At 45.5% G+C, this 142,252-nt stretch overlaps 7 protein-coding genes, 2 long non-coding RNA genes, 2 other non-coding genes and 2 pseudogenes across 13 annotated transcripts in view; 4 read left to right on the top strand and 9 right to left on the bottom strand.

The window, feature by feature from the left end:
- The window catches only part of LOC100285412 (dynamin-related protein 1A), a 6,852-nt gene extending 1,668 nt beyond the window's left edge, over positions 1 to 5,184 (top strand). Inside the window, 12 exon segments of the mRNA NM_001158305.1 lie at positions 71 to 121; positions 220 to 281; positions 519 to 609; positions 1,253 to 1,317; positions 1,697 to 1,891; positions 1,971 to 2,090; positions 2,481 to 2,551; positions 3,094 to 3,319; positions 3,965 to 4,015; positions 4,113 to 4,341; positions 4,425 to 4,564; positions 4,852 to 5,184. Coding sequence (NP_001151777.1) covers positions 71 to 121; positions 220 to 281; positions 519 to 609; positions 1,253 to 1,317; positions 1,697 to 1,891; positions 1,971 to 2,090; positions 2,481 to 2,551; positions 3,094 to 3,319; positions 3,965 to 4,015; positions 4,113 to 4,341; positions 4,425 to 4,564; positions 4,852 to 4,980 — 1,430 coding nt within the window. The 3' untranslated portion in view covers positions 4,981 to 5,184.
- A 230-nt stretch (positions 5,185 to 5,414) lies between these two features.
- On the bottom strand, positions 5,415 to 12,600 carry LOC100277913 (uncharacterized). Its single transcript, NM_001366016.1, has 15 exons — positions 12,339 to 12,600; positions 12,137 to 12,214; positions 12,003 to 12,052; positions 11,784 to 11,837; positions 11,615 to 11,667; positions 11,319 to 11,391; positions 11,160 to 11,221; positions 10,969 to 11,037; positions 10,671 to 10,779; positions 9,525 to 9,592; positions 6,509 to 6,609; positions 6,197 to 6,292; positions 6,011 to 6,078; positions 5,737 to 5,782; positions 5,415 to 5,645 (listed from the first exon to the last, which is right to left on the bottom strand). Exons 1-15 carry the CDS (start codon positions 12,561 to 12,563, stop codon positions 5,565 to 5,567), a joined length of 1,233 nt encoding a protein of 410 aa, NP_001352945.1. The 5' UTR covers positions 12,564 to 12,600; the 3' UTR covers positions 5,415 to 5,564.
- Positions 12,601 to 28,484: 15,884 nt separating this feature from the next.
- LOC103630710 (uncharacterized) lies at positions 28,485 to 31,071 on the bottom strand. The gene is made up of 2 exons (XR_555204.4): positions 28,850 to 31,071; positions 28,485 to 28,772 (listed from the first exon to the last, which is right to left on the bottom strand). It is a non-coding gene; the product is annotated as an uncharacterized lncRNA (long non-coding RNA).
- On the bottom strand, positions 29,346 to 29,467 carry LOC111589607 (small nucleolar RNA snoR86). Its single transcript, XR_004850967.1, has one exon. It is a non-coding gene; the product is annotated as a small nucleolar RNA snoR86 (small nucleolar RNA).
- LOC111589605 (small nucleolar RNA Z221/R21b) lies at positions 29,742 to 29,839 on the bottom strand. The gene has a single exon (XR_004850965.1). It is a non-coding gene; the product is annotated as a small nucleolar RNA Z221/R21b (small nucleolar RNA).
- An 834-nt stretch (positions 31,072 to 31,905) lies between the features above and the next one.
- LOC103630709 (uncharacterized) lies at positions 31,906 to 44,664 on the top strand. Of its 3 annotated transcripts, none has more exons than XM_020539233.1 (10): positions 31,906 to 32,010; positions 34,153 to 34,205; positions 34,679 to 34,794; positions 43,185 to 43,260; positions 43,339 to 43,480; positions 43,565 to 43,841; positions 43,930 to 44,014; positions 44,093 to 44,217; positions 44,308 to 44,379; positions 44,478 to 44,664. In XM_020539233.1, the coding sequence occupies exons 4-10, from the start codon at positions 43,199 to 43,201 to the stop codon at positions 44,552 to 44,554; spliced, it is 840 nt and encodes a 279-aa protein (XP_020394822.1). In that variant the 5' UTR covers positions 31,906 to 32,010; positions 34,153 to 34,205; positions 34,679 to 34,794; positions 43,185 to 43,198; the 3' UTR covers positions 44,555 to 44,664. The 3 variants fall into 3 exon arrangements, with proteins under 3 accessions (XP_020394822.1, XP_020394821.1, XP_020394820.1); XM_020539232.1 differs by having other exon boundaries at positions 34,662 to 34,794; XM_020539231.1 differs by having other exon boundaries at positions 34,659 to 34,794.
- A 1,693-nt stretch (positions 44,665 to 46,357) lies between these two features.
- LOC118472323 (ATP-dependent DNA helicase PIF1-like) lies at positions 46,358 to 48,066 on the top strand. The gene has a single exon (XM_035960312.1). It carries the CDS (start codon positions 46,358 to 46,360, stop codon positions 47,960 to 47,962), a length of 1,605 nt encoding a protein of 534 aa, XP_035816205.1. The 3' UTR covers positions 47,963 to 48,066.
- A 12,912-nt stretch (positions 48,067 to 60,978) lies between these two features.
- LOC103631626 (polyamine oxidase 3-like) lies at positions 60,979 to 62,132 on the top strand (the record flags this gene model as incomplete). The annotated part of the gene is made up of 5 exons (XM_008652490.2): positions 60,979 to 61,305; positions 61,403 to 61,491; positions 61,585 to 61,698; positions 61,782 to 61,869; positions 61,962 to 62,132. Coding segments are annotated over exons 1-5 (579 nt in total), but the record flags the coding sequence as incomplete, so codon positions are not given.
- Positions 62,133 to 67,478: 5,346 nt separating this feature from the next.
- Positions 67,479 to 67,849, bottom strand: LOC109940589 (probable isoaspartyl peptidase/L-asparaginase 2; annotated as a pseudogene).
- Positions 67,850 to 68,225: 376 nt separating this feature from the next.
- Positions 68,226 to 82,924, bottom strand: LOC103631625 (uncharacterized; annotated as a pseudogene).
- A 12,490-nt stretch (positions 82,925 to 95,414) lies between these two features.
- LOC103630707 (uncharacterized) lies at positions 95,415 to 96,101 on the bottom strand. The gene is made up of 2 exons (XR_002262661.1): positions 95,729 to 96,101; positions 95,415 to 95,630 (listed from the first exon to the last, which is right to left on the bottom strand). It is a non-coding gene; the product is annotated as an uncharacterized lncRNA (long non-coding RNA).
- Positions 96,102 to 109,835: 13,734 nt separating this feature from the next.
- On the bottom strand, positions 109,836 to 112,735 carry LOC103631624 (salivary acidic proline-rich phosphoprotein 1/2). Its single transcript, XM_008652489.2, has 3 exons — positions 112,661 to 112,735; positions 110,119 to 110,208; positions 109,836 to 110,051 (listed from the first exon to the last, which is right to left on the bottom strand). Exons 1-3 carry the CDS (start codon positions 112,682 to 112,684, stop codon positions 109,836 to 109,838), a joined length of 330 nt encoding a protein of 109 aa, XP_008650711.1. The 5' UTR covers positions 112,685 to 112,735.
- A 1,360-nt stretch (positions 112,736 to 114,095) lies between these two features.
- On the bottom strand, positions 114,096 to 118,730 carry LOC103630706 (uncharacterized). The gene is made up of 3 exons (XM_020539229.1): positions 118,647 to 118,730; positions 114,616 to 114,732; positions 114,096 to 114,515 (listed from the first exon to the last, which is right to left on the bottom strand). Exons 2-3 carry the CDS (start codon positions 114,730 to 114,732, stop codon positions 114,300 to 114,302), a joined length of 333 nt encoding a protein of 110 aa, XP_020394818.1. The 5' UTR covers positions 118,647 to 118,730; the 3' UTR covers positions 114,096 to 114,299.
- Between the last annotated feature and the right edge of the window lie 23,522 nt (positions 118,731 to 142,252).

Here is a 142,252-nt window from a genome sequence, read left to right as displayed (position 1 = left end):
TGTGGTTTATCTGATATAGTTCCGTGTCCCTTTTTTTGTGTGTGTGTTTGACAATTTTACATTCTCGCAGTTGTGAATCTTACTCTTATTGATCTTCCTGGGCTTACTAAAGTAGCAGTTGGTAAGTGATTGTCAATTATTTTTTTCTTGTTCTTTATTTTGATGTTATTGTGATCTTGCCCTAATCTTCTAGATTGCTATTGTCTTTACTCTTGGCAGATGGCCAACCGGAGAGTATTGTACATGACATTGAAAACATGGTTCGCTCATATATTGAAAAGGTATGGTTTACTTCAACTGCCTTCATTTTATATTGTTGACATTTCATTGCTGATCATGCTTGAATTAACTGGATAAGATGTTCATCTGTGCTTATCCACACTGGCAATCTTTACTTCAACCCTTGTCTAGATTTGCATGCTTTTGTTCCTAGTCATATTGTAACATCTTTTAGCTATTGACTTATGTTCTATGTATTGCGAAAACTGGTATATAATTAGTTTTATTTCTTTTCTCAGCCAAATTGTATCATTCTGGCTGTGTCCCCAGCCAATCAGGACCTTGCTACTTCTGATGCAATCAAGATTTCACGGGAAGTTGATCCCAAAGGTATGCCTCTTTTGTCAGTTCAAAGAAAGCTGATATACAATGTGGTTAGTACATACTTTCTTGCTTATACTTGTCAATGCGCGCACACAACACACTTTGATTAATTTATCAAAATAGCAAGACCAGTTTAAAACTAGTCGGATACATAAAATGGAAGCAGCGCCGCAAGCCCGCAAGCACTGTCTAATTGTTCCTAATGCTTGTTGAGTTTAAGGTTCTGTTTTAGGATGAAAATCAAAACCACATTTCATTCATGGGATTTCATTTATAGTTGGCTTTGATCCCCCATATTTTCCTAACTCATGCTATGCGTATACAATATAAGACTATATATTTCTTTAATGATTATTGTCACATATGCTTTAACTTTTGGCATGCCAGGAAGCTTCATAATGATATATAATTTTGAGTTTGTTTGATATGATGAAAATTGGTATGGTCTGACAGTCTTGTGATTTTCATACACCAAATGTCGATTTGTCCATCTCTGTTGAAAGTTAATTTACATTACGCAGATAATTCCTGCCATTGTTCTCAAGTTAGTTTATGAAAGAAATACTTTTACTGCATTCGTGTAATTTTTGTACATTGTTTATCTTAAGTCATGTACATGTTTTATAGAAGTGCACGGTTGTTGATTCAGGTGAAAGGACCTTTGGTGTGCTCACAAAAATTGATCTGATGGATAAGGGTACCGATGCTGTTGATGTAAGTTTGTATGATTTTAAACTTTAATCATTTGTTAGATACTTAATAGCTTGCTGTAGCATTATCTTATTATAACAGTCTTTGCTTAGGTGTTCCTTGACTTTATTGGTAATATTTGGACCAACCTAGCAACCAAACGCTGTCGACGTCGGTTGACTTCTATAATCTATACTGTATTCTGTATTATTTTGATCCTTGCTGTATTTTTTTTGCCTTACACCTTGTAACCTGTCTTAGCGACACCAATTCTCTAGGTTGCGCTCATAGTCTTAACTGTAAACAGAACATAAGGATCAAATATATGGGTCATCAGTTGTATCAACAAAGGCTATCTGAATGATGGCTTGAATTTGATTTTGTATTGAATTATTTCCTGCAGATACTGGAAGGAAGATCTTACCGTCTCCAAACACCATGGGTTGGTGTTGTTAATCGATCCCAACAAGACATCAACAAGAATGTGGACATGATTGCTGCTAGGCGTAGAGAGCGAGAGTATTTTGCATCTACACCAGAATATAAGCACATGGCTTCTAGGATGGGATCTGAATATTTAGGAAAGATGCTTTCAAAGGTATGCCCTTTTCTCTTTAATGTAGATGCAAATAATGCTAGTTTGACTCTTTGACTTATAACCTTTGGTGTTTATGAAGCATTTGGAACAAGTGATCAAATCAAGGATTCCGGGGATCCAATCTCTTATAACAAAGACAATTGCAGAGCTGGAAACTGAACTTAATCGTCTTGGAAAACCCATTGCTAATGATGCTGGGGTAAGACAGCCCACATTTTCCCACTAGCAGTCTAATGTTGTGTGCATATTGTTTTTCATACGGCCCTCATTAGCTTTACTTGGCAGCGTTATCTGATAGCATAACTAATTGTACCCTTCAATTTTTGCGCATTTCTATTGATCAACCTGCTCAATGACTAGGTTCTCTTGCATGTTATCATCTTAAATATTCGCCTATGTGTTTGTTTTCTGCTGCAGGCACATTAATAATATTTGAATTGTGATGCTTTCCCTTTCTAGTCATGTGTGGTTGATACTTGTTCTTTTTGTACTAGCACACATAGTTATATTCTGTCATAGTATCAGGGTTTGCCACGTGCTAACTCCCTTTCCCTTCAGTTAGTTGATCACATTTTATTGGTAAACACAGGGGAAGCTGTACACGATCATGGAAATATGCCGTATGTTTGATGGTATTTACAAAGAGCATCTGGATGGAGTGTATGTTCCAAACAATATTTCCAGTCACTTTTTCAGAGTTTTATTTGACATGACTTGATAACATTTTTAGGTTCTGTAAAAAAATCCTCAAATCCTAGTAACATTTATCGTCTCCTGTTATGATGTTTGATGCAGAGTTATATATTGTAATGCATGTAGACAGTCTGCTTAAGATTTTGTTTAGTCAGTTTTGTCACAGTTTAACTAGTACCATGAAAGTTCGATGAAGCTAGGAATCTAGAGCAAGGGGAGAGACGACCCCTAAATTTAATCTTCTGGTGCAAAATTGAACGCCATTCAGGGGCTCGGACGTTTTTCTTGCTTGTTGTCGAATCATTCTTGTTGAACCTCTTTATTTATAGTCACATTGTAATATTGAAAATACCGATGTGTTACTCAGACAAAGCTTATAAAGGTGTTAAATGAATAACAAAACCATTTTTCTGCTATTCTGTGCAATTTCCAATGAGTTCAACTTGTAGCAGAGATATATACTTAAGGCTTGTTTTATGAATTGTAACCCATTGTTTTGTGCTGTTCAGGCGCCCTGGCGGAGAGAAAGTTTACCATGTCTTCGACAATCAATTTCCTGTAGCTATTAAACGATTGCAGTTTGATAAACAACTCTCTATGGAAAATGTGAGGAAGCTTATAACAGAGGCTGATGGATACCAGCCTCACTTGATAGCTCCAGAACAAGGATATAGACGCCTTATAGAATCTTGTCTTATTAGTATCAGAGGTCCTGCTGAGGCGGCTGTTGACGCGGTATGCCAATTATACCTATGAACATGCCCCCTCGAAATTCATCATGAGCTCCAAGGCCTTAATTTTCTCTCACTTGGAACTGTGGCAGAACTTCCGTTGTTGCTGTGCTGCTGAATCAGCTGGGCCTATACTTGATAGTTTGCCCATTGTTTCAAACAGTTCATTAAGCCGACACATTCTGTTTATCCTGTATGATTTTATTGGGTTGTGGGGTTGTTGTTGCGCACATTTATATTTATTTGAACTGAGGTGCCATTACATTTGAGAATAAATAAGGGTCGTTTTGTCTTTTATCATGTTGTGTTATTAGGCTGAATTTACCCACACGACATATCAAACAATTTGCTTAACTATGCATTGATTAATTAGGTGTTATTTCACTCAGATGAGGGCTGACTAGTCATATATGACATGTTACAACAAATGAGGATTTTGTGGAGATCATTCTTTGCACAAATATGCACTATGACCTCAGCTTCTCTTTTAACAAACAGTGGACCAAACTATTGGCATGAGACTCTTAATTTGTAGTCATAGTGCAAAGTGTATATTGCATAGTTCGTCATTATTATTTAGTTACTTGGCACTTGTCTTCACTATCCATGTAATAGTGGCTGAATATGTATTGACATGTCACATTGGCAGGTCCATGCAATTCTCAAGGACCTTGTCCGCAAGGCTATCAATGAAACACATGTAAGTTTTCCTCTTTTCTACTATTATACCATGCAAACCCCCGACAAAATAATGTCTATAGGATGCTTATTTAAACTGTTTGATTACCTTTCTGCAGGAACTGAAGCAGTTTCCCACCCTTCGTGTGGAAGTAGGCAATGCAGCTTTTGAGTCATTGGATAGAATGAGGGATGAAAGCAAGAAAAATACATTAAAGCTAGTTGACATGGAATGCAGCTACTTGACAGTAGATTTCTTCAGGAAGCTTCCTCAGGATGTTGAGAAGGGTGGAAATCCAAGCCACTCTATTTTTGATAGATATAATGACTCTTATCTTAGACGAATTGGTAAGGCCTATATGATCTCTGCATTTTTGCTTGATAGTTGATTATTTACTGCTTAACATCTCACTGTACTAAACGATCAACAGGACAAACTGTTCTGTCATATGTTAATATGGTGTGTTCGACCTTGAGGAACTCCATCCCAAAATCTATTGTTTATTGTCAAGTGCGAGAGGCCAAGCGCTCGCTGCTCGATCACTTCTTCACTGAACTGGGAGCAAGAGAGGTGAGATTTGTCATCATTTGAAAGGAATTATTGGTCATGGCTTTGTATTACTATACCTTTAATTTCATTATATTGTAGCGCTTGCCTTGTTTGTTCGATCATTCGATATACTGTAGCTTCCTTGTTGGTCGTTGTTTGTGGGCTGATGATAGCCTTTACCACATCTCCAATATGTAAATATTTCAATGCTGCAAGCACTGGAAGCCATCAACACCTTGTTGAAGGAATGCCTTATGAGAGGTCTAATGGAACTGTCATATCTTATAATTCTACTATTTGGTATGCAGATGAAGCAGCTTTCCAAACTTCTTGACGAAGACCCAGCAGTCATGGAACGCAGAACTAACCTTGCAAAGAGGCTCGAGCTGTACCGGAGTGCCCAATCCGAAATTGATGCCGTTGCATGGTCCAAATAGTCCTGATGGCCAAGATATCTGTTCTTACCCCTTGTCTGGCGATTCTCTCTCCTATTCTGGGGCATATATAGCTGATTTTTTGTGTTGTAGGTCAGGTCATTTTATATATCACCGGAGCTGTACGGTGTCATGTTCCTTGTGCTTGAGGATCTAGGGGGGCACTTGTATCTCGAACAAGTTCGTACATCGCGCTTTCGTTCCATCTATGTGCAGCTGCATGAAAACCATGTTTTTCTGTCACGCAAAAAGTTTGTCCTATTAAAACCCTAGTCCTGGGGGTTTCAACCAAAACACACTAATGCTGTGCAGTAATCATAAGAAATGCGGCGGGAACCTCTGATAACTCCAGAAAACGACTGTTCTGCAGGATGTATATTAGATTAGCATCTAAACATTAGCTTCTTAGTCGTAGTAGTATACGTAAATTCACCCAAAGCAATAGGCGTGATACATTACTGTGCGCTGTATTCGATTCGATGATCGACTATATTTTGTACAGAGTTATGATCAAAGCTAAAAATGAATACACAAGAACACACTTGATGGTACGAACGTATGGACGGTAGCTTTTCTTGAGGTATGCTCTACGTTGTTGTCTGGTAATACTTGTCTACCAGCCTTTCTGAGTACTCCCCGAAAGTCAGCGTTCCGTTTGGTGGAATCAACTGGTCAAGGTCAACACAAGCTTAATCATTTGGGGGGAGGAAATTACGAGTTCCGACCGCAAGAGTATAGAGATCAGCAGATCACACGAACCTCTTGGTGATAGGGGATTTCGCTTGGAAACTTCAGCTTCTCATTCCTGCCAAACGGTTGAACAGAGAAAAAAAATTGAATTTGAAAGCCCATGATCAGCAATATTTGCAGAACGACGGACCAGCTAGCCTCGCTAGTTCCCAGATGGAAATAGCATGCTCAATACTCAATACAATACGGCCAGCAAATTATTTGGTACACGAAAGGAAAGCAAAAGTGGGCTAAATGGCTAATATGACACATATAATATAAGAAGAACAAAGCTTGGACGTACCAATCTGGTTGCATGAACAAGGCAAAAGTAGAGCGGTCAACATTTGAAGCATTTTCGCTGCTGGGTGCCTAGAAACAATAGCATTAAAAAAACTGTAGGACATTAGTTATCACATCACAAAACCAGTAAAATGTATGCGAAAAACACATGCTTAGTTATCGAGATGAATTTTGGTTTCAACAATACCTGCACACAGTGTGGGGTTGCACATAGATAACCTCTTGACAGTATTTCAGTAGTTTCCCCGATTTGGTAAGCTAGCTGATCCTCGTCGAACACAACCTATGGCATCCAAACAAACAAAATCAGCACAAAACAGCGATTTTCAATGGCAACGAGTTATTATTGTGTCAAGGGCATCAATAGTTTCGGTGCAGCATGAATCATGTGCTACAATAGCCACGAGCCGACGATCTCCCACATGATTTATCATCTATAACTGATAGAAACTCTCATATAAAGAAATCGATGAGAAATTTACACTCTGCAGGAAGTTACCTTAACAACTTGGTTATCACGAGTCCGAATGTATAGTCCAGCTGCACTGTCTGGACATGGTACCTCCATAGAATTCTTCGTAAACAAGCCACATGTAAGCCCTGCATTAATCAGATTACCGCACATTAACTATAAAAATGTCGCTTGTTTGATGGTAACTGAACCATATTTTTACATATTATGCCACAAAACTAATTAAATATTTCATTCAACCATAATGGTAAAAGATTTTTCTGTGGTATCTTAGGGAGGTAACAACAAAAGGCAATTTAATTATGCGTAACTAGCATGGAAGCCAAACTTGATGCTTTTGTCATTTTGTCATGAAGAGGGGTAATTGTTTTTTACTATCGTTTTGTGTGATATTGTCATGGGCATCATAGGGAGTGAGAGGCAACAACCAGGCTGGGATAAGGTTAGAGAATAAGATTGAGATGAGCTGGGATAAGACTAGAGAATAATATTGAGATGAGAGAATTGTGGAGAGTTGGTTAGCATCAGATAAGTCCAAGAAAGTAGGAGTTAGTTGAGAGTTTGTAGGAGAAGTTGGTTAGCCATAGGGCTATTTATAAGCCGCATGGCAGCAGGGAATAAATCAAGCAAAGATCATTATCAAACCAATCTCTCTCTCTTGCAATGACCCTCTCAAGCGCCTAGGGCTGCTACCCTAGAACCAAGCCTGCGGCAGAGGGGTATAACCTCGCCGGAGGGCAGCAGGGAATAAATCAAGCAAAGATCATTATCAAACCAATCTCTCTCTCTTGCAATGACCCTCTCAAGCGCCTAGGGCTGCTACCCTAGAACCAAGCCTGCGGCAGAGGGGTATAACCTCGCCGGAGAAGACAGCTATCCCCATGGACCGAAGGTTATACCCCTCTGCCGCAGGCTTGGTTCTAGGGTAGTAGCCCTAGGCGCTTGAGAGGGTCATTGCAAGAGAGAGAGATTGGTTTGATAATGATCTTTGCTTGATTTATTCCCTGCTGCCATGCGGCTTATAAATAGCCCTATGGCTAACCAACTTCTCCTACAAACTCTCAACTAACTCCTACTTTCTTGGACTTATCTGATGCTAACCAACTCTCCACAATTCTCTCATCTCAATATTATTCTCTAGTCTTATCCCAGCTCATCTCAATCTTATTCTCTAACCTTATCCCAGCCTGGTTGTTGCCTCTCACTCCCTATGATGCCCATGACATCTCCTCCCTTGAGGACCAGCTCGTCCTCGAGCTTCTATAGACTTACCTGACACGACTTAAGGTGAAGCCTTTTACATCTCGGCTTACCTTTATTATTTAAGACGAAAATACAAAATAATTGTGGAACTAAAATATAAATTTGAACTGCAGTTATGTCCTCATGTCCTCCTGGATCCCAAGGAAAGAGCTGAACTGCGGACTTCACGTTGGATGAAAGGTGAAGGAGGAACCAGCCCGTTCTTATGTTGGGTCTGTCCAGCACCAAGGCAGTTGCCCGAATGAAGGAGACGACCCTCTTTGGCCGTGCAGGGGGGCTGCATACCCAGATCTCGACTTCTGCAGGGGGTTCAAAAAGTATAGACGAGACCTGGTGGTTGGGCGCGCAGGCTGCGAGTTGGTGCAGCGATGAGCTGACCAACAAGTGCAGCTTCCGCACCGCCCGCCTAACAAGGAAGCCGCGCACTGCGGCTTGCAGGCGCACCACGGCCTGCTCATGTGATGACGACCATGGGGTGGCCCTGGAGGCCACAGCAAGGTGCTTCTCCCCACGAAGGGACTGTACCCGGCGGCGTGCCAGGAACCCTCGCGCTGCCGCCTGAAGCCGCACCGCTGCTTGGAGTTCCTTCTCTGTCTTCTCCTTGTAGCGGTGGAACATCACAACGAATTGATCCCACTTCTCTTCGAGCCTAGTGAATGCATCTGGAGTTGGAGAGGGCGGGTGGGAGGGCGTTGTGGTGGCAGATGGCGCGGCGGCTGGTGGTGGTGAGGAATGGGCGGTTGGTGGTGGTGAGGATAACCTGGAGCTGATACCAGGTGTCATGGACCTTCGGTCCATGGGGATAGCTGTCTTCTCCGGCGAGGTTATACCCCTCTGCCGCAGGCTTGGTTCTAGGGTAGCAGCCCTAGGCGCTTGAGAGGGTCATTGCAAGAGAGAGAGATTGGTTTGATAATGATCTTTGCTTGATTTATTCCCTGCTGCCATGCGGCTTATAAATAGCCCTATGGCTAACCAACTACTCCTACAAACTCTCAACTAACTCCTACTTTCTTGGACTTATCTGATGCTAACCAACTCTCCACAATTCTCTCATCTCAATATTATTCTCTAGTCTTATCCCAGCTCATCTCAATCTTATTCTCTAACCTTATCCCAGCCTGGTTGTTGCCTCTCACTCCCTATGATGCCCATGACAGATATATATATGGACCTTTCTCAAGTTGCACATATGTTTGGAGTTGGAGGCTAGTTAAATGGAGTGGCAAAACAATTGAGATCACTAGTACTACTTGGGGCAGCAGTGACATGTTGGTCTATCAGGGTTGCGCACGAATGATATTATTTTTTAGAAGAAAAAGAATACTCTCCATTGCAGGTTATCTATGCAATTTCTCACAGGCTCCATTCGTGAGCTATAATCCTTCAACAGCCGGAGTTCTGGGATACGGTTGCAACGGCATTGCAACAATTGGAGCAGGTGGCGAAGGATATCATTATCCGGGCATATTGGCGGCGATCTATTATTACGATTGAATGTCACTAGAGCATGCTCAAAATACTTTTAAACTTAACCTATGTGTCTATCACTGGGCTAGTTTGGAAACTCAAATCCCCTTCGGAATTAAAGGGGATTGGAGGGGAAATTAGTTCATTTCCACCTCAATCCCCTCCAATCCCGAAGGGGATTTGAGGTTCCCAAAGTAGCCCTTAGGCAGAGGTTGTGAGGTTGTTTCAAGGCCGTGTATCAACTCGATGTACTGATCTTAGAAGGAAATGAAATCTTCCTTCCAAAAAACACCATAGTGGTAAAATGGGTCACCTGTTAGAGATCCATGATCAGTGTGCCATCCACACCATGATGAAACCGAGTCGAAGTCTGTCTGCTTGCTGCCATAAGAGACAAATACATCAATTCCCAAACTAACTGAAAACCCTGCATCTAAAATACATCATTAATATTATGATTCATTAAAAAAATGAAGTTGCAAGGGGGGACCTTTTCCCTCTTGTCTTTAATATAATGATACACGTCTCCCATGTTACCCTGATACGGCGATACGAATACAGATTCGTGATACGGCGATACCCTGATACGCTATTTCTCGAAAAACACCGATACGGCGATACACAAGTATATATTATAAAAAAACTAAATCCTGGAATAGTGGACCACACAAGTTCACAACCAGTGCATAGATAATAAAGTTCAGGCCATCAAGCTATCAGACCTAGGAACTTTATTCTTTAGGTTCTAAGTTCTAACAGACCATAATATGATAATACTCCATCAAGTCAGAGAAGCAAGGAGTTTGAGAACCAAGGAGGGAAGAACATGGACCTGCAGGTCGGTTTGTGGCAAGGGTAAACAGATGACTACGACACACACCAACATCGATTTGTAGATCGGTGGGTGTCACCACGACACGGGTCGCCAACGGCGGCCACACCCACACCCCACAGTCCGCGGCGGCGGCTACAAACTCACAAATTGTCGCATGGTGGCCCAAATCGGCGACCGACAGCTGGCGGCATAGTTCAGTTGGTGGCGGCGGGCGAGTGGAAGCACCGAGGCGTCTTTGGGCCTTTGACTGCTCGTTATAGGAGCATGAATGTGCCGAACGGTTGTATACGAAGGTAAGTATCCCATAGGTATCAGGAAGGTACCCTAGGAGTATCCTGGTTTTTTTATTTATTTAAAATCGCAAAAATATTCGATACGTATCAGATACGTATCCGGGAGTATCCACGAAGTATCGGTATCCGATACGGTATCTGACACAGGTACGTGAGTTTTGTGAAGTATCCACGCACGTCTCTTCTGCGTGTTCAACAAAAAAAAGAACTATGCTGAACATAATTTTGTACACTCTAACTACAACACACTTGAATGATGTATTATCACCTTAAAAAATGCATTCATGCATGCTTATTAATCCAGGCCTGCATATATGATTATAAAGTTCACCTAAACTGTCGTGGGAAATAGTACAACAGACGACCCTTGTGACACCTTGAACGAGCAATTGTCTGCTCAAGACTGTCACCATCATATGACCCTACTCCTTGCCTCATTACTGAAAAGCAGCAAAGGTTGATCCATTTAACTAATTGATAAACAGAATATCATGATGAAAGAAAAAAGAAAGACTATTCTGAATGGAGCATCAAGCATAGAGATCATGCTCTGCTTAAGCCTCATGAGTTAATTTTCCGGAAATCACACCGAGTTATAGTAATGGACCTTATGGTTCTGCAACACATACCATAGCGATCACAATGATGAGCCAACATCAAACCAACTTCCATCATCAGCTTCCCAAGATCTTTAAATGCTACAAAAAAGGGAAAAGAAATCTGTAAACATAGTCTAGTTTCCAGGTATGAATGTGAAAATGCAAAGGAAAAAAACAGATTGAAGTCACATTGATGGCTTATCGAATGCATTCAGTCATACCTATCTCAAGCTCAGGAAGATTATCGTTTGGCCATATATTTGGTCGGCAATATGATGGATACCTGCAGGTTAAACATCATCAGATGTTTAAAATGTTAGATCATGGTATTGGACCATGATGGAAATCGAGACGACAGTTCCATGCTAGAAACACTTTACCTACTTACAAGCACATCATCAGTAGTAGGGACATCCAAAACAGGGTTCGCATAAAAGGAACCTTTAAATGTGTCTGCATGCAGTAATCAGAGTTTATCTTAGGAAAGAAGTTCATGCACAATAGTCATGGGAGCCGAGCAGAGCTCAACAGATAGCCTCATGGTAGGAATGAGATCCTGTCCAAAAACTTGCTTTCTTGGCAGCACCGCAGCAGGTTTCAAGGATGAATAGTACTCCTACCCCACACATACAACAGGATACTACATGATAACTCACGGAATGGACCAGTGTCATACCAAGTTTCCCGGACTCGAGTTTCTCCTTCCCATGACTCCACCCAAAGTTATATCTGCAGATGACAAGTGCATATAATATAATCTAGCTGCTAGCAATCGATACCCTAGTCACAAGCAGGAGTTTTCAGGTGGGTGCGATCATAACGAAATCGTTGACAAACAGCACGACCTGCTATCTGGATCTTCAAGCTGTTTCTTCACCTCTTCAGGAAGGTTTGCAATCCTGACAAATAAGCAAGCAAGCAAGAACGAAGAACAGGAACCTTTCATCAATCATCATCAGTAAACAAACAACTCTTGACTCAGGAGCAGAATAAACCACCCAGTACAGGAGGAATGAGGGGGGCATATATAACATGTTAATATGTTATGAGCATAAACGACATGCCTGGGTGCCAAGCGCAGCAGCCTTTTTCTTAGCTCTGGAAACTCAGGTACCTGCGTGGACCAGGATCAAGACAGTTTAAGGAACCCATGGCTCGAAATCACGATGCAATCAGTTCCACCACGGTTGCTACTCACATCGGCAATGGTGACGATGCCGAGCCCATGGGGACCCAGACCTTCCTCGATCTTGTCGCCAAGGTCCCTGTCCGGCACCTGCGCACGCCCACCCGCCGCCGCCGCCGAACGGCACGTGATCAGAATCATGAGAAGTGACACACACACACACACACATTCCCTCCCTCCCGAGACGGCAACACTCAACACCGGGGAAGATTACCCTGAGGTCGGCGAAGGGGATGGTGACCGCGCGGACGGTCGGCGGCCGCTCCTGCTCCTCCTCGTGCTGTTGCATCGCGCGGCAACGGTGCCGGACCCGGCGGGACGACGCGGGAGCGAGGGCGAAGGAGACGACCTGGCCCCGTGATCTGCGCCGGGCGGCTGGACCTGCAGCCCAAGTGGAGGTGGTTCGTATTCCCACGGCGGTGCCCACCTCCAGCACCATGACGTCGCTCTCGTGTCCCGTTGGATTCAGTTGGGTTGGGTTGGGTTGGGTTGTGGCCTGTGGGTGCCGACCTCGTTTTGGCGGCACCTGGCGCAGATAGATGGAGATGAAGAGTTTGTGCCGTCACGTCACGCGAACGCTGCCCCGGTGACCTGCTGACGCAGTGATGGAGACTTGGCGCTCGACCGTCCGTGTGGCGCAGTGACGTGAAATGAGAGAGAGATAGAGCCCCAGGCCCCAGCTAGGCAGCCCGCACGGCGCTGGCCTGTTTCGCTCTAGTGACAAACAATGTGCATATGATGTAACCTACCTAATCTGTAGTGCTAACTCTTTTATTCTCATTCCGTTCAAAAATATAAATCATTCTAAGATTTTTGCGGAGTCAAAGTTTTTTTAAGTTTAACTAAATTTATATAATAAAGTAATAGCATTTACGATATCAAATGTATACCATTAGATTCTCTATTAAATATATTTTCATACTATATTTATCACATGTCATGAATCTTTTATGATTCTCTCTATACTTTTGATCAAACCTTAAAAACTTTGACTCTCAAAGAATCTTGGAAAGACTTATATTTTAGAACGCAAGGAGTACTTATTAAAACTTTTTATTTGTGCTGGTTGCAAACTAATTTTTAGGCTGCAACATAAGAACATTTACCATGGGTGTCTTTAGTTGTCTTCGAGTGTGTTTAAGGGGTAATATAAAAAATTTTCGAGTGTGTTTAAGTGGTAAATGTAAAAAGTCTCAAAACACGTATTTTAACGAAGAAAATGTGTCTTGGCTCTATGCTCGAGACAGAGAACTATCTGATTGGTCAATTTAATTTATTAAATAATTTGATTGATGCATGGATATAGTAAGTGTGGGGGATAGATATCCCCTGGGTCCACTAAAGATATAAAAGACCTCACGAAAGGCCCAAGGGCCCAATAATTCGTAAGGTCATTCTTTCGTGGGCCTGGGGAAAGACAACCAACAAAGAAGAGAAGACGTGAGACCGGATTGGTGCAAACCCGGACGGCCCACAACGGCGAACGAATAAATCGCAACAGAGACCCGACTTTCCTGCGCTGAAGCCCCCATGCAACGGAGCCATGCGAGGATAAGTCGGCGAGGGTTACGTAGGGATAAACTCAGGAGGTTCACCATCTTTTAGCTACTTGTTGTTATCATATCCACATGTACTGCCCCACGGTCGAATATATAAGGCCCAGGGGGCACCCCTTCAGAACGATCGACCCTATTTTACTTAGCCACCCACGTAAACTCTCTGCGCCCTCTATCCAGAGAGTCCTCTTGTAACCACGCTCATATACTCACCAGGACGTAGGGTGTTACGCACTTCTAAGCGACCCGAACCTGCAAATCTTGTCCATCGTCCCTCGTGCGATCGGCATGAACCATTTTGCTACAGTCGTTGACACCGTCCTACTCCTAAAAACACCTTGAGGGGCAACCCCGGGTGTGCGGTCGGACCCAAAACACCGACAGCTGGCGCGCCAGGTAGGGGGTGTGTCGACGATCCAAGCTAGCTCAATGGCCGTCACCTTCCGCAGCAAGATCACCGTGCGTCCCGGATCTGTATTCTGCTTCGGGACAATCTCATCTGTAGCGGACGAAGAGGGAATTCTACACCGCATCGCGGATCTGCCGGAAAAGAAGTTTCCTCCAACAAACTCCGAAAATGCTGGAAAGACGCTACCTCCGGCTCTTCGGAAAAAGATCGTCTCCGGGGAGGCTGGAGCTAGAAGCTTGCTGACCCGGAAGACTCTGTTGTCTACTTCCCCGACGAAAGAATGGACACGGATCGCGAGAAAGAAGGAGACCAGGGAGAGGCAAGTCGTTCTTCCCGTTCCTCCGGCCTCAAAGGAGAACGGAAAGAAAGTCGCCACGACAGCAGTACCGTTCTACCCCGACGTCCTCTTCATCGGGAGAGCAGAGTCGCCCGTCGTCTCTGACGATGAACCGACCGTGCCTGGAGAAGAACCACCTCAGCGAGAATCCCGCCGACGAAGGAACCGACGCAGGAACGTTCGACGACATCACGCAGCCGGAGAACGGGATCCGGAGCAGCCTGTCTCGCGAGACGAGGTCTCGGAGATAGGAGAAACTCCGGAAGAACGCGTCTTCAGGGAACGAAGGAACTCCCGACGACGTGATCGCCGGCGGACTCAGGAGCAAGCCGAGCAAGATGCAAGGCAACGACGCGAGAATCCGCTCTTCGGGCGCAACCTGAACCCCGACTTCGCCCGAGCTATGAACACGCCGAGCGAAGTCGGAGGCGTTCTAGCTCGGATAGCTGACGGACTCCTCGGACTCCCGACGCCGAGGGATACCGACGCCTGTTCACTCAGGCGGCCAACCATCTTCTACCGCTCGCTCACCCGCCGAACGATTTGCGACACGCCATCAACAGTCGCCGAGACGCGCGAAGCTCTATCAACGCTTCGCGCGAACGGCGGCATGAGAACGAAATTCGCCGTCGGGAGGAGTATGACCGAGATCATGGCTTCCCGACTCAAAGCCAGGCCACCCGAACTGAGTCGGCAACAACTTCAACTGGCGGTACCACCCGGGGACGGTCGAGGAACCACCACCGCCACTCCCCTCCCCGGGACAGACGTCATCCCCGACGACAGGAGGACACGTGCGGAGTATCCGCCCTTACTCCGCGCCTTAGGGCCATCCAATGGCCTCCCAACTTCAAGGTATCCAATGTCGACAAATATGAACCTAAGCAGGATCCAGGGGGTTGGTTAGCCGTCTACACCACCGCTGCTCGGGCTGCAGGAGCATCCGAAGACGTCATGACCGCGTATCTGCCCATCGTCCTTGGGCAAGATGCGCTGCAGTGGCTACGACATCTACCCCGACACTGCATCGACGACTGGGGAGACTTCAGTCGACGTTTCACCGCCAACTTCCAGTCTCTCTCCGACAAGCCAGCGCAACCATGGGACCTCAAATCCATCAAGCGCCGGGGGGATGAGACTCTCCGGTCATACCTCAAAAGGTTCCAGACCATGAGAAACCGCATCCCCAAGGTCACGGAGGCGGCCGTGATCGAGGACTTCTACAGAGGATCCAATGACTCGGCTTTCGTCCGAGCCATACTACAAAAGGCGCCGACTACCTCCGAGGAGCTGTTCTGGGAAGCCGACCTCTACATCACTGCCGACGAGCGGGCCCAGGATCTCATCGGAGGAGCAAAGCCCGCACCGGCAGCACCACGACGCGACGCGAACCAGCCACCCGACAAACGCTGGGAGAAGAGGCCTCGTGAAGAAGTACACGCCGCCGGACCACCCGCCTCTCGCGCCCGAGGAGGGCCTCGTGGAGGCGAGCGCACGCTGGACGACATCCTCGACGCCCAGTGCCCGTACCACAAGGACATGCGCCATACTCTCCGTAACTGCCGGGACTTCAAGCACTCCGTCGAGCACGGCCGACCCTTCCAACCCCTACCGCCTCCTCCGCCGAGGGGAGGACCAGATGAACCACGACAGCCCCATCAGCCGGAGGAGGGGGGAGGAGGAGCCTTCCCACGCGTTGACAGGGAGGTCAACGTCATCTTCGGCGGACATGGGTCGCAGGAGAACAAAAGACAACAAAAGCTCAACGACCGCCAGATACTGGTGGCGACCACCGGCCCTCCCGCCCCATACCGGTGGTCGGAGCACCCGATCACTTTCACTCGGGAGGATCAATGGCTCAACTTTGACCATCCAGGCAAATACCCGCTCCTCGTCGATCCGGTGATCCGAGAGAGCCGGGTAAAGAAGGTGCTAGTGGACGGGGGGGGGCAGCATCAACGTCACCTTCCCCCGTACGCTCCAAGGCTTGGGAGTTCACCTCAAAGAGCTCCACGAGTCAGACACTCCTTTCTTCGGCATCGTGTCGACGGAAGGGGAATATCCGCTGGGCCACATCTACATGCCGGTCACCTTCGGGACTCCGGAGAACTACAGAACCGAGTTCCTGAGGTTCGAGGTGGCGAACTTCGACTGCGGGTACAACGCCATCATCGGGAGGCCGGGGCTGGCCAAATTCATGGCCATCCCGCACTATACATACATGATACTGAAGATGCCAGGACCGCAAGGAATCATAACTGTGCGCGCCGACTTCCAAGGCGCCGCAGAATGTTTCCGAGTGGCCATCCAAGCAGCCCTCACCACCAAGCCGTCAACGGTTCCTTCTACACCGGCGAACTCTAAGCCTGAGGAAGACCTCGCCGTACCGGCAAACGAAGCTCAGGCCGTGACCTCTATGCGGCCGACTGAAGAAACCAAGCGGATCAACCTGGGGTTTGCTGATGAGCGCAAGACGACCATCATCAGCTCCAGTTTGAATGACAAATAGGAAAGCGCGCTCGTCCAGTTCCTGCAAGATAACCGAGACGTATTCGCATGGCAACCTGCGGATATGCCGGGAGTCCCAAGGGAATTGGCCGAGCACAAATTGAAGGTCTATCCTCAGGCGAGGCCGATCCGACAAAAGCTGCGTCGTTTCACGCCCGACAAGAGAGAGGTCATTCGTGCCGAGTTAGCTCGCTTGGTCGCGGCTGGATTTATTAGAGAAGTATTACACCCCGAGTGGTTAGCCAACCCTGTTCTTGTACTCAAAAAGAATAAAGTGGATTGGCGCATGTGCGTCGACTATACTGATCTCAACAAACACTGTCTGAAGGATCCCTTCGGGCTCTCGAGGATAGATCAGGTGGTGGATTCCACCGCTGGATGTTCTGTGCTGTCTTTCTTAGATTGTTATTCCGGGTATCATCAGATTAGTTTGGCAAAAGAAGACGAGGAAAAAACGGCGTTCATCACCCCGTTTGGTGCTTTCTGTTATACCTCCATGTCGTTCGGCCTCAAAAACGCTGGAGCGACTTATCAGAGAGCCATTCAAACATGCTTAGCCGATCACTGGGGCAAGCGTGTGGAGGCTTACGTAGATGACGTGGTGATCAAAACGGAGAATCCGGAAAACTTCATCGAAGACTTACAGCTGGTTTTCAACAGCCTGAGAAGATATAGATGGAAGTTCAATCCTGAAAAATGTGTTTTCGGGGTACCAGCAGGAAAGTTGCTCGGATTTATCGTCAGCCACCGGGGAATTGAGGCTAATCCAGATAAGATTGAAGCTATCATGAAGATGGAAGCTCCTCGGTCGCAAAAGAAGGTTCAGCGACTCACTGGATGTATGGCAGCCCTGAGCAGATTTATATCCAGGCTGGAAGAAAAAGGTCTGCCATTTTACAAACTACTCAAGAAGGTGGATAAGTTTCAATGGACTTCAGAAGCACAAGAAGCTCTAGACGCACTGAAGAAATTCCTGACAACACCACCAGTATTGAAACCGCCCCGGCGAGCTACGCCGACTCAACCGGCTGAAGATTTGCTGCTATATATCTCTTGCACGACTCATGTGGTAAGCACTGCGTTGGTAGTCGAGCGAGTGGAAGAAGGGCATGCCTATCCGGTACAACATCATGTTTACTTCATCAGTGAAGTTCTAGGTCCCTCGAAGAAAAAGTATCCTCAGGTTCAGAAGCTATTATATGCAGTACTTCTAACTGCCCGCAAGCTGCGTCACTACTTTGACGATCACAAAGTCATAGTAGTTACTGGTTTTCCAATAGGGGACATTCTTCACAACAAGGAAGCCATTGGCCGAATAGCCAAGTGGGCTTGCGAGTTGGGATCCCATGATATCGAGTTCCGACCTCGCACTGCCATCAAAACTCAAGCACTGGTCGATTTCGTATCAGAGTGGACAGAACAGCAAGTTCCAGACAATCCAGAAACGGCAGAAGTATGGCGAATGTATTTTGATGGCTCGCTGAAGCTACAGGGAGCAGGAGCAGGGATTCTCTTCACTGCACCTGGAGGTGAACACCTCAAGTATGCTCTCCAGTTGCTATTCCCGGCCTCTAACAACGCAGCCGAGTATGAAGCTTTGATACATGGATTAAACATCGCCATATCACTGGGCGTCAAGAGACTGATGGTATATGGAGATTCTCTGGTAGTCATCAGCCAGATAAACAAGGAGTGGGATTGTTCAAGTGATTCAATGGGAAAATACTGCGCCGCCGTCCGAAAGCTGGAAGATAAATTCGAGGGTCTGGAGTTTCATCATATAGAAAGAGATCGGAACACGACGGCCGATGTACTGTCCAAACTCGGATCCGGTCGGACTCAGGTCCCGCCCGGGGTCTTCGTGCAAGAAGTTCTCCAGCCGAGTATCTCGACGGATCAAATAGAAGAGTGCAACATCATAGATCAACCCGAGTCAGACTCTGACGATTGGAGACAGCCGATTATTAAGTATATAAAGAATGAAGAAGAACCAGATGACAAGAACTCGGCAGAGCGCATTGCCAGACAATCAGCTCACTATACACTCATTGGGGAGGTATTATACAGGAGGGGCGCGTCAGGCATCCTCATGAAGTGCGTTCTCCCGTCCACCGGGAAGCAACTTCTGGAGGAAGTCCATGCAGGGCAGTGTGGAGTACATGCAGCATCCAGAACACTAGTCGGGAAGGTTTTCAGGTCAGGATTCTATTGGCCGACGGCGAAGAACGATGCAGCCGAGTTAGTTCAGAGATGCGAAGCTTGCCAATACCTGTCAAAGCAACAACACATGCCAGCACAGCAGCTACAGACCATACCAGTAACTTGGCCTTTCGCATGCTGGGGACTGGATATGATTGCACCTTTCAAGAAAGCTCAAGGAGGATATACTCATGTATTGGTGGCAATTGACAAATTCACTAAATGGATAGAGTTTCAGCCCATTGCTTCTTTAACCTCTGCTAAAGCCGTGGAATTCATACAAAGCATAATATTCAGATTCGGGATACCAAACAGTATCATCACTGACTTGGGATCCAACTTCACCAGTTCAGAATTCTTTGACTTCTGCGAGCAAAAGAGCATTCAGATCAAGTACGCATCTGTAGCACATCCGAGAGCCAACGGGCAGGTTGAGCGAGCCAACGGAATGATATTGGAGGCACTCAGGAAAAGGGTCTTCGATAAGAACGAAAAATTCGCAGGAAAATGGATAAGAGAACTGCCTTATGTTGTTTGGAGCTTGAGAACCCAACCTAGCCGGGCCCTGCATGGAAACACTCCTTTCTTCATGGTCTATAGGTCGGAAGCAGTGCTACCTGTTGATCTCAAGTTTGGGGCGCCAAGATTGATCTTCGAAAGCATAGCAGAAGCCGAAGCCACCAGGCTGGAGGATATTGATGTACTTGAGGAAGAACGACTGAATGCGGTAATCCAATCAGCACGATACCAGCAGACTCTAAGGCGCTACCACGACAAAGTTGTGCGACAACGTTTCTTTTCGATAGGAGACCTCGTCCTCCGTCGAATTCTAACGGGGGAGGGACGGCACAAGTTATCACCCTTATGGGAAGGGCCATTCATAGTAGCAGAGGTCACTCGGCCCGGATCGTATCGCCTCACCCAGATGGATGGCACAGAAGTTGGGAACTCCTGGAACATAGAGCACCTCCGAAAGTTTTACCCCTAGCTGTATTTCAAAACAGCTGGGGCGACCATGTATTCTGTATAATGGAAATGCGTCATCAATAAAGAGAGATTTCAAAGATACTCGGCTCGCTTACGACTGACTTGCATTCTTACTTAACTCGGGGTGACCACTATGCCCTACTAACGGAGCAATCGACTTAAGTCGGCAACGACTTAAGGCGGTGCAACATGCTCACGCTTACTTAACTCGGGGTGACCACTATGCCCTACAAACGGAGCAATCGACTTAAGTCGGCAACGACTTAAGGCGGTGCAACATGCTCACGCTTACTTAACTCGGGGCGACCACTATGCCCTACTAACGGAGCAATCGACTTAAGTCGGCAACGACTTAAGGCGGTGCAACATGCTCACGCTTACTTAACCCAGGGTGACCACTATGCCCTACAAACGGAGCAATCGACTTAAGTCGGCAACGACTTAAGGCGGTGCAACATGCTCACGCTTACTTAAACCAGGGTGACCACTATGCCCTACAAACGGAGCAATCGACTTAAGTCGGCAACGACTTAAGGCGGTGCGACATGCTCGCGCTTACTCAACTCGGGGTGACCACTATGCCCTACAAACGGAGCAATCGACTTAAGTCGGCAACGACTTAAGGCGATGTAACATGCTCACGCTTGTTTAACCTAGGGTGGCCACTATACCCTACTAGCGGAACTATCGGCTAAAGTCAGTGGTGGCTCAAGCCGGAGCAGCTTACTCGCGATTGCGCAACCCAAGGGATGACTTCCATATCCCGAAAACAAACTTCATAATCATCATGCAGCGTTACCACAAATTTGCAAATTAATAAATTCGGATACAATAAGAGAGTGATAATGTCATTCGAATGATAAGCCAATAACCTCTAACGAGTACTTGATCATGCTAACCGCGCGCTCAGAGCACGCGAAATGTTTCTTTATTTTCCAATGTCTTTCTCAGGAACGACTGACGAAGAAGGGCGATTCGAAGAATCGGGGGCAGCATTCACATCGGCTCTTATGTCTTCAGGGACAACCACGCCGGGTCTTCTCATCAAGATTCGTCCCGCCCGAATAGCCTTGTCCAGGGCTTTATCGCGCTGAGCTTTGAAAGTGACAGCAGTTTCTTCGGCAACTCTAGTAGCCAGCTGAGCAGCTTCTAACTCCTGAGCAATGGATTTCTTAGAAGCTCGGAGTCCCTTGATGGTGGCATCCTTTGCTGATAGCAACTGTGTAAGGCGGGTCACTTCGTCCGAAGATTCTTGCAGCTTGCAACGCTGATTGTCCAGTTCTTCCATTGTAAAACGGTGGCTCCTCTCCAAGATGGTCAGCGAATTGCTAGAATCTCGATACAATCTATCCAGATTGTCGCGAGAAGCAGCGAGGATACGTTTCTCTTCCTGCAAACAAAAATCGACTCCTTCAGAATCCAAGCAAGTGAAAAGAGCATGATAAGGCAAAGCACGGTTTCGTAAGTTACCTTTTCAGAGTCAAGCTGAGCATGAAGAGAAGAACTCAGAGCGTTGGCGTCATCCAAAGCCGCGGAGACGTGACTCAATTCAATCTGGCTCTGAGAATACTTCTCCTCGAAGTCAACGCACCGTCGAGCCATTTCAGCTTGATCTTGGGAATGTTTTTCCTCAAGAACTGTAATCTGCCGAGTCATTCCTATCAAGAGGTATTCAAACGAAATGAGGTCAGAAGGTAAAACAATCCACGAACAAGAGCAAGGAAGAAGAAGAAAGGACACTAACCAGCATTAGTTGCCTCCAACTCGGATACACGACGATGAAGCAACACCGGATTCCAACGCTCAAGAGATGAAGCCACTTCTGGGATGGAAGCACCCTGCGATTTCAGCTGACTGGCCATTCCATCCACCAAAGCCTGATAAGAAGAGCGGATGAACATAATGACAACAATTCATGCAACGTAAAGATCAAACTAAAGCGCAGCACAGCACCTGGAGGTTGGAAAAGAGCGAAGGGATCCCCAAGTCAGGAGAAATCAGCTGGTAACCAGGTGCCAGACCACCACCCGAAGCAGCTTGCAGCAGACCAGCAGGAACGAGCTCAGTACATTCAACAGAGCCTAACGCCAGACCAGTGGGGACGCTGCCCTCTAAAGTGACCCCCTGATCCGGAGTTTGGGCCACCACCATACCGCCAGAGTGCGGAGGTGAACCCGCATGAACGTCCATGGAAGTGCAGGAAGGAGACCTCGCTCGGACACCCTCGGGGGCTGGGTCAAAATTGGCACTGCCCACTTGAGCCGGATCATCACCGGCAACACCCTCGGGGGCTGGGCAGTGGCTTATACTCCTCACCCGAGCTAAGTCTTCCCCGGCGACATCCTCGGGGGCTGGGCGCGTGTCAGCACTATTCAAGGGGTCCAAGCTCTCTGCCGTAACCACCTCTAAGGTTGATGGGCCTTCAGCTACTTCGATGGGGCCAGAACGATCCAAGTCAGCATCCCGACCCTCAAGATCGTGCTCTAAGGTCGACGAGGCACAGGATGACCTCAACCCAGCATCGGGCACGGCAGCACAAGTCTCTGTTGCATCAACATCCACAGGCTCTGATAGCAAATCCTCTGGGACCATATCCTCTAGAGTTTGATCAAAGTTGGCCACGGACAGTTCTTGCAGACCAATAAGGGCAGACAAAGCAGGAGAAGGAACTCCACTACTTCCACCGCTGGCGACGAACTGCCGACTGTTTTTCCGAGTTAATGGAGCTTCATTTTCTTCCTCCTCATCTTCCACAGTAACAGCGCAAGCAGCATCCTCATTGGGGTCAGCAGCAGGTGGAGCACACCCATTGGGATCAATGTCAGCAAGGCCAGTTGCAGTCATTTCTTCAGCAGCAGGAGCTAAGGTACTGGCGTCCTCATCAAAACTGGATACTCGCCGGAGGCGCCTTCTCTTCTTCTTTTGCTCATCAGCAGAAGGCTCAGGCTGACTAGTTCGGCTAGGGCGCCTCGGGCGAGTACTGACAGGTTTCGGGACATCCAAAGTTGTATCAACCTCTGGAAGGGGCACCACTACCAACGTACCATCAGGAGCAGCATCAGATGAATCCTCAGCTAGCAGATCAAGCATGTCATTTATGTCTGCATCACTAGGGTTCAGGGGCACTTCAAAATAAATCTGCCGTTCATCATCAGGAATCTCCCCGAGCGAAGCAACCAAAGTGCGGACCTCTTCAGCAGAGGGTCGCACTCTAAGACCCAAATTGCTATCAGTCACGGGCGGATTGGACACAAAAAGGGTGAAAGCTTTGGGAGGAGGTAGGTTCCAAGCCGAGTATGCCACTGGAGCACCAACATTTGAAACTTTACCCCTGAGGATCATCTCAAGTCGGCTTACCAAGTCAACAGAAGGAATTCTCCTATTGGTAACTCGGGTTGAGTCGGCCAGCCCTCGATATAGATATGCCGGATAGGCCCTGTCTTTCAGTGGCTGAATGTTCTTGAAAACAAAATCTGTGACCACAGCTTCGGCAGTCAGACCTCTCTCTTTCAGTAATCCGACTTCAGTAAGCAACACGCCTGCCTCGGCCACTTCTTGATCCGTGGGAGACTCAGTCCAACTCGGAGTACGAACGTCTGGTTGTCTTCCTGACCGGGAGGGGAGGGAATTTCCATAATTATCAACTATAAACCACTCCAGACGCCAACCTTTAATGCTATCTTTGAGGGGAATCTCGAGATACTCGGTCTTCCGCCCACGGCGCATCTCCAAACTGGCACCTCCGACCAACTGATGTTGCCCCCCGGCCATCCCAGGACGGCAGTGATACAGATACTTCCATAAACCAAAATGCGGCACCACACCGAGGTAGGCTTCGCACAGGTGAACGAAAATAGAGATTTGGAGAATGGAATTAGGGTTCAAATGAGTCAAGTTGATGTGATAAAAATCAAGGAGGCCACGGAAAAAAGGAGAGATGGGAAGGCCGAGGCCGCGGAGAAGGAAAGGAGCGTAAACTACTGACTCGTGGGTATCTTCGGTTGGGACAGTAGTCCCGTGGCAAATCCGCCAAGAACAGAGTTCCCGCGGAGGAAGAACCCCGATGGAGACAAGACGGAGGAGCTCAGCTTCGGAAATAACAGACATATGGTTACCTGCGAAGGGTAACTGACTGTTGGGGTCGATTGCGGGGATCACTGCAGCAGACGAGTTCGCAGTTTTCCTCTTGGGCGCCATCTTGCTTCTCGCTGGCAAACAGAGTAGGAGGCGAGTGGCAGAGAAGATTCAGATGCGGAAATGCAAGAACTAGGGCACGGAAAGCAAAGGCGGCTAAAAGCGCAACTCTTATGGGATATTCTTGAGCCAGATACCGCTTCAAAAAGTGCCCAGTCATCACCCGGCAGTTATTTCTGGAAAAGTCGGCGTGCCACCTCACCACTCGGATATTATCCTCAAAATAACCCGCGCGGCTGGCTAGTCACTCGGCGTTGCTTCTAAGACGCTGACCCTGTATTCAATCGCTCGGCATTACTTCTAAAATGCCGACGCCGACCTTCAAATCACTCAGCGTTGCTTCTAAAACGCTGACCCTGTATTCAACCGAGCGGCATTACTTCTAAAATGCCGACGCCGACCTTCAAATCACTCAGTGTTGCCTCTAAAACGCTGACCCTGTATTCTATCACTCGGCATTACTTCTAAAACGCCGACGCTGACCTTCAATCACTCGGCGCGGTTTCTAACACGCCGACCTCGTGTTCAATCGCTCGACGTTACTTCTAAAACACCGACGCCGACCTCCAATCACTCGGCGTTGCCTCTAAAACGCTGAACTTGTATTCTATCGCTCGGCATTACTTCTAAAATGCCGACGCCGACCTTCAGTCACTCGGCGTGGCCTCTAAAACGCCGATCTCGTGTTCGATTGCTCGGTGTTACTTCTAAAACGCTGATGTCAACCTTCAATCGCTCGGCGTTGCCTCTAAAACGCCGATACCGACTACAATATTACTCGGTAGCTACTTCTGGAAGCGTCAATGTGATGCGCAAGTTATTCATCTACTATATCAAAAAGAACCAGTTCAACAATCAGAGAAAGCGAACCATCGAGATGGGGCCAACGACAGTTCTTCATTAAGGGGAAGTTAATAAGTTTACAAACCAACTCTTCGCGAGTTGGTGCTTCCCTACTTCTACTCTACATTACTACTACTACTAAACTACTCTATACTACTCTACATTACTACTACCTTATTCTAACTATACTAATATCTAAAGACCAGTGGAGTTTAGCCACTGGCCCTGCTGCCGCTGCCCTTGCCGCCGCCGCCTCCGGTGCTGCCCACGCTGCTGCCGCCTTTGGTGCCGCCCTTGCCTCCGCCGCCGTTGCCGCCATCACCGTCGCCGTCGCCACCGTCGTCGCCGTCGCCGTCGTCGTCGTCGTCATCTTCGTCCTCGCCGCCGTCCGAGTCCTCCTCGTCCGAGGAGAACTCAGACTCATCCGAGCCCTCGAGCCCGGAGCGCTCGACGGCCCGGATGTACGTCCAGACCTCCGCCGCAAGCCCCTGGGAGTCGTCTGAGTCATCAGACGACTCACGCAGGGGGATGGGAGCCGGAGACCCCTCGGACTCAGAGGAGAACTCCTCCTCTGAGTATTCCGAGTCACCAAACTCCTCCGATGGAGGAGTCGGCTCACGCTTGCGCTTGTTGTTCTTGCCCATGGTGGAAGCAGACAGAAGGGAGGAGAAGAAGGCAGTAAAAAGCAGCGAAGAGATGTGAAAAAACCAGAGAAGCAAATGTGTTATTTATAGAAGGGAAAGGCAACCGCTCACTTCCAACCGCGGTCACTGAACAGTCGCAAAGCATTCAATAAGCACTCCCACCCATCTGAAGACACGTCAGACGGCGGACGCCGTTTCATGCAACACTACACCCATTGGGACTCCAGTCAACAGCGCAAAGGATATGATTACACTAGCCGTCTCATCGCATTACTACTCAGAAGCAGCCGGCTAAAACACTCAGCGTACCAAGCCGTCCCTTGCCCACACCCATTGGGGGGGACGCCCAGGAATTATCAGTATATTTTTCAAAACGGTCACATCCGTGCAGGGCATGCAGTAAATACCTCAAGACAAAAATGAGATATCAGTAAAGGATCAGAGGAAAGCCAAATATAGCCAGCGAAATACAAGATACGGCCGACAGAAGCGACGCAAAGATTAGACAGAGAACGTCCATCAAACGTCCAATCAAGTTGCAGAAGCAAATAAATTGCATTACCTAGCAAGATATGGATGGATTGCAAACTCGGCTGCTAAAGACAAAATATGTGCTGACCTCTGCAGCAAAATATTGATGACATAATGCTGACCTCCAAAGCATAATGCGAATAGCTTCATGCCAATTTTTACAAGCAAAAGGAAGACCTTCGAATGGATTATCCTTAAAAAATCCATTTGAAGGTCGGGGGCTACACCCATTGGGTGCACCTCCGGTGCACCCCATGGATTATCATTCCAAACCGATATAGTGCCGACTTCTAAGGCGCGGGACAAGATCGAAAAAACCAATCCTCAACCGACATACAGGAGCGCACATGGAGATAATTTCTGGGGAAGACCTTCGAGTAGATTATCTTCTAAAATCTACTCAAAGGTCGGGGCTACACCCATTGGGTGCACCTCCGGTGCACCCAATGAAGTTCAGAACCCTACAAATCAAAATGCCGACCTCTAAGGCACAAGCACAGAACTAAACTTCGGTCGAACGAGTGATCGGAGCAAGAGAAGACAACAGGAAGTTATTTTTTGGACCTTGGATCTTTGAGTTGATTACCTCTAAATCAACCCAAAGATCGGAGGCTTGTGGGGGATAGATATCCCCTGGGTCCACTAAAGAAGTAAAAGACCTCACGAAAGGCCCAAGGGCCCAATAATTCGTAAGGTCATTCTTTCGTGGGCCTGGGGAAAGACAACCAACAAAGAAGAGAAGACGTGAGACCGGATTGGTGCAAACCCGGACGGCCCACAACGGCGAACGAATAAATCGCAACAGAGACCCGACTTTCCCGCGCTGAAGCCCCCATGCAACAGAGCCATGCGAGGATAAGTCGGCGAGGGTTACGTAGGGATAAACTCAGGAGGTTCACCATCTTTTAGCTACTTGTTGTTATCATATCCACATGTACTGCCCCACGGTCGAATATATAAGGCCCAGGGGGCACCCCTTCAGAACGATCGACCCTATTTTACTTAGTCACCCACGTAAACTCTCTGCGCCCTCTATCCAGAGAGTCCTCTTGTAACCACGCTCATATACTCACCAGGACGTAGGGTGTTACGCACTTCTAAGCGGCCCGAACCTGCAAATCTTGTCCATCGTCCCTCGTGCGATCGGCACGAACCATTTTGCTACAGTCGTTGACACCGTCCTACTCCTAAAAACACCTTGAGGGGCAACCCCGGGTGTGCGGTCGGACCCAAAACACCGACAGTAAGACACACGCTATTTGTTTCAGCTTTTTACAGCTTCTAGCCACCAAAAGCTACTACGAACTGTCAAACGCTCAGCTTTTCAGTCAGCTTCTATAAAATTCGTTTGGGTAAAAATCATTCAAAATCAATATAAACACATAATCGGTTGAGTCGTTGCAATAGTAGGAATCCGTCACTTTCTAGATCCTGAGCCCTATGGACATTTTTATCTTTCTCCGCGTAATTCTAATAATACTCGGATTCTCTACACAGTCAGATTCTTACCACAGCCAGATTCTTAGAAAAGTTGGTTAGAAAAAAAACTGAACCAAACAGACACATAGTATATTATGTTTTAGCCGTGTCTTATATTTGGAGTACTGTGCAACATGATTGTATATGCCCTAAGACGCTAGATTCATTTAATAATGACTTGATAAGGAACTAGGGTCATTACAAGGATGATGAACACGATGCATTTTTTTCCGGAATTTTGCCTTGAAAACTATGATGAGTATGTCCTATGAATGTTCTACTACAGAAGAGTATACAATTATTTTAGCATTTTATTAAATTAATATAATAATTAATATATGTGTTTTATATACGTGTCTAAATTCATTATCATCTATTTAAATATTGATATAAAAACAAAAGCTAAAACAAATACTATTTTTGGACGGAGAGTGTATTATTCTGAGAATGGACTAGTACAAAACAACATGCAGGAAACAGAAAAGACAAACCAACATAAGGTAGAAAATTCACACAAATTTGTGTTGCAAGCTATGTTTTGCTGTGAAACTCCCTTACTAATATGCAATTTCTTTCGTGGGTTTCTTTACTAACCCATTGAATAGTGTTTAAAGGAGGATTCTGTAGAAGCCATCAATCTGGACAACATGTGGCAAGGTACACAACTTGGATGAGAACAGGTGATGAAATTGGATCCAGTTCCATATATTGTGATAAAGAAACACAAAACTCAGTTCAGTTATGATAACTGGCATTGCCAAGTATCGACAACGAATGGACACATTGAAAATTATACTTGCTAGACAGAGGATTAGGAGTAGTAGTTGATGTTGTATTTGTAACTGATCCCTTGTTTTTCTTCACACATGATGATGAAGGGGCTTGCCTCTTTCTTTTCTTATGTACAACATTAACAACTGCCTCTTTAGCTGCTTTCTTCTGCATCTACTTTGGGGGACCCCTGTATTTGACATATGTTCAGTTAAATAAGTGCAGTTGACATGTTAATTTCCACAAGGTAGACAAGTGGTCGTTTACCTGTCAGCCTCCATCATTGTTTTCAAGTCGGACAACTTGCTGGTCGTTCTAACTGACCGACTTGGACGATTAATCGTGATTAATCACATTTAGTTGGACAATTTGGGCGATTAATCATGATTGATTCAAACCGACTTGGACGATTAATCGCGACTAATCGTGATTAATCAGATGACTTGAAAACAGTGACCGCCATTGCAGCTATGTCTGTTGGATCCCCATTCTTGCAGGTGTACCAATGCTGGCCTCCCTCAATGGCCCATTTCAACTACCATTGGCTTAAACAAGGGAGTTCTTGCAAGTGTTGGTTTGGACCACATTAACAAGGGAGGATGCATCTGCTTAAATCGCTCATGTCAGTTTTGTAGTTACCATTTAACTCAAACATTAACACAAAACAGGGGAGATCAATCAAACAAAAAAATATTGACTTATGACAGCTCTATGGATTGATTTATTCAAGCACATAGGGAGTAGGTTATCACAGGTAAGAGATGATGTAGCAGCTTGTTCGAGGCCATCACAGAACAGATGAAAATCTGAGCGGCACGGAGAACTGCATTTTTGTTGTCGCCAACCTTCAATGCAAAGATCGCCACTTATCTGGCCCCTTTGCTCTGCAAATTGGCTTCACCACTCTGAAACCATATTCATCAAAACTGATTCAAAGCAACAAATCAAAAAAAAGCAACAACAGAATAAAGGTAACCCCGATAACCACAAGCAGCAATTAGATTTGACCTCAAATAAAATTCAGTTCACATCATAGTTGGATCTGTCGACCCACATCATCCAATTCTCAAGAATCACTAACTCCACAAAACTCAACGAACTAAGTATCACATTAAGCAGCACACAAAAAGGAGACAGAAGAAAGCACACAGGTAAGTAAAGGCTCAGATAAACAATGGGTAGAAAGTTTGCTTGTCAGCCCAAAGAGAGAAAAATCCCTCATTCAGAGTGGTGCATGACTTTGCATCATCATTGCCCTTATAACCTAGCTTTCCTCTGCATCACAGAAAGAAAGGGGAACAACAGAAGAGATAACAGATAAAAAATCAAGCAGTAACACACGATGGCAATCAAAATATAGGACACAAAAGAGAAAACAGATCCAAATCAAACAATAAAAACACATGCAGAAGAAATGACGACTTGGCCGGCTCCACCAGACAGACATGGTGACGTGCCGAGGCAACCTTAGCCGCTGTAACATAATAGCATGAGTGTATTGACTACCTAGTAAAGCAGAATTTAAACAAGACAAACAGGTATATAATACAGTTTGCTTGCCCAAATCAACGTGTCAATAATTTTTTCAAATCTGTAACATAGTCTAACACTGTTCACCAACCTAGCGAAAGATAGATACAGAATCACCTAAATAGAAAGGCATATAATGCAGGGCCCAATACAATTACACAATAATCAAACAGAACTATCTCAAACTCCAAACATTTGCCACGCGAGAGAACGCAAATTTAAAAGACACAAATAATGAATGTTGTGGTCATTGGAGGCAAGGCTGTGAGGAAGCGATTGATGAGAGACCCATCAGCCAAAGTACAGCCTCGTACTATGAGACCACTGCATTTACTCTAGGGCCCCAACATCCGAGCACCCCGCAGAGAACCTGCGGGCATTTCGAAGCTAAAAGGAGAGCTTCCCCCAAATGGCATGGAACCCTTAGACATAAACAACAGAAGCATCAAATCAAATACAGAACAACATAATACCGCAGCTTCAAATCCTGATTAGATAGCCCTTGAAGGTTTGCATCACCAACATACAAGACACAACCACTAGCTTGCATTAAAACTGACAGAGGTGTGTCCAACCTGACATCTAAACACTCGCATCATGTAACACTGTTAGATATTCAAGCCAGTATTTGCGTCACTGATAGAGAAGCATTCAAGCTGACATGTAAACTGGTATGATATCCAACAACCAGCACACCACACAGTCGAACGGCTGAGGTGAGCAAGGCATTCTACCTCGGTCTAGAGTCGGACACTGCTGGGGTCGCTTGTAGCCAATGATCGTGCCCCGCACGCACGTCATGCGCCAGAAACAAAACGGCGGCGGGGTGGGATCACATGGCTGCTTACCCGGCGGGAGGAGGGGGGACGTAATCATCGCCGCCGCCGGAGTGCCTTACGACGCGGTTGCGAGTAAGGGGAGGGGAGTGACGGCGCGGCGAACGGAACCCTAGTTAGAAGATGTGGGCGGGCGGGGGTTTTAAAAGTTGCCGCTGGTTGGTTGGACGGCTGCGATTGCATCGAGTGGAGAGGGCTCGTGTCCGTCGCGTCAAATGGACCTGGCCTAGGGTTCATGCCCACTGATACTTCAGTATGGGCCTACAAATTCTCCCGGGCTGCGTTTCGATGCCCAAATGGAAATTGTGGTACGATGCTATATTTTGCATAACTATATCTCTACTACTCTATATGAGGTTAGTGTAGGTGTGCACAGCTTCTGTTCTGCCTCCCGCGATCGGCTGCCGCCGCGCCAGCTCCGCACGCAAATCACGCCGCCGTCCTCGCGGCCGCATCGCCCCCGCACATCCCTATTCTGCCCGCACGCGAGCACGCCGCGATTCTTTCCATCCGCGCTCGCCTACTGCCGCGCCAAATCCGCCGCACGCGAGCACGCCGCGATTCCTTTCCATCCGCGCGCGAGCACGCCGCGATATCAGGTCCGCTGCCGCTGGAAGGTGCCCGCCCCGCAGCGGAGAATGGAAGGCCCTCACGCCCACACGCCCGCTGGAAGGTCCTTGATTGAGCGTACGCGGATGGAAGGTCACCGTACGCGGATGGAGGACGCGGATGGAGGACGCGGATGGAAGGTCCGTGGCCAAATCCCGGGATCCGCAACCTCCTCCTCTATCATGGACGCGGATGGAATGTCAGAGATCTCCGCTCAGGTCCGTCAATGGAAGGCAGACCTCCCTTGAATGGACTTTCCATCCGCCCTCACAAATTACAGACGCCAGTGAAGCGACGGGTCCCTTTATTTCCATCCGCCCTCAAGAATTCCAGACGCCATTGAATCCACGGGTCCCTTTTTTCTCTCGTAGCATCCTCCTTGGACGCATCCGTTTTTTCTCTCGGAGCATCGCCCTCAAGATTCCACGGGTCGCTAACGTCACAGTGCTGAAGGTCAGTGTTTCATAGTTTGTTTCTTGTATCGTAGTTTGTTTCTTGTGTTCATAGTTTGTTTCTGGCGTACGGGTCAGACGCATATGATTAGTTGTTTCAGGAATTCTGGAATTTGATTTAGAAATAAACTTGAACTATGAGTTATAATCTGAAATATGATTAGTTGTTTACTCTGAACTATGAGTTATGCAATAGATTTAGTTCACCAAATCTGGTGTACGGTTCGCCAAATCTGGTGTAACTCATAGTTCACTGGAATTCTGGAATTTGATTTCTGGCGCACGGGTCCCTTTTACTCTGAACTATGAGTTAGGAATTTGATTTAGGAATTCTGAACTAGGAGTTATAATCTGAACTATGAGTTATGCACTTCTCTTTTACTTGAACTATGAGTTATAATCTGAACTAGGAATTCTGGAATTTGTTTACTCGGGCATCGCTTTAAAATGCTAGCTTTAAACCAGTTTGTTTCTTGAACCAGTTTGTTTCTGAAATATGATTAGTTGTTTACTCTGAACTATGAGTTATAATCTGAACTAGGAATTCTGAACTAGGAGTTATAATCTGAACTATGATTAGTTGTTTACTCTGAACTATGAGTTATAATCTGAACTAGGAATTCTGAACTAGGAGTTATAATCTGAACTATGATTAGTTGTTTACTCTAAACTATGAGTTATAATCTGAACTAGGATTTCTGAACTAGGAGTTATAATCTGAACTATGAGTTATGCACTTCTCTTTTACTTGAACTATGAGTTATAATCTGAACTAGGAATTCTGAAATTTGTTTACTCGGACATCGCTTTAAAATGCTAGCTTTAAACCAGTTTGTTTCTTGAACCAGTTTGTTTCTGAAATATGATTAGTTGTTTACTCTGAACTATGAGTTATAATCTGAACTAAGAATTCTGAACTAGGAGTTATAATCTGAACTATGATTAGTTGATTACTCTGAACTATGAGTTATAATCTGAACTAGGAATTCTGAACTAGGAGTTATAGTCTGAACTATGAGTTATGCACTTCTCTTTTACTTGAACTATGAGTTATAATCTGAACTAGGAATTCTGGAATTTGTTTACTCGGGCATCGCTTTAAAATGCTAGCTTTAAACCAGTTTGTTTCTTGAACCAGTTTGTGACTGAAATATGATTAGTTGTTTACTCTGAACTATGAGTTATAATCTGAACTAGGAATTCTGAACTAGGAGTTATAATCTGAACTATGAGTTATGCACTTCTCTTTTACTTGAACTATGAGTTATAATCTGAACTAGGAATTCTGAAATTTGTTTACTCGGACATCGCTTTAAAATGCTAGCTTTAAACCAGTTTGTTTCTTGAACCAGTTTGTTTCTGAAATATGATTAGTTGTTTACTCTGAACTATGAGTTATAATCTGAACTAGGAATTCTGAACTAGGAGTTATAATCTGAACTATGATTAGTTGTTTACTCTGAACTATGAGTTATAATCTGAACTAGGAATTCTGAACTAGGAGTTATAGTCTGAACTATGAGTTATGCACTTCTCTTTTACTTGAACTATGAGTTATAATCTGAACTAGGAATTCTGGAATTTGTTTACTCGGGCATCGCTTTAAAATGCTAGCTTTAAACCAGTTTGTTTCTTGAACCAGTTTGTAATCTGAACAACTACTCATAATTTTTCGTGTGTTCTACCAGTTCCTGCTGGTATATAATAATTGCTGCAATGCGAATTCCTTTACTTGTGTTTATTCGGATTACGTCTCTGGATTAGTTATTACCTAAGTGTTGTACCTTGCACTTTGATTCAGCATTGGATGTTTAGGTAATCTATATTTGAGACTGGTTGTAGTCCTTGCTGTTTTTTAGGGGAGCTCTTAAGTTATTTTTTCCTGTATTTGAGGCAACTCTTAAGTTATTATTGCTTGCTGCATTGGATGTTTAGGTAATCTATATTTGAGTCTTGCTGTAGTCCTTGCTGTTTTTTTAGGGGAGCTCCTAAGTTATTTTTTCCTGTATTTGAGACAACTCTTAGTTGTTTACTCGGGCATCGCTTTTGGTTTCAAAATTTTTAAAATGCTAGCTTTACAAACGTGTTCATAGTTTGTTTCTTGAACCAGTTTTTTACTTGTAGTAATTCTGATAACGTACAGAAAGAAGTCCCAAGTGATCTTGAAGAACTATACCTTCAACGGCAAAATCCAAGGTAACTTGTGATGAACAACTACTCATATTTTTTCGTGTGTTATACCAGTTCCTGCTGATATATAATAATTGCTGCAATGCGAATTCCTTTACCTGTGTTTATTCGGATTGCGTCTCTGGATTAGTTATTACCTAAGTGTTGTACCTTGCACTTTGATTCAGCATTGGATGTTTAGGTAATCTATATTTGAGACTGGCTGTAATCCTTGTTGTTTTTTAGGGGAGCTCTTAAGTTATTTTTTCCTGTATTTGAGGTAACTCTTAAGTTATTTGTTCATGTATTTGAAACAGCTCTTAAGTTATTTGTTCCTGTATTTGAGGCACTGTTCTTGTATCGTCTTAGTGGAGCTCTTAAGTTATCCTATGTGTTTTATTTTGCAAAATTACTCATTCTTAACAAATAGTTTGTTGTTTACTGAAATTGATCATAGAGTGTATCGTGGTTTCATTGTAGTAGTTTGTTGTTTCATCTAGCGAGGTGTCTGTAAGAAGGAAGGGATAAGGCGTTTGGTTGACCCGGACCGGACGGCAGGACACCGTCGGGGGTTCGCTGCAACGCATCGACGGCTTCCGCAGCTTCTCAGGCCAAGGTAAGCTTTCAAGCAAATTTGTTGCTGCAATTGTTACATCAACCTGAGATATGTTAGTAAATTGCCATACCACTTTGTTTCATTTTTTCGATCATGTTTCAGTTGATTTTTCTTAACAAGCAATGTTGTTAATGCCGTGTATGCTTGTGTGTATTGTTGGTTTGTATTGGGGTATAAAGTTTATATGCATTCTTCCGGTATATATCGGTTGATGCTAATCTCTACTACTATAAATCAGAACAATAATTCATGTTTTTTGTGCACACATATGTGCAGCTATCTGTATGGGATCTCAAGGCTATATATCCTTGCTCTCCCTCCTTTTGTATTGGGGTATAAAGTTTATATGCATTCTTCCGGTATATATCGGTTGATGCTAATCTCTACTACTATAAATCAGAACAATAATTCATGCTTTTTGTGCACACATATTTGTGCAGCTATCTGTATGGGGTCTCAAGGCTATTGTTGGGGGCCTTCGTCCTCCGAAGGTCCTCAAAAACATGATTTGACAATGTTTTCCAAGTGGATTATGTGAACAGGTACCTTCGGACTCAGAATTACGAACATAAAGTGCGGTCAGGACGAAGCCTGAACCAGACGAAGGACGGGCTGATTACCAAGCTCCACGAAGGATGGTGCACAGCCGAAGCTGTGCGCAGGGAAGCTTCGTCGCGATAGCAGAGAGGGGAACCGACTTAAAGATGAAAAGACTACGTGGACCTTGTCAGATTTCCATAAGTCATTGACAAATGTAATGGACATAAATGTAATTTTACGTGGGCTGCGTCCCGCGTCTATAAATAGATGAACAGTACTCCCATACTGTTCACACTGACTTGGCATTTGCTTTTGCGTCACGCTTGTACTTTTTATCTTCTCTCAGGACCGAAGGTACATTTGTAATTTGAAATCATTTCTATTTTTCCATGTTAATAAAATAGAAATGATTCTATGATGATGCTTATATTATATTTCATGCTTTATATGAATCCTTCGTCATTACTTGTTATGTTTACGAAGGTATGTCTCTTATGACCTTCGTCCGAAACTCATTATTTCCCGAAGGGACATAATGCTTCGAAGGACGAAGGACTTTAACACTTAACACTTTTTATGTTGCCTTGTTCTTAACTCTTAGCATTTGAGAACAAGTCCCCAACATTGGCGCCCACCTCCGGTGAACTCACTTCCATTTCTTGAGCTTTGAATACCTTCGGCGAGCGTCACCTTCGTCATGCCGCCGAAGAAGGCTTCAACAACAGGAGCTGGCACACTGCAGTCGCTGGATCCCAATCAGGATGTTATTTCTCTTAGAGAAGCCCGAAGCCAGAAAAGGAAGGCTGTCAGTCCAACACCTCCGGATGATGATCTTGATCAGGAAATTCAAAATTTGGAGATCCTTCAGCAACAAGTTCAGCGCAGGAAGGAAAAGATGGCTCGTCTAGCTGATCTTCAGAGACAGATAGATGAAGCTTCGGAAGAGGTCCGTCATTTCGTTCAAGGCGATCAAACCCGAAGGCCTCCACGCAGAGAGCTTCATCAGGAAGATTTCCGCAATGAAGACGACTGGTATGAAGATCTCCATCATGGAAACTTTGCTTTTGATGATGCTTCTCCTCTTTCAACAGAATTGCAGGCTACACCTTGGCCACAGACTTACAAGCCACCCCAGCTTCCCATATATGACGGTCACTCAGACCCGAAGCAATTCCTAATGAGCTACGAGGCAACAATATCTTCATACGGTGGCAATACGGCAGTCATGGCAAAATCCTTCGTCATGGCCGTCAGAAGTGTTGCTCAGACCTGGTACTCTTCTCTTCGGCCAGGGACAATCACTTCTTGGCAGAAACTGAAGGATATGCTCATAACTAGTTTCCAAGGGTTTCAAACAAAGCCGGTCGCTGCTCAGGCCCTTTTCCAGTGCACCCAGGACCACGAAGAATACCTTCAGGCATATGTCCGAAGGTTTCTGCGTCTAAGGGCACAGGCGCCGACAGTGCCCAATGAGATTGTCATTGAGGCCATGATCAAGGGGCTTCGGCCAGGACCATCAGCGCAGTATTTTGCCAGGAAGCCACCACAAACGCTGGAGAAGCTGCTCCAGAAGATGGATGAATATATTCGAGCTGACAATGATTTTCGCCAAAGAAGGGAGGAGGCCTTCAGATTTTCTGAGATGACCAGGGGCTTCGGAGGAAGATTCTATCCGAGGCATGTCAGATCAATTCATAATTCCAATCAAAATGATGATAAGGGGAGCCAGCAGCAAAGGCCACAGTACTCCTCACAGGCTTCGGGGCAACAGCAAAGCTCCTTCCGACCACCAGCTCCAAGAGGCAGAGGCGCCAGGGGCTTCGGCGGAAGATTCGGGGATCAACCCAGAAGAATATTTTGCTTATTCTGTGGTGAAAACAAAGGTCATACTACCAGGATGTGTCATGTTACCATTCAGAAGCAAAAAGAGATAGCCGAAGCTGCCGCGCAACAGGCTCAGCCGAAGCAGGTCATGCACACTGCTTCGTATCATTCGCCCTACATCCCAGAATATGTGGGCAACCATCCTGCAGTCTCTGCTGCTTCGGCAAGTCAGCCTTCAGCTTCCTGGCAACAGCCCCCGCCTCCACCTCCGTTGCAACAAGGCCAGCAGCCAGAAGGGAGCCAATATGCTCCACATCAAAGGGACTTCAGAGAACAGTCCGAAGCTCGCACGGTCAACAGCACCGTGCCAGAGTCAAAACACATCTATTGACAAATATCCTACCTTAATAGCAATCTTTTTCATTCAGTTTTATTTTTTGTAATAAAGGACATTGTTTAGGTTTCATGTAATTAGTTTCGTTGATTCCTACAAGAAAAATATGTTTTCTTCACAGGTTTGTGATAATAAAAAGGACCTTCGGACTATCGAAAATCCTTCGAAGCAACAAAAAGTCGTTCTAAGGAACGCAGAGTAAGTCTGACGAAGTCACAAAAAGTCGTTCCGAAGGGAGCGCAGTGTAAGTTTTCTGCTCCAAAGTCGTTCCAAAAGGAATGCAGAGCATACAGCGAAAAGTCAACGCTGATACCGCCTAAGTAAAAGGCGAAGAAGCTCCAAAGACGTTCCTAAGGGAATGCAGAGCTTATACCGCCTAAGTAAAAGGCGAAGAAGTTCCAAAGACGTTCCTAAGGGGATGCAGAACTTATAGCGAAAAATAAACGCTGATTCCGCTGAAGTAAAAGGCGAAGAAGCTCCTAAGGGAGGCTTATAATGAAAAAGTCAGTATTGATACAAAAGATTGTGCCCCATTGCAGGAATGTGCGTATCTTCGGCACAAAATATCATTTTGCATAACATAACATCATCACATCATTTTGCATAGCATAATCATCATACATCATGCTGCATGTGGCACAAGAAGGGGGCATGTTATCGATCTTCGGAAAATGCTTTGAAAAAGGGCAAATCATGCCAAGTTACAGGGAGAAACAATATTGATTTTCGAGGTATAGCTTCGGAGATTATTTTTACGAAGCTTGGATATTTCTTATCAGAACACTATGGATATTGTCGTGATAAATGATAAATTCTTCTTCACGAAGCATGAAAAGAAGGGAAGGTGTTTTTTCGTCGAAGACTCAAAAATGGTACGTGTTTAAAGTTTCATGCATCGTAAAGAATTGAATCATAAAACAAGTATATTACATACAGGATTACAAAATATTACACAAATCATATATCAAATGTTTTTTGCAATAGCACTTAGTCTTCCCTAAGTACTATCTCTGCAGCTTCGTTCAGCAGTCGATCGACAACCTGATCCATGATAGCTTCGGCCATCTTTTTAATTTCGTCGTCATCTTTAGGCTGAGGGCCCGAAGATGCTTTAGTAGGATCTGAGTGAGGACGGGATACTATTACATCATTATTACAGATCGCGAACGAACTATAAAATTAAAAGTTATAATGCAATGAAAACTATTCGTTAGTACCTATTTGCCCTTCGGGCTCTGCGTTTTTCTCAGCAGCCTCGGCTACTTTTCTAGCCTCATGAATCCCTTTCTCGCTTTTCTGAATGATTTCTTGGGCCATTTCTCTACCACCGTTGTCCCAGATGTCGGTGAAAAATTTTCCCCCAACCGCGCTAGCTTCGGCTGAAGGATCTTTTATATCTTCAGTGGACAAGGTGGCTTCGGACTGCGATAAAATCTTTACATGTTCACATCCTTTCCCCTCCAAAATAGTGGCAATCCCTCTGGCACCAGAAAAAGCGCAGATGTCTCCGCGACTATTTAAAATTTCTTCAAAGGCCTCCGCCTCATGATTGATCCATTCCAGGGGACCTTCGGGGTTACCTCTTATAAAGTTTTCTTCTTGCGAAAATGCGCCAACGCTGGCGAAGCTAGTTTTTATTTTCTTGACACACTCTATAGATTTGTCGAAGCATTTCTTCTTGGCTGACCGAAGCTCTTTAACAGTTTCTTCTAAATGATTTGCCCATTGGTCGCTGAGTTCTCGCCTTGTTTCTTCAAGTATGCATTCCTCTTTAGCTCTGGCTAATTGTTTACGAAGGTTTTCAATTTCACACTTCTGAGCTTCGGCCTGACCTTTGAAAATAGCTTCGTCTTCTTTTATTTTATTTATTAAGGAATGCAATATTTTGTCTTTTTCGAGACCTTCGTTCCTCAGTTCAATTACTTCGGAACGAAGGTTGCTCAGGGCTATAGTACATCCTTCGTCCTCAGCATCTTTCTGTGCTCTGAGGGCATTGCTGAGTATCAGGCCCTGCAGACAGGAATATGTCTGTGTTAATAGTTTTAAACAAACGAAAAATCTTGAACTCAACAAAAATATAAGAATTTCATTTGTCGCACCTTTAAACTGTTGTAAGCTAGGCTGTCAGCCAGATCGTTCTTTGACAGCACCGAAAGTCCGTCTTCTAAAGTTGGGAATCCGAAGCTTCTGCTTATCTCCCGACAGACAGAAATTTCCTTGCTGTCGGGGAGGCAATACAAGAAATCTTCTTCTCCACTGCCATTAAATATCAACGCCCCCTTTGGATATTTCAACTTTTGGGCATAATGTTGGGCCTCTTGTTCTTCTTTTTCTGATAATTTTTTCCCCGAAGCATGACGAAAAATATAATCACGAATTTTGGGGGATGCTTCGGGGGTAACAACACCAGTTCCTTCAGCAAAAGTTGGCTTTGTTATTTTTTCTGCCTCACTTTCCAAGGTTTTTGCCTTTGTGGACTCTGAGGGCCCAGCTTCGGCTTCAATTTCTTGCTCTGGAGCTGCAGAACCAGAAATTTCAGCTGTTGTTTCAAAAGTAACAGCAGCCTTCTTCGGAGGTGTGCTTGAAGTCTTAATTGTTTCTAGTACATCTAGCACATTCGCCATTCTTCTTCTTTTTGGAGTCATTGCTGGCGCTTTTTGATTTTTTGTTGTCTCAACATTTGCTGCAGGACTCACAATTTCTGGTACTTTTTCTTCAGTTGGTTTTTCCACTTCTGCAATTTTTTCTGTGGATAGTGCTTCGACCATTTCTTTGGTTTCTGGCAGCGAAACCTTTGGTTCTTCTAGTTCTATCTTTTTCGCCGTTTCGGTCATCCCTGCAGCTGCAGGTGGCGTGACTGGTCTGATTGGCTTTTCAGCTTCGGTAACCGAAGAAGATTTTTCGGTAAACTCCGGCACCGAAGCTGGTTCGATATAACGCGGCCGGTGAGTGAGGATTTTTATTTTCTTTCTTTCAGGCTCTGGCTCGCTAGGAGCAGTTCCAGCTTCTTCTTTTGCAGAGGTTATGTTCTTTCTTTTCTGCCTTCGGATGGGGTAGCAATAGTCAGGGTAAACAAACCCAATTGCATCAAATACCCGATTCAGCCTCTTCTTTTTTCGGCCTCCGAAGGCTGCTGACATCGCGGTATCTTCGGCCTTCGAATAAGCACCAAGTAATTCGTCACTTAAATTTTCAATACTCTTTAGCCAGTCGTCATCTGGCTCAGTAAATTTATCTCCAAACTTGAAGGTGTACTTCAGTCTCACAAGCCCACCTTCGTCGGTCTCTTTTGTGGTTTCTTGAGGCATTTCCCATTTCTCCGCAAGCGGCCACACCCGGAAGGCAATATGTTCTTGTACTAAATCTCTTGTTCCAATAAAAGAGCAGATGACGCCGAAGGCCCTCTGGCATTCTTCGGCAGCTTCATTCATTTCCACCTTCGGCCTCCGAAGGCCGAAGCTTTGCCAAATAGGACGCATAATTATACCTTTGATGTCTTCTCGTGCTGATAGGTCATTCTTCACATAAAACCATTCTGTCATCCAATCCCCGGGCCATCTCTTCCGAAAGGTTGGTACGGGACAGCTTGCCCCGGAGCGAGAGACGAAACTGTAGCAGCCAAAGTTATTGTGGTACTGTTCTTTGCCCCAAGGCTTTGTTTCATATAATAATTCATGTATATTACAGAAGCTTCTTGCGTCAGGCTTCAGACCTTGGCTTCTCGTGGCCCACACGAAGATATTTAGCCTTATAATAGCCTCTGGAGTAAGTTGATGAAGATAGACTTCGAAGATTTTCAACACCTCCACGACGAAGCTGCTCAAGGGGAATCGCAATCCGGCTTTCAAAAAGCTTCGGTACACCACAACTTCATTTTCTTCAGGGTGTGGACAAGTCTTTTCCCCTTCGTCCGCCCTCACAATGGACAGATCCCGGAAATACCTTCCTCTCATATTAACAAGATGATTCTCTTTGATAATTGATTTACCATAAACTGAATGGCTTGGTCGCCAGGGGCGATCTTCGGAGTCTTCGCCACCGCTGTCCACATCATAACTTTCACTGTCACCAGTATCTTCAGACAGCCCTTCCAGAATTTCCCTGGTGATCTTTTCTGTGTTGGTCTTCGACATTGCTATAAGAAACCCTAAGTTCTTCTCTTCATCAAGACTCAGCTTCATTTCAGTAGCAGCCTTCTTAGCAGCTTCAGACATCTTCGGAAACACTAAAAAACTGTTTTCAAAGCCGAAGCTTCAAAGCTAAAAGCTTAGCAGATCACAGTGCACAAGAGCTAAAAAATGAGTGAGCAAGAGTGGTTGGCCAGAAAGCGTGCAAAATAAGTTTGCGGTATGGCCGTATTTATACGCTTGATGCGTTGAAAGTTGAAAGACCCCACTTGTCATTGAATGTTGCTATTCTAGCAAAGGGAAGGTGTTTTTTCGGACCTTCGGCATAAAGCCTTCGTTCATATCGCAATCTGAATTTATTATTTCAAACAAATTAATATTGCGAGGGGCTACTGTTGGGGGCCTTCGTCCTCCGAAGGTCCTCAAAAACATGATTTGACAATGTTTTCCAAGTGGATTATGTGAACAGGTACCTTCGGACTCAGAATTACGAACATAAAGTGCGGTCAGGACGAAGCCTGAACCAGACGAAGGACGGGCTGATTACCAAGCTCCACGAAGGATGGTGCACAGCCGAAGCTGTGCGCAGGGAAGCTTCGTCGCGATAGCAGAGAGGGGAACCGACTTAAAGATGAAAAGACTACGTGGACCTTGTCAGATTTCCATAAGTCATTGACAAATGTAATGGACATAAATGTAATTTTACGTGGGCTGCGTCCCGCGTCTATAAATAGATGAACAGTACTCCCGTACTGTTCACGCTGACTTGGCATTTGCTTTTGCGTCACGCTTGTACTTTTTATCTTCTCTCAGGACCGAAGGTACATTTGTAATTTGAAATCATTTCTATTTTTCCATGTTAATAAAATAGAAATGATTCTATGATGATGCTTATATTATATTTCATGCTTTATATGAATCCTTCGTCATTACTTGTTATGTTTACGAAGGTATGTCTCTTATGACCTTCGTCCGAAACTCATTATTTCCCGAAGGGACATAATGCTTCGAAGGACGAAGGACTTTAACACTTAACACTTTTTATGTTGCCTTGTTCTTAACTCTTAGCATTTGAGAACAAGTCCCCAACAGCTATATATCCTTGCTCTCCCTCCTTTAAAATAAAATACTTGTACCGAAAGACCCGTACACCACGAACATGTTATCAAACATCTAGCATTGAAGAATGCACCCAGGTAGCTGATAATTGAAAGAGACCTCTGTCTGCAAAATCTAATGTGTAGCAGACTTTAGTAACAAGCACAACCTGCACAAATTGTTTGAATTAAGAGAACTATTTGTTTGAATTAAGTTTTGATTCTCACCTGTAGAGGCTTCATCCATACTCACAATATTCAGTGAACTATTTGTTTGAATTAAATTTTGATTCTCAACTGTCGAGGCATGATATATATTTTCATGAACCATTAGACAACAATATAATATTGATCCGCGAAAGTATGACATGTGTTCCATTTAATTTTAAATTTTAAATTATGTTAAAGGCTACAAGGTTTTGATGGAACCGGTCGTATTGAACCGTGAAAGAGCCGCAGCTGACCGCCTAAAACGGATGCCTATGTAAGTTATTATAAATATATTTACACAAAATTTGTCTATCAAAGTTATGACCATTATTTAGTCGTATGTTTAATATAGCTTCAGATTGTTCGACGACTACCGTGATGAAGATTTTTATGGGCTTCCGCGGAAATACAGTATTGTCGCTCGGGTCGAAGTTAAATTCCCGATTGAACCACGTTTTCGTGATAGACAACATTTCGTTTTGTCTGACATCAATGTAAGCCAACAATTCTTTAAGTTTCATTTTCAAAGTTACACGATATTCATACCATGGCCTCATCTCCTACTGAAATACTATTAGGGAGCCAAGATCGAGGCCATAACATATATGTATGAGACAGTCAAACATTTCGACAATTTGCTCCATGAAAAGCATGTTTACAAGATGCATAATGTGAAGTTCAGTCTTCATCCGGGTGAATTTAATTTTCGTCATCTAAATGGTCCCATGGAATTGTGTCTTGACCAACAAACTATCGTGGAGCCATACACTGTTCCAATTCAGATGGCGCCATTCCCAAAACAAATACTATTGAACCTTGCTGATATTGCCGAGTTGCCAAACAGGACTTTAGTCGGTAAGAATATATCGAACTCTTAATATTATTAATATATCGTTTACACAAAATTTAGTATTAATCCATTTATAAACTGTTATTTTTGTAGACATTATGGCTGTTGTAGTCCACTTGGATACAATACATCGCACAATGTGGGGCCCTTTCAGAAAGATTGTTATAATGGATGCTAGGTATATTCTGTTAATTGTCGAGTTATATATCCAAGTCTAAATATTACTAACCTATTCTTACCAAAATTAATGTCGTAGGGGATATTTACATATCATTAAAGTTTGGGGTGACCTACTAAACAAAAATGCACTCCGCTGGGCGTTGGCTAAGGTGGATTATGGCATAATAATTGGGAATATGTTTAGACGGTTCAGAAGACAAGGTACATCATGTCTTTACGTCTTTCAAAACATCTGTCACTAGGTTTTGCTTTATAATGATTCGTAACGGAGATTTAAATGTGTAATTCTAGAGTGCCTCGAGTCTTCGGATCATACCGCAATACACTTCAATCCGTTCCATCACAACACCCATCATTTTCGACGTAAGTATATTCTAAAAAAATAGTTACATTAAATCGTGATTGTTTTCATTATATCATGAACTACGTGTAGATGTGATTAATTGTGGCATTCATTGCAGCAATCCAAAAAGCTTTGGTGGCGCTGAACAACCGTCAGTTTGCTGTTACATTTCTTGAAGAAGAAAGGCGTAGATAGATTCTACAAATTCGCAAAGAGCAATAATTGGGACTATGTTTAGGCGTAGAGAGATTTGATAGAATACGTGTCGTACTGTTATTGAGCAACCAAACGCAACAAGAGGCAAACTTGTATGCCTATGAATCTTGTTTGTAATACCTATGACATGGGTTTAATAAGAGATATTTTGTGAAGTTTTTGACCGTGCAAATGATAATTAAATATTTTGTGCGAAAATTTGAATTCCCGTAATATTTTGTGCAAACAGTCTCCAAATCTGTAGGTAATCCTGATCACCCCTATCTGTTCTTTAAGCTTTCAGTTTATTTACTGACTAAACCATATCCCTTTGTTTAATTCTCTTGAAACATTCTAACCACAGCCCTATCTGAGAGTGTTGTAAAATCAGTATATAAAAAAAATGTGAACATATTTCTTACCATGACATGTAACCCTAACTGGGATGAGATAAGGAGGGAGCTTCTCCCTGGACAGACATCGCAAGATCGTCCGGATCTTGTAGTGCGTGTCTTTCATGCGAAGCTACAAGAGTTAAAGCATCGGCTGACTAAACAGGATATTCTTGGTAAGGTCCGAGCCTACGTCTATGTCGTGGAGTTTCAGAAGCGGGGTTTGCCGCATGCCCATTTTCTACTCATAATGCAGAGGAAGTACAAGCTCACATGTCCTGAGCAATACGACCTTTTGATCCCAGCCGAGATCCCAAGCAACAAGTACCCTAAACTACGAAAGATGGTTATCAAGCATATGATGCATGGCCCGTGTGGGTCGCTAAACCCTAACTGCCCATGCACTAAGGGTCGTAAATCGTGCAAGAATCATTACCCTCGGTCTTTCAGTGACACAACCTTGCAAGGGAAGGATTCGTACCCTATTTATAGACGTCGTGACGATGACCGTAAAGAAAAGGTCCGAGGGTGCGAACTGGACAATAGATGGGTTGTCCCTTATAACCCATACCTCCTTCGTCTCTTCAACTGCCACATCAATGTCGAGGCATGTGGGAGCATCAAGGCTGTTAAATACCTGTTCAAATACATATACAAAGGCCATGATCGTGCGTCTGTTGTTATGAGATATGCGAGCAAGGCAGATGATGATGTTGATGAGATCAAGCAGTATAGAGATGCAAGGTGGGTGACTCCTCCGGAAGCCTTGTGGAGGATATACGGCTTTGAGCTTAGTCAGATATCTCCACCTGTTATGCAGCTTCAACTCCATCTTCCAAACATGCACATGGTGGCGTTTCACGAGCGGCAAATGGTCGAGCGAGTCGTCAACCGTCCAGGTGTTGATAGGTCGATGCTCACATCATATTTTGAGGAGAATAGGCTACACGAGGAGGCTCGTGGCATCCTATATCGTGACTTCCCTGAGTGGTACACTTGGCAGAGTGGTAAGGGAAAAGTATGGCAACGGAGGAAACGAGATACAGGTGGACAAGTCGGTAGGATAGTCTCTGCTCATCCGGCTGAGGGGGAGCGCTACTATCTTCGTGTTCTCCTAAACCATGTTACTGGCGCCGCCTCCTATGTGGATCTAAGGACAGTTGATGGTGTCACCCTACCGACCTTTCGTGAGGCAACAGAGAGAAGGGGACTACTTGAGTCGGACAACACACTGGATGAGTGTCTCACTGAACGTGCTCTTTTCCAGATGCCATCGTCGCTGCGACGGCTTTTTGCCACAATACTGGTTTACTGTGAGCCAAGCGATGTGGCTGTACTCTGGCAGAAACACAAAGATTCTATGTCCGAGGACTATCAACACAAGAGTCAGAACAAAACTCATGTTGAGCAGATGGTATTGATTGACATTAGGAACATGCTGCAGTCAATGGGAAAGGACATAAAGACATTCCCTCTACCTCCTATGATCGACGCGTATGACGATGCTATTGGTACTGCTCGAGAGGTTTACGAGGAGGAAAGTATCCAACCGACAGTGGAAGATGTGTCTCTTAAAGACTCTCTTAACGAGGAACAGAGGGCCGCCTATGATAAGATTATGTCTGCCGTTGACACCGATCAGGGCGGATTATTCTTTGTGGATGGACCTGGTGGCACCGGGAAGACTTATCTATACAGAGTGCTGCTCGCGACGCTACGCAACCAGGGAAAGATTGCAGTGGCAATAGCTACATCTGGCGTTGCGGCTTCCATAATGCCTGGAGGAAGAACCGCCCATTCACGCTTCAAGATACCACTCACTATTGACGATGGCGCTGTATGTAGCTTCACGAAGCAGAGTGGAACAGCAGAGTTGCTACGGAAAGCATCTCTCATTATCTGGGACGAGGCTTCTATGACTAAGAGACAAGCCGTGGAGGCACTGGACAATAGCATGCGCGATATAATGGGTCGCCCTGCACTACCATTTGGTGGTAAAACCATTGTCTTCGGTGGAGATTTCAGACAGGTCTTGCCTGTTGTTCGTAAAGGGTCAAGGGCTCAAGTGGTCGCGTCATCGCTACGAATGTCTTACCTATGGGAGTCCATGTCCCACTTAAAGCTTGTTAGCAACATGAGAGCAAAAAACGACCCTTGGTTTGCGGAATTTTTGCTGCGCGTAGGCGGTGGAACTGAGGAAACAAATAGTGACGGCGACATTCGTCTTCCTGATGATGTGTGTGTGCCTTACAGTGGGAGTGACAACGATCTTGACAACCTAATAGACTTTGCTTTCCCAAATCTCAACGAAAATATGTCTGATTCCACCTACATCACTTCAAGGGCGATACTGTCAACACGGAACGACTGGGTTGATATGATAAATGTTAAGATGATTGATCGTTTTCAAGGGGAGCATATGGTGTATCATAGTTTCGATAGCGCCATGGATGATCCCCACAACTACTACCCACCCGAGTTCCTAAACACATTGACGCCTAATGGGCTACCACCTCATGTTTTGAAGCTCAAGATTGGATGTCCTGTTATATTGCTCCGGAATATAGACCCTGCAAATGGACTTTGCAATGGCACCAGGCTGGTCGTTCGTGGCTTCCAAAGAAATAGCATTGACGCAGAGATTGTACTGGGTCAACACGTTGGAAAACGGATTTTCCTACCACGTATACCGTTGTGTCCCTCCGATGAAGAGATGTTCCCTTTCCAGTTCAAAAGAAAGCAGTTTCCTGTACGGCTTAGCTTTGCAATGACGGTTAACAAAGCACAGGGTCAGACTATTCCCAATGTTGGTGTATACTTGCCTGAACCAGTGTTCTCTCATGGCCAACTATATGTTGCTCTATCTAGAGCGACGGCCCGATCGAACATAAAGATTCTTGTCATCCCAGCTGTAGATGGGAGGAAAAAGTCAAGGAAGGGTGTAAAGAAAACCCCCACCGTAGATTGTGGGACATATACCAAGAACATCGTCTACAAAGAGGTCCTAACAAATTAGACCCATGGTAAGAGTTGCATGTTCAGCTAACAAACTAATAGGATGATGTTTGTCTTATGTTTGATTGGTCTGGTGTATTATCAAGTCATGTTTGCATGCTACAATTGTTTTTATTAGAGCCGCACATGTTTGTGTATTATTAGAGCATGCATACTATCTTAAAGTATTGTTGAGTTTTGGATCATTTGTGAAATTAGCAATAATAATTTGTATGCATCTAACAATTTGTTATGAATGTAGGTTTTTGTCCCACGAGAATGGAATCTCTATTTGTAGGCTTGTCTCATAACAAGCCAAAAAAATCGGTGGCAACCGCAATAGTTCGAGAAGGTATTAAAATTTTCATAGTTCTGTATGGATCAATTTGTATTTTTTGTAATAACTAATTTTAGTTTTATCTCATGACTGGTTGCTCCTAGACTATATTTGCACGCAAGGTGATCTTGCTCTCATCGATTTTATCAAGGAAATCCCTTGTGAACCAAGGGTAGAAGTCGTTCTTATTGATGATGCCTTTGTTGAAAGGAAGTGGATGGAGTGTTTATTTCAGCCGAGCGCATATTTAGGTGACGAGGTAATCCATGCTTATTTTTTATATTTGGTGACGTTGTTATTGAAAGGGAAATGTGCCCTTGGGCCATTTCTAAGTATTTTGGTGATTAAGTGTCAACACATGTGCTTAAATGTGAATATATGCCCATGGATGAACAAAGTGCAAATCACAAGTAAAGGTATGTTTCTAAGCCTTAGTACATTGGTTTTGTGTACTAATATATTTGTCTAAGTGTTAGAAACAGAGAGAAGAAGAAAAGGAGAATGTTGGTTGTGTACAGCCAACAGGCTGTTTCAGTCTGGGGCACCGGACTGTCCGGTGGTGCACCGGACAGTGTCCGGTGCGCCAGGCTGCCTCGGTCGAACAGGCCGCTCTCGGGAATTCGCCGACGGCGTACGGCTAAAATTCACCGGACTGTCCGGTGTGCACCGGACTGTCCGGTGAGCCAACGGTCGGCCGTGCCAACGGTCGGCCGCGGAATCTGCGCGCGACACGTGGTCTGGCCAACGGTCGGAAGGAGGCACCGGACTGTCCGGTGTGCACCGGACTGTCCGGTGCGCCAGATCTGCAACAGTCGGCAACGGTCGGCTGCACTGTTTAAGGAAATAAATCGGGCACCGGACAGTGTCCGGTGTGCACCGGACTGTCCGGTGCGCCCGATGACAGAAGGCAAGGATGGCCTTCCAGATTTGTTCTCAACGGCTCTTAGCTGCCTTGGGGCTATAAAAGGGACCCCCAGGCGCATGGAGGAGCACACCAAGCAACCTTAGAGCATTCTTGATCATCCACACTCAGTCTTTGCGCATTCGTTTGTCATTCTAAGTGATTCGAGCTCCGTTCTAGTGAGAACTTTGAGATAGTCTTTTGAGCTCGATTCTTGGCCGTGTGTGTGCGCATTTTGCTGTGGATTTGTGTGTGTTGCTTCCCTCCCTTACTCCGTATTTCTTGTTGAATCTCAAGTGTAAGGGCGAGAGACTCCAAGTTGTGGAGATTCCTCGCAAACGGGAAATTGAAAGGAAAAGCATAACACTGTGGTATTCAAGTTGATCATTGGATCACTTGAGAGGAGTTGAGTGCAACTCTCGTCCGTTGGGACGCCACAACGTGGAGTAGGCAAGTTTTGTACTTGGCCGAACCACGGGATAAATCACTGTGTCTGCTCTGTGTTGAACTCCGTGTGATTATCCTATTGTGCAAGATCTTCTCTCTAGCCACTTGGCATTAACTGTGCTAACACTTAATCAAAGTTTCGTGGCTTAAGTTTTGAAGTTTACAGGATCACCTATTCACCCCCCCCTCTAGGTGCTCTCAATTGGTATCGGAGTCGTTCTCTTCAAGAAAGGGACTAACCGCCCGAAGAGATGGATCCTAAGGGGAAGGGAATCGTGATCAACGACAAGGAAAAGGAGTCCTTCGTCAACGAGCCAAAAGATGATAAATCCAACGACTCTGGCTCGGGCCACAGACGTAAAGATGGGAAGAAGAAGAAGACAAGGCGCATCAAGGAGATCGTCTACTACGACAGCGACGAATCCTCTTCTTTCCAAAAGGACGACGACAACGACTACAGGAAGACGGTCAATTCGAACTTTTCATTTGATTATTCTCGTATTCCACATAGTTCGAATTCGCATTTGCTTTCCATTCCTCTCGGCAAACCTCCACACTTTGATGGGGAGGACTACGGATTTTGGAGTCACAAAATGCGTAGTCACTTATTCTCTCTTCATCCAAGCATATGGGAGATTGTAGAGAATGGAATGAAATTTGATAGCTCGGATAGTCCTATGCTTATAAATGAACAAATCCATAGAAATGCACAAGCTACTACTGTTCTTTTAGCATCTTTGTGCAGGGAAGAATACAATAAGGTGAGCGGCTTGGACAATGCCAAGCAGATATGGGACACCCTCAAGATCTCTCACGAGGGCAACGACGTCACCATGCTCACCAAGATGGAGTTGGTGGAGGGCGAACTTGGAAGATTTGCTATGATAAGGGGGGAGGAGCCAACCCAAACATACAACCGGCTCAAAACCCTTGTCAACAAGATAAGGAGCTATGGAAGCACGCGATGGACGGACCACGACGTCGTCCGCCTAATGCTAAGGTCCTTTACCGTTCTTGATCCTCATTTGGTGAATAATATTCGTGAGAATCCCAGGTACACCAAAATGTCGCCCGAAGAAATTCTTGGAAAATTTGTAAGCGGGCGGATGATGATCAAGGAGGCGAGATACGTCGATGACGCGTTGAACGGTCCAATCCACGAGCCTCAACCCATTGCTCTCAAGGCATCGAGAAGCAAGGAGGCACTACCAAGCAAGGTGGCGCAAATTGAGGCGGCCGGGCTTAATGATGAAGAAATGGCTCTCATCATTAAGCGCTTCAAGACGGCGTTAAGGGGTCGCAAGGAGCATCCCAACAAGACCAAGACGAAGGGGAAGCGCTCATGCTTCAAGTGTGGTAAGATTGGTCACTTTATCGCTAATTGTCCCGATAATGATAGTGACCAGGAAAAGAAGAGTGGAAAATGGGAAAAGAAGAAGAATTACAAGAAGGCAAAGGGCGAGGCTCATATTGGAAAGGAGTGGGATTCGGATTGCTCCTCGTCCGACTCCGACAACGAAGGACTCGCCGCCACCGCCTTCAACAAGTCATCCCTCTTCCCCAACGAGCATCACACGTGCCTCATGGCTAAGGAGAAGAAAGTAAGTACTCGAAACTCTACTTATGCTTCTTCTAGTGAGGATGAGTCTAGTGATGATGAAATAGACTATTCATGCTTATTTAAAGGCTTAGATAGATCTAAGATTGACAAAATTAATGAATTGATTGATGCTTTAAATGATAAGAATAGGCTACTAGAAAAGCAAGAGGATCTCTTGTACGAAGAACATGATAAGTTTGTAGAGGCTCAAAAATCCCTTGCATTAGAAATTAAGAGAAATGAAATGCTTGCTTGTGAATTGTCTACATGCCATGATTCAATTTCTAAATTAAAGAGCATTAATGATGACTTAAATGCTAAACTAGTAGAAGCACAAAAATCCAACTCTTGTTTTGAACATGTTGAAATTTGCACTAGGTGTAAGGATGTTGATATTAATGCTTGTAGTGAACACTTAGTTTCCATTTCAAAATTGAATGATGAATTAGCTAGTCTTAATGCCCAACTTAAGACTAGCAAGAGTGAATTTGAAAAACTAAAATTTGCAAGGGATGCCTACACTATTGGTAGACACCCCTCAATTAAGGATGGGCTTGGCTTCAAGAGGGAAGCCAAGAACTTAACAAGCCATAAGACTCCTATCTCCACCAAGGAGAAAGGGAAGGCTCCTATGGCTAATAGTGTTAAGAAGAATCATGCTTTCATGTACTATGATAGGAGATACTCTAGAAATGCTTTTAGGAGTAATGATGCTTTTGATTCACATGCTTATGACTCTTATGCTATGACTGCTTCTAGTTCTCATGTTATGCATGGTAGAAATGTGTTTAGAAGAAATGTTGTTCACCAAATGCCTAGGAGAAATGTAGTTCATAATGCTCCTAGGAAAGTAGTGAATGAACCTTCCGAAATTTATTGTACTCTAAATGCTTCCTTTGCTATTTGTAGAAAGGATAAGAAAATTGTTGCTAGGAAGTTAGGGGCAAGATGCAAGGGAGATAAAACTTGCATTTGGGTCCCTAAGAATATTTGCACTAACCTTGTAGGACCCAACAAGAGTTGGGTACCTAAGTCCCAAGCCTAAATTTGCCTTGCAGGTTTATGCATCCGGGGGTTCAAGCTGGATTATTGATAGCGGATGCACAAACCATATGACGGGGGAGAAGAAGATGTTCACCTCCTACGTCAAGAATAAGGATTCCCAAGATTCAATTATATTCGGTGATGGGAATCAAGGCAAGGTAAAAGGGTTAGGTAAAATTGCAATCTCAAATGAGCATTCAATTTCTAATGTGTTTTTAGTTGAGTCCTTGGGATATAATTTGCTATCTGTTAGTCAATTATGCAACATGGGGTATAACTGTCTATTCACAAATGTAGATGTGTCTGTCTTTAGAAGAAGTGATGGTTCACTAGCTTTTAAGGGTGTATTAGATGGCAAACTTTATTTAGTTGATTTTGCAAAAGAAGAGGCCGGTCTAGATGCATGCTTAATAGCTAAGACTAGCATGGGCTGGCTGTGGCATCGCCGCTTAGCACATGTGGGGATGAAGACCTTCACAAGCTTCTAAAGGGAGAACACGTGATAGGTTTGACTAACGTGCAATTCGAAAAAGATAGACCTTGTGCAGCTTGTCAAGCAGGTAAACAAGTGGGAGGAGCACATCACAGCAAGAATGTGATGACCACTTCAAGACCCCTGGAGCTGCTGCATATGGACCTCTTCGGACCCGTCGCCTATTTGAGTATAGGAGGAAGTAAGTATGGTCTAGTTATTGCTGATGACTTTTCCCGCTTCACTTGGGTGTTCTTTTTGCAGGATAAGTCTGAAACCCAAGGGACCCTCAAGCGCTTCCTCAGGAGAGCTCAAAATGAGTTTGAGCTCAAGGTGAAGAAGATAAGGAGCGACAACGGGTCTGAGTTCAAGAACCTTCAAGTGGAGGAGTTCCTTGAGGAGGAAGGGATCAAGCATGAGTTCTCCGCTCCCTACACACCACAGCAAAATGGTGTAGTAGAGAGGAAGAACAGGACGCTAATCGACATGGCGAGGACTATGCTTGGAGAGTTCAAGACCCCCGAGCGTTTTTGGTCGGAAGCCGTGAACACGGCTTGCCACGCCATCAACAGGGTCTACCTTCACCGCCTCCTCAAGAAGACGTCGTATGAGCTTCTAACCGGTAAAAAACCCAATGTATCTTACTTTCGTGTATTTGGGAGCAAGTGCTACATTCTAGTGAAGAAGGGTAGAAATTCCAAGTTTGCTCCCAAAGCTGTAGAAGGGTTTTTATTAGGTTATGACTCAAATACAAAGGCGTATAGAGTCTTCAACAAATCATCGGGTTTGGTTGAGGTTTCTAGCGACGTTGTATTTGATGAGACTAATGGCTCTCCAAGAGAGCAAGTTGTTGATTGTGATGATATAGATGAAGAAGATGTTCCGACGGCCGCCATACGAACCATGGCGATTGGAGAAGTACGACCACAGGAACAAGATGAACGAGATCAACCATCTTCCTCAACTATGGTGCTACCCCCAACTCAAGACGATGAACAGGTTCATCAACATGAGGCGTGTGATCAAGGGGGAGCACAAGATGATCTTGTGATGGAGGAAGATGCGCAACCAGCACCTCCAACCCAAGTTCGAGCGATGATTCAAAGAGATCATCCCGTCGACCAAATTCTGGGTGACATTAGCAAGGGAGTAACTACTCGATCTCGATTAGTTAATTTTTGTGAGCATTACTCCTTTGTCTCTTCTATTGAGCCTTTCAGGGTAGAGGAGGCCTTGCTAGATCCGGACTGGGTGTTGGCCATGCAGGAGGAGCTCAACAACTTCAAAAGAAATGAAGTTTGGACACTGGTGCCTCGTCCGAAGCAAAATGTTGTGGGAACCAAGTGGGTGTTCCGCAACAAACAGGACGAACACGGGGTGGTGACGAGAAACAAGGCTCGACTTGTGGCAAAAGGTTATGCCCAAGTCGCAGGTTTGGATTTCGAGGAGACTTTTGCTCCTGTGGCTAGGCTAGAGTCTATTCGTATCCTGCTAGCATATGCCGCTCACCATTCTTTCAGGTTGTACCAAATGGATGTGAAGAGCGCTTTCCTCAACGGGCCAATCAAGGAGGAGGTGTACGTGGAGCAACCCCCTGGCTTCGAGGATGATCGGTACCCCGACCATGTGTGTAAGCTCTCTAAGGCGCTCTATGGACTTAAGCAAGCCCCAAGAGCATGGTATGAATGCCTTAGAGATTTCTTAATTACTAACGCTTTCAAGGTTGGGAAAGCCGATCCAACTCTTTTTACTAAGACTTGTAATGGTGATTTGTTTGTGTGCCAAATTTATGTCGATGACATAATATTTGGTTCTACTAACCAAAAGTCTTGTGAAGAATTTAGCAGGGTGATGACGCAAAAATTCGAGATGTCGATGATGGGCGAGTTAAACTACTTCCTTGGGTTCCAAGTGAAGCAACTCAAGGATGGCACCTTCATCTCCCAAACGAAGTACACGCAAGACTTGCTAAAGAGGTTTGGGATGAAGGACGCCAAGCCCGCAAAGACGCCGATGGGAACCGACGGACACACAGACCTCAACAAAGGAGGTAAGTCCGTTGATCAAAAAGCATACCGGTCAATGATAGGTTCTTTGCTTTATTTATGTGCTAGTAGACCGGATATTATGCTTAGCGTATGCATGTGTGCTAGATTTCAATCCGATCCTAAGGAATGTCACTTAGTGGCGGTGAAGCGAATTCTTAGATATTTAGTCGCTACGCCTTGCTTCGGGCTCTGGTATCCAAAGGGGTCTACCTTTGACTTGGTTGGATACTCAGACTCCGACTATGCTGGATGTAAGGTCGATAGGAAGAGTACATCAGGGACGTGCCAATTCTTAGGAAGGTCCCTGGTGTCATGGAACTCTAAGAAACAAACCTCCGTTGCCCTATCCACCGCTGAGGCCGAGTATGTTGCCGCAGGACAGTGTTGCGCGCAACTACTTTGGATGAGGCAAACCCTCCGGGACTTTGGCTACAATCTGAGCAAAGTCCCACTCCTATGTGATAATGAGAGTGCTATCCGCATGGCGGAAAATCCTGTTGAACACAGCCGCACAAAGCACATAGACATCCGGCATCACTTTTTGAGAGACCACCAGCAAAAGGGAGATATCGAAGTGTTTCATGTTAGCACCGAGAACCAGCTAGCCGATATCTTTACCAAGCCTCTAGATGAGAAGACCTTTTGCAGGCTGCGTAGTGAGCTAAATGTCTTAGATTCGCGGAACTTAGATTGAATTATAGCATACATGTGTTTATGCCCTTGATCAGGTTCATTCTGCATTTTGTTGCTTATTATGGTGCTCAAGTTGTACAAACACTCCCTGGACCTCACAAGTCCGTTGCAAAGTGATGCACATGTTTAGGGGGAGATGTGTTACAACTTGACCCTTTGAGACTAACCATGTGCTTGAGTTTGATGATTTAGTCTCGAAGGAGGATTGAAAGGGAAAAGGTGGACTTGGACCATGAAAGACTTCCACTGCACTCCGATGAGAGGGTAACTTATTCCAAGTTCATCTTTAGACTCTTATTGCCTCTTTGTATTCTTATTGAAGATTTTGGTGAGGCAATGGGGTTAAAAGGGCCAAGATTGATCCCGTTTTGGTGCTTGATGCCAAAGGGGGAGAAAATAAAGGCCAAAGCAATAGATGGATCAGCTACCACTTGAGAAATTTTGAAAATAGTAGAATAGAGCTTTTTGTTTGTCAAAACTCTTGCACTGTCTCTTTTGTCAAAAGTTTGGCCTCTTATGGGGAGAAGTGTTGATTATGGGAAATAGGGGGAGTTTTTGAAATCTTTGATCAATCTCTTTTGAATGACTCTCTTTATGCTTCAACATATGTGTTTGACTTAGAGATAGAGATTTGAATTTGATTTGCAAAAACAAACCAAGTGGTGGCAAAGGATGATCCATATATGCCAAAAATGAATCAAAATAGATTTGTGTTTTATTTGAAGTGATTTTGCACTTGTTCTAGTTGCTTTATGTTGTGTTGGCATAAATCACCAAAAAGGGGGAGATTGAAAGGGAAATGTGCCCTTGGGCCATTTCTAAGTATTTTGGTGATTAAGTGTCAACACATGTGCTTAAATGTGAATATATGCCCATGGATGAACAAAGTGCAAATCACAAGTAAAGGTATGTTTCTAAGCCTTAGTACATTGGTTTTGTGTACTAATATATTTGTCTAAGTGTTAGAAACAGAGAGAAGAAGAAAAGGAGAATGTTGGCTGTGTACAGCCAACAGGCTGTTTCAGTCTGGGGCACCGGACTGTCCGGTGGTGCACCGGACAGTGTCCGGTGCGCCAGGCTGCCTCGGTCGAACAGGCCGCTCTCGGGATTTCGCCGACGGCGTACGGCTAAAATTCACCGGACTGTCCGGTGTGCACCGGACTGTCCGGTGAGCCAACGGTCGGCCGTGCCAACGGTCGGCCGCGGAATCTGCGCGCGACACGTGGTCTGGCCAACGGTCGGAAGGAGGCACCGGACTGTCCGGTGTGCACCGGACTGTCCGGTGCGCCAGATCTGCAACAGTCAGCAACGGTCGGCTGCACTGTTTAAGGAAATAAATCGGGCACCGGACAGTGTCCGGTGTGCACCGGACTGTCCGGTGCGCCCGATGACAGAAGGCAAGGATGGCCTTCCAGATTTGTTCTCAACGGCTCTTAGCTGCCTTGGGGCTATAAAAGGGACCCCCAGGCGCATGGAGGAGCACACCAAGCAACCTTAGAGCATTCTTGATCATCCACACTCAGTCTTTGCGCATTCGTTTGTCATTCTAAGTGATTCGAGCTCCGTTCTAGTGAGAACTTTGAGATAGTCTTTTGAGCTCGATTCTTGGCCGTGTGTGTGCGCATTTTGCTGTGGATTTGTGTGTGTTGCTTCCCTCCCTTACTCCGTATTTCTTGTTGAATCTCAAGTGTAAGGGCGAGAGACTCCAAGTTGTGGAGATTCCTCGCAAACGGGAAATTGAAAGGAAAAGCATAACACTGTGGTATTCAAGTTGATCATTGGATCACTTGAGAGGAGTTGAGTGCAACTCTCGTCCGTTGGGACGCCACAACGTGGAGTAGGCAAGTTTTGTACTTGGCCGAACCACGGGATAAATCACTGTGTCTGCTCTGTGTTGAACTCCGTGTGATTATCCTATTGTGCAAGATCTTCTCTCTAGCCACTTGGCATTAACTGTGCTAACACTTAATCAAAGTTTCGTGGCTTAAGTTTTGAAGTTTACAGGATCACCTATTCACCCCCCCTCTAGGTGCTCTCAGTTATGTATAAGTTTTTTTACTCATCCTGGTATTTTTAACCACAACTTACACACTTGCAGGTTATAGACTGTTACATAAATTTGATAAAAGCTCAAAAGCATCTAAAGTGCCGATCTGGAGGTCGCGTTCACATAGAAAATGCTTTCCAGTTCAATTTCCTGAAGCGAGATGGTGATCTTGAAATTAAAACAGAGGAGCTATATCCAATTAAAGACATGACACACATATGTAGCGCTGAACGAAGGGTGTTACTTTACCTAGACCATGACATGGTACATATGAGTTTGCAATCTGAACAGTTAGTGTTTATATGTATTTTATTCTTATGCAAGTATTTATAATTGTTTTGTAGGTGTTTATTCCGATAAACATCCGGGAGACGCATTGGTATCTTGCTGTGATCCATGCAAGAAATATGGAGATACAAGTGCTCGATTCACTTGGTACTTCACAAGACCGCAAAGACCTCACTGACTCTGTGAGTATGCACAAACTAAACAATTATGAATTCAATATTAACTTATCCCAATCTCTAATTTTATTTTACCATATATAAAGATTAAAGGACTACAAAGACAAATAGATATGATATCTCAACGTAAGGAGTTAAAAGACCACAGGTGGCCAGACCTCCAAGTTGCTTCTTGGCCGCTCAGAGAAATAGACATGGGATATGCAAAGCAGACAGATAGGTACGTCCTAAGATCTTCTTTACCAATTTCTTAATTCATACTAATCTTTATGTTGGTATTAATGTATATTGTAGCTCTTCATGTGGCCTCTTTCTTTTGAACTATATCGAATACTGGTCAGGGGATGAACTGTCTGACAGTTTTACCCAGGTATATTATTATACTACTATGACATATATGGACATCTACAGTCAGTGTTACATATATAATGCTAAATAATTGTTTCTTATTTGTAGGATGACATGTCACACTTTAGGAAAAAAATGGCTGCTATATTACTATCTTCAGACCTGAATAAGAGAAGGGGGTGTCTGTTATACAAAAATGAAAAAGAAGTTGACTCTGGAAGCCCATCTGATGTTGAGATATTAGAAAACCCAACAGATTCTAATAAGAGGAAACTACTCCACGTGCTTGATGATAGCGAAGTAGTGTATGAAGATGAGGAAGGCCCTATTACTCAAGCAGACTTGCAAAGGTGGTTTGTTGATGATTGGGATAAAAGAGCTCCCGTAAAAGTCTCTAACGATGGTTGCACCAATGACTTTTTAATGGTTGGTCTTTCCACAAAGGACATGCCAGTGGCCAAAGCCGATTCAATAGATGTTTTATGTGATTATATCATGGCAATAGAAGACGATACGACACTAGAGTAAGTGCTCATTGATTTATTTATTTTATGTATATCGACTACTTAGATTCTTGATATAGAGTTTCGTCATGCTACATTACAGGAGAACATGGGTGCGAAGTTTCAATCCTTTTAAGATAGAAATATCTGTCAAAGACCTGCAAAACATATTAACGACAACTCAAGATATGATTCTAAGATGTTTTGATATGGCTGTTCGGCTGCTTGCCAATAAAGAGTCACGTAGACCGAAAGAAGAAATCATAAATAATAGAAAGCATTATATGGACATGCGTTTTTGGGTAAGTTTGTTTCCAATCATTAATGTATTAATATATAGTATCTATATCTAATCATCATGTGTACATGTATATATACTGTCCAGAGAATGGTTGGTTTTGGTAAACTTCCAAAGTACCATCAGGATCCTACAACAGAAGAGTTAGCCAAAACACTCGATTGTTGGCCATCAATGAATTATTATATCACGGGTTGTAGATATGTAAGTATGTGTTCATTTCGAATGTATTTATAAAGGACACTTCTGTTGTAGGATCCTAATGACTGATATTTTGCAGGTTCTCATGCCATGGAAATTCAATGGATGTCACGCCCTTTTCGTAATAGATCATGTTAAAAAGCATGTGACTTTTATCGATTTTACACCGACTCAAGATTGGTGTAAACACATGCCATACAAGAAGTTCGCGGAAGCGATTATCATGGCCTCAAAAAAATATAAGATTGCTTACAGCAAGAAACGTTCTGGATGGGCGGAGGATATCTTTAAGTGGGAACATACAATTCAGACTGGTGTTCCAATTGACTTAAGAGGGTATTTTCTTCGTACCACCTTCTCAGCAGTTTAAATTTTTTCTATGATAATCATTGTATAAAACATAGTTGCCCAAATATTATTCTATAGGTTTAATACCAGCTACCTCGTTCTACAAGCTATGGCTATGTGGGGGAATGACAGACGACTGAAATTTGTTGGGGTGAGTGTAGTACGTTTGTTTTATGTTCAAAACTTACATTCTAGCTATCTCGTTCTACAAGATAATATGTTTTATTCTCTTATCTCTTTGTCTGTAGGATGCAAAGACTCTTCGAAGAAACTTTGTGATTGATCTTTTAAGTTACGAGGACAATTCGTGCCGATATGCCATCCCTGCAAACATACAACAAAGACTTGTCGATATCGCTAAAAAGGATTAGCTGATTAGTGAACAGTTGTCGACACATTTGTCTGTAACTAATTTGTGTGATATTGATAATGTTTTCCACACATATTTTGCATATTATAGTGATGTGTGTTGCTCCGTATCAATGTTTCATACAAATCTTTTACTTCCATCGCAACGCACGGGCACATATCTAGAATATATATTGTTATCGTGTTATTGTACGGTTCCGTTGCATATTATAGTGATGATAGTGCAAAGTGTGTTAAAAGGTAAGGGCAGCCATAATGTACAGTGCTGTAGTTGTATGTTTCATTTCTTTCTCTAATAAGTATTATATCATTTGATCAAGATCAAGTCAGTTTATGTTTGGGCAGGTTATAATGTTTTTGCCTTTTTATCTATTGTAGAGACACTTTCTACACGAAGCAAGCTTTCTATTGGTGTTGTGTGTCCATACAATGCTCAAGTTAGAGCAATACAAGAAAAGGTTGGGAAGGCCTGCAGGAGGAATGATTATTTCTCAGTGAAAGTAAAATCTGTGGATGGTTTCCAAGGCGCGGAGGAAGATATAATTATCATATCAACAATCAGGAGTAATGGAGCTGGTACAGTTGGGTTTCTATCAAACTTACAGAGGACTAACGTGGCTCTAACAAGGGCCAAGTAAGTTCTGCACCGAGCATTTAAATTTCACTTCAATTACTTCATAATCTTTTATCTGGTGCATGATAATAAAAACTATTTGTAAACCTTTGTTGTACATGCCCAGATTGGGGAAGACTTTACCAACCCTCCATCTGCGCGACTACTTTGGACAGAACATAATCACCCAATTGCATCCAAATTTGCAGAAGATTAAACTGAACAGGTTGTATGTCATCCAAACACTAGCAGTAACGGACATAAGAATGTTTTAGGAAGTTTCTTTTATGAATATTGTTAAAAAGCAGGAGCCATCCACCTTTATTTCCTTCTTTTCTCCATGTCCAAATTGTGATACTGCTGGAATAATAAATTTGATTAGAAATGACTTCGAAACTTATCTTTTCTTCTCAATATGATCAATAGAACTAAACTTGTACTTCTGAACACATTTGGTACTTAAACATTTTTATTTCATGTGTTATCTTTACTGAGATAAAACATATCTTGTCTTCATGTCAGGCTCATGCGGTGAAAATGGGAGAAAGCCACACACACCATCTGCTATTGTTATTGGTGGTGGGTTTACAGGTCTTGCTGCTGCTGATGCGCTCAGAAATGCATCCTTCCAGGTATTTTTCAGTGTTACTTCTTGTCATGTTTGTGTGTTGGTGATGCAATCATATTTATTTGAGAAAAATGAAAAGATCCTTTTGTGATGCATTTCAGGTTATTCTTCTGGAATCTCGTGATAGAATTGGTGGCAGAGTTCACACTGACTACTCTTTTGGGTTTCCAGTCGATTTGGGAGCATCTTGGTGAGTTCCATTCTTTTGAACTTTCACCATGTGCCCAAAAGTTCATCTTGAAGGAATGCATTGAGTGTTTTTTTCATCATTTCTATTGAGAAGGCTTCATGGCGTCTGTGAAGAAAATCCCTTGGCACCAATAATTGGAAGGCTTGGACTTCCACTGTACCGCACAAGTGGAGACGATTCTGTGCTGTTTGATCATGATCTGGAGAGGTAAAACTTTGCATTAGGCTAAATTGTGCTTTGAGAGATGATGGGGGCTAATGATGGCCGCTAACTTGTTCTATTGCCTTCAGCTATGCACTCTATGACACTAATGGACGTCAAGTACCACAGGAGTTGGTAGAAAAGATTGGGAAGGTGTTTGAGACCATACTGGAAGAGGTATTCCCCCCTTTCAATTAGTGGTGTGTCAGTGCCTGTTGATTTTAGGTAGTTTCTATTATTTGATTTACCCACAACACTTCTGTGCACAGACTGGCAAATTGAGGGAAGGAACCAATGAAGATATGTCTATCGCAAAAGCCATTGCAATTGTTATGGATAGAAATCCACAGTTGAGGTTTGTACTAATCTACTTCCTGCCTTTGTTCACTGTTCAACACAAACATACCAGTCATTTTAACAGTGGGTTTTCCATGTGTTCACTACAGACAAGAAGGGATTGCTCATGAAGTTCTTCAGTGGTATTTGTGCCGTATGGAGGGTTGGTTTGCCACTGACGCAGATTCAATTTCACTACAGGGCTGTGATCAGGTATGTTTCTTTTTCTTACAATCTGGCCAGTATACTTGCACATTGTGAAATTATTGTGCCTTATGCATGATAATGTTGATGGGATGCAGGAGGTGCTGCTTCCAGGTGGCCATGGCCTCATGGTTCGTGGATATCGTCCAGTTATAAATACTCTTGCAAGAGGCTTAGATATACGTCTCAACCATAAGTATGCATAATATATCCTTTTTATTATCAATTTGTATTCAATAGTTGTAGTTTCACTTTCATCAACCATTGCTCCAGCACCGACCCTTGTTCTTTGTTCTTCAGGGTTTTGGAAATTGTTCGCCACCGGAACAAGGTAGAGGTTACTGTAAGCAGTGGCCAAACGTCCGTTGCGGACACTGCAGTGGTCACTGTTCCCTCACCTTGGAAAAAGGGCAGAGCAGGGAAAAAGGGCAGCAGCAGCTGTGGCTATGAGGACAAAACTGACTGGGGAACTGAGGTAATGACTCCTGAAGTTATAACTTTGTAACATCAGTGTTGCTGATGCTTGTGCTATTACTTGCTAAGAAATGTCGAGATATGAATTGATGTTTCCTTGTCTGGTTTGCTCGTAAAACCTTTGATTTTGTGATAAATACCTAATCTGTTGTTGGAAATGATATATTTGTTATTGAATCGAAGAGAAAGAAATGTTTATTAATTGTAAGTCTTTAATATGGTGCACTGCAGATTGGGTGGATCTATTGTTCTGTTACAGAAGACATTCTCACCGGATTCAAGATGCATGCTCGAGGCTGGCGATCAATCTGAAGTAATAGCACAAGGAAGTAGTAGCTCATGTTCTATATGTGGCGAGCTGATGGTAGAAATTACCAGGTTTGCATGCCATTGATTTTTTTGCGAGTACAAAGAGTTGGTGTTTTATGTAGTGGTGCACAAACAATTTTATAACCGACATTCCTTTTTCTTTGTTTGTTGATGTGATTAGGTTCATTCTCTTCTGTGATATGTGAAGCTCGAGTGAAAAGAAAAATTATGTGATGAGAACAAAGCAGCTGAAGTTGGAATATATTGAGATGTCTATAATGTGGTGTGGTGTGACCCATGATTGACAGATTAAGAAGATTTGGTGGGCTTGGCTTGATGACAGGCGACAGCATTGTTTTTTTTGGGTCTGTATACGATGGATGACATTGCCCCCTCTCCCACTATTATTAATTTAATTTGTAGCGAGACTGACATGATGATGATAAGATGACTGATCTCTATGTCTGCATGGGATGTCCATCATCGAATGATTTTATCTATAATTTGTGATGTGTTTTGTCAGATGAGTCGGGCGATGGAAGTTGGTCAGCATGCACCAGAGGTTGAGGCTGCTGAAGCATCAGATGAAGATGTTGAGGCCTACATCGGCAAAGCCACCGGTGTTGTGCTGATTTATCTATTACTTTTCTTAAACAACATATATAGAAATTGTCCCACTCCTGTTTACTACACAAAGATGTTCAGTATATTGCAACACAATCAATGTTTTTATGACTAAGTTTTTAATCCAAAATATCCCGAGTTTAGTTATGCATTGGTTATTAACAAAGAATATATATTGTTCGTTTTTTATATAATTATTGTGTACGTGCTTTGTGTGTGGCCACTGCCCGCACGCGCTAGGCTTAACTATGTAATAGAAACTGTGTTAGAATCTTTTTCTCTTTGTTTCTAATTATAAAGAAAGTAGAAGAATGCGTATACACAAGATAAAAAGACCATTCTTTATTTTTCTTAATAAATGTCTCGTGTATATCTCAACTACCAAGCACCACCACCCGATCGCTTCCTATAATAAATTTTTGCACAAATGTATATTTGAAACATGGTTGTTGGCTTTAATAAATAGGATGCACACATCTTTGTAGTTTACGCTGTATAAATGAAACCGTAGCAAAGCACGGGCACACTACTAGTCAAGTTCTTAAGACTCTTGAAACAAATAGCTAGAGTCTTTGCTGTAGGGCTAGAGTCTTTGCTAGGGATATCAATGGTGTCGACGCATGGCGATACAGCCGGGCCGAGCTCTAGCTAGGAAGACCTGGCAGCCACCATGAAGAAGTGCATTAGCAATAGGCCTCAGGGTAATCAATCTCTCCTCTGATAAAGAAGCAGAATTGTGTTATTTGTTTCTTTCTCAAACCTGATTTGTAGTGATTTTGAGGACTAGATTTTTTGCACCATATGCAGAATTTGATGTGCTTCGAACCAAAAAATATATCTTTCAAAGATTAGGCGATCGTTTCATAAAGTTTTTTAATGAAGTGATTCATAAGGGAGAAGTAGCATAGAGTAATTTATTTGATGATGTTATCTTTGCGGTTTAAATTTGAAACAAGTAGGAGGTCTTGTTATGTATATGACTCTATTCTGATGTTTTTGAAGATCATCCATTTACTCAACAACAGCTTCCAGCTTGCAAGACTATACTTGCGACTCAGATAGTAAGTTTGACTGCCTGTGCATTAGTCGTATCTCATTTTTTAGTTATTTCTCAAGGTTTAGAGATTTAGAATATGATGATGATTAATGCAACTAACCCTGTGACGTCATGAATGAGAACAAGATCGAGCTCTACGCCGCATACGTGGGCTCTGCTTTTCTTCTTCTTCATTTGTGTTGTGCTGTAGCCTGCCTGACAAAGCGTGGTCTTGTTGTATCGCTCGCAGGGCAAGGTGATGAACTGCGGTGGCGGCGGAAGTTGTGGCACTTGCATCGTCGAGGTATTTCCTCTCCACCCCAATCTACAACACCGAATGTCTGCAGTGCAGCTAAAAATTGGGGAGTGGACACACTCCCAACAATATTTTTTTTTGATATAAGATAAAAATAATATTTTTTTTGAATAAGACGAGCCAGTTAAATTTAGTGTAACTTTGACAAGGATCTGCCTCTGGACAAAGAATAAATTTACCCTAGAACGTGTATTGTCAAACTATTTTGATGTTGACGACGATATCTTTGTACATATCTGGGTTGATATATGAGTAGTATGAGTACATTTTGGAGACCGACAATGTGCAGAGAAACACTTACCATTATTTGGACCTTAAGTTAGTATGATGAGTGTATCACTTGTTTTTCTTCGTCTTTTGAAATAAATTCTACTAGATCTTCACTTCTCAGCACCATTGATGGTTTATTGGGAACTTCAGTTCACAATGCATTCTGAATTGTCAAAAGCAAAGTAACACATACTTTTTGTAATTTAGGTATGACTATGGTGCTGGATTTTGGGGGTGTCTTTGGACAAGAATGTAGAGGCATCATACCAGTAAGTCGAACTTTCTACATGTTCATATTTTCTCGAGCGTTGTCTATTTCCGGTCATCACACACTATTGTTCGTTCCTTGCAGCCATTTATAAAATAATTCAACTATCTGATGCCCAAGAATTGCGCTGGTGGTAGCACTAGAGTCTTTGTAAATGGGAGAGAGCTCCACTAGAAAGATTTTGATTTGCTTGTAGGGAGAGAGCTCCCTCGAATGCCTAGAAAGTCGTATTATATCGAGATATCAGGAAGTGTGGTCGATGATACGACTGACGCGAAGGTTCGTCGTCTTGGAAAGCTTGCTCCCACGTAGGTTGCTTGACACTGTAAATATATATAGTCGTTTTCTACTTTCTTGTAGGAAATGTGCAGTAATAAATGCATGATATCAGGAAACATTTAGCTTATGATGCGACTTATTTTCTTCAGCAAAACAAAATATTTTATGCTCAGTTGACAAAACCTTGGAAAAAGTTGTTCCCAAATAGGTTGTTTCCTGTATTTATCTTTTTTTAAAACAGTCTTGTATTTATCTAATGCTACAATATATAGCAAAACTACAAAGGCGTTAACCATTTGTTTACCAATGAGGTTTAGTATAAACTATAAGCATAGAAAGGGTCACTAATCCTCACATTTAGTTCCTGTATTACTCTAATGTCACAATCACCAGGTAATCTAATCACTTCTTTTCTATTAAGGATCTTCCCGCACTGTACTGGAACATTAAAAATACCTGATCGCGAACCTTATCTTGATAAAGTTTCTTAATCTGGTTGGAATCTCATATACTAATCATTTTTTAACATTTAATTTCTTAGAATCGAGAAAATGAAACGTGGCTTTGCCATGCACATCCCCGAAGAGACGAAGTAGCTGTATGGGTATTTTGTTGTTGCTTCTGCTAAAGTTTTACACCTAGAAGCTGCCAATGGGAGTCCAAGTGACAACCGAAGAAAGGCTTTCATGTCTTGAAGCTTGACAGCAATGCATCTAGGCTTTCATCATGTGTCGGAGAGCCCTATAATCTTAAAGGAGTTGGGACATTCATGGTCGACCACATCCACTGCCTAATTTCAAGGGGACTAAATTCTTGCAGATCAATAGAAGTTACAAGATCGCAACTAATAAACGGGGCATCCAAACCAGGGAATCGAGGAGATTAATAGAATAGAGCCCCCTCACCTTTATTATTATCTAGCATAGTCTCAATGTCTTCCGATAATTGTTCTTTTGTTGTACTGGCCACAGGTTCTTCGACATTTGTCAACAGTTCATCCCCACAGTTTGTAGTGCTTTCAGTCATTGTGAAAGCCTCTGGCCTGTCATCACTGCAGGCAAGTTTAGCAGGTTGCTCGGCATCACCAAAAGAATTGGCTTAGATATATTTTTGGGTGCAACAAACAAACCATTTGAAAATTCTTTATAAATAGTTTGTGTGATATTATAATGTTTGTTCGACGTCAGTTCATTATATTTGAGTCACAATATTTATAATAATAGTGTTACCGTGATATTTTTGGTACACGGATTTTATGTATTATAATTATGTTTGTCATTCCATATCTATGTCTCCCATGGCAACGCACGGGCATATACCTAGTATATATATATACCAGTTAGTTGCCCGCGTGTTGCGGCGGTACACGAACACCGCTGATAAAAAAGCATCAGTAGTAATTAATTTTGGATCACTTCATGAGATGTGCTCTCCCGACAGGAGGAAAGACTCATTCATTTTTATTCGTCAATTAGAACAAAGTAGAAGAAGCAACTAAACATCATACATGTTCATATATCAAACTCATATATTGTCTAATAGCTATACATGTGGTCAACAAGATGTTATTAATCAATTACGAGATTTCCTATTGATACGTGATGTGTCAATACTAATATGCCATTTTTTCCTCAAAAACAATGATTTAGGGATATGCTATTTTGTAAACATTAGTAAAGATTTGTAAATAGTTTATAATGGCTAATTATTGATAATAGTTGTCTTCGGATATTCTGCATCGTGCCCCTGACATAGTAGTCGACGGCCTGCTGCAGGGGTAGTCCCTTGTATTCCTTGACAATGGTCATGTCCCACTTGAGCGTGCCCGACACGGCGCACACGTCGCATGTGTATGTGCCGAACCTGATCAGCGGTGAATCCCCAATGCGTCCGAGCATCTTGCTCATCAACCGTCTGTGGACATGGTCGCCGCAAACCCCAACGTCTCCAATGCGTACACACTGATGGGCAACCCATTCATCACCATGCCCGCCTTGTATACGTTGTCGTTGTACACACTGTTCGCGCTACACTTGTCCATTCGCGCTGCATTTGTCCATCCCCATCGGTGGGATGAGATAGTCGAACTGCACGAGCGCGAAAAGTAGGAAAAAAGAACAACCATGGTTGATGAGCAAGATGAGGAGTAAGAAAATGATGGACAACCTCTCTCCTCAGCCAAACACCCTATTGATGCATTTAAGAGGAACATGTTATATAAATAATAAATGTAGAAAGGGGAAGAAAAAAGGAAAATCACAACATGCTCTCGTATTCTTTTACTTTTATACCCTCTTTTTTCTTCCTAAATTCTGGGTTACGTTCGCGCACATGGACAGTTGGGCTTCCACCGACCACCGTATTGGGATTTTTTTCTCCCAGAGAAGTTCCCTCTCTCTGTTCCCGACGCGATCAGCTCAGCTCTTCTTCCACTCCTCGGCGGCGCGGTCGGTGCCCGAGAGGTAGGCCTTTTTCATCCTCTCGGCACGCGCGCAGGCGCACACGATTGTGAAGCCAGTTGGCGCGGGGCGCGGCCCCTGCCGCGGCGCGGTGGAAGACAGTGGCGTAGTAGTGCACGCCGCGACCACCATCTGCGCGAGCCCGAGGGCCTTGGCGGTGTCCCGTTGCCATCGTCCTCGGGGGAGGCGGTGCCCGAGAAGATGGCGACGAGGTCCACCATCTGGAGCGCGAGGTAGGCCACGAAGCCGAGTGATTGCGCAGCCTGCGTCCAGGCGTAGGCAGCAAGGAGGCCACGTGGTCGAAGCGCAGCGGCGCCAGCCCCGTGGCGGCCACGGTGAGCGCGAGCATCGCGAAGTAGATGGTGAGGTACGCCTGCACCAGCAGTAGCGCGTGGTGGAGGAGCGGCAGGTACGGGCCCATGCACCGCACCAGCGCGGTGAGCATGAAGAGCGGCAGCAGCAGCAACACCGCCACTGATGCCGCGGAGGTGGCCATCGTCGCCCACAGACCGCCGAGGACCGGGCGCACGCCGTCGGTGATCCCGGCGTTCGCCGCGGACAGGTACGCCTTGGAGTGCTGCGAGAGGCGCGCCAGGTCCGGTATCAGCGTCTCCTGCAGCCGACTGGGCAGGTCCCGGAACTCGGAGATGAGGTCGTCGGTGCCTTCCTCTGCCTGCTTGGTCAACACCACGTCCTCAACCTCCACCTCCACCGCCGACTCCTCGCTGATGATGGTCGCATTGGCTTTTGCCTTGGCGTCAGCAAGCATCGATGCCTTCTTGCCTGATTTGGTCGGCTTGGCACAGGCATCCGCGGTCGAATTGGCCGCCGGCGGTTTCTTCGCCTTCCCAACCGCGACGACAACCTCAGATTTGGCGCCCGTCTTGGAAACCTTGGTGGACTTTACTAAATCGGCGCCCTTACCCTTGACACGGGGTGTGTGGGGAGGGGGGCAGAACCGTGCACCGTGAACGCATTTACTATAGTCTTAAATAGTAGTATAGATATATATATATTTGTCGGGGACCATAATTAGGGGTACCCTCAAGACTCCTAATTCTCAATTGGTAACCCCCATCAGCGTAAAGCTGCAAAGGCCTGATGGGTGCGACTAAGTCAGGGATCAGTCCATTCGAGCGACTCGATCACGCCTCACCCGAGCCTAGCCTCGGACAAGGGCGGCCGACCCCGGAGGATTTCTGTCTCGCCCGAGGCCCCCTCCAACGGCGAACATATTTCCGGCTCGCTCGAGGCCCTGCCTTCGCTAAGAAGCAACCCTGACTAAATCGACACACCGACCGACCAAGTCGCAGGAGTAGTTAATGCAAAGGTGGCCTGACACCTTTATCCTGACGCGCGCCCCCCCCGGCAAAGCCGAAGTGACCGCCGTCACTTCGCCGCTCCACTGACCGGCCGGACAGAAGGACAGCGCCGCCTGCGCCACTCCGACTGCAGTGTCATTTGACAGAGTGAGGCTGACAGGCAGTCAGGCCCCGCCGGAGGCACCATAGGAAGCTCCGCTTCGCCCGACCCAGGGCTCGGACTCGGGCTCAGCCCCGGAAGACGGCGAACTCCGCTCCGCCCGACCCAGGGCTCGGACTCGGGCTAAGTCCCGGAAGACGGCGAACTCCGCTCCGCCCGACCCAGGGCTCGGACTCGGTCTAAGTCCCGGAAGACGGCGAACTCCGCTCCGCCCGACCCAGGGCTCGGACTCGGGCTAAGTCCCAGAAGACGACGAACTCCGCTTTGCCCGACCCCAGGGCTCGGACTCCGCCCTGGCCTCAGCCGACGACCTCCGCCTCGCCCGACCCAGGGGCTCGGACTCGGCCTCGGCCACGGAAGACAGACTCGACCTCGGCTTCGGAGGAGCCTCCGCATTGCCCAACCTAGGGCGCAGGCCAGCCACGTCAGCAGGAGGCGCCATCATCACCCTACCCCGAGCTGACTCGGGCCACAGGGAACCAGGCCGGCGTCCCATCTGGCTAGCTCCACCAGATAGGCAATGATGGCACCCCGCATGCTCTGTGACGACGGCGGCCCTCAGCTTCCTTACGGAAGCAAGAAGACGTCAGCAAGGACCCAACCGCTCCGACAGCTGTCCCCCCGCCAGGCTCCATCGCTCCTCCGACGGCCACGACATCACACCAGCTGGGTGCCAAAATCTCTCCGGCTGCCACGACGGCATGTACTTAGGGCGCTAGCTCTCCCCCGCTAGACACGTAGCACTCTGCTACACCCCACATTGTACACCTGGATCCTCTCCTTACGCCTATAAAAGGAAGGACCAGGGCCCTCTTAGAGAAGGTTGGCCGCGCGGGGACGAGGACGAGAACAGGCGCTCGCTTGGGGCCGCTCGCTTCCTCTCCCGCGTGGACGCTTGTAACCCCCTACTGCAAGCGCACCCGACCTGGGCGCGGGACGAACATGAAGGCCGTGGGATTCCCACCTCTCTCACGCCGGTCTCCGGCCGCCTCGCTCTTCCCCCCTTCGCGCTCGCCCTCGTGCTCGACCCATCTGGGCTGGGGCACGCGGCGACATTCACTCGTCGGCCCAGGGACCCCCCGGTCTCGAAACGCCGACAGTTGGCGCGCCAGGTAGGGGCCTGCTGCGTGTTGACGAACAGCTTCCCGTCAAGCTCCAGATGGGCAGTCTCCAGCAACCTCTCCAACCCGGGACGGTGCTCCGTTTCGGGAGTCTTGAGTTCATGTCCCTCGACGGCAGCTACGACATGATACTTCTTCCACCGCCGCGCGACGACGACAATGGCGGCTGGCAGCCCGCCCGCCGGCGGCGGAATCGGCGACGTCTCCCCCGCATGGTGGGAGAGCAACCTTCGAGCTCACCCCGTCCTCTCCCCCGCCGACGGAGGAGGAGGCGGGGCAACCAAGGCCAAGCAGGAGACAACGCCTCGTCGGCTGTCGAGCGAGCCGACGGCCCCGGTACCCCAACGGGGGGCGCACCGAGCGTCGACCTCGCGTTTGAGACGAAGGCGAGCGTCGTCTCCCCGCGACACACCAATCTCGAGCAAGCGGACGACGCCAGCGCGCTCGCGTAAAGCTTGCTGGACGTCACCCTCGCACCTGAGACGACGGTGCAGTCAGTCCCCGACGTGACTTCATCGCCGCTCGTCGACCAAAAGGTACCGACCGATTCCCATCCTACGTCATTTGGATTCAGCCTCAACCCGCCTAGCGACCTCGCTTTGGCGGACGTTCTCGTAAAGGCGAGTCCAAACCCTCTGGGGTTTCGCATGCGGTCTCCTTGGGACCGGCTGACGGACGTCTCGACCTACGGGCCCTCTGGGTCCGAGGAAGACGACGGGCCCAGCATCAGTTGGGATTTCTCTGGACTTGGCAACCCCAGTGCCATGCGGGACTTCATGGCCGCATGTGACTACTGCCTTTCCGACTGTTCCGACGGTAGCCGCAGCCTCGACGACGAGGACTGCGGCCCAAGCCGCGAATGTTTCCACGTCGATCTAGGGGGTCCCTCCGAAGGCAATCATCTCGGCATGCCGGAGGACGGTGATCTCCCTAGGCTAGTGCCTCGCGTTGACATCCCACGGGAGCTAGCTGTGGTCCCCGTTCAGGCGGGGGGCCATGACCCACAGCTCGAGCAAATCCGCGGGGCGCAGGCCAGGTTCGACGAGGGAGCAGGGGCGCTTGAGCCGATCCACCGGGACGTCGGGCAGGCATGGGCGGGCCAACCCCCGGCCGGAGAAATACGTCATCTGCCCCAGGGTTTCCAGCACCGCGTCGCCGACGACGCCAGGGTCAGGCCGCCACCCGCATCTAGTGGCGTCGGCCAGAACCTAGCTGCCGCAGCGATGCTTCTCCGCGCGATGCCGGAGCCATCAACCACCGAGGGCCGGCGAATCCAGGGGGAGCTCAAGAATCTCCTGGAAGGCGCCGCGGTCCGACGGGCCGAGAGCTCTGCCTCCCGAAGGCAGGGATACCCCTCGGAACCTCATGTCGCGACTTCCCGATTCATGCGGGAAGCCTCGGTCTACACCGGACGCACGCGCAACACCGCGCCTGCGGCCCCGGGCCGCCTCGGCAACGAGCACCATCACCGCGACCGTCGGGCCCACCTCGACGAGAGGGTGCGCCGAGGCTACCACCCCAGGCGTGGGGGACGCTACGACAGCGGGGAGGATCAGAGTCCCTCGCCCGAACTGCCCGGTCCGCAGGCCTTCAGCCGGGCCATCCGACGGGCGCCGTTCCCGACCCGGTTCCGACCCCCGACTACTATCACAAAGTATTCAGGGGAGACGAGACCGGAACTGTGGCTCGCGGACTACCGTCTGGCCTGCCAACTGGGTGGAACGGACGATGACAACCTCATCATCCGCAACCTCCCCCTGTTCCTCTCCGACTCCGCTCGCGCCTGGTTGGAGCACCTGCCCCCGGGGCAGATCTCCAACTGGGACGACCTAGTTCAAGCTTTCGCCGGCAATTTCCAGGGCACGTACGTGCGCCCTGGGAATTCCTGGGATCTCCGAAGCTACCGGCAGCTGCCGGGAGAGTCCCTCCGGGATTACATCCGGTGATTCTCGAAGCAGCGCACCGAGCTGCCCAACATCACCGACTCGGATGTCATTGGCGCGTTCCTCGCCGGCACCACCTGCCGTGACCTGGTGAGCAAGTTGGGTCGCAAGACCCCCACCAGGGCGAGCGAGCTGATGGACATCGCCACCAAGTTCGCCTCCGGCCAGGAGGCGGTCGAGGCCATCTTCCGAAAGGACAAGCAGCCCCAGGGCCGCCCATCAGAAGATGCTCCTGAGGCGTCAACTCAGCGCGGCGCCAAGAAGAAAGGCAAGAAGAAGTCGCAAGCGAAACGCGACGCCGCCGACGCGGACCTAGTCGCCGCTGCCGAGTACAGGAACCCTCGGAAACCCCCCGGAGGTGCCAACCTCTTCGACAAGATGCTCAAGGAGCCGTGCCCCTATCACCAGGGGCCCGTCAAGCACACCCTTGAGGAGTGCGTCATGCTTCGGCGCCACTTCCACAGGGCCGGGCCACCCGCGGAGGGTGGCAGGGCCCGCGACGATGACAAGAAGGAAGATCACCAAGCAGGAGAGTTCCCCGAGGTCCGCGACTGCTTTATGATCTACGGTGGACAAGCGGCGAATGCCTCGGCTCGGCACCGCAAGCAAGAGCGCCAGGAGGTCTGCTCGGTGAAGGTGGCGGCGCCAGTCTACCTAGACTGGTCCGACAAGCCCATCACCTTCGACCAAGCTGACCACCCCGACCACGTGCCGAGCCCGGGGAAATACCCGCTCGTCGTCGATCCCGTCATCGGCGACGTCAGGCTCACCAAGGTCCTCATGGACGGAGGCAGCAGCCTCAACATCATCTACGCCGAGACCCTCGGGCTCCTGCGTGTTGATCTGTCCTCTGTCCGGGCAGGCGCTGCGCCCTTCCATGGGATCATCCCCGGGAAGCGCGTCCAACCCCTCGGACAGCTCGACCTTCCCGTCTGCTTCGGGACACCCTCCAACTTCCGAACGGAGACCCTGACGTTCGAGGTGGTCGGGTTCCGAGGAACCTACCACGCTGTACTAGGGAGGCCATGCTACGCGAACTTCATGGCCGTCCCCAACTACACCTACCTGAAGCTCAAGATGCTGGGCCCCAACGGGGTCATCACCGTCGGCCCTACGTACAAGCACGCGTTCGAATGCGACGTGGAGTGCGTGGAGTACGCCGAGGCCCTCGCCGAGTCCGAGACCCTCATCGCCGACCTGGAAAGCCTCTCTAAGGAGGCGCCAGACGTGAAACGTCATGCCGGCAACTTCAAGCCAGTGGAGACGGTTAAGGCCGTCCCCCTCGACCCCAGCAGCGACGCCTCCAAGCAGATCCGGATCGGCTCCGGGCTCGATCCCAAATAGGAAGCAGTGCTCGTCGACTTCCTCCGCGCGAACGCCGACGCCTTCGCGTGGAGTCCCTCGGACATGCCCGGCATACCGAGGGATGTCGCCGAGCACTCGCTGGATATTCGGGTCGGAGCCTGACTCATCAAGCATCCTCTGCGCCGATTCGACGAGGAGAAGCACAGAGCGATAGGCGAGGAGATCCACAAGCTAATGGCAGCAGGGTTCATCAAAGAGGCGAAAGGCGTCAAGCTCAATCTCGAAAAGTGTGTCTTCGGGGTGCCCTGAGGCATGCTCTTGGGGTTCATCGTCTCCGAGCGGGGCATCGAAGCCAACCCGGAGAAGATCACAGCCATCACCAGCATGGGGCCCGTCAAGGACTTGAAAGGCGTACAGAGGGTCATGGGATGCCTCGCGGCTCTGAGCCGTTTCATCTTACGCCTCGGCGAAAGAGGTCTACCTATGTACCGCCTCTTAAGGAAGGCCGAGTGCTTCACTTGGACCCCTGAGGCCGAGGAAGCCCTCGGGAACCTGAAGGCGCTCCTCACAAAGGAACCTATCTTGGTGCCCGCAGCTGCCGACGGCTCCGATCCAACCGGAGCTCTGGACCATGTTTTTCGACGGGTCGTTGATGAAGACAGGAGCCAGCGCAGACCTACTCTTCATCTTGCCCCTCGGGAAACACCTACGCTATGTGCTACGCCTCCACTTCCCGGCGTCCAACAATGTGGCTGAGTACGAGGCTCTGGTCAACGGGTTGCGGATCGCCATCGAGTTAGGGGTCCGGCGCCTGGACGCCCGCGGTGACTCGCAGCTCGTCATCGACCAAGTCATGAAGAACTCCCACTGCCGCGACCCGAAGATGGAGGCCTACTGCGATGAGGTTCGGCGCCTGGAAGACAAGTTCTACGGGCTCGAGCTTAACCACATCGCTCGGCGCTACAACGAGACTGCGGACGAGCTGGCTAAAATAGCCTCAGGGCGAACAACGGTTCCCCTGGACGTCTTCTCCCGGGATCTGCATCAACCCTCCGTCAAGATCGACGACACGCCGGAGGCACCCTCAGCTCGGCCCGAGGCGCCCTCGGTTCAGTCCGAGGTACCCTCGGCCCCCGAGGGTGAGGCACTGCGCGTCGAGGAGGAGCAAAGCGGGGTCGTGCCTGATCGAAACTGGCAGACCCCGTACCTGCAATATCTCCACCGAGGAGAGCTACCCCTCGACCGAGCCGAGGCCCGGCGGGTGGCGCGGCGCGCCAAGTCGTTCGTCTTGCTGGGCGATAAGAAGGAGCTCTACCACCGCAACCCCTCAGGCATCCTCCAGCGATGCATCTCCATCGCCGAAGGCCAGGAACTCCTGCGAGAGATACACTCGGGGGCTTGCGGCCATCACGCTGCGCCTCGAGCCCTTGTCAGGAATGCCTTCCGATAGGGCTTCTACTGGCCGACGGCGGTGGCCGACGCCACAAGAATTGTCCGCACCTGCGGAGGGTGTCAATTCTACGCGAGGCAGACCCACCTACCCGCTCAGGCTCTGCAGACGATACCCATCACCTGGCCTTTTGCGGTGTGGGGTCTGGACCTCGTCGGCCCCTTGTAGAAGGCACCCGGGGGCTACACGCACCTGCTGGTCGCCATCGACAAATTCTCCAAGTGGATCGAGGTCTGACCCCTGAACAGCATCAGGTCCGAGCAGGCGGTGGCGTTCTTCACCAACATCATCCATCGCTTCAGGGTCCCGAACTCCATCATCACCGACAACGACACCCAGTTCACCGGCAGAAAGTTCCTGGACTTCTGCGAGGACCACCACATCCGGGTGGACTGGGCCGCCGTGGCTCATCCCATGACGAATGGGCAGGTGGAGCATGCCAACGGCATGATTCTACAAGGGCTCAAGCCTCGGATCTACAACGACCTCAACAAGTTCGGCAAGCGATGGATGAAGGAACTCCCCTCGGTGGTCTGGAGCCTGAGGACGACGCCGAGCCGAGCCACGGGTTTCACGCCGTTCTTCCTAGTCTACGGGGCCGAGGCTGTCTTGCCCACAGACCTGGAATACGGCTCCCCGAGGACGAGGGCCTACACCGACCAAAGCAACCAAGCTAGCCGAGAAGACTCGATGGACCAGCTGGAAGAAGCTCGGGACAAGGCCTTACTACACTCGGCGCGGTACCAGCAGTCCCTGCGACGCTACCACGCCCGAGGGGTCCGATCCCGAGACCTCCAGATGGGCGACCTGGTGCTTCGGCTGCGACAAGACGCCCGAGGGAGGCACAAGCTCACGCCCCCCTAGGAGGGGCCATTCGTCATCGCCAAAGTTCTGAAGCCCGGAACGTACAAGCTGGCCAACAGTCAAGGCGAAGTCTACGGCAACGCTTGGAACATCCAACAGCTACGTCGCTTCTACCCTTAAGATGTTTTCAAGTTGTTCATATACCTCGCACCCACGCAAAATTTAGTCATCAAGGAAGGGTCGGCCTCGCCTCGGCAAAGCCCGACCCTCCCTCGGGGGCTAAAAGGGGGGGGACCCCTTCTGCGTCGAATTTTTTCCTCGAAAAAAAGATCCCTTCTGCCAGAATGTATTTCATGCTTTTGGACTACTTCGAAAAGTGGATCCTGAAAACGACGGAGTACACGTAAGCAGCCAAGGCTGACCGAGCCGAGGGACTCCTACGCCTCCGGGATACAGATACCTCACTCATCACCTTCTGCGATAAGTAACTCACGTTCGGATAAGTGGTTCCGCGGACCGAACAAGTCTTCACGTTCGGAAGTTCTTCTGCCAAAGTGATCCTTCGAGCCTTCTCGACTGAGTCGGTGACAGAGCCTCATGGACGGGTAAAAGTGCGCGTAAGCGGCAAGGCCGACCGAGCCGAGGGACTCCTACGCCTCCGGGAAACGGATACCTCACTCATCACCTTCCGCGAGAAGCAACTCTCGCTCGCACAAACATCCCTGTTGCCGACAAAAAAGTCCAGATGCTCGAAATAAGAAGAAAAGAGACGCAGCTTTACAACACAGCGAGGGTGTGTGTTCTGGCCTCGGCGGCCGCGGGAGACACACGCTACAAGACGATCTGATCTTGTAGGCTTGGGCCTTGACACTGGAAGGGGGCAGCAACACCCTCGGCATCGACGACACTTTCGGCGAGGTCCGACCTAGCCTCGGACGGCGACGCGGTCCAAGGATCTCCGCTCTAAAGGACGACGTCATCACCACACCCGGGCAATCGCTGCCAGGGACTTCTCCGGGAATCTGGCCCGAGCAGGCGGCTCGGCCGGTCACTCTGGGGCCTCGGCCAACCATCCTCCAAGGCGCCAGCCCGACCCGAGGCCTCAGCTGGTCAACTCCGGCGTCGGTCCCGCTAACGGACGACCCGGCTGGGCTCCGGCCAACCAGGTTTCATTTTCGAGCCAACTCTGCCCCTGTTCATGCTGATATCGCTACCCCTGGCCTCGGCTCATCGAAGAGCGGCCAAGGGGTCCCTTTAACTGAGCTAGAGAAGCCTCAGACAACAAGGCCGACCAAGCCGAGGGACTCCTACGCCTCCGGGATACGGATACCTCACTCGTCACCTTGACACGGGGCGACTCACGCTTGGTGAAGCGGTTCAGACAACCAACAGGCGAGTCCTAGTGCTCGAAAATGAGGAAAAAACACGGCTCCATTACATACATGTTCAGGCTCCGACAGCCACAATGAACAAAAACACCAGCACTCAAGGTGCCATTACAAACGGAACTCCGGTTCCGCCCCCGCAGGTACGAACAACCCCACTCGATGGGGGAGGGCCTGCGGAGCAACAGAAGACTGACGGGCGGCTCGCCGCCGCCCGCTCCGACGACAACCACAACGACCCCCGCTCCGGGTGGCCGAACTGCAGCAGTGCAGGCCTCAGGGTGGGTGCTGCTGCAATCTTGCCCTCGCCCACGTCGGCGCTCGAGGGGCGAGGACAAGTACAAAGAGCCGGAGGCCCGAAGCGCGGATGGTGGCGGTGGTCCCGTCGGCGACGGGGACTTCTCGAGCCGCCTCCACCTTGGCACCGACGACGGGAGCCGCTCCCGGCAGATCCCCACTCAGATCCTCCCGGACGAGTGGGGCACCGACCTCCGCGCGGAGGCGCCATACCGGCGCAAAGGCAGGACCGCCCCAGAACACGAACGCCGCCCTAGCAGCGCGCGACATCTTGGGCGGTCCTCCCGTGCACACGGCGCGGCAGCCGCCTTCCAGCAGGAGGGGCCGCCGGGAGCCAAGCCGACGAGCTCGACACGTTGGGGCTGACGACGCCCGCCGTTGACCAGCCCCACGTTGTCGAAGTCAGGCCCGCCCGCAGGGCCAGCGAGCGCCCTCTCCCTCGAACACCGCGGGAGAGGGTGACCCACGAACCCGCGCAGGAGGTAGAGCTCCGGCTCAGCCCGGCCTCCACCCCAGCGAGGATGATGAACATCCTTGAAGCTGAGGGTGGGACCAAGATCGCAGCCCGGCTTACTTCTCCCCACCCAGGGGCTAGTAGTCGCCGTCTTGGGTGACTGCCGGCGGGGGGGGGGGGGGGTACAGCCGGGCTAGCTGATGAAAATCCTTGAAGCCGAACGATGGCTGAAAGGTACCAACTCCCACGGAGTTGCGTTCCTCCAACGACGAGGCGGAAAGACGGCGGATCTCCCCCATCCGGGGGCTTGGGAGGTGGAAAGACATGATGCATAAGGGAGCGCGAAGACATGGACGCCTTCCAAGGGGGTCACCCTCCTTTTAAGGGCGGTTCTCCCTACTCGCGTCCCCAGCCGTCACGGGCTGAGTCTTCTCCAACACACTCCAAGGTCCTCCCCTACGGCGCGGGGCTGGGTCCCACACGTCATGCAAGCCGACTCAGGGCAGAAGAAGCCAAACCACCGCGCGCGGTGCATACAACCGCCCAGCGGTTACAAGCGACCCTCCACTTTTGCCCAGACCAGCGGGCGAAAGGGTGGGCGGCCATGCAGGCGGCATGCAACCGCGCCAAGTGGGCGCGCTTCTCCGACTCCCAATATGCCCAGCCTAGAGGCCCAGGCCCACGCGTCATGCAACTGGCGCGCCAACTGCTTCGTGCATGCAGCTGCACCGCCACTTGCGCCACCACCGCGCCTCCTCGACTGCGGAACCAATACCGCGACTCGAGGCGACCCAGCGCACGACTCAGCAGCGCCAGCCTGGCGCGGCGGTCAGTGCGGCCAAAAATGGGCCGGCAGTAATGACGGTGGCAGGCGGGCAGGAGCAGCAGTCACGTCGTCAGCCAAGCTTACGTCCCATCCGGGGGCAGCGAGAGCACCCTCTCCCACGGCGTGAAGACAACGCGCCCGTGTTCCGTTCCTCGAGCGACTCGCGCATGCGCAACGACCGCCCCGTCAACCACTCGCCCCGTCGCATTAACTCCGCGGCGGGACAAGCGGCGCCTCTGGCAGGAGGAGCGGGCGACGCTTCGCCTTCGCCATAATGACCGCGCCAGTAAAGGTACGCCGCGTCGTTCGATTTCGTATCCTTTTCCTTTTTTCCTCTTTCTCTCTCTCTTGCAACAGGGACCGGGAAAGGGGGATACCCCGAAAAGGGTCCTTCCCCGTGAAGGAACCAGGCTCCGAGCCTCCCTACTGATCAGAGGTTCGAAGGCTGGCCCCCCGAAGGGTTCGACAGCCGCCTCAGATCGCGTGGGCCCTACACCCACTACTGGTCAGAGGTTCGAAGGTCGGCCCCCCGAAGGGTTCCACGGCCGCCTCAGGCTACTCGGGCTCCATGCCCATTACTGATCAGGGGTTCGAAGGTTGGCCCCCGAAGGGTTCACAGCCGCCTCAGACGCCGAGCGAGGGATGACCATGGGTACGTTCGATACATAACCAAGGCTCGGGCTGCGCTCCCGGGGTACCCTAGGACATTTCCGAGACCAGCGGGAGCGATCTTGTAACGGAATCCCATCAGAGGGAGGCATCGAGCCCTCGGACCCCGTCGCCGGGGGACCGGGTCCGGCAGATCACCCGCAGGTACTTTTGGGCGTGCCTCTGGGCCCCTAGCCGACCCCTAACGAATGGCGCACGGACGTCCACTCGGATTACCCGCTTGCAGCTCACCGGAGACACCATGTTCGGCGCCCATCGAGGGCAACATGGCGCTTTCCCCCCTCCTCCTTGCGGAAAGGCGACGCATGGGCGTATGTAAAAAAGCCGAGTCTGTCCTTGATCGCCCTCTCGCCCTGTGCAGAGGCTCGGGGGCTGCTCTCGCAAACCCGGCTTCGGCCGAACCGTTGACAGCGTCAACATACCAGACCGAGAACTTGGGACCCGACCGTACACCCGGGCTACGGCCAGCTCGCATGAGGGAACAACCAGACCAGCCGAAGTATTACGCGAGGCATTAAGACCTCGGAGGAGTGAAACCACTCCTCCGAGGCCTCGGGGGCTACACCCGGCGGGTGCGCTCGCGCGCACCCACCGGAACAAAACGCAACCGAGAAAGGCTGGTCCCCTTGCAAAAAAGTGCGACGAAAGCCTCCAAGCGAGTGCTAACACTCCCTTCGAGGCTCGGGGGCTACTGTCGAGGACCATAATTAGGGGTACCCTCAAGGCTCCTAATTCTCAGCTGGTAACCCCCATCAGCGTAAAGCTGCAAAGGCCTGATGGGTGCGACTAAGTCAGGGATCAGTCCATTCGAGCGACTCGATCACGCCTCGCCCGAGCCTAGCCTCGGACAAGGGCGGCCGACCCCGGAGGATTTCCGTCTCGCCCGAGGCCCCCCTCCAACGGCGAACATATTTCCGGCTCGCCCGAGGCCCTGTGTTGGGTCTATGCTTCGTCGCCGAAGGTCTTATAGAAAGAAGTGATCCTCGGATGAAGCTGTTCGCACAAGATAGCCGAAGGTGCCTTTTCGCAGAGCTTCGGCATTACAAACCGACTTAAAGATAGAATGACCTTTTAGTCCATAAAGGTCTGAGTCAACGTTGTAAGTTCTTATAAGGGGCATACTTGTAATTCCTCACAGGCTGCGTCCTGTGCCTATAAATAGTGAACAGTATTCCGTTACTGTTCACGCATTTTCTGACATTTGCAATCGCATTTCTCGGAATACAACCTTTGTCAAGGCATAGGTATCATTGTATTTTATGATTCAATATATTAAGTGAATATTATATAATGCATCTGTGGATCATTTATTCATTCTTACCTTTTACTTTGCATTATTCTACAACGTTTATTGAAAGTTTATTACGAAGGTTCAACTTCGTAATAAGACGCTTATCAACCTTCGTCTAAGATCCATTATCCTCAAAGGAATAATGCTTCGCGGACGAAGGACAGTATCATTTAACATTCTATGTTGCCTTGTTCTTAATTCATAGCATTTGAGAACAAGTCCCCAACACCCTGCCTTCGCTAAGAAGCAACCCTGACTAAATCGCCACACCGACCGACCAAGTCGCAGGAGCATTTAATGCAAAGGTGGCCTGACACCTTTATCCTGACGCGCGCCCCCCGGCAGAGCCGAAGTGACCGCCGTCACTTCGCCGCTCCACTGACCGGCCTGACAGAAGGACAGCGCCGCCTGCGCCACTCCGACTGCAGTGTCATTTGACAGAGTGAGGCTGACAGGCAGTCAGGCCCCGTCGGAGGCACCATAGGAAGCTCCGCTTCGCCCGACCCAGGGCTCGGACTCGGGCTCAGCCCCGGAAGACGGCGAACTCCGCTCCGCCCGACCCAGGGCTCGGACTCGGGCTAAGTCCCGGAAGACGGCGAACTCCGCTCCGCCCGACCCAGGGCTCGGACTCGGGCTAAGTCCCAGAAGACGACGAACTCCGCTTCGCCCGACCCCAGGGCTCGGACTCCGCCCTGGCCTCAGCCGACGACCTCCGCCTCGCCCGACCCAGGGGCTCGGACTCGGCCTCGGCCACGGAAGACAGACTCGACCTCGGCTTCGGAGGAGCCTCCGCATTGCCCAACCTAGGGCGCAGGCCAGCCACGTCAGCAGGAGGCGCCATCATCACCCTACCCCGAGCTGACTCGGGCCACAGGGAACCAGACCGGCGTCCCATCTGGCTAGCTCCGCCAGATAGGCAATGATGGCGCCCCGCATGCTCTGTGACGACGGCGGCCCTCAGCCCCCTTACGGAAGCAAGAAGACGTCAGCAAGGACCCAACCGCTCCGACAGCTGTCCCCCCGCCAGGCTCCATCGCTCCTCCGACGGCCACGACATCACACCAGCTGGGTGCCAAAATCTCTCCGGCTGCCACGACGGCATGTACTTAGGGCGCTAGCTCTCCCCCGCTAGACACGTAGCACTCTGCTACACCCCTCATTGTACACCTGGATCCTCTCCTTACGCCTATAAAAGGAAGGACCAGGGCCCTCTTAGAGAAGGTTGGCCGCGCGGGGACGAGGACGAGAACAGGCACTCGCTTGGGGCCGCTCGCTTCCTCTCCCGCGTGGACGCTTGTAACCCCCTACTGCAAGCGCACCCGACCTGGGCGCGGGACGAACACGAAGGCCGCGGGATTCCCACCTCTCTCACGCCGGTCTCCGGCCGCCTCGCTCTTCCCCCTTCGCGCTCGCCCTCGTGCTCGACCCATCTAGGCTGAGGCACGCGGCGACATTCACTCGTCGGCACAGGGACCCCCGGTCTCGAAACACCGACAATATCAAATCGAAAGCCGTAAAACTCTGTTCGTCTTTTTAATCATTTCTCTGTACTTTGTAGGAATGGACACTGACGCTATCGTTCAATAACAAGAGAGAGGAAGAGAGAGAGCGCAAGTTCGTAGACCAGCATCGTTGAAGTGGTCAGTGTAACGGCGATGGCTTCGATGGCTGCGTTGGAATGGCAAAAAAATGGCGACGACCAGGAACTGAACAAGTCGGTCGCGGACTGAGCTGCTGGCACTGTCCTTTTCCTGATGTGTCCCATTATTTACTCCCGGGAGCAGCTGAGCGTACGCACGCACTCAGAAGAAATCCAACGGTGACGCGCGCGCGGTGCTGGAGCTGGACTACGTACACAGCTCCACCGTTGCCGAGCTCGCTGATGGTGCCGTGTTCAATATGCCTTCTGTATACGGGGTCAGATTCTGAGTTCATTATACGGAGAACCTGAGATGGTAATGCATGCGGAATTGTTGTTTAGTACGCAGTTCAGTCTTTGCTCTTGACCAAGCTACATATACTGTTACGTACGATATGTTCGACTGACTAAATGTAATGTCACAGCAGAGTTTAGCAGCTCTCGATTTGATAGATATATACAGATGCACAGTCTACGTGCATATATATATATATATATATATATATATATATATATATATATATATATATATATATATATATATATATATATATATATGATATATGCATATGTCCAAAGAGCAAATTTACACAGTCTACGTGCATGCTCTGCCTTCCTGGCAGGGCGGCCATCACCTTCCCGATCCAAGATGAAAAGGAGAGAGAAATCCAACGGAGGTAAAACCAAAAAAAAAAATCGAAAGCAAAATACCTTGTTCGTTTACAATATATGTACAACTGCTAGCTTGGCGAAGTATAGTAAACTACCGCGCGAACAGAACAGAACAAACCATGCATGCATGCGCGGCGCGGAGGTACGGTGGCACAGCACGCATGGATCTCCCTGGGCCCTGGGCTGGCTAGTAGTTCTCCGGTATGATGGAGAGCCGCGGGCTCCACGCGCCTCGGCACGGGCTCATCGTGACGCCGCCGCCGTCGAGTTCGATGCTGCTGCCGACCTCCGCCTCCACCCCGGCGCCGCGCTGCCGCTCCAGCCTCGCCACCAGCTGCGCGATGTCCTTCCTCTTCATCACGATCCTCACCAGCACCCCGCCGTCCTCGCCGTGGCCGGCGGCGGCCGGCGCCTCCACGCGGCACTCGGGCCACGCCTCCCGCTCCCGCTCCCAGCCGCTGTCGCCGTCGCCGTCCTCCGGCGCGTCCACGACCGGCACCACGTGTCTGGGCCGTGCAGCTCTGACGACGACGCTCCTGCCGCTGCTGCTGTCAGCAGGCCTCCGCTGCTTCCTGATCCTCTTCCTGATCTTGGCGCCTGCTCCGACCTCGTTGACCACGCCGTCGCAGCAGTGGCAAACGCATGGCAGCAGAAGGCTGTTGCCCATGTCTCGTCAAGACGTGTGTGTGCGTGTTGATGCACCAGTGATTATATATAGCAAGAGATGAGCGTGCATGATGGGGTGTAGACTTGACTAGAGGCGCGGCGTTGCTGTCTCGGTTCGAGTTGTAACTGTTGTAGGGTACGACACGCTCATTGGCCATATATATATGCCGGTGACAATCACGCAAGCAAAGGACTGCAGCAGCTTATTTGTTTGCGTTCCAGTGGGCTGGCGCCCGGGTGTCCGAGAAACAGCTGCCAGCCGTCCATAAGGTGACGCATACCAAAGATTTGCAATTTTATGTCTCCTCTGTCCTCTCAATTAGATTACTGAGAGTCTGAGATGCCGCTTGTTTTAATTTTACTCAGTCATGATCTAGAGAAGAAGACTTTGCTATAAAAAAAACTAGTAGCTTGACGTACGGAGATCCTAAAGATTACTGATAGAGCCGACTAGTCGACAATAAGATGGGCTAGCCCATGAAGCTATATACCGCCGAAAATAGTCCAAACATTTCTAGAGGCCACACTAGAGCATCTGAAGACATCTCAAACACCTCTAGATTATATGACACAAACACCTCTAAATTATATAACATGATATCTTCGTCGATTATAATATAAACTAAAAAAGGTTATTTATATAACATATATGAGACCTCTAGATTATATTATAAAGTAAAAAGGTTATTTCTATAACATATCAAAATTATTCTATCCTAGTCGATTAGGACTCGACTTGTACACTAAACCTCTAGATTATATAAAGAGAGGCAGTGTACTCCTATTGTAAGCAACCGAAGCAAGTATAATCAGTAATCCTGTGCAAGGAAATATGCCTAACTAGACAAATGGTGCTACGTTATTCAACGACCTAAACCTGTATATATCGTTATCTTTGCATTTACCATTGATTTTAGCCTACATTGAATCCCACTAGTTTCTACTTTGCGTAACCCAATAGGAGGATTATCGGTCATGAAACATCAATGTTGGAGACTTGTTCTCAAATGCTATGAGTTAAGAACAAGGCAACACAGAAAATGTTAAACATTAAGGTCCTTCGTCCTTTGAAGCATTATTTCCCTTAGGATATAACGATCTCCGGACGAAGGTCATGAAGGACTAACCTTCATCAATACAGCATACATTAGTAAAAGACGAGGCATATGAAACATAAAAGATAGCATAAATAATCATATAACATTAATCTAACTTTATTAACTCATCATAGAGAAATAGAGACAATATTGAATTATAAATGTACCTTCGGCTTGGAAGGAGATGAAAATACAAGTGTGACGCAAAAGCAAATGCCAAGTCAACGTGAACAGTACGAGAGTACTGTTCACCTATTTATAGGCACGGGGTACATCCCATACAAAATTACATACATGCCCTTTACATTTGGTGATAATTCCATAGCAATCTATCGAGGTCTAAATGGCCTTTTCATCTTTAAGTCGGTTCCCTCTTCTGCGAACATGCCGAAGCTTTACTGCTTCACAGCTTCGGCGCTGTGTCAACCTTCGTATCTTTTGAGCTTCTCCCTTTCTGATACGAGTCCGAAGATACCTGTTCAGACATTTATACTCCAGAAACATTGTTAAATTATGTTTTTGAGGACCTTCGGACGCCGAAGGTCCCCAACAGTAGCCCCTCGCAATATTAATTTGTTAGAAATAATAAATTTAGATTGCGATATGGACGAAGGCTTTACGCCGAAGGTCCGAAAAAACACCTTCCCTATGCTAGAATAGCAACATTCAATGACAAGTGGGGTCTTTCAACTTTCAACGCACCGAGCGTATAAATACGGCCATACCGCAAACTCATTTTGCACGCTTTCTGGCCAACCACTCCCGCTTACTCAGTTTTTAGCTCTTGTGCACTGTGTTTTGCTAAGCTTTTTAGCTTTGAAGCTTCGGAATTGAAAACAGTTTTTTAGTGCTTCCGAAGATGTCTGAAGCTGCTAAGAAGGCTGCTGCTGAGATGAAGCTGACTCTTGATGAAGAGAAGAATTTAGGATTTCTTATAGCGATGTCAAAGACTAACACAGAAAAAATCACCAATGAGATTCTGGAAGGACTGTCTGAAGATACTGGTGACAGTGAAAGTTATGATGTAGACAGTGGTGGCGAAGACTCCGAAGATCGCCCCTGGCGACCAAGCCATTCAGTTTATGGTAAATCAACTATCAAAGAGAATCATCTTGTTAATATGAGAGGAAGGTATTTCCGGGATTTGTCCATTGTGAGGGCCGACGAAGGGGAGAAGACTTGTCCACACCCTGAGGAAAATGAAGTCGTAGTATTCCGAAGCTTTTTGAAGGCTGGGCTGCGATTGCCCTTGAGCAGCTTCGTCGTGGAAGTGTTGAAGATTTTTGAAGTCTATCTTCACCAACTTACCCCCGAGGCTATCATAAGGCTGAACATCTTCGTGTGGGCCGTGCGAAGCCAAGGTCTAAAGCCTGATGCAAAAAGTTTCTGCAATATGCACGAATTATCATACGAGACAATACCTTGGGGTAAAGAACAGTATCACAACAACTTTGGCTGCTACAGTTTTGTTTCTCGGTCTGAGTCAAGCTGTCCCGTGCCAACTTTTCGGAAGAGGTGGCCTAGCGGCTGGATGACAGAATGGTTTTATGTAAAAAATGATTTGAAAGCACGGGAAGACATCAAAGGTATAATCATGCGACCTATTTGGCAAAGCTTCGGCCTTCGAAGGCCGAAGGTGGAAATGAATGAAGCTGCCGAAGAATGCCAGAGGGCCTTCGGCGTTGTCTGCTCTTTTATAGGAACAAGGGACTTAGTACAAGAGCATATCGCCTTCAGGGTGTGGCCGCTTGCTGAGAAATGGGAAATGCCACAAGAAACCATAAAAGAGGCCGACGAAGGTGAGCTTGTGAGACTGAAGTACACCTTCAAATTTGGAGATAAATTTATTGAGCCAGATGATGAGTGGTTGAAAAGCATTGACAATTTAAGTGATGAGCTGCTCGGAACCTACTCGAAGGCTGAAGATAATGCAATGTCAGCAGCCTTCGGAGGCCGAAAAAAGAAGAGACTGAATCGGGTATTTGATGCCATTGGGTTTGTCTACCCTGATTATTGCTATCCCATTCGGAGGCAGAAGAGAAAAAACACAACCTCTGCAAAAGAAGAAGCTGCAGCTGCTCCTAGCGAACCAGAACCGAAAAGGAAAAAGATAAAGGTTCTTACGCATCAGCCGCGTTATATTGAACCAGCTTCGGTGCCGGAGTTTACCGGGAAAACTTCTTCAGCCACCGAAGCTGAAAAACCAATCGAGCCAGCCTTGTTGCCAGAGATCGCAGAAACGGCCGAAGTGCCACCAAAGATAGAATCAGAACAATCAAACATTTTGTTGTCAGAAACAAAAGAGAAAACCGAAGCGCCGCTCACAGAAAAAATTGAAGAGGTAAAAGAAGCAACTGAGGGCTCCAAAACATCAGAAGTTTTGAGTCCTACAGCAATCATTGGGACAGCAAAAAATGAAAAAGTGCCAGCTGCAACTCCGAAGAGAAAGAGAATGGCTAATGTGCTAGATGTATTGGAAACGATCAAATCTTCGAGCACACCTCCGAAGAAAGCTGCTGTTACTCCTGAAACAACAGTTGAAATTTCTGGTTCTACAGCTCCAGAGCAAGAGATTGAAGCCGAAGCTGGGCCCTCAGAGCCCGCAAAAACTTTGGAAAGTGAGGCAGAGAAAATAACAAAGCCAACTTTTGAAGAAACTAGTGTTGTTGCCCCCGAAGCATCCCCCAAAATTCGTGATTATATTTTTCGTCATGCTTCGGGGAAAAAATTATCAGAAAAAGAAGAACAAGAGGCCCAGCATTATGCCCAAAAACTGAAATATCCAAAGGGGGCGTTAATATTTAATGGCAGTGGAGAAGAAGACTTCTTGTACTGTCTCCCCGACAACAAGGAAATTTCTGTCTGTCGGGAGATAAGCAGAAGCTTCGGATTCCCAACTTTAGAAGACGGACTTTCGGTGCTGTCAAAAAACGATCTGGCTGACAGCCTAGCTTATAACAGTTTAAAGGTACGATAAATGAAATCCTTGTATTTTTCCGTTCATTTAAACCCACTGACACACACACATATTCCTTTTTGCAGGGCTTGATACTTAGCAATGCTCTCAGAGCGCAGAAAGATACTGAAGACGAAGGGTGTACAATAGCCCTGAGCAACCTTCGTTCCGAAGTAATTGAACTGAGGAACGAAGGTCTCGAAAAAGACAAAATATTATACTCATTAATAAATAAAGTAAAAGAGGACGAAGCTGCTTTTAAAATTCAAGCTGAAGCTCAAAAACGTGAAATTGAAGACCTTCGGAAACAGCTGGCCAGAGCCAAGGAAGAACGCATACTCGAAGAAACAAAGCGTGAACTCAGCGATCAATGGGCAGATCACTTAGAAGTGACTGTTGAAGAGCTTCGTTCGTCCAAAAAGAGATGCTACAACAAATCTATAGATTGTGTTAAGAAATTAAAAGCTAGCTTTGCCAAGGTCGGAGCATTCTCAAGTGAGGAAAATTTTTCCAGAGGCAATCCCGAAGGTGTTATTGAATGGATTGGCCGCGAAGCTGAAGCCTTCGAAGAAATTTTAAATAGCCGAGGTGATATATGCGCCTTCTCTGGCGCCAGAGGGATTGCCACCATCTTAGAAAAGAAGGGCTGCGAACACGTAAAGATTTTGGCACAGTCCGAAGCCTCCTTGTCCTTTGAAGATACAAGAGATCCTTCGGCCGAAGCAAGCATAATTGGTGGAAAATTTTTTACTGATATCTGGGATAACGGTGGCCGAGAAATGGCAGGAGAAATTATTCAGAGAAGTGAAAAGGGCATCCACAATGCTAGAGAAGTGGCTAAGGCTGCTGAAAAGAGCACAGAGCCCGAAGGTCAACTAGGTATTAACTAATAATTTGTATTGTGTTGTAATTTTTAGTTTTAAACCTCAATTTCCGTTTGTAATAGCAGCATAGCCGTGTCCTGTCCTTCAGATACGACTAAAGCACCTTCGGACCCTCAGCCGAAGGGGGACGACGAAATTAAAAAGATGGCCGAAGATATTATGGACGAAGTCGTGAATCGGCTCCTGAATGAGGCTGCAGAAGTCGTTTTGAGAGAGGATTAAACATTTTTGTAAAAAACTTCTGAAATGTAACATTTTGTAATCGTGAACGTAATATATCTATTTTTGTTATTCAATTCTTTACGATGCATGAAACTTTACATACGTACCGTTTTTGAGTCTTTGGCGAAAAAACACCTTCCCTTCTTTTCATGCTTCGTGAAGAAGAATTACCATTTATCACAACAATATCCGAAATATCCTGGAAAAGTGCTGAAGCTTCGTAGAAACAATCTTCAAGGCTATACTTCAGAAATCAATATTGTTTCTCCTTGTGACTTGGCATGATTTGCCCCTTTTTCAAAGCGTTTTTCCGAAGATTAATGTCATATCTCTTTCTTGTGCCACATGCATTATGATGTATGATGCTTATGTTATGCAAGGATGATGTGATGATGTTATGCTATGTAAGGTGATATTCCGAAGATACACGCATATTTGCGATAAAACACATAATCTTTTTGTGAATCAGCATTGACTTTTCGCTATAAGCCTCCCTTAGGAGCTTCTTCGCCTTTTACTTCAGCGGAATCAGCGTTGACTTTTCGCTGTAAGCTCTGCATTCCCTTAGGAACGTCTTTGGAGCTTCTTCGCCTTTTACTTAGGCGGTATAAGCTCTGCATTCCCTTAGGAACGTCTTTGGAGCTTCTTCGCCTTTTACTTAGGCGGTATCAGCGTTGACTTTTCGCTGTATGCTCTGCATTCCTTTTGGAACGACTTTGGAGCAGAAAACTTACACTGCGCTCCCTTCGGAACGTCTTTTTGTGACTTCGTCAAACTTACTCTGCGTTCCTTAGAACGACTTTTTGTTGCTTCGAAGAATTTTCGATAGTCCGAAGGTCCTTTTATTATCACAAGCCTGTGAAGAAAACATATTTTTCTTGTAGGAATCAACGAAACTAGTTACATGACACCTAAACAATGTCCTTTATTACAGAAAATAAAACTGAATGAAAAACATTGCTATTAAGGTAGGATATTTGTCAATAGATGTGCTTTGATTCTGGCACAGTGCTGTTGACCGTGCGAGCTTCGGACTGTTCTCTGAAGTCCCTTTGATGCGGAGCATATTGGCTCCCTTCTGGCTGCTGGCCTTGTTGCAACGGAGGTGGAGGTGGAGGCTGTTGCCAGGAAGCTTGAGGCTGACTCGCCGAAGCAGCAGAGACTGCAGGATGGTTGCCCACATATTCTGGGATGTAGGGCGAATGATACGAAGCTGTATGCATGACCTGCTTCGGCTGGGCTTGTTGTGCTGCTGCTTCAGCTATTTCCTTTTGCTTCTGTATAGTAACATGGCACATCCTGGTAGTATGGCCTTTGTTCTCACCGCAGAATAAGCAAAAGATTCTTCTCGGTTGATCGCCAAATCTTCCTCCGAAGCCCCTGGCGCCTCTGCCTCTTGGAGCTGGTGGCCGGAAGGAGCTTTGCTGTTGTCCAGAGGCCTGTGAGGAGTTTTGTGGCCTTTGCTGTTGGCTTCCTCTGTCATCATTTTGTGTAGAATTGTGAATTGATCTCACATGCCTCGGGTAAAACCTCCCTCCGAAGCCCCTGGTCATTTCAGAAAACCTGAAAGCCTCCTCCCTTCTTTGGCGAAAATCATTGTCGGCCCGAATGTATTCATCCATTTTCTGGAGAAGCTTCTCCAAAGTTTGAGGAGGCTTCCTGGCGAAGTACTGAGCTGACGGACCTGGCCGAAGCCCCTTGATCATGGCCTCGATGACAATTTCATTGGGCACCGTTGGTGCCTGTGCCCTCAGACGCAAGAACCTTCGGACATATGCCTGAAGGTATTCTTCGTGGTCCTGATTGCACTGGAACAGAGCCTGAGCAGTGACCGGCTTAGTCTGAAATCCTTGAAAACTGGTTAACAACAAATCCTTCAACTTCTGCCATGAAGTGATCGTTCCTGGTCGAAGGGAGGAATACCAGGTTTGAGCAACACTTCTAACAGCCATAACAAAAGATTTGGCCATGACTGAAGCATTGCCACCATACGAAGACACTGTTGCTTCGTAGCTCATCAAAAACTGCTTCGGGTCTGAGTGGCCATCGAATACAGGGAGCTGAGGCGGCTTGTATGACGGGGGCCAAGGTGTAGCCTGCAACTCAGCGGACAGAGGAGAAGCATCATCAAAAACAAAATTCCCATGATGGAAATTGTCATACCAATCATCTTCGTTGGGAAAACCCTCCTGATGAAGGTCTTGATGCTGAGGCCTTCGGTGTTGCTCGTCCTGAGCAAGATGACGAACTTCTTCAGAGGCTTCGTCTATCTGCCTCTGCAGCTCAGCTACTCTGGCCATCTTTTCCTTCTTGCGTTGAACCTGCTGCTGAAGGATTTCCAGGTTTTGAATCTCCTGATCTAGATCATCCTCCGGAGGTGTTGGACTGGTAGCCTTCCTCTTCTGGCTTCGTGCCTCCCTAAGAGAAAGGACGTCTTGATTGGGGTCGAGCGGCTGCAGCGTGCCAGCCCCTGGTGCTGAAGCCTTCTTCGGCGGCATGACGAAGGTGATGCTTGCCGAAGGTGTTGAAAAGCTCAAGGAGTGGAAGTGAGTTCACCGGAGGTGGGCGCCAATGTTGGAGACTTGTTCTCAAATGCTATGAGTTAAGAACAAGGCAACACAGAAAATGTTAAACATTAAGGTCCTTCGTCCTTTGAAGCATTATTTCCCTTAGGATATAACGATCTCCGGACGAAGGTCATGAAGGACTAACCTTCATCAATACAGCATACATTAGTAAAAGACGAGGCATATGAAACATAAAAGATAGCATAAATAATCATATAACATTAATCTAACTTTATTAACTCATCATAGAGAAATAGAGACAATATTGAATTATAAATGTACCTTCGGCTTGGAAGAAGATGAAAATACAAGTGTGACGCAAAAGCAAATGCCAAGTCAACGTGAACAGTACGGGAGTACTGTTCACCTATTTATAGGCACGGGGTACATCCCATACAAAATTACATACATGCCCTTTACATTTGGTGATAATTCCATAGCAATCTATCGAGGTCTAAATGGCCTTTTCATCTTTAAGTCGGTTCCCTCTTCTGCGAACATGCCGAAGCTTTACTGCTTCACAGCTTCGGCGCTGTGTCAACCTTCGTATCTTTTGAGCTTCTCCCTTTCTGATACGAGTCCGAAGATACCTGTTCAGACATTTATACTCCAGAAACATTGTTAAATTATGTTTTTGAGGACCTTCGGACGCCGAAGGTCCCCAACAATCAACATCTTGCCTTTAGTATAGTCAGAACCACATACCAAGAATAAAAACAATGTAAGCCTCCACCTCGACCACATGAGCCATCTTAGGGCTTGTTTGGTTCTACCTCAATCCATATGAATTGAGGGGGATTGAGGGGATTTCAATCTCTAGTAAGTCAAAATTCTCTTCAATCCATATCAATCCCCTCTAATCCATATGAATTAAAAATAACCGAACAGGGTCCTCCACGACCTTCAGCTCGCCGAGCTTCATCTTCACGATCGCCTCTACATGGAGTAATGAGCATCGCCATCTAACTTTGGAGAGAATCGATCGTGCTTTCGCTTTCGTCAATTGGATGGACCTATTCCCCCGCCACCACTTGTGACGCATCATTATTGATTCCTACGACCATGCTATACTACTGCTAGCTCTAGTCATGGAGTTCGAGGGACGTTGAGGTTTTATATCCTCACATGCTTACATAAAATATCCTGAATATACATTTTATTGGGAATTGAGATTCATTGAGATATAGCGAGAGGAATATATTAGGTCTATCGTAAAAGATATACATATAAAAAGTTCTCTAGAAATTTAGTATGCATGTGTGCAACCGTCCACACCTGCTCTAGTAGTCAAGGATCAGATGACAAGTTAGAGAGTGATCAGGGCCCACGAACCAACATGTGATCGATCGAATGAAATCAGTTCTAAATGTTTCAATTGTCAGAAGTGGTTGTGTACGTAGTGTCTTGCTTATTATTTATAGGTGGTAGCGCAAATAAGGTAGATAAAGTTAAAGAGTGGAACACGAGTGAGCCCATATGAATAGCAACGTAGAGATGGAGTAACGTAGGACGCTCTCCAAGGGCGTCCAGAGTTGCCCCCCTCCACCTGTGAGCGTGTACGGGCAGGGAGATTCCGCGTCCAACGGCGCCGGGAGGCGGCGGGACATAATGGGAGAGCTATAATCATTTCTAATTCGTTACTTACTATGTTTATTTTTGAAATTAATTTCCATAATCTAGTAACAATGTGTATTACGCTAACTTTTTTAAACTTTTAAAAACGATATAAAAATGTAAAATTATTGAGTTATACTGTATAAGGTTGCTAAATAGAGGGAATGGTTAGAGAGAAGGAGAAATAAGATGTATAATCTTTTAGGACTAGTTTGAAAACTTCATTTTTTTCAAGGGATTTTTGTTTTTCTAATAAAAAATGAACTATTTTTTTTTAAAATAAAAATCCCTCGGGAAGATGGTGTTTCCAAACTAGCTCTTAGGGTGAGATATTTAAATATAATAGAAAGTGTGAGTAGAACGAGTTCGGAGGGAGAACTGTTGGAAACGGTCTAAATGGCCTCAAGTGAAATAGGAGGATTAATTAGTTGTAATGGTAACCGGTACCTGGCAGTTTCTAGTAGTAAGGGCTAGCTGGTTTGTCAAACTTAGCTGAATATGATATGATCATATGCCTGAAGTACTAAACTAAGCCCCCATGTGGTTGAATCTCACGTATATTGCAATTATTCGTAACATCCTGTGGTGTGAAAACTAAGGCCTAACTCAATATTCTTCACCATTCAAGGACCAATCTCTCGTTACGTGTTTTTTCCTCTCATCATTCGCACCCCACCGACCAAAAAAACTCAATCTGCAACGAAGAACAGCCATGCGTATTAGTGGGTGTTTAGTTTATATATATAGACTAATTTTTATTCCATTTATTTTATTTTATTTTAGTTTCAGAATTGTTAAATACGAAAACTAAAATAGACACTACACGACGGTTCACTTACAGCGACCTACGGTTGGTTGCTAAAACGGCTTTCAGCGACCTACGGTTGATTGCTAAAAACTTTTAGCGACCCATAAGGATGGTCGCTGTAAGTGCCGTCGCTAAAGGCTTTAGCGACCGACATCTTTTTAGCGACCGACCGTCCGTTGCTAATATTATATAATTAGCGACCAACCGTGGGTTGCTGTACTATAGATTTAGCAACCAACCGTAAGTCGACATACTATACATTTAGCAACCAACAGAAAGTCGCCCTTTTTACAATTGTTATTAATAATAATATACATTTAATTAAGCACCACAAATCACATATTTTTATACACAAATCATAAAGACATACACAGTTAATCAGTATACCACAGTCATAGATCCATCACATAAACACAAAAGCACCACAATTATATATTCACAAAAGCATCACAGTTATAATATCATTCACAATTAGACCATTTACAGATAGCTAGCTAGATCATTCACAAAAGCTCCAGAGATGATCATTCACAAAAATATCTTGTACCAGAAGTTACAAAATAGCAAAGATCAGCCACCCCATCTCATTTTTCATCTAACAAAATGGAGGTACACGCTATTAGTGACGACAATTCTTCTTGTGTTGCAGATCCAGAGCCTTGCCATCTTATTCTTCCCAGGCCAACAACCAGATATATGTATCTGCAGTTCAAGAGTACACCTACCTTATATTGACAAGAAAAAACTACTTTTAGTATTTATGAAATGACCAAAGAGAGTATTTATGAAAAAACTACCTTAATTAATGATTGTTAGATTTCCTCATCGCCTTGAGAAATGCTCGTCTCATAGGACTCAATGATAATACCCAAGAATCTATAAATGAGACCTGGAACATAACATTAAAGCATCTTAGCCATTATCAATGATGTGAAAAGGCAAAAAAAATGGATAATGAATTGTACGGTTACAGGGTAATATCAGTGCCGTCCAAAATGGTATTCTCATTCTTAATTTTCTGCAACATAGTTCCAATAGCAAACTTCCAAAACAGGCACACAAAAGTACTAGTGCTTCACATCATCACCTCTTGTGTAAAAACATATGATGCTGGCGACGAAATCTCGGAACTAGCGCAGCAGGAATCGAACCGCAGCCACGACATCACCCTTGTGCTCACAGAGCGCTCTCTCCGCGATCTTCTTGTCCAGCTGTACGCATATAATATTCAGATGCACTTGAGGATAGGCTTTTAAACGAATTATGAGACACTATTATTTGTCAGTCATGGTTTTGGATGTATGAACACCTCAAGCTCACTAGCGATAATTTCGACATCCACAGGGTTGATCTTCACAACAGCCAATTCTTTCTCCCTGGTGAAAAAGAGTAAATGCGGTGAGTGTGATAAAACTGTCACACGCATGGCACTTTTCTGAAAAGAAAAACAAACCAGTTTCGGAGGCAACGAACTATATCTGCTTGTTGTGTACCATTTCAGATGGCAATAAAATAACATGTTACAAGAACTACAGAGTGATCACAGAGTGCACATAAATCGAAACGTCAAATAGCAATATAGTAGACTGAAATGCGTTAGGCTAAAATTACTGAATCAAGAACGCTAGATTCCAATTGGATTTTCTTCCAGATTGTCCATGCTACTTTCTGGTCATCTAACTCGATCAAGATCCTGGAAGATTTATTTTCATACTCTAAAGATTGACAAGAGAACCTACAGACAGCTATAGGCAGTAACAATTGCCATCTTTGGCAAAAAATCTAGCAGTGCTGGATTGTTGATGTCGAAGAATCAGCTCCAGAAATCAATTTTCCTAGAGGATCCTAAAACATTTTAGTGAAGAGCAACCGATGTGGGCATATGATAACACAGTAAACATACATGCCTTTTATAAGGAAAAAACAATATAAGTTGGCATTAATATAACTGTGACTAACTACTCAAAACATTTAATCAATAGGTCATAGAAACCGACTATCTGATGTGAATTGGTTGACATTACTAGCCTTGTCATGACACTATCAAAATAAATCAAGGTAGAATTTTAGTACTTTTCCTAATTTCGTATCTACACGGTAGTAATACGGTAGAATTTTAGCCTTGTCATGACATTACTAGCATTGCTATCTAATAAGGTAGTAATAAAATTTCTTTAAGTGAAGTCAACCTCATGTCACTTATTAATGTCACAAGTAAAGAATGTTAAACCCTATACCAGACCCGTGCTTGCTATTTCCAAGAAATGCAGACAACAGCTGTGTTTCTTCCAAACCATTCCAAACTGTCTCAGATAAAAGCTAAGCAATCAAAGCAATAGCCGTGTGACTAATTAATCTAATATTGGGCATCCAACGGTTTCGCATAAACTGGGCAACTCACTGTTGAACACCCCTAAATACAGGGGATAGAGCCTTAGAACTATCTTAGTTATTTCAGTAAACCTAAAAAATAAGTCAGGGAGCTTAAATTGTTATCCTGTCCTTTTGGTACTGATTTCAAGTGGAAAAAATAATACAACAACCATATGACCGAGAGGAAGGAAGTTGAACAACAATAAACAATGGTAGAATTGCCGTTGAAGGATAGAGCAAACCTTTCATCAACCTGAACCTTCTTCCCAGCAATTTTTCCTTTGGGAGCCGAGGACAACTACAAGGGGAAAGATGGAAAAGGTTTATATTAAAGGAAGTCAGGAGGGCAAGTGCTACTGAGCGGTCGAGCAGATAACGAAAGAACCACTGCACATGTCCCGTCCATTACCTTAAGAAATAGGGTAATGACTATCATCGAGCGGATAACGAACCTGAGGCGCTAGGGTGAGCGCTCCCATCCTTGATCCGAGCACCCCAGCAGTTCTCCATTCGCGAGTGTGCTCGGTGCTCACGCCGCTGCACAGCCGGAGCGAAGCGCGGCAGCGAGGGCGGGGCTCGACCAGCAATCGGATCAAGGGTGGCGGCTGACTGCGTGAGGCTGCCGCTTTGGAGAGGGAGTGAGCCGAGCGAGCGAGAGGAGCGAGGGAGAGGCTGGCGGGCAAGGGTGGCGGCTGATTAGGGTTAGGTGCGGCTGGGCCTTAATGGGCCGATTTGGTTAGGTTTTGTTTTTTTTCTTTTTTATTTCTTTTTCTAAATTTGAAATTCATTTTTAAATAACCCTAAAATTCATAGTAATTAAACCAAAATTATTTATAAATAGAATATTATTTTGTGGGCTAATACTTATTATATTTTTATTTACTAGGATTTTCATTTAAGAACAAATGTTATTCAATAACCAAAAATCAATCATGCGCAATAAAAAAATTATTCCAAATGCAAATACATAACAAACACTTAAAATAAAATTGATTACCATAAATATCATTAATAACTAAATGCATTATTTTTATTTTATGATTTTTATAGTGTTACAATTTTCTTTTCCATAATTCTTTTTTTCTTTTCTACAATTCTTTTTTTATTTACTACAATTTAGCGATCAATGTTTACTTGTTTTAATTAATTTTTAGTCACTAATATCTACAGGTACGTTCAGGCTATAAGATTTGATAGTGATCCTTGCTCTATAGCGACCCACCGCTAGTCCCCGACGACATCTATAGCGATCAACCATAAGTTGTTAAATTTCTAGACTTTTAGCGACCAACCGACCGTTGCTACAAAAGGATTTAGCGACTGACCGTTGGTCCCTAACCTTTAGCAACCAACAGTTGGTACCTAATAAGGGTCGCTAAAGATCAACCGTCGTGTAGTGAGAATTTTAGTTCCATATTTGATAGTATAGAGACTAAAATAAAATAAAATAGATAGACTAAAAATTAGTCCCTAAAAACTAAACATGTCCCTTACGTTTTTTGAGCAGAGATTATCAACTGATTTCAGACTATACCGACATCTTCTAGGCTAATGGTGTATGACTTTGATCCGGTCATACAATGCATAGAAACAGTTAAGGAGCAAGTAACCGTGCCATTGCAAAGATAATATTAGACTGTCTCCGGTGGTGTGCGAAAAATATGGGACATAAAACGTAAAACCGTAGATAATATTGTTTGACATTGTTTACATAGAAAAGTTTAAAATAAAGAATAAGATAGATAATCTAGATAACATTATACTTAGCAAAACGGGAACCATAGGTAGCGCTGACATCACAGTAGTTTTTCAACAGGCTATGGTCGTGTCGTGCTGGCATACCATATGAGCTGGCAGCTGCTGAAAGTCGCCTAGAAGGGGGTAAATAGGCGGAATCTGAAAATTATAAACTTAAGCACAACTACAAGCCGGGATTAGCGTTAGAAATATAATCGGGTTCAAAAGAGAGGGCGAAAACAAATCAACCAAAGAAATAGAGCGGATGACACGGTGATTTGTTTTACCGAGGTTCGGTTCTTGCAAACCTACTCCCCGTTGAGGTGGTCACAAAGACCGGGTCTCTTTCAACCCTTTCCCTCTCTCAAACGGTCACTTAGACCGAGTGAGCTTTCTCCTTATTTCATGGGTCACTTAGACCCGCAAAGATCACCACACACTTGGTGTCTCTTACCTTGGTTACAGAACACTTGAGAACAAGAAATGAGGAAGGAAGAAAGCGTTCCAAGTGCAAGAACTCAAAAGAACACAAATATCACTCTCTCACTAGTCACTATTTGATTGGAATGATCTTTGGACTTTACAGAGGATTTGATCTCTTTGTTTGTGTCTTGGAGTGAAGTCTAGAGCTCTTGTATTGAATGCAGTGGCTGAAAACTTGTATGCCTTGAAGTGTTGGTGGTTGGGGGTATTTATAGCCCCAACCACCAAAGTGGTCGTTGGGAGGGGCTATTGTCGTATGGCGCACCGGACAGTCCGGTGTGCCACCGGACATTGTCCGGTGCGCCAGCCACGTCACCCAACTGTTAGGGTTCGACCGGTGGAGCTCTGACAAGTGGGGCCACCGGACAGTCCGGTGGTGCACCGGACAGTCACTGTTCACTGTCCGGTGCGCCTTCTGGCGCTGCTCTAACTTCTGCGCGCGCAGGCGCACACTGTTCACGTTCACTGTTCACCTTTTGCAGACGACCGTTAGCGCAGATAGCCGTTGCTCCGCTGTTAGTCCGGTGAATTATAGCGGAGCGGCTCCCCTGGAAACCTGAAGCTGGCGAGTTCAGAGTTGATCCACCCTGGTGCACCGGACACTGTCCGGTGGCACACCGGACAGTCCGGTGCGCCAGACCAGGACAACCTTCGGTTGTCTTTTGCTCTTTTATTTGAACCCTTTCTTGGACTTTTTATTGGTTTGTGTTGAACCTTTGGCACCTGTAGAACTCATAATCTAGAGTAAACTAGTTAGTCCAATTGTTTGTGTTGGGCAATTCAACCACCAAAATTCATTTAGGAAAAGGTTTGACCCTATTTCCCTTTCAATCTTCCCCTTTTTGGTGATTGATGCCAACACAAACGAAAGCAAATATAGAAGTGCAGAATTGAACTAGTTTGCATAAGGTAAGTGCAAAGGTTGCTTGGAGTGAAACCAATATAATTATTTCTACTAGATATGCATGGATGGTTTTCTTCTTATCTAAAATTTTGGACCACATTTGCACCACGAGTTTTGTTTTTGCAAATTCTTTTGTAAATTCTTTTCAAAATCCTTTTTGCAAATAGTCAAAGGTACATGAATAAGATTGAAAGAAGCATTTTCAAGATTTAAAATTTTCTCCCCTGTTTTAAATGCTTTTCCTTTGACTTAAACAAAACTCTCCCTCAATGAAAATCTCCTCTTAGTGTTCAAGAGGGTTTTACGACTTTTTGAAGGTACTAGTACTTTCTCTCCTTTTGAAAACACATAAAAATATCAATTTGAAAACTTCATTTTAAAATTTGGTGGTGGTGCGGTCCTTTTGCTTTGGGCTAATACTTTCTCCCCTTTGGCATGAATCGCAAAAAACGGGTACTTGTGAGTGAAATATAAGCCCTAAACTTTCCCCCAATGGTAAACAAAAAATATGAGTGAAGATTATACCAAAGTGGAGAACTATACGGAATACCGACAAAGAGTGAATAATACCGATGGAGTTGAGTGGAAGCGTCGTCTTTGCTGAATACTCCATTTCCCTTTCAATTCTATGACTAAGCATGAGAATACACTTGAAAACACATTAGTCATAGACATTAAAGAGATATGATCAAAGGTATATAAATGAGCGATGTGTGCAACGTATCAATTAAAATTCCGAGAATCAAGAATGTTTAACTCATTCCTAAGTTTGGTAAAGGTTTTCTCATCTAGTGGCTTGGTAAAGATATCGGCTAATTGATCTTTGGTGTTAATATAGGCTATCTCGATATCCCCCTTTGTTGGTGATCTCTCAAAAAGTGATACAGAATGGCTATGTGCTTAGTGCGGCTGTGTTCAACGGGATTATTCGCCATGCAGATTGCACTCTCATTATTATATAGGAGAGGGACTTTGCTAAATTTGTAGCCATAGTCCCTAAGAGTTTGCCTCATCCAAAGCAATTGCGCGCAACAATGGCCTGCGGCAATGTACTCGGCTTCGGCGGTAGAAAGAGCTACTGAGTTTTGTTTCTTTGAAGCCCAAGACACCAGGGATCTCCCTAGAAACTGACAAGTCCCTGATGTGCTCTTCCTATCAATTTTACACCCTGCCCAATCAGCATCGGAATATCCTAATAAATCAAAAGAGGATCCCTTAGGGTACCAAAGACCAAACTTAGGTGTATGAACTAAATATCTCAAGATTCTCTTCACGGCCCTAAGGTGAACCTCCTTAGGATCGGCTTGAAATCTTGCACACATGCATACGGAAAGCATAATATCCGGTCGAGATGCACATAAATAGAGTAAAGATCCTATCATCGACCGGTATACCTTTTGATCTACGGATTTACCTCCCGTGTCGAGGTTGAGATGCCCATTGGTTCCCATGAGTGTCTTGATGGGTTTGGCATCCTTCATTCCAAACTTAGTGAGTATATCTTGAATGTACTTCGTTTGGCTGATGAAGGTGCCCTCTTGGAGTTGCTTGACTTGAAATCCTAGAAAATACTTCAACTCCCCCATCACAGACATCTCGAATTTTTGTACCATGATCCTACTAAACTCTTCACAAATAGATTTGTTAGTAGACCCAAATATGATATCATCAACATAGATTTGGCATACAAACAAATCATTTGCAATTGTTTTAGTAAAGAGAGTAGGATCGGGCTTGCCGACTTTGAAGCCATTAGTAATAAGAAAATCTCTTAGGCATTCATACCATGCTCTTGGGGCTTGCTTGAGCCCATAAAGCGTCTTAGAGAGTTTATAAACATGGTTAGGATACTCACTATCTTCAAAGCCGGGAGGTTGCTCAACATAGACCTCTTCCTTGATTGGTCCATTGAGGAAAGCACTCTTCACGTCCATTTGATAAAGCTTAAAGCCATGGTAAGTAGCATAGGCAAGTAATATACGAATTGACTCAAGCCTAGCTACGGGTGCATAGGTTTCACCAAAATCCAAACCTTCGACTTGTGGATAACCCTTGGCCACAAGTCGTGCTTTGTTCCTTGTCACCACACCATGCTCATCTTGTTTGTTACGGAAGACCCACTTGGTTCCTACAACATTTTGGTTAGGACGTGGAACTAAATGTCATACCTCATTCCTCGTGAAGTTGTTGAGCTCCTCTTGCATCGCCAGCACCCAATCCGAATCTTGAAGTGCTTCCTCTACCCTGTGTGGCTCAATAGAAGAAACAAAAGAGTAATGTTCACAAAAATGAGCAACATGAGATCGAGTGGTTACCCCCTTATGAATATCGCCGAGGATGGTGTTCACAGGGTGATCTCGTTGGATTGCTTGGTGGACTCTTGGGTGTGGCGGCCTTTGATCTTGTTCATCTTCCTTGTCTTGAACATTGGCATCTCCCCCTTGATCATTGTCCTCCTCTTGAGGTGGCTCATCTTCTTGATCTTCATTTTCATCATCTTGAGCTTGATCCTCATCTTGGGTTGGTGGAGATGCTTGTGTGGAAGATGATGGTTGATCTTGTGCTTGGGGAGGCTCTTCGGATTCTTTAGGACACACATCCCCAATGGACATGTTCTTAGCGCAACGCATGGAGCCTCTTCATCATCTAGCTCATCAAGATCAACTTGCTCTACTTGAGAGCCATTAGTCTCATCAAACACAATGTCACAAGAAACTTCAACTAGTCCAGTGGACTTGTTAAAGACTCTATATGCCCTTGTGTTTGAGTCATAACCAAGTAAAAAGCCTTCTACAGCCTTAGGAGCAAATTTAGATTTTCTACCTCTCTTAACAAGGATAAAGCATTTGCTACCAAAGACTCTAAAATATGAAACATTGGGCTTTTTACCGGTGAGGAGTTCATATGATGTTTTCTTGAGGATTCGGTGAAGATATAACCGGTTGTTGGCGTAGCAGGCGGTGTTGACCGCCTCGGCCCAAAACCGATCCGAAGTCTTGTACTCATCAAGCATGGTCCTTGCCATGTCCAATAGAGTTCTATTCTTCTTCTCCACTACACCATTTTGTTTTGGCGTGTAGGGAGAGGAGAACTCATGCTTGATGACCTCCTCCTCAAGGAAGCCTTCAATTTGAGAGTTCTTAAACTCCATTCCGTTGTCGCTTCTTATTTTCTTGATCCTCAAGCCGAACTCATTTTGAGCCCGTCTCAAGAATCCTTTCAAAATCTCTTGGGTTTGAGATTTATCCTGCAAAAAGAATACCCAAGTGAAGCAAGAATAATCATCCATAATAACTAGACAGTACTTACTCCCGCCGATGCTTATGTAAGCTATCGGGCCAAATAAATCCATGTGGAGTAGCTCCAGTGGCCTGTCAGTCGTCATGATGTTCTTGTGTGGATGATGAACACCAACTTGCTTCCCTGCTTGACATGCGCTACAAATCCTGTCTTTCTCAAAATGAACATTTGTTAGTCCCAAAATGTGTTCTCCCTTTAGAAGCTTGTGAAGATTCTTCATTCCAACGTGGGCTAGTCGGCGATGCCAGAGCCAACTCATATTAGTCTTAGCAATTAAGCAAGTGTCGAGTTCAGCTCTATTGAAATCAACTAAGTATAGCTGACCCTCTAACACTCCCTTAAATGCTATTGAATCATCACTTCTTCTAAAGACAGTAACACCTATATCAGTAAAAAGACAATTGTAGCCCATTTTACATAATTGAGAAACAGAAAGCAAGTTGTAATATAAAGAATCTACAAGAAAAACATTGGAAATAGAATGGTCAGGAGATATAGCAATTTTACCAAGCCCTTTGACCAAACCTTGATTTCCATCCCCGAATGTGATAGCTCTTTGGGGATCTTGGTTTTTCTCATAGGAGGAGAACATCCTTTTCTCCCCAGCCATGTGGTTTGTGCACCCGCTATCAATGATCCAACTTGAGCCCCCGGATGCATAAACCTACAAAACAAATTTAGGCCTTGTTCTTAGGTACCCAAACGGTCTTGGGTCCTTTAACATTGGAAACAAGCACCTTGGGTACCCAAACACAAGTCTTTGATCCCTTGTGTTTGCCCCCAACATATTTGGCAACTACTTTGCCTAGTTTGTTAGTGAGCACATATGAATTATCAAAAGTCTTAAATGAAATGTTATGATCATTTGATGCAATAGGAGATTTCTTCTTAGGCATTTTAACATGGGTAGAACGCCTAGAGCTAGAAGCCTCATTCTTATAAATAAAAGCATGGTGAGAGACAGAATGAATCTTCTTTGCATGAATTCTCCTAATCTTATCCTCAGGATAACCAGCAGGATATAGAATATAGCCCTCGTTATCCTGAGGCATGGGAGCCTTGCCCTTAACAAAATTAGACAATCTTTTAGGAGGGGCATTAAGCTTGGCATTGTCTCCCTGTTGGAAGCCAATGCCATCCTTAATGCCAGGGCGTCTCCCACTATAGAGCATACTTCGAGCAAATTTAAATTTTTCATTTTCTAATTCATGCTCGACAATTTTTGCATCTAGTTTAGCTATATGATCATTTTGTTGTTTAATCATAGCAAGGTGATCATGAATAGCATCAACATTAATGTCTCTACATCTAGTACAAATAGAAACATGATCAACACTAGATGTAGAGGGTTTGCAATCATTTAATTCAACAATCCTAGCATGTAAAATAGCATTCTCATCTCTAAGATTGGTAATAGCATCATTGCAAACATTTAAATCTTTAGCCTTAGCAATCAATTTTTCATTTTCAATTTTAAGGCTAGCAAGAGATTCATTCAACATGTCAATCTTAGCAATTAAACTAGCATTATCATTTCTAAGATTAACAATAGAATCATCACAAACATTGGATTTTTCAACCTTAGCAATTAATTTGGTATTTGAAAGGGAAATAGGCTTACACCTTTTTACTAAATAGATTTTGGTGGTTGAATTGCCCAACACAAATATTTGGACTAACTAGTTTGCTCTAGTCTATAAGTTTTACAGGTGCCAAAGGTTCACAACAAGCCAATAAAAAGACCAAAGATGGGTTCAAATAAAGAGAGCTAAAGATAACCCAAAGGCACCCTGGTCTGGCGCACCGGACTGTCCGGTGTGCCACCGGATAGTGTCTGGTGCACCACCGGACAGTGTCCGGTGCACCAGGGAACTCCAAGCTCAACTCTTCGCCTTCGGGAAATTCTCAGAGGCACTCCACTATAATTCACCGGACTGTCTGGTGTACCACCGGACAGTGTCCGGTGCCCCAGGGAGAAGCAACTCTGAACTCGCCAGCTTCGGAAATCCGCTCCGCTATAATTCACCGGAGCAACGGCTACTTCGCGCGCAACGGTCGACTCCAACGCATTAAATGCGCGTCTGCGCGCGCAGAGGATAGAGCACGCGCGGGTGGCACACTGGACAGTCTACAGGACTTGTCCGGTGCACCACCAGACAGCCAGGCGGGCCCACAAGTTAGAGCTTCAACGATCGAACCCCAACGGCTGGCTGACGTGGCTGACGCACCGGACAGTGTCCGGTGGCGCACCGGACTGTCCGTTGCGCCATGCGACAGCAGACTTCCAACAGCCACATTTTGGTGGTTGGTGCTATAAATACCCCAACCACCCCACATTCAATGGCATCCAAGGTTCTACACTTCTACACCTTACAAGAGCTATAACATTCAATACAAGACACACCAAAGAGATCAAATCCTCTCCCAACTCCACACAAAGATTTAGTGATTAGAGAGAGATTTGTTGTGTTCATTTGAGCTCTTGCGCTTGAATTGCTTCTTTTTTTCTCATTCTTCTTGTGATCAAACTCAATTGTAACCAAGGCAAGAGACACCAATTGTGTGGTGGTCCTTGTGGGGACTTAGTGTCCCGTGTGATTGAGAAGAGAAGCTCACTCGATCTAAGTGACCGTTTGAGAGAGGGAAAGGGTTGAAAGAGACCCGGTCTTTGTGACCACCTCAACGGGGAGTAGGTTTGCAAGAACCGAACCTCTATAAAACAAATCCTTGTGTCTCATTCCTTATTTGCTTGCGATTTGTTTTTTCGCCCCTCTCTCGGACTTGATTATATTTCTAACGCTAACCCGGCTTGTAGTTGTGATTAACTTTGTAAATTTCCGTTTTGACCTATTCACCCCCCCTCTAGGCGACTTTCAATTGGTATCAAAGCCCGGTGCTTCATTAGAGCCTAACCGCTCGAAGTGATGTCGGGAGATCACGCCAAGAAGGAGATGGAGACCAGCGACAAGCCCGCTACAAGCCACGGGAAGGCTTCATCGGAAGAGTCCCGCAACAAAGGAAAGAAGAAGGAATTCTCTTCCCACAAGTCGCATCGGAGTGGGGACAAGAAAAAGAAGATGAGGAAAGTGGTCTACTACGAGACCGATTCTTCATCGCCATCCACCTCCGGCTCCGACGCGCCGTCCATTACTTCTAAGCGCCATGAGCGCAAGAAGTATAGTAAGATTCCCCTACGCTATCCTTGTATTTCAAAACGTACTCCTTTACTCTCTGTTCCATTAGGCAAACCACCGGTTTTGACGGTGAATATTATAATATGTGGAGTGACAAAATGAGGCATCATCTAACCTCACTCCACACAAGCATTTGGAATGTTGTTGAGTTTGGTGTACAGGTACCATCCGTAGGGGATGAAGTCTACGACTTTGACGAAGTGGCCCAAATCCACCACTTTAACTCCTAAGCCACCACTATACTCCTCGCCTCTCTAAGTCGAGAGGAGTATAATAAGGTGCAAGGGTTAAAAAGTGCGAAGGAAATTTGGGACGTACTCAAGACCGCACACGAAGGAGACGAGGTGACAAAGATCACCAAGCGGGAGACGATCGAGGGGGAGCTCGGTCGCTTCATGCTTCACCAAGGGGAGGATCCGCAAGCTATGTACAACCGCTTGAAGACCTTGGTGAACCAAGTGCGCAACCTCGGGAGCACAAAGTGGGATGACCATGGGATGGTCAAGGTTATTCTTAGATCTCTCGTTTTTCTTAACCCTACGCAAGTTCAATTAATTCGAGGTGATCCTAGATACAAGCTAATGTCTCCCGAGGAGGTTATAGGAAAATTTGTGAGCTTTGAGCTAATGATTAAAGGCTCAAAGAAAATCATCGAGCAAGGCACCTCCACGCCCGAGGCACAACCCGTCGCATTCAAGGCAACAGAGGAGAAGAAGGAAGAGTCTACACCAACTAGGCTCCCTATCGGCGCCTCAAAGCTCGACAATGAGGAGATGGCTTTAATCATCAAAAGCTTTCGACAAATCCTCAAGCAAAGGAGGGGGAAGGACTACAAGCCCCGCTCCAAGAAGGTTTGCTACAAGTGTGGTAAGCCCGGTCACTTTATTGCAAAATGTCCTATTTCTAGTGACAGTGACAGGGGCGATGACAAGAAGGGGAGAAGAAAGATGAAGAATAGATATCACAAGAAGAAGGGCGGCGATGCCCATGTGTGCCGCGAGTGGGACTTCGACGAGAGCTCCACCGACTCCTCCTCCGACGAGGACGCCGCCAACATTGCCGTCAACAAGGGACTTCTCTTCCCCAACATCGGCCACAAGTGCCTCATGGCAAAAGACGGCAAAAGGAAGAAGGTTAAATCTAAATCCTCCACTAAATATGCATCCTCTAGTGATGAAGATAATTCTAGTAATGAGGAGGATAATTTGCTTACTCTTTTTGCCAACCTTAACATGGAACAAAAAGAAAAGTTAAATGAATTGATTAGCGCTATTCATGATAAGGATGAACTCTTGGATAGTCAAGAGGACTTCCTAATTAAGGAAAATAAGAAGCATGTTAAGGTTAAGAATGCTTACGCTCTAGAAAGGGAAAAATGTGAAAAATTATCTAGTGAGCTAAGCACTTGCCATGATGTTATTGCCAACCTTAGAAATGAAAATGCTAAATTAATTGCTAAGGTTGATTCAAATATTTGTGATGATTCATATGTCAATCTTAGAAATGATCATGATATTTCTATTGCTAAGATTGAAAAATTGAATGCCTCTCTTACTAGCCTTAGATGTGAAAATGAAAAATTGATTGCTAAGGCTAAAGAATTAGATGTTTGCAATGCTTCCATTTCCGATCTTAGAAGTGAAAATGATATTTTACATGCTAAGATTGTTGAACTAAAAACTTGCAAACCCTCTACATCTACCGTTGAGCATGTTTCTATTTGCACTAGATGTAGAGATGTTGACATTGATGCTATTCATGATCATATGGCTTTAATTAAACAACAAAATGATCATATAGCAAAATTAGATGCTAAAATTGTCGAGAATGAACTTGAAAATGAAAAATTTAAATTTGCTCCACTACAAGAAACTGGTTAAAGAACGTGGGTGAAAAACCGTCGAACTTAATGTAATAGGCCATCGAACTTACCATAAGAACGTGGGTTTACCCACGAATATAGCCGACGCCGATTTTTGGACGAACTTAAAGAAGTAAGTTCGACGACCCCCACGTTCTTAAGGTTAAGAACGTGGGTACCATCGAACTTAACATTAAGAACGTGGGTACCGTCGAACTTAAGGTTAAGAACGTGGGTTTTTAAGTTCGACGGGGGCCGTCGAATGTTTTCCCATAAGTTCGACGGCACCCACGTTCTTAACCTTAAGTTCGACGTGGCCACGTGGTCGTCGAACTTATGGGTCGTGCGTGGGTCGGCGAGGGCTGCCCATTAAGTTCGACGGTACCCACGTTCTTAACCTTAAGAACGTGGGTACCCACGTTCTTAACCCTTTTCTAGAAAAAATAAAAAATACAGAAATGTAAAATTATATACACATAATATCACATGCAACACAATATATCACATACAATACAAATTTCAAACACATTGATATATGTTCATATCACAAATTCACATAATTAAGTCCAAATATATAAGTTTGCAAATTCACATAAGTCCAAATACATAAGTTCACAAATTCACACAGGTTCACATCCATAGTTCACAAGTTCAAACACACAAGTTCAAACATTAGCTCCATCGCTCTCGATCAGGACATCGGATTGTTGTTCGTAGCTCCACCACTAGAATTGAGACATCTGTCCGCAAAGTCAACGTGAGGGGGAGGAGTCACTTGATGAGAGCCGGAATCCTACAAAATAAACCAAAATTCTCATAAATACACAACTGACATTAAATCACATGTACACAAAGATATAGGAAAGCATGATAAACACAAAATGTGGCTTCCATATTTGTGCATGAACATGAACATGAGAGTGAAAACAAACTTCATTTCAAGACGCAGCACCCAATCAGCCACGTGGTAAATTATGCTTATATGCCAGACAACAGACAGCTATGCTACCTACAAAATATGAATATATATGCTGTGCTTTGAGAATACTTCAAGCATCAACCACGCTTTGGCAATACACTGCATAGTATGTACTTATGACAAAACAGTACTGTTCCAACACCCACCACCCACCTGAACGAATATAATCCAATCAGCTTCAGTAGCCCAAAACAAAAGGCTAACTAAAATAAATGCCAACTAAAACTAGATATCAGCACCCTACCTGCCAACAACACTAATTAATAAGGTCCCAAAAAAACAACACACACCCATAAGAGAGAATCTGGCACATGTATCAACTTTAGAGTGTTTGTTTAGCAACCACAAGCTGATTGAGTAGCTACCCACATCAGCATGGTTGGTTCTCATATATATGTCAAATGCAAGTCACTTTGGACATAGACACGTTTACAAAGTGGAACTTTTTGACAATAATATTCGTAGAAAGAGTAAATTTGAACTATCATGATGTGAAAGAGTAGAAAAAGTGAGCATTCTGAATATAACTGACATATATCTAATGATTTGAAGTACAACATTAATCACGAACCAAGCACATAAGTGTCAACTAGCATTAAATTCAGGAACGTACCGCTGGTGACGGAAGTGGCTGTGTTGGCCATGGGGGCGTCCCCAAGGCCCCATTGGATGTGTAGGATATCCCCATGGTGGTGGCGGCCAATATCCCATACCTGGTTGTGGAGGAGGAAGAATCTGTCCTCTAGGAGGCATCGACCACTGAATGTCCATCTGTGGGTTTCCTTGTCCGGTCTCAGAACCCTATAACCAAATAAAACGATGCATGATTATAATTGTAAATGAAAGTAAATATACTACAAAACTATACCTGTGTTTCGTTGGTGTTTGGGGTCTGTCCAGATTGTGACGGACGGGTGAACTGGGGTCCCATTGGAGATCCCATCTGAGCACTATACATCTGCAAACACAATAAGCTTGAGTTTTATTTTGAACTAATGTATATATAGAGTTTAAACTCACACATGGGATGGTAATCTTATCTAGCACATGCATCATAGAAGCCACAAGCAAGTTACCAACTGAACCATGAGTTAGGCTTTACCAACTGAAGTCACAATTCACTGATGCAGGCAACTAGCAGATGACAGAAATTGCGATTACACATTACACAAAAATCAGCTAATCAAGAAAGCAAACAGGAAAAGCCTAGATTACACATAACACAAAAAATCAGCTAATCAGCATAGTAGCAGGCACAAACAAGAATGATTCAGGAACCCAATCATAAACCTCCCCCAAATTGGTGCGTGTGACAATCTGTTTTATCCCGAGAGAAGATCTGTGAGGATGCAATATAATAGTAGTTTCTTCCAAAGTTCCAACCATGGATCAGAATGATAATAGTGGCTGTATTGACGATGTTAACAAATCCTGATGATGATTCACAATCTTTAGAAAAAACATATTTATAGCTCATCAAAAGTCCAAAACTGATGTTTTAATTTTGAAGTTAATTAGGGGGACATGTACGTGCATTTTTTTGGTGATTAAAATTATGGCTTGATTCCAATGTGTTGCATCTAGCTTTGCCTTTCTTCCATGATAGTTGATTGTTCTGCTGTCCACTTTCTGCCTTACCAGTACATATACGTTTAAATGAATTAGTATCAACGCAACATAGAAGAGGAACATTAATCTGATGCATATAAGGACAGTCCTAACCCGGAAACTGCTACCCAGTTTTTATACCTTCCGATGTTCTCCCATCTCACAAGGTGAGGCTACTGTCTCTCGCCTTCATTAGGGTTATAATTCAGTCTTTTATGCAAATGAACCTTATCAGTACAGGTTTGTGATGCTTTTTTTTTTGCATTTTCACCTTTTTAGATCTATGAACACTAATAACAAGAAGATGAGCTGCCCAACAATGGACCCTGAAGCAAGAAATACATTGATTTTCTCTCTACAAATTATTTCTGTGGCAAGGTACATTGATGCATTTCTGTGGCAAGGTTGGGTACCAATTTTGTGACCTTCAGCCTTTTTCCTCCCATTGGATCAGCATCTTTATTCATTTTGTTTAGGCACTTTGTAGTCTTACACTCCTCTACACTAGAAATACATGATAGATCTAGAGTCTTAATTATTGTTAACTGCAAATTATTTTTTAACTAAGGTAATGGAAACCTGTTTGTTTTAGGGGAAGTTGTTCACATATTCATGCCACTTGTATATGTACTTCTGATTAGATAGTTTTGAATCAAATCATGGACCCCATGGATAGTGTCGCTAGCTGTGGAACTAACGAGTCTAGGCATCCATTCCCATGCGACTGATCTGTATCACAGATCAGGGTAAGTACATCAGCTCAGTTCTGTTGAGAAGGACAAGACAAGTTAACTTTAGTTGTCTAACTGCTTAAATACTTAAATTTTGGGGTCGTAATGTTGCCGCTGTCCAGATCTATGCTTTTTGGGGTCGTAAGGTGCGCTGTTTGGCGCACCTCCGTGACAATTTGGCTGTATTGCAGCGTGGATTCAGGTTTCTTCATGCTGCATTTGTGGCTTGTGATGCGTCTCAGTTTTTTTAAAACATGTGATTATTTTTTATACCTCTGCAAGGGGTTGCTTTCGTTGAATGGAGACCCTACGAGCATGAAATGAAAAAGGCGAGGGGGCAACCAGGGGACCATATTAGTGAAATAGGAGAACCCATAACTTACATTTTTTATCACAGCTTCCTGGGTGAGTGGGGATCTATTTCTCTGCAGTCGAAGTCATGGTGACTTTTGTCACTGACAGGTGAGGTGAGCCTGACCTTGAGGCATCCGAAATAGGCTAGGTAGCAGTAAATGGCAACCTTTTCATTTTAGCTATGTTTTTTTTGTTTCATCCATCTGTTTCTGTATGCATTTTGCAAATATATGTTTAATGTAGAGTAAACTTAACTATTCATTTGTGTACATCTTCAAAATAGTTCAGGTACCTAGAAGGATAGTCCCTATTCTAAATTGTTTCTCTTTGATGTGAGCTTAACATCTTAGTCTTTCCTTGGTAGAGTGCTTAACAAGGATATAGTTCTTCCAACATTATTTCTTGAGCGAGGGGTCGTAATAGGAGTTGAAGCTGTCGATGCTCTTTAATTCTTTGAATTTGCCCCCAGGCTGCTTGGCTAACGTTAAGGGTTTGACATTGTCTCACTTAGCCTAGATTCAACTAATCACATCCTAAATCTGAAGTGGTTGTGCTTGTGCAGTTAAGGGTATGTTCATATCACAGGCTGTGACAACCTCCTAATAAATACAGAAATCACTCAACAATTGACCAGACCGATTTTGGGCTGTCTAAGGCTCAAAGCGAGTTAGATAAAAAAATATGGGCAGATTCTAAGCGGATTACTAAAATTATTACCTGCATCAGCATTCCCTGCATCATCTGAACTTGTTGAGATAGTTGTTGAACTTGTTGTTGTTGTCTTAGTTGCTCATCAAGCTCTTATTACCTCGAAGTTGAAGTTCGAGATCTACTCCCCGCCGAGGAAACTGACCGACGACCAAAGCTATCGCGACTCACAACCCCATCACCGATCCCCAACCTAGAAACATCACAAGTTATGAACCAATAGTTTTTATATATCACAACTTTGATTTTATCATACCTCCCATGTGGTAGCCCACCACCAGCAACATATGCTGCATCCGGATCGAAAGGTGCCTCCCTCCAATCTAGATCATCGTCTCCTGCTTTCCTCCTAACCTCCTCGGCATAACGAGTCTACAAAACAATTTATGTTAATTATAAATGAGTCACAAGTTAATTAAGAATAGATAGTTATTATTTACACCTAATAGCTTTTCTGTCGCGCTGTCGTCACATAAAACTTCTGGATGCTCTGGATCTGGACCTCGGTGTCCCTCCATGTAAACGTCAATGAATCGGGGTTCAACACCATCACGAGCCTCCTGCAGTAAGAGACATAATAAAATATACAAATTTGTCTGAGGGAAAAAGACTAAATGTTACTTAGCTCATCATACCATTCATTGTGATTTCCCAATAAATCCATCTGCTCCAAATCGATGGAGGCCCGATTTGCTCTTCCGGTTCAAACGATTTCTATCTGACTTCACTTTGTACTCATCTGAAGACCAGTACTCGCAGAGCTTGACCCAAGCTTCAGGATGAGCAGTGAGCCAGTCCACTTCACTTTGTTTGTACTCCTCAACTGTCAAGTGGATTTCACATGCCTGGTTGTTGGTCATTCTTTGACCCTTCACTTTCTTGAAGTACACGGTAACAGCTTTGACCCATGCATCTGACATTGAACCATTTATAACTTTTCTAGCAGCATTGTGGAATACACGTTTTGCATGTTCTTCGTTTGCTGTTTCGTCCAATCTAAATTGTTCCTGCAAAATGAAGAAGCAATTAAATTCATTTATAGATGCCCACGGTAAGTAAATTTAAAATACATAATAAACTCACCCAAAATGATGACCACACTGCGTCTTGGTGAGTACGGTCAGGTCCATATGGTTTGAGGCCCCAGTGAGCCCAGTGATACGCCCCTATCTCTGCCCCGTTGAATTGTACCACCCCTGGATAGTGAAAACGAGCTATAGATCCCAGCACTGTGTTAACTGGTGTCCGGTGACCTTTGCCACTCCATGCCACCTCCACCCAGCTCCTCTCTCCTGCAGGGTTTATGACCCTACGTTGGTCCAAGGGTTGTGTCGGTGGAACTCTAAGGGACCGCCAAAACCTACAAAATTGTAAATTGTGCACTGGTAATAATATCAATCCAACAAAAAATAGAACTCATCATCAAAATAAAATTACCTGAAGTTCGTTGCCTGTGTCGTTGTAACAACCTCGTCATCGGCCTCTCCATCGGCCTCTCCATCGTAGTCCTCCCCATAGTCATCATCATCACGCATTGGTGAACCTTGGCGTGCCAGCTCGTCCTCCTGACTAGGTGCATTGTGGTCTGCCGCCTCGCGCGCTTGCTCAAATGCATTGTGGTCCTGCTCTAGCATAGGTCCACTTGAGCCTATCGCCTCACGCTCTGGCTCAAGTGCATTGTGGCATGCCACCTCGCGCTCTTGCCCAGGTGCACTATGGCCTGCCACCTCGCGCTCTTGCCCAGGTGCACTATGGCCTGCCACCTCGCGCTCTTGCCCAGGTGCACTATGGCTTGCCACTTCGCGCCCTGCTCCTCCATGCAACCAAGGAGCTGCTCTAGCCGCTGCCTTGACGCTGTAGAGCCCTACAAACATAATCAACAATGAGATATATCAAGTACTCGAAAATAAGGTGATAATACTATTACATACATAGAAGAAAAGAAAATAAAACAAATTAAATACCTGGAACAACATAGAGGAGGTATCCCCACCACCTGAACCCCTAGTCGACCGTGACCTCGAGGAGTCACCACGATCTCCGCGCTTCTTCCCTTTGAGCTTGTCCATGACCCTCATCATCTGCACAAATTTCATTACAAGAATTTAATTATATATACTTTTAGTATTGAAATAGGAATGCATATACAAGAATTTAAATATATATACTTTTCAAAAATCATCGGCATCAGAATCTGCTTCAGCAACGCGCTGCTCAATTATTTCAAGTCTTTGTTGTTTTTCAAGAATTCTCTGTGACCTACGAGTCCTTGCCCTAGAAGGACCTGGTTCTTCTGCCATCAAATCTATGTCGAGACTAGCTACTTCATTGAGCCCTAAATCCTCAGATATAGTAAATTCTCTATTTTCTGACTGATCGCCCTTCTTCTTGATAAATATTAACAGAATCATCATCTTCGTTATTTGTGTTGTAATAATCATATCGTAACGGATGGACTTCAGGATTAATTTTGTATACAACCCAACAAGACTTCAAGTTTTCATGAGGATATGTTAGATAGTACACCTGTTGCGCTTGATGTGCAAGCACAACATTGCTATAATCGCCGCCTTTAAACCGTGATTCATGCTTTACCTCCACAATTCCAAATTCATCCTCTCGCGTTTGTTGAGGATCAAACCATTCACAATCAAATAACACAAACATGAACTCTTTGGCTCCACCAAGAGTGTACTCCGTTATGTCTTGAAGAACACCATAATAGTCATGAGTGCCTCCGTCTGCATTTGTGGCAGTTGCTACTACTCCACTGTTTGTCGTGGCTGCCTGCGGGCGGATTTTTTCTAATTTTGATGTTCGAATACGGTATCCATTAATATCATAGTGGCTATATTTTCTTGCTTTCAACTGACCATGTGATATCTGTCGCAAATCATCCGAGACTAGAGAGTCCAGTTTCTTACACTACATAGAGCAGAAAAAAAAGATATAGGTAAATAGCAAGTCATATGTGCAAACTAAGTACACAAAGGAAAACTATAAAGAGATAATTACATGCTCGTGGAACCATTCAACGAAACATGGACCTCTATTCATCCCTTTCATACGTAGATTATCCAGTTCCTTTGGTGTAGGTTTGTGGCCAGCTAAATATATGGAATCAAACATTTCAAAGTATGGATCAAGTTCCTCCATGTTGGTGTACAAGTAGAGCATGGTGAAATTACGCTCTCTTATGTCAACATAATGTGCAGTAGAAGCCCTGACCCCTTTCCCCTTCCATAGAAAAACACTAAGGTCGGTCGAAGGACCTTCTTCTTCAGTATGATACCGTGTTGACTGAGCATTCACGTTGTTAGTGTGTGATAAATACTGACTTGAGAAGATTGTGATCTCTTTAGCTGCAAAGGCCTCTGCGATACACCCCTCAACCCTTGCTTTGTTCCGCACAGTAGCTCTAAGTTTTTTCAATTCTCTTTCTTGACTATACATCCATCGGAACTGCACTGATCCTCCTACCAATGCTTCATAAGGTAAGTGCACTAGCAAATGTTGCATCACATTCATAAATCCAGGCGGAAATACTTTTTCCATCTTGCATACAAGCACCGCGATTTGTTTCTCAAATTGAATCATCAATTTCTTTGAGATATGCTTAGCACATATATGTCTATATATGTAACTAAGTTTAGCAATCATCTTCCACAGAGGAGGCTTCAAATAGCCACGGAACATTACCGGCATAAGTCTTTCCATCAAAATATGGTAATCATGAGCCTTCAAACCATTTAATTTATTAGTGTCGAGGTTAACAATACGTTTTATGTTAGCTGCATAGCGGTCTAGAAACTTCAACATTTTCAACCATTGAAATACTTCTTTTCGCTCTTCCGGCTTTAGATAGTATGGAGCTCGTGGTGTGCTCTCCTTTCCATTAGGATTTAATTTGACCTCAAGGCTAGGGCGATCGCAAAGATTAGCTAAATCTTTCCTGGCATTGATGTTGTCTTTTGTTTTACCCTTAATGTTTAGACACATGCTTATGATGCTTTCAGCAACATTGCGCTCTTGGTGCATCAAATCTATGTTGTGTGGTAAAATCAATACCTTCGCATACGAAAGTTCCCAGAGAAAAGAAATATGAGTCCAGTTGTGATCTTGACCATAGCCTTCAAACTCATGACCTTCTGCAGCCCTTTGAAGGGCACGATGTTGTATAAGGATATCTTCACCCATTAAACGTTTTGGTGGACCATCTTTAACTTTTATGCCTCTTCTAAATGACTTCGTATCATTTCGAAACGGGTGATTGGATGGAAGAAACCGTCGATGACAATCAAAGAATGAGACCTTTTTACCATGCTCCAATCGATATGCTTGTGTGTCCCCCATGCATATGGGACAACACAGTCGACCGTGGACACACCAGCCAGACCAAATACCATATGCAGGCAAATCATGAATTGACCACAAATATACAACACGTAAGGTAAATTCACATTTTAGATGACCATCATAAGCCTTTACCCCTACCCATAGCTCTTTGAACTCTTCAATCAACGGTTGCATGAATACATTGATCTTCTTTCCAGGATGTTTAGGCCCTGGAATAATAAGGGCAAGAAATATGAACCCTTCTTTCATGCATTTGTTGGGAGGGGGGTTGTAGGGCATGATGAAAACCGGCCAACAAGAGTATGAAGTTGAACTGTTGTCGTAAGGAGTGAAACCATCAGTGGACAAGCCTAGACGAACACTCCTAGCGTCTCTTGCAAATTCTGGGTCAAAACGATCCAGAGCCTTCCAAGCATCGCCATCTGATAGATGCATCATAATGTCTGGATCTTGGCTCTCACGTTCTCCTTCCTTATGCCACAACATTAGCTTCGCAGTTTCTGGGGTTAAAAATAGACGTTTAAGCCTTGGGGTGATGGGCATATATCGAAGCTGTTTAACTGCCACTTTTGTAGCAAAAGTAGCTCCATCCTCTTTTAGTACCTCCGCATATCTTGATTTACCGCATATCTGACAATGGGTGGCCGCTTCATATTCCTTCCAGAACAACATGCAATTATCTTCGCACACATCAATCTTCTTATACTTCATCCCAAGACCGGACACGATCTTTTTAGACTGGTATAAGTCTTTTGGCATCTTATGGTTCAATGGGATGAGATCAATAATCAGATTGATTATATCATTATAGCAGTTATTTGAGAAGTTATACTTTGCCTTCATTGCCATAAGACGTGTAACCACCTGCAACACGGTCACAGTGGTATCATCATGCACTTTTTCCTCTGACGCGTGAAGAAGCTTATAAAACTCCTGCACTTCCTCTGGTGTACCCTGTTCCGAGGCCAATGTTGGATACTCTCTACTAATATCAGCCACCAAGTCATCCATCCGATCCTCCTCATCATCATTAATTCTTTCTGACTCTGTGATATTCTGCTCTACTTCTCCATGTGAGCACCACACAAGATAGTTAGGCATAAACCCATTCTTGCAAAGGTGATGCTCCAGTTCTTCGATCTTTCTCACATACTTAAAATTCCGACACTTGGTACACGGACACTTCACCACACGAGGTCCACCGGAAAATGCGAGATCCACGAATTGTTTTGCAACCCTAACCCATTCCTTTGAGTGACCTAGAGTCACGCTATTGAATCCATCATACATCGCCCTTCTTCTATTGTCATCCATTTCCAAAACTAAATAACCCAATGTATAAAAAATGTGTAAATAAACATCATTAAGCATATAAACGTAAATAAAAAATGTGTAAATAAACATCATTAAGCATACAAACATAAATAAAAATGTGTAAATAAACATCATTAAGCCCTTCTTCTATTAGGAAGGATCACTAGACATAAAAAACATTTAACCAAACATTGAACCTAACATTGATTAATTTACAATGAACAAGAAATTATGCATCAATTGTAACAACTAGCCAAAATCATGCATCAAATTTTAACTAACAAACTAATTCTAATAATATGCATCAAAGAAAGAAGAAAAATACCTTCACGGAGACCGTCAAGGTGGTGATGGTCGAGGAGACGCGGGCCGGCTGTAGTTAGAGTGGAGAGAGAGACCGAAGACTAGAGTCAAATGGGCCTACAATTAGATGGAAACACGGATTTAGGTTTCATAACTTTGCATAGAACAAAACATAACTATACGACCTGCTACCCAGTACCCAGCCACCCAGAAAAATAACTATACGCAGCTGCAAGTTTTTTTCTTCCTATTCTTACTTTAGGACATCTGCAACTTCTGAATTCAAATGACTATGTCGTTGCTAATTAATTTACCAAGATGCGCTGAAGCAATGTTTTAATAAGACAGCAAACCCCAGCAATGTTTTAATAAATAAGTTGCTGAAGCATATCACTGTTTTCTACTTGCTTGAACATGTCAGCAATCTCGCATGTTGGTAATCTATTGGTAATCATGTGGACATAATGCAGTAGAGCTGTAAACGATGCTCTTTATCCTCTGTTTTCTACTTGCTTGAACATGTCAGCATTCTCGCCTGTTGGTAATCTATTGGTAATCATGTGGACATAATACAGTAGAGCTATTAGCAGAACAATAATTATTGTAAGGGTTTGAAACGAGAGTCACTGCTATCGCGTGAAGTCTTCTCCACCAACGACGCCAGAGTTCGAGTCAATCCACCTTCTGGTTTTAGGTGAGATGATGGTTGGGTTCACGGGGAAGAGGAATGAGATGGAGCAAGCGGTGAATAGCCTCTCTGATTTCTCCCTCTCCGGTCCCGCTGCAAAGAGCCACAGACTGCTGAGTCGGTGAGCTGTCTGTGCTTTCTTTTAGGCATTTATTGAATTGAGGGTTCTTATCTGTTTTTTATTGGTGCAATCTTTTGCCCCAATATTTTGCTGCTACTATGCCTGCGAGTTTGCCTCTTTAAATTACTGATTAGTGGACTCCTGACTAGGCTGGTTGATTATAGGGATTAGGACTTGGCTAATTGTTTTTGTTGTTTCAGAATCCTGAAGAACACCATGAGCCAACCAACACAGTAAGTCTGGCTGCTCATTCATGTCATATTGAGAATTTCACCAGTTCAAGCAAACAAGAAATTCCCAATGTCAAGACCGACATGGAAGCCAAATTACGAGCATGGTTGGAATCAAAGGGGAAAACAAAGTGCATCCAAAAAATGGATGGTCTTTTCTCCCCAATTGCCAGCAAGACTCTATTGTCTATGACCCATATATTACATGGAACCATACATAGTTCTTATTTCTTTATCTTCTCCTGCACAAGATACTTTTTGATCTAGTAGTCCTTGTTCCCACTGAAAATATACTACGAGAGCACATGCAGACAGAAGTAGATACACCAAAGAAAGGTACTTTAGGAAACTTCAGGGTATTATATTTGTGTGAAATAGTAGTTACAAAATATGAAAAGTTGGTTAAAATTTACTCAGAACAGCCTCTGAGATTTTTTACTTGTGCGTTCACGTGTGAATCTGATGTTTAAAGTCTTATGTAGTGGTGCTTCCTTCAGTTACTCCATGCAATGAAAAACATGAAGCTTCTCTCAGGAATGCTCTTTCTCTAATTTCTAGCTGGTACGATGGACAACATAGCAAGACTGTGGAATCTATCTTTAAATGCTTCAAAATTATCTTGAATAGTATAAACTCAATGGGTATGTGCTCTTTTAGTAACATTACTTTTGTTTTGGCGGTTCTGTTGCCCATTAGCAGTTACATTACATGTTAGCTTGTTTACCATATCTTGTCCAGTTGGGTAGTTTGGTTAAATCAATGTATCCATCTTGTCTGCTTTTATTGAATCATTTTGGTCATGGTATGTCATGTGTATAAAATGATAGAAGTATAGAACTATATTCCTGTATAGGTGCATAATATCATACAGATAGGTGTATGGAATAAAGAAATATTTGTTGAATACAATCACAGACTAGCATAAGTGGTCGTGCTTTGCAAGGACGATATGGGTTCAGTTGGCCCACGAACTTAAAGTAAGGGTGTCCCTCCAAGATACTGGGGAGAGGCAGTCTCTACTGCTGTGTATTTGCTGAACAGGTCACCTACTAAAAGTGTACAAGGGAAAACACCGTATGAGGCCTGGCACGACAAGAAACCTCAAGTGGGACATTTCAGAACTTTTGGCTGTATTGGACATGTCAAGAAAATAGGCCCCGGAGTAGATAAGCTGGCAGATAGATCCACTAAAATGGTCCTATTGGGCTATGAACCAGGGACAAAAGGCTACAGAATGGTTGATCCAATTATTGAAAAATTGTGCATCAGTAGGGATGTGAAGTTTGAAGAAGATGAGGCATGGAACTGGGACAGTAATAACAAAGCTCAGTTGACTGAAGTTGGCCCAAAAAACTCAAATTTTTAGTTTCAGTTCACTGTTCCCAGTCAGGCTATGTTGTATCCTTCTGGTACAAGTGAGGAGGGTGAGAGTTCTGGGGGTGGTGAAGTACCCTCAATGTCACCACTACCACAATCACCTGTGACCCCTCAAAATTCAAGAACTCAAGCTATACTTTCAGGATCACAAGCACAAAATCCAGGCTCAGATTCAGCTACTAGTTACAATTCATAGCCATCTAGTTCAGAAAGTTCAGGAATGGTTCCTGTGAAATATAGGACACTGACTGAAGCATTATTGGTAGTCTGAGGTATTTAGTGAACACAAGACCAGATTTGACCTTCTCGGTTGGCCTTGTTAGTAGATTTATGGAAGCTCCAAACAAAGATCACTGGGATGCAGTGAAAAGGATTTGACCTTCTCGTACCTGGGGTTTTTCTCTGGCGGCGCTCGCTCCACCACGGTGACCGCGCCCAGAAGCCCGACTCGCCGCCCAGCGCCGTCATCTGCAAAGCCAGCTGCCGAGTCCAGGATCCAACACTCGGCCTAAACAGGGAGCAGGGGCGCACCTCGGCGCACGAACAAGAGTGGGGCAGAGGCGGGGGCATGGCGGAGCTTGGGCGCTCGACCTAAACAGCGAGCAGGGGCGCACCTCGGCGCGGCGGCACCGACCGCTCGACGAACGTCTGAACGTGGCGCCGGGGAGGAGCTCGGCGATGCTGTAATACTCCCGTGGTCACCGGCGATCACCGGCGGCGTGAGGTGAGTAACTGAGACGAGAGGGGGAGATATCGCCCGCGAGGAAAGGCTCCTGTGGCAGATTCGATTAGATGCACGAGTGAGCTGAGAGAGAGAGACTCGCGGCGCCGCGGGATAGGGAATTAGGTCTTTCTGGTTAAGTTCGACGGTGTCGAGTTGGCCCACGAACCTAATATAAGAACGTGGGTACCCACGTTCCTAATACGTTAAATTCGACGGTTTTGGCCAGGGCCCACGAACTTAATTTAAGAACGTGGGTACCCACGTTCTTAAAAAACCCATGAACTTAACTAACATAAGAACGTCGGTACCCACGTTCTTAACAAAACCCACGAACATTTATCAGTTTCTTGTAGTGCTCGTAGTATGCTTTATAGTGGGAGACGCCCTGGCATCAAGGATGGCATTGGCTTCCAAAAGGGAGACAATGTCAAACTTAATGCCCCTCCTAAAAAATTATCCAACTTTGTTAAGGGCAAGGCTCCCATGCCTCAGGATAACGAGGGTTACATTTTGTACCCTGCTGGTTATCCCGAGCATAAGATTAGGAGAATTCATTCTAGGAAATCTCACTCTGGCCCTAATCATGCTTTTATGTATAAGGGTGAGACATCTAGTTCTAGGCAATCAACTCATGCTAAATTGCCTAAAAAGAAAACTCCTAGTGCATCAAATGAACCTAGCATTTCATTTAAAACTTTTGATGCATCCTATGTTTTGACTAACAAATCCGACAAAGTAGTTGCCAAGTATGTTGGGGACAAACACAAGGGAGCAAAGACTTGTGTTTGGGTACCCAAAGTTCTTGTCTCTAATGTTAAAGGACCCAAAACTGTTTGGGTACCTAAAATCAAGAACTAAACTTGTTTTGTAGGTTTATGCATCCGGGGGCTCAAGTTGGATCATCGATAGCGGGTGCACAAACCACATGACAGGGGAGAAAAGGATGTTCTCCTCCTATGAGAAAAACCAAGATCCCCAACGAGCTATCACATTCGGGGATGGAAATCAAGGTTTGGTCAAAGGATTGGGTAAAATTGCTATATCACCTGACCATTCCATTTCCAATGTTTTTCTTATTGATTCATTAGATTACAATTTGCTTTCCGTATCTCAATTATGCAAAATGGGCTACAACTGTCTATTTACTGATGTAGGTGTCACTGTCTTTAGAAGAAGTGATGATTCAGTAACATTTAAGGAAGTGTTAGAGGGTCAGCTATACTTAGTTGATTTCAATAGAGCTGAACTCGACACTTGCTTAATTGCTAAGACTAACATGGGCTGGCTCTGGCATCGCCGACTAGCACATGTTGGGATGAAGAATCTTCACAAGCTTCTAAAGGGTGAACACATTTTAGGACTAACCAATGTTCATTTTGAGAAAGACATGATTTGTAGCGCATGCCAAGCCGGGAAGCAAGTTGGTGTTCATCATCCACATAAGAACATCTTGATGACTGAAAGGCCACTCGAGCTCCTCCATATGGACCTATTCGGCCCGATCGCTTACATAAGCATCGGCGGGAGTAAGTACTGTCTTGTTATTGTGAATGACTATTCTCGCTTCACTTGGGTGTTCTTTTTGGAGGAAAAATCACAAACCCAAGAGACTTTAAAGGGATTCTTGAGACGGGCTCAAAATGAGTTCGGCTTGAGGATCAAGAAAATTAGAAGCGATAATGGGACGGAGTTCAAGAACTCTCAAATTGAAGGCTTCCTTGAGGAGGAGGGCATCAAGCATGAGTTCTCTTCTCTCTACACGCCACAACAAAATGGTGTAGTGGAGAGGAAGAATAGAACTCTATTGGACATGGCAAGGACCATGCTTGATGAGTACAAGACTTCGGATCGGTTTTGGGCTGAGGCGGTCAACACCGCCTGCTACGCCATCAACCGGTTGTATCTACACCGAATCCTCAAGAAGAGATCGTATGAACTCCTAACCAGTAAAAAGCCCAATGTTTCATATTTTAGAGTCTTTGGTAGCAAATGTTTTATTCTTGTTAAAAGAGGTAGAAAATCCAAATTTGCTCCTAAGGCTGTAGAAGGCTTTTTACTAGGATATGATTCAAACACAAGGGCATATTGAGTCTTTAACAAGTCCACTGGACTAGTTGAAGTTTCTTGTGACATTGTGTTTGATGAGACTAACGACTCTCAAGTAGAGCAAGTTGATCTTGATGAATTAGATGATGAAGAGGCTCCATGCGTCGCGCTAAGGAACATGTCCATTGGGGATGTGTGTCCTAAGGAATCCGAAGAGCCCATTCAAGCACAAGATCAACCATCCTCCTCCATGCAAGCATCTCCACCAACTCAAGATGAGGATGAGGCTCAAGATGATGAAGAGGAAGATCAAGAAGATGAGCCACCTCAAGACGACGACAATGATCAAGGGGGAGATGCAAATAATCAAGACAAGGAGGATGAGCAAGTTCCAAGGCCGCCACACCCAAGAGTCCACCAAGCAATCCAACGAGATCACCCCGTCAACACCATCCTCGGCGACATTCATAAGGGGGAAACCACTAGATCTCGTGTTGCACATTTTTGTGAGCATTACTCTTTTGTTTCCTCTATTGAGCCATGTAGGGTAGAGGAAGCACTTCAAGATTCGGATTGGGTGATGGCGATGCAAGAGGAGCTCAACAACTTCACGAGGAATAAGGTATGGCATTTAGTTCCACGTCCTAACCAAAATGTTGTAGGAACCAAGTGGGTCTTCCGCAACAAACAAGACGAGCATGGTGTGGTGACTAGGAACAAAGCCCGACTTGTGGCCAAGGGTTATTCACAAGTCAAAGGTTTGGATTTCGGTGAAACCTATGCACCCGTAGCTAGGCTTGAGTCCATTCGTATATTATTAGCCTATGCTACTTACCATGGCTTCAAGCTCTACCAAATGGACGTGAAGAGTGCCTTCCTAAATGGACCAATCAAGGAAGAGGTCTATGTTGAGCAACCTCCCGGCTTTGAAGATAGTGAGTATCCTAACCATGTCTATAGGCTCTCTAAGGCGCTTTATGGGCTCAAGCAAGCCCCAAGAGCATGGTATAAATGCCTAAGAGATTTCCTTATTGCTAATGGCTTCAAAGTCGGAAAGGCCGATCCTACTTTATTTACTAAAACTCTTGCAAATGATTTGTTTGTATGCCAAATTTATGTTGATGATATTATATTTGGGTCTACTAACGAATCTACATGTGAGGAATTTAGTAGGATCATGACACAAAAATTCGAGATGTCTATGATGGGGGAGTTGAAGTACTTCTTAGGATTTTAAGTGAAGCAACTCCAAGAGGGCACCTTCATTAGCCAAACGAAGTACATTCAAGACATTTTAACCAAGTTTGGGATGAAGGATGCCAAGCCCATCAAGACACCCATGGGAACAAATGGGCATCTCGACCTCGACACGGGAGGTAAATCCGTAGATCAAAAGGTATACCGGTCGATGATAGGTTCCTTACTCTATTTATGTGCTTCACGACCGGATATTATGCTTTCCGTATGCATGTGTGCAAGATTCCAAGCCGATCCTAAGGAAGCTCTGAAGGATTACGGGGAGGCTACGCTAGCGCAAAACAAAATTTTCAACCCCATAAAACCAAGAACTACTGCGGTTATAGGTCATGGAATTACCACTAGACGCGCAGAGCAGCGGAAGACGTGTCGATGTAGACGAACACGTCGAGCAGTGTCGTGAAGTCGTCGGCGTCCTTCACCTCCTCGCACGATTCGTCCTAGTGCTCCAGATGTAGCATCTCCGAGGTATCCACACATACAGGGAGGAAGCGCCGCGTACCGAACTGCTAGGTTCGAGACGGCGGCTTGGCGAGGGCGAGAGGCGAGCGGCTACTCGTTTGCTGGTGGCGAATTAGGGTAAACCTAACCACGCCCCCGCCCCTCATTATATAGGCGTTATGGTGGGCTTCTGACACCGAGGCCCATCAGTAACCCTAAAGCCTAGTCTAATTTTGGATCTAATCCGAGTTAGGCTTCCTTCCCCTTAAGTGTGTGACCCTATAGGTTCACGTACAAATAGACATAGCCCGAGTACTCTTACTTGGCCCAATAATTGACAGCGGCCTCTAGCAAGACATGTCAACTCCTATGCGCACGTAAAGATCATATCAGACGAACCATTGCAACACTACGTACATGTTGTTCCCTTTGTCTCACGATATTTGGTCTGGCTCTAAGCTGACCTCTCTTTCTCGATACTGTGAATTGGAATCCTTTCAATGGTTAACTCTTAACCCTAGCACGGCCATGCATGTCTTGATCCAATCACTCGAGGGGCCCAGAGATATCTCTCTCACAAAGAGAGGGACAAATTCCATCTTGACTGACCATGCCTCACAGCATGCTTCCTGACAAACCCAAAACTACCTTTATAACTACCCAGTTACGGAATAGCGTTTGATAGTCCCTAAGTAAGTCAATTCACATCTTGAGAACATGCGACAATCTCAGGTCTAAGGATACAGTATTCATGTTGCAAAAAGAGAACTATATTACAATATCTCACGTTGGGTCGGTCCAGCCTCATGTCATACATGCGCCCACATTATTAGTTTAACATCTCCATGTTCATGACTTGTGAAATGTAGTCATCAGCTAATACATGTGCTAGTCATCGACTCTGACTAGGGACATCATTTAGAATAACCATATAAGTAAAGAATCTCACAAACAATTCACATAATTGCTAATCAATACAAGGTGCCTTCCATGGATATTCAATTAAGCAATACATATATCATGGATACAAAGAAATATGCTCATCTCTATGATTATCTCTAGGGCATATTTCTAACAATCTCCCACTTGCACTAGAGTTAATCTAGAATATATCTAATACCCATAGATCTCATGTGTGCCTCATGCTTACGTTGTGGAAGAGGTTTTGTCAAAGGATCAGCAACATTCAAATCCGTATGTATTTTGCATATCTTTATCTCACCCCGCTTAACGAATTCCCGTATGAGGTGAAACTTCTGCAGTACGTGTTTGCTTTTCTGGTGGTTCCTTGGCTCCTTAGCTTGCGCAATAGCCCCATTGTTGTCACAGTAGAGGTTCAATGGACTAGATGCATTAGGAAACACACCAAGCTCAATGAGGAACTTCCTTATCCAAACACCTTCCTTCGCAGATTCAGAAGCTACAATGTACTCGGCTTCTGTTGTAGAATCAGTCACAGTCTCCTGTTTGGAACTCTTCCAACTAACAGCACCACCATTTATTGTGAACACAAAACCTGATTGCGATTTTAACTCGTCTAGGTCAATTTGGAAGCTAGCATCGGTGTAACCAGTTACAACGAGCTCCTCCTTACCCCCATATACCAGGAACATATCTTTAGTCCTTCTTAAGTACTTAAGAATGCCTTTTACCGCTGTCCAGTGACCCTCACCTGGATCAGCCTGGTACCTACTCGTAGCACTTATAGCGTATGAAACATCTGGGCGTGTACTTATCATGGCATACATGATTGATCCAATTGCTGAGGCGTATGGTACCTTACTCATGCGCTCCCGCTCATTAGCCGTCGCAGGACATTGCATCTGGCTAAGGTGTATACCATGTGACATAGGTAAGAACCCTTTCTTGGACTGTTCCATGTTGAACCGTTTCAAAACCTTGTCAATGTATGTATCTTGACTTAATCCTATAAGCCTCTTCGACCTATCTCTATAGATCCTTATGCCCAAAATATATGCTGCTTCCCCTAAGTCCTTCATAGAAAAACTCTTTTTCAATGAAGCCTTGACGGACTCCAGCATAGGAATGTCATTCCCAATCAATAATATGTCATCCACATACAAGATCAGAAATACAACAGCGCTCCCACTTTCCTTCTTGTAAACACAAGCTTCTTCTTCATTCTGATGAAAACCAAGCCCTTTGATCACTTCATCAAAATGAATGTTCCAACTCCGAGATGCTTGCTTCAACCCATAAATGGATTTCTGAAGTTTGCATATCTTTCCAGCATTGATCGGATCGACAAAACCCTCGGGCTGTATCATATACACGTCCTCATCTAGGTTTCCATTAAGGAAAGCTGTTTTGACATCCATCTGCCAAATCTCATAATCGAAATATGCGGCAATAGCTAGAATGATCCGAATAGATTTAAGCATCGCTACTGGCGAGAATGTCTCGTCATAGTCAACTCCTTGAACTTGTCGAAAACCCTTTGCAACAAGTCGAGCCTTATAGATGTGAACATTTCCATCCATGTCTTTCTTCTTCTTATAGATCCATTTGCATTCTATGGGTCTAACACCATCAGGCGGGTCAACCAAGTTCCAAACTTGATTTTCTCCCATGGAATCTATCTCGGATCTCATGGCGACTTGCCATTTCTCGGAATCTGGGTCCATCATCGCTTCTGCATATGTTGCAGGTTCGTCGTTGTCTAACAACAACACTTCCCCATTGCCCAACAATAGCACTTCTCCTCGTGCCTCACGAAGCCTTGCTGACCTTCGTGGTTGTGGTGGTGATTCTCTTGCCATAGACGTCTCAACTTGTTCTGCTACATTAGCATCACTTGTTGAATCTTGTCCCACTGGCTCATCCTGAACTTCTTCAAGATACACCTTTTGTTTACTTTTCTCTCTTTTGAGAAACTCTTTCTCTAAGAACACACCATTCCGGGCGACAAACACTTTGCCCTCTGACCGGTGGTAAAAGTAATATCCTAAAGTTTCCTTTGGATATCCCACGAACATGCACTTGTCCGATTTTGGAGTGAGTTTATCCGACTGAAGTCGCTTGACGTAAACCTCACAACCCCAAATCTTCAGAAAAGACAAACTGGGAGTCTTCCCAGTCCACATCTCATATGGTGTCTTAACTACGGACTTAGATGGTACCCTATTTAATGTGAAAGCTGCTGTTTCTAGAGCGTATCCCTAAAACGACAAAGGTAGGTCTGACTGGCTCATCATTGATCGAACCATATCCAATAAAGTCCGATTACGTCGCTCAGACACGCCATTCCTCTGAGGCGTTCCAGGCGACGTAAGCTATGGAACAATTCCACAACTCTTTAGATGATTGCTAAACTCATGACTCAAATATTCACCTCCACGATCCGATCGCAGTGCTTTAATTTTCTTGCCACGCTGATTTTCTACTTCATTCTGAAACTCTTTGAACTTTTCTAAGGATTCAGACTTGTGTTTCATTAAGTAGACATACCCATATCTACTAAAATCATCAGTGAAGGTTATGAAGTATTGGAATCCTCCCCTAGCTGTCGTACTCATTGGTCCGCACACATCAGTATGTATGAGTTCCAATAAATCTAATGTCCTCTCCGGTAAACCCGTGAAGGGCGCATTGGTCATCTTACCAAGTAAGCAAGCTTCACATGTCTCGTATGATTCAAAATCAAACGAAGTTAAAAGCCCATCGGAATGAAGCTTCTTCATGCGATTCTCACTTATATGTCCCATATGACAGTGCCACATGTAGGTAGGACTTAAATCATTAGGCCGAGGCCTTTTAGCACTAATATTACAGATAGGTGCATCATCAAGATTTAAAATGAATAACCCATTCATAATGGATGCAAAAGCCACAAACATGCCATTCTTAGAGATCACACAACCATTGTTTTCACTCGCAAATGAATAACCATCCTTCATCAAACATGAAGGAGACATAATGTTTCGACTCATACTAGGAACTAGATAACAATTATTTAACTCCAAAATAAATCCTGATGGGAGGTGAAGTTGCATCGTCCCGACGGTCAACGCAGCAACTCTTGCATTATTGCCTACCCGGAAATCAACTTCTCCTCTTTTCACGCTTCTACTTCTTATCATTCCCTGCATCGAATTGCAAATATGGGCAACCGATCCGGTATCAAATACCCAAGAATTAATATAAGAATCAGTAAGAAAAATTTCTGTAATGTGAATAGCAAGTGTACCTGCTGCGACTGTACCCTTACCGTCGCGATCCTTAATAGAGGCCAAGTACTACTTGCAATTCCTTTTCCAGTGACCAAGTTCTTTGCAATAAAAGCACTCTGCATCTGCAGGTGGTCCAGCCTTGGGCTTTTGATTTGGCTTGGATACTGTATCCTTTGCCTTGCCCTTCTTCTTTTGAGATTTACCCTTCTTCTTAAAGTTGGGTTTGTTTTGGACCGCCATCACATGGCCACTGTTGCCAGCGCTTTTCTTTATGTCCCCCTCTGCTGTTTTTAGCATGCCACATAGTTCATTGAGGCCCCTCTCAGCCCCATGCATATGGTAGTTCGTAATAAAGTTTCCATAGCTGGGCGGAAGAGATGCCAAAATGAAGTCAGTGGCCAACTCTTGGCTTATTGGGAAGCCTAGCTTCTCCAACCTCTGACTGTAACCAACCATTTTGATTACGTGTGGCCCAACTGCTGCGCCTTCTGCTAGCTTGCATTCCAGAAAGGCTTTGGACACATTGAACCTTTCAGTCCTAGCCTGAGTCTGGAACATATCCTTGAGCGCCACGATCATATCGTGCACCTCATGGTTTGTCTCAAACTGCATCTGTAGCTTAGGCTCCATGCAAGCAAGCATTAGGCAACTCACTTCAAGATTAGCATCCATTGCTTTCTTGTAAGCGGTTTTAGCTGCAGCAGTTGCATTTTCACCAGGATCCTCTGACAGTGGGGTGTCTAGAACGTCTTCCTTTTTTTCAGCCCTGAGAACAATTCTCAGGTTACGGGTCCAATCCGTATAGTTTGTTCCATTTAACTTATCCTTTTCAAGAATTGATCGCAAAGTAAATGTTGGTGTGCTAGGTGCCATTTATCTACAACAAAATAATGCAAAATACTAAGACAAAAATATCCATGACAGAGTAAATCATATTAAACATTTAATAGTCTACTCCCACTAAAATCAATATCCCTCGATTGATACTTAGTGATTCAGAACCCACAACTAACAAGTCTACTAGTTAGCTTTAGCATCACCACTAGAAGACAAGGTAGATCGGTAAGCAACTCCTTGCTAATCATATCATATATATGACTTCTATTGTTGGGTGACATCTCTATGTCTCGGCTCCCAACCTTATGCCCCAAAGTCCTTAACCATTAAGCTGACTTTGTTTAAGTTAACCAACCCTTTCTGCAGTTCGTATCCGATACAAACCTATCTAGTCAAGGAAAACTGGTGGCACCCTAATTTCATAGACCCACCACCAATTGTACAAGACTTATGATAATGCAAGGTTTGGAGAGGCATTTAAGCTTAAACATTTATGAGGGATCGTCCTACTTATATCACCGCATGCAAGGACATATATGCAATATGAACAAGTAGAACATTAAGAATGGCATTCACACAACAGTTGTGATTCGGTATGGCTTGCTGTCACATGGTGATCCCCATCTCCAATAATATGTCCATCACGATGATCTCCATCTCCATGATATAGGTATGCCATCCTTCAGGTGATGAGTCCTTCAAGACCTATCTAACGTATGCTGGTAAACAAATTACATATACGCTTTGGATCATCACATGTTGACACGCAGGTCATTACATTAAATTTGGACAATACATGTGGCTCCAGCCGTATTGCCCTGGTCACGACACGCAGGTCATGAATAATTCATTAATATGCATCATATACACACAATAGCCATACCGATCACAAGATGTCCTGCAAAAACAGGTTAGACAAACACGTTTCTATATGTTCGCCACTACAGCAGATAGCCACGGCGGTCCCGTATGTATGGAAATTCCATGCATCGTATGTATGGAAATTCCATTGAAAATCTCATGCGGTTGATCAAATCAACCCAAATCCGAGACTTTCGACCCGAAGAAGATTACACTCATGACGTCGATCTGTTACGTCAATCTGCTGGTTGTGTACGCAGTTAGCCCCGATGGTGATTCCAGCCGGTAGGGGCAAGTCGCGCACATAACAGAGAAGGATGAACTAATCTCTTCAGTCATATCCGATGTAATCTACTTCAACCCTTTATAACCAATTGATCTAATCAAACCGTGCATCAAGTAGATCCATCTCATGAACCTAGATCCATACCTAAAAATACGCAGAACCTGCTCTGATACCACTGAAGGATTACGGGGAGGCTACGCTAGCGCAAAACAAAATTTTAAACCCCATAAAACCAAGAACTACTGCGGTTATAGGTCATGGAATTACCACTAGACGCGCAGAGCAGCGGAAGACGTCTCGATGTAGACGAACGCGTCGAGCAGTGTCGTGCAGTCGTCGGCGTCCTTCACGTCCTCGCACGGTTCGTCCTAGTGCTCCAGATGTAGCACCTCCGAGGTATCCACACGTACAGGGAGGAAGCGCCGCGTACCGAACTGCTAGGTTCCCGACGGCGGCTTGGCGAGGGTGAGAGGCGAGCGGCTACTTGTTTGCTGGTGGCGAATTAGGGTAAACCTAACCGCGCCCCCGCCCCTCATTATATAGGCGTTATGGTGGGCTTCTGACACCGAGGCCCATCAGTAACTGAGAGCACCTAGAGGGGGAGTGAATAGGTGATCCTGTAAAACTTAAACTTAAGCCACAAAAACTTGATTGAGTGTTAGCACAATAATCGCCAAGTGGCTAGAGAGGAGTCTCAACAAAACACAATAACCACAAGAGATCAATCACAGAGATGGCACAGTGGTTTATCCCGTGGTTCGGCCAAGACCAACGCTTGCCTACTCCATGTTGTGGCGTCCCAACGGACGAGGGTTGCAATCAACCCCTCTCAAGCGGTCCAAAGACCCACTTGAATACCACGGTGTTTTGCTTGCTTTACTATATCCCGTTTGCGAGGAATCTCCACAACTTGGAGCCTCTCGCCCTTACACTTGAAGTTCACAAAGAAGCACGGAGTAAGGGAGGGATGAGCAACGCACACAAGACACAAAATCAAAATGTCAACACGCACACAAGTCGCAACAAGAGCTTGCAACAAAACCCGACGAGTTCACAACTCAACTAGAGCTCTAGATGCTATCACGAAGAAACAAATGCGCGGAATCGAAGTCTTTGTGCTTAGGAATGCTTAGAGTATGCTTGGTGTACTCCTCCATGTGCCTAGGGGTCCCTTTTATAGCCCCAAGGCAGCTAGGAGCCGTTGAGAGCATTCCAGGAAGGCAGATCTTGCCTTCTGTCGCCTAGCGCACCGGACAGTCTGGTGCACCACCGGACACTGTCCGGTGCGGATTTGTTTCCTTATTTGGCGAAGCCGACCGTTGCTGATTGAGAGCCGTTGGCGCACCGGACACTGTCCGGTGCACACCGGACAGTCCGGTGCCCCAATGTGACAGTTGGCTCGGCCACGCGTCACGCGCGGAATCCTCAGCCGACCGTTGCCCCGGCTGACCGTTGGCTCACCGGACAGTCCGGTGCACACCGGACAGTCCGGTGAATTATAGTCGTACGCCGTTAATTCTTTCCCGAGAGCGACGACTTCGCCTGTGAACGGCTCACCGGACAGTCCGGTGCACCACCGGACAGTCCGGTGAATTATAGCCTACACCGCCGTCGAAGTCCCGAGAGCAGCAAGTTTGCCAGAGTCAGCCTGGCGCACCGGACACTGTCCGGTGCACCCAGACTGCGCAGACTTTGGCTGAACAAAGCCATCTCTTCTCTAACTTGATTTTTCCTGTTTCCAGCACTTAGACACAATACATTAGTCCATAAAACAATGTACTAGGTCTAGAAACATACCTTTTGACATGATTTGCACTTTGTCCACCACTTTGCATAGATTAACACAAAAGCACTTGTGTTGGCACTCAATCACCAAAATACTTAGAAATGGCCCAAGGGCACATTTCCCTTTCAATCTCCCCCTTTTTGGTGATTTATGCCAACACAACATAAAGCAACTAGAACAAGTGCAATATCAATGCAAATGAAAACTCAATATAGTTTTGATTCATATTTGGCATATATGGATCACTCTTTGCCACCACTTGGTTTGTTTTTGCAAATCAAACTCAATTTCCTATCTCTAAGTCAAATTCACTTGTAGAGACATAAAGAGAGGTATTCCAAAAGAAATTGATCAAGGATTTCAAAAACTCCCCCTTTTTCCCATAATCAACACTTCTCCCCACAAGAGGCCAACCTTTGACAAAAGAGACAATAAAAGAGTTTTGACAAACCAAAAACTCTATTCTACTATTTTCAAAATTTCTCAAGTGGTAGCTGATCCATTTATTGCTTTGGCCTTATTTTCTCCCCCTTTGGCATCAAGCACCAAAACGGGATCAATCTTGGCCCTAAAACCCCATTGCCTCACCAAAGTCTTCAAATAAGAATACAAAGGCAATAAGAGTACATGAGATGAACTTGGAATAAGTTACCCTCTCATCGGAGTGCAGTGGAAGTCTTTCATGGTCCAAGTCCACCTTTTCCCTTTCAAACCTCCTTTGAGACTAAATCAAGCAAACTCAAGCACACGGTTAGTCTCAAAGGGTCAAGTTGTAACACAACTCCCCCTAAATATGTGCATCACTTGCAAGAGGACTTGTGAGGTCCGGGGAGTGATTGTACAACTTGAGCACCACAAGTAAGCAACAAAATGCATAAGGAACATGATCAAGGCATAAACACATGTTTGATTAAATCAATCCAAGTTCCGCGAATCTAAGACATTTAACTCACTACGCAGCCTGCAAAAGGTCTTCTCATCTAAAGGCTTGGTAAAGATATCGGCTAGCTGGTTCTCGGTGCTAACATAAAACACTTTGATATCTCCCTTTTGCTGGTGGTCTCTCAAAAAGTGATGTCGGATGTCAATGTGCTTTGTGCGGCTGTGCTCAACAGGATTTTTCGCTATTCGGATAGCACTCTCATTATCACATAGGAGTGGGACTTTGCTCAGATTGTAGCCAAAGTCCCGGAGGGTTTGCCTCATCCAAAGTAGTTGCGCGCAACACTGTCCTGCGGCAACATACTCGGCCTCAGCGGTGGATAGGGCAACGGAAGTTTGTTTCTTTGAATTCCACGGCACCTGGGACCTTCCTAAGAATTGGCACGTCCCTGATGTACTCTTCCTATCAACCTTACATCCAGCATAGTCAGAATCTGAGTATCCAATCAAGTCAAAGTTAGACCCCTTTGGATACCAGATCCCGAAGCAAGGCGTAGCAACTAAATATCTAAGAATTCGCTTCACAGCCACTAAGTGACACTCCCTTGGATCGGATTGAAATCTAGCACACATGCATACGCTAAGCATAATATCCGGTCTACTAGCACATAAATAAAGCAAAGAACCTATCATTGACCGGTATGCCTTTTGATCAACGGACTTACCTCCTTTGATGAGGTCGGTGTGTCCGTCGGTTCCCATCGGTGTCTTTGCGGGCTTGGTGTCCTTCATCCCAAACCGCTTTAGCAAGTCTTGCGTGTACTTCGTTTGGGAGATGAAGGTGCCGTCCTTGAGTTGCTTCACTTGAAACCCAAGGAAGTAGTTCAACTCGCCCATCATCGACATCTCGAATTTCTGCGTCATCACCTTGCTAAACTCTTCACAAGACTTTTGATTAGTAGAACCAAATATTATGTCATCGACATAGATTTGGCACACAAAAAGATCACCATCGCAAGTCTTAGTGAAAAGAGTTGGATCGGCTTTCCCAACCTTGAAAGCATTAGCAATTAAAAAGTCTCTAAGGCATTCATACCATGCTCTTGGGGCTAGCTTAAGTCCATAGAGCGCCTTAGAGAGCTTACACACGTGGTCGGGGTACCGTTCATCCTCGAAGCCAGGGGGTTGCTCCACGTACACCTCCTCCTTGATCGGCCCGTTGAGGAAAGCGCTCTTCACATCCATTTGGAACAACCTGAGAGAATGGTGAGCGGCATATGCTAGAAATATACGAATAGATTCTAGCCTAGCCACAGGAGCAAAAGTCTCCTCAAAGTCCAAACCTGCGACTTGGGCATAACCTTTTGCCACAAGTCAAGCCTTGTTCCTTGTCACCACCCTGTGCTCGTCCTGTTTGTTGCGGAACACCCACTTGGTTCCCACAACATTTTGCTTGGGACGAGGCACCAGTGTCCAAACTTCATTCCTCTTGAAATTGTTGAGCTCTTCCTGCATGGCCAACACCCAGTCCGGATCTAGCAAGGCCTCTTCTACCCTGAAAGGCTCAATAGAAGAGACAAAAGAGTAATGCTCACAGAAATTAACTAATCTTGAACGAGTAGTTACTCCCTTGCTAATATCACCCAAAATTTGGTCGACGGGATGATTCCTTTGAATCGTCGCTCGAACTTGGGTTGGAGGTGCCGGTTGTGCTTCTTCCTCCATCACATGATCGTCTTGTACTCCCCCTTGATCACACGCCTCCTTTTGAGGTACCTGTTTGTCATCTTGGGTTGGGGGATGCACCATTGTTGAGGAAGAAGGTTGATCTTGCTCCAATTGTTCCTGTGGTCGCACATCGCCAATCGCCATGGTGCGCATTGCGGCCGTTGGAACGTCTTCTTCATCAGTTAGCAGCTCATACGAAGTCTTCTTGAGGAGGCGGTGAAGGTAGACCCGGTTGATGGCATGGCAAGCCGTGTTTACGGCTTCCGACCAAAAGCGCTCGAGGGTCTTGAATTCTCCAAGTATCGTCCTTGCCATATCGATGAGCGTCCTGTTCTTCCTCTCTACCACACCATTTTGCTGTGGTGTGTAGGGAGCGGAGAACTCGTGCTTGATCCCTTCCTCCTCAAGATACTCCTCCACTTGAAGGTTCTTGAACTCGGACCCGTTGTCGCTCCTTATCTTCTTCACTTTGAGCTCAAACTCATTTTGAGCTCTCCTTAGGAAGCGCTTGAGGGTCCCTTGGGTTTCAAATTTATCCTGCAAAAAGAATACCCAAGTGAAGCGGGAAAAATCATCAACTATAACAAGACCATACTTACTTCCTCCTATGCTTAGATAGGCGACGGGTCCGAAGAGGTCCATATGAAGCATCTCCAAGGGTCTTGATGTGGTCATCACATTTTTGGTGTGATGAGAGCTTCCCACTTGTTTCCCTGCTTGACAAGCTGCACAAGGTCTATCTTTTTCGAAATGCACATTAGTTAGACCTATCACGTGTTCTCCCTTTAGAAGCTTGTGGAGGTTTTTCATCCCCACATGTGCTAAGCGGCGATGCCACAGCCAGCCCATGCAAGTCTTAGCAATTAAGCATGCATCTAGACCGGCCCCTTCTTTTGCAAAATCAACCAAATAAAGTTTGCCGTCTAGTACACCCTTAAAAGCTAGTGAACCATCACACCTTCTAAAGACAGACACATCTACATTTGTGAATAGACAATTATATCCCATATTGCATAATTGACTAACAGATAACAAATTATATCCAAGAGACTCAACTAAAAACACATTAGATATAGAGTGCTCGGATGAAATAGCAATTTTACCTAACCCTTTTACCTTGCCTTGGTTCCCATCACCGAATATTATTGAATCTTGGGAATCCTTGTTTTTGACGTAGGAGGTGAACATCTTCTTCTCCCCCGTCATATGGTTTGTGCATCCGCTGTCGATAATCCAGCTTGAACCCCCGGATGCATAAACCTGCAAGGCAAATTTAGGCTTGGGTCTTAGGTACCCAACTCTTGTTGGGTCCTACAAGGTTAGTCACAATTGTCTTAGGGACCCAAATGCAAGTTTTATCTCCCTTGCATCTTGCCCCTAACTTCCTAGCAATCACCTTCTTATTCTTTTTACAAATGGCAAATGAAGCATTGCAAGCATGATATATTGTAGAAGGTTCATTAACTTTCCTAGGAACATTAACAACATTTCTCCTAGGCATGTGATGAACAACATTTCTCCTAGGCATATCTCTACCATGCATATAGGAAGAACTAGAAGCAAACATTGCATGAGAATCAAAAACATCATAAGCATTACAACTCCTATAAGCATTTCTAGACTGTCTCCTATCATGGTACATAAAAGCATGGTTCTTTTTAGCACTACTAGCCATAGGGGCCTTCCCTTTCTCCTTGGCGGAGATGGGAGCCTTATGGCTTGTCAAGTTCTTGGCTTCCCTCTTGAAGCCAAGTCCATCCTTAATTGAGGGGTGTCTACCAATCGTGTAGGCATCCCTTGCAAATTTTAGCTTATCGAATTCACTTTTGCTAGTCTTAAGTTGGGCATTAAGACTAGCCAATTCATCATTTAATTTGGAAATTGAAACTAGGTGTTCACTACAAGCATCAATGTCAAAATCTTTACACCTATTGCAAATCATAACATGTTCTACACAAGAGTTAGATTTACTTGCTACTTCTAGTTTAGCATTTAAATTATCATTAACACCTTTTAAAGTAGAAATGGTTTCATGACAAGTAGATAGTTCACAAGAAAGCATTTCATTCCTTTTAACTTCTAGAGCAAGTGAATTTTGTGCACTAACAAATTTATCATGCTCTTCATATAAAAGGTCCTCTTGTCTCTCTAAAAGTCTATCCTTTTCATTCAAGGCATCAATCAATTCATTGATCTTATCTATTTTAGTTCTATCAAATCCCTTGAACAAACTAGAGTAATCTATTTCTTCATCACTAGACTCATCATCACTAGAAGAATCATAAGTGGCATTGTTTCGAGTACATACCTTCTTCTCCTTCGCCATGAGGCATGTGTGACTCTCGTTGGGGAAGAGGGATGACTTGTTGAAGGTGGTGGCGACGAGTCCTTCATTGTCGGAGTCAGATGACGAACAATCTGAGTCCCACTCCTTTCCAAGGTGTGCCTCGCCCTTGGCCTTCTTGTAACTCTTCTTCTTTTCTCTTTTGTTCCCTTTTTCCTGGTCACTATCATTATCGGGACAGTTAGCAATAAAATGACCAATCTTACCACATTTGAAGCATGAGCGCTTCCCCTTTGTCTTGGTCTTGCTTGGCTGTCCCTTGCGACCCTTTAGCGCCGTCTTGAAGCGCTTGATGATGAGGGCCATCTCTTCATCATTAAGCCCGGTCGCCTCTACTTGCGCCACCTTGCTATGTAGCGCCTCCTTGCTCCTTGTTGCCTTGAGAGCAATAGTTTGAGGCTCTTGGATTGGTCCATTTAGTGCATCATCGACGTATCTCGCCTCCTTGATCATCATTCGCCCGCTTACGAACTTCCCAAGAACTTCTTCGGGCGACATCTTGGTGTACCTAGGATTTTCACGAATATTGTTCACCAGATGTGGATCAAGTACAGTATAGGACCTTAGCATTAGACGAACGACGTCGTGGTCCGTCCATCGCGTGCTTCCGTAGCTCCTTATTTTATTGATGAGGGTCTTGAGCCGGTTGTATGTTTGGGTTGGCTCCTCGCCCCTTATCATCGCGAATCTTCCAAGCTCGCCCTCCACCAACTCCATCTTGGTGAGCAAGGTGACGTCGTTCCCCTCATGAGAGATCTTGAGGGTGTCCCAGATCTGCTTGGCATTGTCCAAGCCACTCACCTTATGGTACTCGTCCCTGCACAAAGAGGCTAACAACACAGTAGTAGCTTGTGCATTTTTATGAATCTGTTCATTAATAAATATAGGACTATCCGAGCTATCAAATTTCATTTCGTTCTCAACAATCTCCCATATGCTTGGATGGAGAGAAAACAAGTGACTACGCATTTTGTGACTCCAAAATCCGTAGTCCTCCCCATCAAAGTGTGGAGGTTTGCCAAGAGGGATGGAAAGCAAATGAGCATTTGAACTCTGAGGAATACGAGAGTAATCGAAAGAAAAATTCGAATTAACCGTCTTTCTTTTCTCGTAGTCATTGTCGTCGTCCTTGTGGGAAGAAGTGGACTCGTCGCTGTCATCGTAGTAGACGATCTCCTTGATGTGTCTCGTCTTCTTCTTCTTCCCATCTTTGCGTTTGTAGCCTGAGCCCGAGTCGGTAGGCTTGTCATCCTTCGGCTCGTTGACGAAGGACTCCTTCTCCTTATCGTTGATCACAATTCCCTTCCCCTTAGGATCCATCTCTTCGGGCGATTAGTCCCTTCGTGAAGAGAACGGCTCCGATACCAATTGAGAGCACCTAGAGGGGGGGGGTGAATAGGTGATCCTGTAAAACTTAAACTTAAGCCACAAAACTTGATTGAGCGTTAGCACAATAATCGCCAAGTGGCTAGAGAGGAGTCTCAACAAAACACAATAACCACAAGAGATCAATCACAGAGATGGCACAGTGGTTTATCCCGTGGTTCGGCCAAGACCAACGCTTGCCTACTCCACGTTGTGGCGTCCCAACGGACGAGGGTTGCAATCAACCCCTCTCAAGCGGTCCAAAGACCCACTTGAATACCACGGTGTTTTGCTTGCTTTACTATATCCCGTTTGCGAGGAATCTCCACAACTTGGAGCCTCTCGCCCTTACACTTGAAGTTCACAAAGAAGCACAGAGTAAGGGAGGGATGAGCAACGCACACAAGACACAAAATCAGAATGTCAACACGCACACAAGTCGCAACAAGAGCTCGCAACAAAACCCAACGAGTTCACAACTCAACTAGTGCTCTAGATGCTATCACAAAGAAACAAATGCGCGGAATCAAAGTCTTTGTGCTTAGGAATGCTTAGAGTATGCTTGGTGTACTCCTCCATGCGCCTAGGGGTCCCTTTTATAGCCCCAAGGCAGCTAGGAGCCGTTGAGAGCATTCCAGGAAGGCAGATCTTGCCTTCTGTCGCCTGGCGCACCGGACACTGTCCGGTGCGAATTTGTTTCCTTATTTGGCGAAGCCGACCATTGCTGATTGAGAGCCGTTGGCGCACCGGACACTGTCCGGTGCACACCGGACAATCCGGTGCACACCGGACAGTCCGGTGCCCTAATGTGACCGTTGGCTCGGCCACGCGTCACGCGCGGAATCCTCGGTCGACCGTTGCCCCGGCTGACTGTTGGCTCACCGGACAGTCCGGTGAATTATAGCCGTACGCCGTTAATTCCTTCCCGAGAGCGACGACTTCGCATGTGAACGGCTCACCGGACAGTCCGGTGCACCATCGGACAGTCTGGTGAATTATAGTCGTACACCGCCGTCGAAGTCCCGAGAGCAGCAAGTTTGCCAGAGTCAGCCTGGCGCACCGGACAGTCCGGTGCACCCAGACTGCGCAGACTTTGGCTGAACAAAGCCATCTCTTCTCTAACTTGATTTTTCCTGTTTCCAGCACTTAGACACAATACATTAGTCCATAAAACAATGTACTAAGTCTAGAAACATACCTTTTGACATGATTTGCACTTTGTCCACCACTTTGCATAGATTAACACAAAAGCACTTGTGTTGGCACTCAATCACCAAAATACTTAGAAATGGCCCAAGGGCACATTTCCCTTTCAGTAACCCTAAAGCCCAGTCTAATTTCGGATCTAATCCGAGTTAGGCTTCCTTCCCCTTAAGTGTGTGACCCTATAGGTTCACGTACAAATAGACATAGCCCGAGTACTCTTACTTGGCCCAATAATTGACAGCAGCCTCTAGCAAGACATGTCAACTCCTATGCGCACGTAAAGATCATATCAGACAAACCATTGCAACATTACGTACATGTTGTTCCCTTTGTCTCATGATATTTGGTCTGGCTCTAAGCTGACCTCTCTTTCTCGATACTGTGAATTGGAATCCTTTCAATGGTTAACTCTTAACCCTAGCACGGCCATGCATTTCTTGATCCAATTACTCGAGGGGCCCAGAGATATCTCTCTCACAAAGAGAGGGACAAATTCCATCTTGACTGACCATGCCTCACAGCATGCTTCCTGACAAACCCAAAACTACCTTTATAACTACCCAGTTACGGAATAACGTTTGATAGTCCCTATGTAAGTCAATTCACATCTTGAGAACATGCGACAATCTCAGGTCTAAGGATACAGTATTCATGTTGCAAAAAGAGAACTATATTACAATATCTCACGTTGGGTCGGTCCAGCCTCATGTCATACATGCGCCCACATTATTAGTTTAACATCTCCATGTTCATGACTTGTGAAATGTAGTCATCAGCTAATACATGTGCTAGTCATCGACTCTGACTAGGGACATCATTTAGAATAACCATATAAGTAAAGAATCTCACAAACAATTCACATAATTGCTAATCAATACAAGGTGCCTTCCATGGATATTCAATTAAGCAATATATATATATATATATATCATGGATACAAAGAAATATGCTCATCTCTATGATTATCTCTAGGGCATATTTCTAACAAGCTCACCTTAGGGCCATAAAACGAATCTTGAGATATTTAGTTTATACTCCTAAGTTTGGCCTTTGGTACCCCAGGGGATCCACATTTGATTTAATTGGTTATTCCGATGCCGATTGGGCAGAGTGCAAAATTAATAGAAAGAGCACATCGGGGACTTGCCAGTTCTTGGGAAGATCTCTGGTGTCTTGGGCTTCAAAGAAGCAAAATTCTGTGGCTCTTTCAACCGCCGAAGCCGAGTATATTGCCGCAGGCCATTGTTGGCGCAATTGCT

Source organism: Zea mays, chromosome 6, assembly GCF_902167145.1.
Source record: "Zea mays cultivar B73 chromosome 6, Zm-B73-REFERENCE-NAM-5.0, whole genome shotgun sequence".
NCBI lineage: Eukaryota > Viridiplantae > Streptophyta > Magnoliopsida > Poales > Poaceae > Zea > Zea mays.
Note: the sequence above shows the minus strand (reverse complement) of the source record. Positions and strands in the feature narration are given on the sequence as shown.

Coding starts and splice junctions, on each gene's coding strand:
- LOC100277913 (NM_001366016.1), bottom strand. CDS start 12,563: ATGGTGCTGGAGGTGGGCACCGCCGTGGGAATACGAACCACCTCCACT. Junction 12,053..12,136: donor GCATCGTCACCATTGCCGAT/GTGAGTAGCAAC, acceptor TGGTCCACGCAG/GTACCTGAGTTTCCAGAGCT. Junction 9,593..10,670: donor TATTTCCCACGACAGTTTAG/GTGAACTTTATA, acceptor CTCTTATGGCAG/CAAGCAGACAGACTTCGACT.
- LOC103630709 (XM_020539233.1), top strand. CDS start 43,199: ATGGAACCGGTCGTATTGAACCGTGAAAGAGCCGCAGCTGACCGCCTA. Junction 43,842..43,929: donor GCCAAACAGGACTTTAGTCG/GTAAGAATATAT, acceptor TTATTTTTGTAG/ACATTATGGCTGTTGTAGTC. Junction 44,218..44,307: donor TAGACGGTTCAGAAGACAAG/GTACATCATGTC, acceptor GTGTAATTCTAG/AGTGCCTCGAGTCTTCGGAT.
- LOC118472323 (XM_035960312.1), top strand. CDS start 46,358: ATGGTATTGATTGACATTAGGAACATGCTGCAGTCAATGGGAAAGGAC.
- LOC103631624 (XM_008652489.2), bottom strand. CDS start 112,684: ATGATGCAGGGAATGCTGATGCAG. Junction 110,209..112,660: donor TGCAGGGAATGCTGATGCAG/GTAATAATTTTA, acceptor TTGTGTTTGCAG/ATGTATAGTGCTCAGATGGG. Junction 110,052..110,118: donor CAAACACCAACGAAACACAG/GTATAGTTTTGT, acceptor ATTTGGTTATAG/GGTTCTGAGACCGGACAAGG.
- LOC103630706 (XM_020539229.1), bottom strand. CDS start 114,732: ATGATGAGGGTCATGGACAAGCTCAAAGGGAAGAAGCGCGGAGATCGT. Junction 114,516..114,615: donor CCTCCTCTATGTTGTTCCAG/GTATTTAATTTG, acceptor TTATGTTTGTAG/GGCTCTACAGCGTCAAGGCA.